This window comes from Erpetoichthys calabaricus, chromosome 4 (assembly GCF_900747795.2).
Source record: "Erpetoichthys calabaricus chromosome 4, fErpCal1.3, whole genome shotgun sequence".
Classification (NCBI taxonomy): Eukaryota; Metazoa; Chordata; class Cladistia; order Polypteriformes; family Polypteridae; genus Erpetoichthys; species Erpetoichthys calabaricus.
The window spans coordinates 190,870,957-191,015,135 of NC_041397.2; the positions used below are offsets into that span (position 1 = coordinate 190,870,957).

At 38.4% G+C, this 144,179-nt stretch overlaps 1 protein-coding gene across 1 annotated transcript; it reads right to left on the minus strand.

The window, feature by feature from the left end:
• Positions 1 to 22,241: 22,241 nt before the first annotated feature.
• On the minus strand, positions 22,242 to 97,291 carry dusp27 (dual specificity phosphatase 27). Its single transcript, XM_028800094.2, is given in 7 exon segments — positions 22,242 to 24,646; positions 24,648 to 25,161; positions 61,511 to 61,728; positions 65,688 to 65,919; positions 78,028 to 78,122; positions 88,444 to 88,589; positions 97,184 to 97,291. Coding segments are annotated over 6 exon segments (3,360 nt in total). The 5' UTR covers positions 88,563 to 88,589; positions 97,184 to 97,291; the 3' UTR covers positions 22,242 to 22,464.
• Between the last annotated feature and the right edge of the window lie 46,888 nt (positions 97,292 to 144,179).

Here is a 144,179-nt window from a genome sequence, read left to right on the forward strand (position 1 = left end):
AAATTGAATCAAACCCATGAATCTTGGATAGTTTGCAAGCCCATGGCAAATCCCAAAAGCATTGTTATCAGTTAACAAATGTTCTCAGCATAATACTAAATGCAACTAAATAGAATTAGTAACTCAGTTATGTATTTTTCAGTATTTTTTGTGCTCCTTTCCATTTGGTTAATCATGGCTGTCTGTCAATCTGACAATGACACAGCCTATCTATTGGAAGAAGGAGTTTACCCAAATAAGTTGTTGATATCAGTGGTAATGAGATGGCACAGTCCTCAGTTGCACTGCTTCACTTCCTGCTGGGTTTCCACATGGCAAGCTGTGTGCTGGATGGCAAGGGACAGCAGAAAGTTGAACCATTTTGGATGGACCCTGGGTGGAAGTGGGGATTGATTGAATCCGTCCTAGTTAGAACCTCACCTCTGACCTTGCCCTACCAGGAGTACACAACTCCCGACTGCATTGCACAGGGGATCATGCAAACCACTCTGCCACTTTAAGGTGCTGACTCAGTGGAAGGACTGGTTAACATATAATTTAACATTTGCCTTGATGGGAAGGGTGGAGTGGTGGCTCTGAGGCTAGGGATTTGCACTGGTACTTGGTAGGTTGCTGGTTCAAATCCCATAAATGCCAAAAGTGACTCTACTTCGTTGGGCTCTTGAGCAAGGCCCGTAACCTGCAATTGCTCCATCCTGGGACATCCTTCAGTGTATTTTGGACAACCTTGAAGCTCTTTCTCTGTTCCTGCTCCCTAGATGCTCAACAAGAGTGGCCTCTCCATGCCTCCTGTCCTCTGCACCAGCTCGTATTCCTTATCTCAGCTCTTTTCTCCACAAGCCTTCTTTCTTTATTTTCTCTCTGTCTCTGTTCTTTTCTCATTCGATTTGTTTTTTCTTTGTCTACTCAGGCTCCTTTAAAATCATCATGGGTGCAGGTGCTTTGCTTAATGACCCATGGAGTGTCAATGAGGAACTGCTGAGCAGATTGTGCCTGCACGTTAACAAGCAATCTGCTTGCTTCCCCATTGAACACCCTGCAGTTTCACAGCAGCGTGCAGTCGCACCCACTAGCCTGAGCTGTATTGTTTTTATTTTGAAAACTCTGCACCACCAGAAACTTCATTCTTCCTTTATCACATTGTCATAGCAGGATCAGGCACAAAGTAGGAAACCACCCAGAAAGATCTACCAGTACATTGTGACAGGTGTCTGGTCACACTTACAGGTAATCTAACCTAGACACCGTTATAATATCCGACTACGCGTCTCAATTTTATTAAGAGACTGGGAACTCTTGAAATTTAATGATAATAGCACACAGGTTTCTTTAAATTGGGCAGTGAGTAAACACACAATGAAAGACACAACAGTAATTTCAGGAAAAGCAACAGTAAGTTCTATTACACAAGACAATATAAAGTACATTAAAATGATAAATGAACATAAAAAAACTAACAATATCAGGAACTAAATTCCCTTTTTTAAAAAGGAAAGCACACAGTCCACAATCTAAAAGTCCATTAAAAACAAGAATTGGAGGATACAAACAATGCCACAGAGTCCAGTTTGTGCACTGTTTACCCCAACAATTAATCGTCCATCTGTCCATGGATGCACTCTGTTCACCGGACACTCGTTTTCCAACAGAAGTTTTGTCAAATTTTGAATCCCTGTCAGCGTCTCTTTATCGTTCTTTTTACATACTCTGGGCTCCTTGTGTTGCTGCCACCTAGGCACGCCTTGCTTCTCGTCCGCCAGCTTTGCTGGACCGACAAATGGTGTCTCTTTGTAGAGCCGTCTCTTCCTCCCCTGGAGGTAAGTGTTGCCATCCTTGTGCCTCACGTCATACCAGCCACGTACCCTAGACTGCCTGCGCGCCCCTGTGCTCTGCGCGAGAGTCTTGGCAGCGTTCTCAGTGGACCATCCCTCTCACTGCCTTCTCCTGCCCAGAAGTTTAAATCTCCTTCAGTCCCTGCCTAGATCAATAGGACAATGGATTAAACAATGGCACATCCAAATTTCCTGGGCATGACAAATAATGTAAACACAGGTTACAAAATGTATTGTTACCAACCATCAATGAGTACACATATGCTGATTAGAAACCAATATTCTCAGACATGTTCATTTCTAAGTCAGGTAAATACAAACATTTTCTAAGGAAGGAGCAGTTCTTTTATCACAAATTTTGTATCATTTGTATGTTTAAGCAGTTAAAACTTCAAAGCGGTGATTCTTTTGCAAGACAGCAAATACCTATATCCTGTAGACAGCCATCACAATAATCAGTAACAGGATTACCCAGGAAATTTGCCTTTTAACTTCTCACCCCAGTCCAAACAATGGGTGCCTATTGTCTCTTCATCTGCTGTGTTTTAAATGTAATATTTACTAGTTGCTTTTGCCTAAAAGAGAAAAGAAACCACCCAATGTACAAAAAATGTCCCCCTCTGACAACATCACAAGGCATACTCACTCAGACTGGGCCAATTTGGTTACCTTAGCATTCATATATTAGAGATATCACAATAAATCGTTGTATTCTGGGAAAGGCTACACAGACACAGGAAGAAAGGGCAAACCCAACACAGACAATGACCAAGATCTATTATTAATGGCACAAAACCGGGATCCCTGAAACAATTCCGTGGCAGGGTTGTCCACTGTACACCCAACATTAAAAGAAAACCATAAAAATAATGAATAAGTCATTACTGAAGCTCTGCAATGGACATTCTTCAAGTGCAGTTTCCTGCCTTGCAGTCAATGTTGCTGAGATATGCTCCAGCTCCCCATGAGTCTAATGGTTGAATAAAATGTTTAGAGAACAGATGAAGCACTGCAGCTACTATAAATCAAACAAGTGGCCACTGGTTGTTGAACAGAGCAGTTGACAGGAAGCATATTTTTTTAGGCAGTAAATATTGCCAGTATGATGTGAGTTATTGTATTTAAATGAAAAAATATTAAGCCTGCAAAAGAGGTAAGCACAAGAAAACATCTGAGGTAGTAAATTCAGTACGCCAGTTAAGGAAATGTTTATGAAAGGAGCTTTATCAACATACAACACAAATGAATCATGAAACGAAGAATAAAAAGGACAATGCTCTATCCTTTATTTGGCTAATTAAATAAAACAACATTTAAAATGTCAAAAGCATGATATACATGTGCAATTCAGACTATACAGTTTTTTGAAATCGGTCTGGGCCTATAAAATAGTACATAAAAATGAAGCAACCTGTCATAATGACACCGCTCAGTTGCAAATGGTTCCAACCTCTTTTCTCAACTTGACGCTAATTAGAAATTTGTCCAACAGAGTGGCATATAAAGAGTGACAGTACCCTAGGAAATAGCAAATTGACAGAAATTAGAAAAAAAAGAGTCTATGGTATGAGGGTACAATAGCAACTACCATTCTACAGAGAGCAGAGGATCAAAAATGAATCCTGCAGAGAATCATGAACTGCTTTCTGGTACTTCTTTGAAAAGCAAATGAGTTCCTCTGGGAAGAATAAAATTGCAATAAAGTCATTACCACTCCAGAGGTGAGTCTTTACTCTGTAGTTTGAACATGTCATTGGTGATTACTTAAACTAAAATAGCGTTTGTCCCTTTCTCCATGCATTTGAATGCATACATAGTGAGATCATTTTAAACAATTCTTCAAAGATGCCAGTGACGTTTGGACTTCTAGACAATCACATTTGCCAGACAACATTTGCAGTACACATCTTGCCGTACATAACATACCCAAGAATCTGACGCAGCTTGTGGCTATTCTGTGGGTGCCATGAAGAACAATATGACTCAAAAGAAAACACACATTCTGCTTTCAGTGGAACCAATGGGTTCAGACAGCAATGAACTGAATTTGACCCCCCTGAGCTCCCGCAAGGTTAAGATCTGAGAGAAGAAAATCTAACATCACAGTTAGAGTGGGCATAATTAAAATTAATTGGATCCCATGCAGTTTTTCCTGTTAGGGCCGGCCACATTGTAAGAAACAATTGTATCAGATCGGTACATCATGAACAAAGAGACAGACATTTTTCATACCTTTATTGATTGATGTCTGCAGTAACACAATTAATGTGACTAGTCTTTAGATTTTGCTAGGCTGAAAGGTCTGTAATTACAGTAGCATTTTGTGTACTTATAGAAAAGTCTGTTGGCTTTACTAATCCTTCAGTACAAGTGAAATGTCCCACTAGGTTCAATTATGTCAAGCTATACAGTATATTTACAAAATGTAGGGCATTAAAAAAAGAGTCAAAACTTTATTTTATATATTTGCAGTTAGGCCATTCATAATTATCAAAACAGAGCAGAAGTTCATTTGTATGATTATAGAAATTGAATGCCAAGATAACTCTATTAGTAAAGTTACTATCCCATGTGCTAAGAAGTCATATCATTAGCATCTCAAAAGTTGAACTTTTGCTAATTGCTCGTTTCATTACACAAAAAAATATTTTGGGTCAAGCTTTACTAGTGGAATGACTGACATATTCACTCCTGGCTTGTGAGAAAATAACCCTCTAATTAGTACTGTTATTCTTTTCAGAAAGACAAACCTTTTTGATGCATATCCCCTGAAGGTAGGAAAAGCAAATATACATTTTTCATGTAAATGTTCATAGCTATTAATTGTGAATTTTAATTAGAAAATATCCTACAAGAAAAATTTCCATGTAGTTAAATTGAAAAGAAAATGCACGAGAGAAAACTAGATTAACTTTTGCTCTTTAGAGCATTCTAGTGTATCATCAGGGCATGAGAAGCAAACTCTTGTTAACAAACAATATTCCACAAAGGCTAAGAGAAAAAGCTATGCAACATTAAATTGCTTAAATTTTGTCTTAATTTTATCAATTCATCCATTTTGGTCCCTGCTAATTTCAATTTAGGGTCACCTGAGCCAGAACCTCTCCTGACAATATTTAGAACAAAGCTGAAAATAACACTGGTTGGCATGCTAGTTTTTATATTAAGTTTAACTTTAAACATTATTGCTCTTTTGGCATGCATTGCTGGGGTGTTCTGGCAGTGCAGACTGAGCTGGTGAGAATGTTTGAAATGGACAAGTTGTAGCCGGAACTGAATCAAAAACCATTCATCCATCCAGCTATATCCTAACATAGGGTCACAGGGGTCTGCTGGAGCCAGTCCTAGCCAACAGAGGGCACAAGGCAGGAAACAAATCCGCACCGCAGGGCACACACACACCAAGCACACACTAGGGACAATTTAGAATCGCCAATGCACCTAAGCTGCATGTCTTTGGACTGTGGAAGGAAACCGGAGCACACCCACGCAGACGCAAGGAGAACATGCAAACTCCACGCAGGGAGGACCCGGGAAGCGAACCCAGGTCTCCTAACTGCGAGGCAGCAGCGCTACCACAGTGCCACCATGTCGCCGACTGAATCGAAAACCAGGAGGTCCAAAACATTGTTGTCAAAGCATAAATGATAACCAAGATCAAAGTCAAAAAGGCATTCTCAAAGCTGTAAGGGCCAGTGGCCTCATGTACTATATAAAACTTACTTAAGCTCAGAAATGTGTGCAAGACATTTCTTACACAAAAGTTGGGATTTATATAACATGAACTTGGCATGGAAATTGGCTTAAGGCTTTAACCATCCATATGCCCCACACAGACTTTTTTTGGTGTTGGCATTTTAGTGACTGATCAATGAAGTGAATAGAAAATCTTGTTTCATTGTATATTTCAGTGACATGTCAGTCAGAGTCCAATGTTCTTCATCTAATTAAATCGCATTGGTAATATTGTCTAATGCATACACTTAATGTCAATTGCTATTAATGTGTAGCCTGTCTATTTTATCTATAAACTAGGGGGCTCCGCCCCCTGCTCGCTTCACTCGCCCACCCCCGGGTTTGGTTTACCGGATATACAATGGGAATTGTTACATATGCATTATTTTCACTTTTACTTTAAAACTTTTGTAAAAACAATACTTGTCCTTTGTTTCCAGCCCCGGGCGTGGTTAAATCTCTTTCTCATAGGACATATAACACTGCTTGTGAAGGGGGGGGGGGGCGGGGCGGCTGATCGCACGCTAAGGAGATACAGTCGGATCATGTTGTCTTGCTGCTGCTGCTAGCGAGCTGCCTGTTACGTTTGTACAGCAGCTGTCTTTTTGCCACTTCGTGTCTCTGCCACTCATGTTGTGAAGGGGGGGTTGAATGCACGCTAAGGAGTTGCAGTTGATCATCTGCTGGCTTCCAACTGCTGCTGCTGGGAAGCTACGTGTTCTGCTTGTTGCTTGTCGTTGTTTTAAGAGCTGGGAGCACATGATGTCTGACTACCAAAAGCATTTCAACAACTGCTTTGTTAGATGTCCGTGAACTTATTTTAAATGTTGTCTCACTGCCTTGTCTCGCGTGACGTTACATTGTTTCTCGCGGGACATCAAATTGCAATCTCTTGGCACCAAGTCTGCATGCTTAAGGTCCCCGCGAGATGCTCCGTGGCCAATCTCTTTAATCTTGCGGGTGTTTTAAGTGTCTTCTAAAAAGATCACATCTCGTTTCCCTGGTCTCCGTTCCACCAAGATTTTTTTTATAATAGAGAGAAATGGAGTGCTGTGTGTTGTACAACATAACTGGTAATGAAAGAGTTAGCTCTTTTGGAGAATAGGCTAAAGCAAGTTTTTAGAGATTGCAATATTTTTTTGGCTCATGATGATAAGCTGATTTTGACACCCCAGATCCATCCTCTTGGAGTTGTGTGCTGAATTGAAGCCTACATTACAGAGACCATCACGCAGAAATCACATGATCCCGGTTCTGTTACAAGTTTTAACAACTGTAAGGTATTTTCCTTTTAGAGTGAACTAGCTGATAAGTCAGGAGTGTCATAGTCACCCCGATCCGTATCGGCTGGTATACTTAAGATGTAACTTGGATACATACAATATCATGTGAGCAAGCCAAGATCAAAAGTATCTGCTTTACTTTTATTTGAAAGTAAAATTAAATTTGTAGAGATTGCTGATTTTCCTAATGTAATCACGGCAATTGACTGCACACAGGTTGTGACAGAGGCACCATCACAGAACGAATTTGCTTGTGTAAACAGAAAGCACTTTCAATCAATTAATATACAACTAATATGTGATGCTCAAAATGTGTATGGCTAACATTGTTGTGCAGCTCGACCCATAATTCCTTTATTTTAGCAGACAGTAATGTGGGAAGCAGGATTCAGGGTCATACTCTGTGTGATGGTTGACTTCTTGATAAGTAAGCCTAACTACAGTAATAGGATTGCAATTAAGTTTAGTACATTACAAACAAGTTGTATAATTTTTCTTTTAGGTGTTAGTGAGTACACCACAAGAGAGGAGATATAATAATGAAAGGCACTCCTGCATATAAGTGATAAAATTGAGCATTGTTTCATTGAAATGTAGATGCCAATGTTTAGACTCATCGGTGGCACACTTGTGTGGTACTTGTGCAGTACTAAAAAGCATAAAGCACAAAACGGAAGGCCTCAGGATATTAACTAAATGGAGGTTCAAAGATGTTTGGATGTTGCACTTCAATGTAAACAGATTTGCATGACTGCAACATTAATATTTATTTGGCAAAATCATTTTATGTTCTCTCAGTTCTATACATGGAGGCTGTGTCCATTCACATTGTGTACTGGTGGAGATCTGGGCACTGCATGATGGCACATTGCTATTGCTTTCTCCACTCTGCTGTTCCCACTCTTGTTTTTTTTCTATTATTTGTGACTCCAAACAGAAATTATTGTTTTTGCGATTTTCCACTTCAGTCAGTAATACTTCAAGTTCACACTTACTGCCATCTCATTTTCTGTGTTCTCCCATGGTTTGTAGCAATGGTGTCACTCACGGACATGGGCAAATTTACATGGTGACTCGATTATGAATATCAAAAAAGGGTTTTTTTATGCCATATGCGGCTACTGAAGGTGACAGGCGGTGACAGGGAGTGGCATAATTTTAAGTTAATCTGATATTTTATAAAAGATCTTGGTATGGCATGTGGCATACATACAGTTTTATAACTCTGAGTTTTTTGTTACTAGTATACATTTTTGACTTTTCTAGTGTAAGAATCATTTAGTATGTGATCTAAGCAAGGTTTTATACAGAAAGCCCCAGAATTCACTATAATAACATGCACAGTAATCTTAATTTTATCTACAATCTCAGATGATTCTATATTTGTGATGTCAGCTTGTAAAGCACTGGACTAGTGCCTTCGTGTCCAGTACTATACCACTGACAAACAGAAGTTTTAGCTTGACCAGTGGTATAAGTAGAGTTTTTGCTGCCCAGGGCAGTCTATGAGTATGCTGCCCAACTTACCAAGTAAAACATAATACATATCATACAAAAAATGAAAATGCCAAAAATTTTAACTACATTTTTAATTATTAATTGCAATTGAGGTATTTCAATAATGTCCCTTCATTCTTTTTTAATACTTCTTCCCTCTCCTTTTTCTTTTTTCTAAAAGCAGCACTGCTCTTTCTCATTCTCTTTCGTTTGCTATTATTGAGATAATAAAAATATTAAAATATTTTTATTAATATAAAATATTAATAATAAGATTGAAGGGTTCATTCCTTTCAGTTGGAATAAGTCGACGGAGAGAGTCTTCGGTCGGAGTAAATCAGCGAACTGGTCAAGTATCATATTTGTAAAATATAACTTTGCAATATATATATTTGTAATAGCTTTTAAACATTAAAAATGATGTAATTTTGACACAGGTAACACACATTAGCTTGCCAAAGCCTTATCAAACAAAATTGTCAAAAAAGTCTAAAAAGTCTAGTACTAAAATTTATTTAAAAAGGGCCGCCCCTAAAAAAGTGCTTCTTGGGGAAGACTATCCCCTCCACCAATAACCTCCCAAGCTGGCTAATACATAACACTACTAGTATACAAACAGAAATGTAAATGAAGAGCTTATAAAATGTTTTATTTGCATAAAACTTTTTTAATAGTGTTTTAATAGTAATACATGCACGGACATGAATCTGAAATTGCTTGGTTTCTGTTGTTCCTGGAACAACATCAACAATTGACGTTTAAACTCAGCTCCAAAAAAAACATGTATTTGGGTGCACAATTAAAACAAAATTAATAATTGCCCTTGATATTGCAATTTATGTAATAAATTTATGTTGCCAACTGCATATGCTATATTCTGTATAGATTCAGTACAATAGAACTACTATTTATCAGTTTTCTAGGGAACACTTAAAAATTTGTTATTGTGAAATTATTAAGCACAAGATTAGTTGAAAAATGTAAACTGTAGCATTTAAAACAATATTGTTTCTTCTTTATTGTTTACAATAAAGATACAGGACACTTATTAAAAATGCTAGTGTCACTGTTTTTGTAGTACAATAAATACATTAAATTAATGATATTCAAATAATGGGTGGCCTGGTAGTGCAGTGACAGTGCTGCTGCCTCACAGTAAAGAGACCAGGGTTCATATCCCAGTTGCATGTTCTCCCATGTCTGCCTGGGTTTCCTCCAGGCGCTCAGGGTGCTCCCATAGTCCAATGACATACAGGTTAGGTGCATTGGATGGTGACACTAAATTAGCCTTATGTGTGTGTCTAATGTGTGTGTGTGTTCACCCAGTGATGAACTGAAGCTCTGGATTGTTCCTTCCTTGTGCCCCATGCTTGCTGGGATAAGCTCCAGACCCCACAACCCTGCTCAAGATTAAGCAGGCTTTGAAAATGGTATGGTATATTGAAAAAAAATCTTAAATAAAATGTAAGTTGTGGGAGATGGCCGGCTGTTCATTCCGGCCAATACCCCCAGGCCGCTAGATGGAGCCCTCCCTGTAGCATGGAAGTGCCCTGAAGACCAGCAGGGAATTATGGACAATGGAGTTTTTATTCCCAACCCTGCTGGACACCGTGGGTTCCGCCAGAGGACTCTGCAGGGAGGCTCAAGGACTTATAAGTGCCCTATAACCCGGAAGAATGTCATGATCACATGACCAGAAGGAACAACGTGCTTCCGGGTTGAAGAAAAGGACTTTTTATCTGACCCGGAAGTGATAAGGAATCATGGACTGTAGGATGGGAAACACTTCCGGGTCAGGGAATATAAAAGGACTGTGGGAAAGCCCAGACGCGGGGCTGAGCTGGGAGGAAGGGTGGCGAAGTGTCTGGGAGAGGAGGAGTGATTATTGGTGAATTGATTATTGATTATAGTGTATTGTATGTGTAGTGTGGAGTGTAGAGTGCTTTGTGCACAGTATTATAAAATAAATAATAATTATAGTTTTACCTGGTGTTTGGAGCGGTATCTGAGGGTTCAAGGGAGCTCTAGCGGCCCCTACTGCTACAAAGTATAACACAACCATCTTTTTTTTTTTTTAACAAACGTTACTTCCAAAAAACTAGGCATCATCATCACCATTGACCATTTACTTTAAAATATTAAATCCGCGAAAATGTTAAACGTGGAAATTTTAAATTGGGGTTCTGCTGAGTTACGAAAACATAACTTGCATGTGTATGTAAAAATTAAAGTGCGCAATAAATCCTTGAACGACAGTAAGGTAAAATTAAGAAGTAGATGTAAACACAGCCTATTGTATTGTACCAGTCAAAAGGTACTTATATAGCAACCTATTGTTACAAGTGATGTTATTTATATAATTTGCAAGAATACACATACAGCACCATCATATTGAAAAAAAAAAATGCCACTGTCTATATATGTCTGAATTTCACTGCATGCTTACACAGCATTGGCACATTGGCAGGCAGTGAACTGTTACCGATGTAAGATATGGCAATATTGCAACAGCATATCAGTTGTGGTTCCATAAAGTGCTACTTGTTACAAATCCTCTTCATCCTTTGTCTGACATTTAGAATAAAGAGAAGGCAACTCAGTGTTGGAAAAACAATTGCGAAAGATAATGACATATCTCTTACCCTGAGTGTCGATCATTTTTTAAAACCTTCACTGCAAAGTTTTCACCAGACCTTTTTGACAAATAAAACGTGCTGACTTGTATTATCTGAATTTGTTTACAGACTTGCGTTAGAATAATAATTAAATAATTGTTATCAGTGTAGAGAACCAAAAGTTTTCATGAACACTTGTGGATTATGTGGTTGAATCTTTGCTGGTTGTATAAATATTTGAGTGCAGTGTCCCAACAGTTTGCAAAGTATGAAAACAAAATAACTCATTATGAAGGATTCTCTTCGTTTTAGTACTAAAGCATGTAAAAAAAGTGTCAGTTGATCTAGGTTCAACGTAACTTCCATCCATCCATCCATCCATTATCCAACCCGCTATATCCTAACTACAGGGTCACAGGGGTCTGCTGGAGTGAATCCCAGCCAACACAGGGCACAAGGCAGGAAACAAACCCCAGGCAGGGCGCAGGACGCATACACACACACACCCACCCACACACTAGGGACAATTTAGAATCGCCAATGCACCTAACCTGCATGTCTTTGGACTGTGGGAGGAAACCGGAGCACCCGGTAGAAACCCACATAGACACAGGGAGAACATGCAAACTCCACGCAGGGAGGACCCGGGAAGTGAACCCAGGTCTCCTAACTGCGAGGCAACAGTGCTACCCGTAACTTAAATCTCACAATTTTTCTAAACGTTTTTGCAAACAGAAAAAAAAAAAATCATACTTTTTAAAAGATGTTAGGGATCAGACTCCTAAAAATGTATTCAGCATGGTTGCCTATAGGATACGCTTCCCTTAGATTTTTCAATGCACTAGCAATTAGTGTCAGTATCTGTAATGGGCTGCAACACTCATTTGCTGTTTAGAACAATGTGTTACATGGAAAGCTTGATCTCTGACAAAGTTGGAGCACTGAACTGAATGAAGTAATCGCCAGTTTTCACGATTAGTGTATCATGGCAGCTGTAATTGTAATCACAGTTAATATGTGATTAAGTAGCCCTACCATGTATTAAAATTTCTTGATATAAATTATTGATATCTGATTCGTGGCCATGAGACATAAACAAGAATGGTCAGATTGGAATTCAGGTGTTTTTTTTGTCTATACACAACGGCTGATCACTGTCGCCAGCAGCCAGCATTGAGAGCATGGAAAAACAACAATAAAGAACAGCTACAGCTGCGACAACAGTCACGGTCTCACTGGCTCATTTCTTATACCCTGTGTGGAATGAGCCCCGGACACAGACAGACGGACATCATGTTTGCACCCAACACATGTTTATTTACAATATTTACAGCTATTTTATCACGCACAAACCCCAGTGCCACAGCACCAATCACCCCAGTCCAGGCAAACACCACAGTATGCCTTTCTTCAGACCGCCTCCTGCTCTCTCTCTCTTCACAGACCTTGTCCTCTTCCACCCGACTCTAGCTAATCTGTGAAGGGAGGCGGCCCCTTTTATATGCACCTGGATGTGCTCTAGGTTTTTCCCGGCAATCTCCCACCAGCACTCCCCAGTGTGGCGGAAGTGCCGGCTGCATACCTGGAAGCACTCCGGGTGTCCCCACTCGTCTTCCCCCCAGCACTTCCTGGTGGGGCGGAAGTGCTGGGGTCCAGGGCTCTCCAGGCATGGGGATGCCCCCTGGCGGCAACCATGGGCCCCTACAGGGTTGAGCTTCCCAGCTCCGTACCCGTGGCCCCCAAAGGAACCAGGGCGGTCGCCCCCTCGTGGTCTGGAGGAGGCACAAGCCCTCCTCTGGTCTTCCTGGTTGTCCCGGATGGGTACCACCCCCAGCTGGGTGCCACACCTGTGATAAGTCTACTTCTGAAATAAGAGGCTTCCACAAGTAAAAAGGTTTGGGGACCGTTCCCATATAATGTCCGTAGGACAAAGAAAAGACGTAAACTTCTTTTGTGATCAAAAACATAGATTGTGTTTGACCTTGGTTACATGAAAACATGGCGTTTATATACGGACAAACAAAATGGAGCCAGGAAGTGAGTTGGCATGTGATGACGTCGAAGCTGTGGGATGGATGCAACGTCATCAAAGGCGGACCGGAAGTGATGTTGAAATGGTAATGATGTCATCAGGAGCCAGAAGTAACGTCATATGAAAGGGCCGGAAGTGACGTCATCTGGGTTGATGGACGTGACGTTTTTGGTGGCCATCTTTGTATTTATTTTTCTTCCTTTTGTCTGATGGAGAGAAAGAGAGCGAGGCATCATTACCATATATCAACCCTTTGTCTTGCGATATTTCACTCAACTTTGAGCTTATTGACTGCCTCTTAAGTGCACGTGTGCGACAACCCACACATCTCTAGGGGCAACGATGCCAGCAATAACTGAAAAAACAACCACAGATAGCCATCTGGCTTTTTTTTTTGCCTTCTTGTATGGCTGACAAAGTTTTTGCCGTCCTCCAGACAAAAGTGTGATGCATACACTAGCTGCTAGTGCATCCATTTTGTCAATTTTAATGCCAAGAGTCGTGTTACAAGTAGGATGTTTTTTTGTTATTGGTGATGCAGATGACTTGTACTTATGAATGTGAACCGTCAAGATAGGAAAACCCAATCAGAGCACTACTAGTCACAACTGAGAAAAGAGGCTTATAACGTGAATATAGAATAAGAGACAATTACAAAGACATACCAAATACTTTTAAGAAAATTAGACCAAGTAATTCAAAAGTAATATATTTCAAAAAAATAAAAATCCTCCAAAAAATGCCCTAAAAGGTCTAAAACTAAAGTTGAACAAAATCAAAAGGGCCTAAAAAATATAAAACCACAAAGAAGTTCAAAATTCAAAAATACCCACATTGACTTAAACCAAAAGACCAAAAAATCAAAAGGCCTAAAAATGCAAAACACCTTAAGTGTTCTTCTACCTCAAGGAAGCAGCTAACTGAAATTGTAATGACCAGAAAAGAGATATAGTCAAACACCGTGCCAATTTCTAATTTTACATTGTTAAAACAAAAATCTGTTCTATCTGTCATCGACATGGAAATCTATAGTTGAAAATCAAAACAGAAGGATCAATTACACAGTTTACTTTTAAGCAGCACGCGGACTAATAAAGAAAATGTGTTTGTTATTATTTGTAATCTTGGATAACCAGGAAATCCATGGCACTGGCCTTTACACCATCACACTGATGACGCCAAGCACTCCCACTCATCCCAGGGTAGCAAAACCATAGCAACCGTAAACAAACATGGTAACACCTATAATAAAAAAATGTGGTGTGGTAAGATGTTAAACAGATCTAACATCCCTAAATATTGTTCAAATTTAAATGTCAAAATTGAGTCCTACGTGTATAAAAACCTTTATAATAAGAAAAAAGATCAAGAAAAAGATTACAGAAAAGTAAGTCCAAGTTAATACAGAAAGTAAAAAAACAAAAACACCGAAGTTAAAAGTTCAGAAAAACAAAATATTCTGATTCAATAAGAACAAAAAAGGGAGCCAGTGACACAAAGAAATATTCCAATACTTGAGTGGTCTTAAGGTCTTAAATAGGTTCTCGGCTACCAAACCAGTTAGCAGTTCACATGCAGTACCAGGAGTCTCCACCAGCTGGGCTCAGCATAAAAACATAAATTGAAAATTACAGCTCAAATTAACACAACAATAACAGAAAAGGATTATTACAAAATGATCAGCAAGAAAGAATAAAGCTTGGTGAGAAACAATTAAATAAAATATGAACAAAATTAAAAAACGACATTTGCATTAACAAAATTAATAATTTAGTTTACAGAAAAGGACCAAATAAACTTGCAAAAATAAAAGAAACTAATCATTTTGTCAATCACTTTGTCATTTCCCATTTTGTGCTGTTTTAGTTTATTATTTTCTTATTCTGTATGTTGAGACTATGAGGTAAGGAACACCCTGCATACTGTTGTGCGGCCTACAAGGCCTGTGTAAAAGCATAGCAGACCTCAGTCTAATTCCTGCAGCTTTAACAGCAGCATCTACATATAAACTTATATCATAACCAGAGGAATAGGTTTGTATGACTCACTTTTTGCTCTTATTTAATCAGGCTCATTTGCTTTTTTGAAATTTTAACATTGGCGTTTTTTTTTCTTCTGTATTTTCACTACCTCTCAGCAGAGGTGATATCTCCCTTCCAGATGTTCTGAATAACTGTTACGTGCGATTTGATGCCCTGAACAACATACCTGTGAGGATGTCTATTCCTCCTCAAGAAGAACAGGTACTTTGCTTGTCCACTACTGACATGACAGGATCTTTGTTGAACTTAAACCCACAGAACGCTGCTGGACCAGACAACATACCTAGAAGAGTACTCAGGGAATGTGCAAACTAGCTGACAGACATTTTTACAGACATCTTTTAACATTTTCCTCAGGTAGGCTGTTGTCCCCAAGTGTTTCAAAACCAACACCATTATTCCCATTCCAAAGAAGTCCTCTGTCTCTTGCCTCAGAGACTACTGCCCCATAGCAATCACACCAATCATCGTTTAATGCTTCGAGAGGCTAGTTTTGGGCCACTTGAAAGGTGGACTTCCCACATCGCAGGACTCCAGTTTGCCTATCTTCTGAACCGTTCCATTGAAGATGCCATCTCATCTACTCTTCAGCTGGCCCTGTCTCATCTGGGAAAAAGAGACACTTATACTGCAATGCTTTTCGCTGATTTTAGTTCAGCTTTCAACACCATCATCATCCCTCAGAAGCTTATAGGGAAATTTGGTCTGCCAGGCTACAACACTTCCCTATGCAACTGGATCCCGGACTTCCTAAAAGAGAGACCCCAGACAGTCCACATCAGAAACACCATCTCTAGTGCAATCACACTGAGCATTGGTACCCTGTGGATTTTTACTCAGAAAACTTCTGTTCACTCTGCTATTTCACAATTGTACAGCTGTGTACAGTTCTAACATGCTCATTAAGTCTACGTATTATGCCATAGTAGTGGTTCTCATTGCCAATGGGGATGAGTTAACTTACAGAATGGAGATAAAATGATTGGCAGACAACTTTTAGAAGAAAAGTTCAAGTGCGTCAATCTGTCTCTTAATGTGGACAACACAAAGCCGATGACTGTTGACTTCAGGGTGGCCTATGCTGTCCACACCCCACTGTACATCGAGGGCTCTGCCAAGAGCACCAGTTATCTTGGTGAGCACCTGGCAGCTGACCTTACTTGGTCAATTAACTCCACTTCCATAGCCAAGAAGGCACAGCAGCATCTCCACTTCAATTGGCAGCTAAAGAAAGCTGGCCCACATTCTCATTGCATTCTACAAGGACACCATCATGAGTGTTGTAACTAGCTGCGTCACTGTTTGGTTTGGGAATTCCTGTGTCTCTTTTCTACAGCAGAAAAGCACATTGGGACCTCTCTGCCCTCAATTAAAGACATTTTTATAAAGTTTTGCATCCACAAAGATTATAGCATTGTGAAGGACCATTCCCAGCCTTCCCATGGTGTCTTTCTCACACTTACATCTGGCAGAAGAAACTGTGGAGTCAGAACCAGTTCTGCTTTGCCCCTTGACAGTCCGGATTGTGAACTCCATGCTGAGCCCCTGCCCTCAGATCTACTTCTAGTAGCTTATTTATATTCAATATGTTTCTTACACTTATTACTACTATTGGTTTTTATTATTAACTGGCTTCGCTCACTGAGTGCAAGGGAAAAAAATAAAATGGAATCTATAAGTTATTAAACAGTAAAACATTAACATTTAGGAAGTAAAGATACATTGAGCACTACTGTAATGGTTTCGGGTAAACTATATTTTAAAGGCGCTATAACACAACAGGTAAGTAGCAGATCCCTTGTGAAAGGCGCTACACGACCACTGTGGTATAGAAATTACATTTTCTATGTGATCATCCAAATTTTTGCGTTACAACCTTGCACTACATGCCTGTGATTTACTTATTAAAATAATTAATCACAAAAGCAACCTTGAATGTTGTGGGGTTTTAGTGACCCGAACTCACCTTAAGGGACAGTAAGTAGTCGTGCAGGGCAATTTACAAACAGAGTCCTGCTTCGATGGCACCGATTACACTCATTCGCAAAGATATCCACTCTCCCAGGCGCCGACGGGGGACTTGAAGTGTCACAAACAGTGCGAGAAGAGAGGACGCTGCCCGAAACTGCGAAGCTCTCGACGCAGCGGAGCAGCCCGACATTCCATGCCTCCCAGCGTCCACTTTGTTCTCACAACCCCTCGCAGCTGAAGGCGGTCTCGTCTTCACATTGTTAACAGCTTGGCGCAATTAAAAAGTAGAAAGACGCAAAGCTGTTTTCCTCATCTCTTCTACTATCAAGTACTGCCAACTAAAAAAAAGTTACAATGTGGCAGTTTCAGCGACAGTCACATGGACGAATAAATGATACTTCTCTGTCAGAACGCGCCTGGCGGCAGACGGCTCAGTGCTGTAGTCCAGACAGGAGGGGTGGGAGAGGGCGACGCGGGGTGTACACAAATAATAACAATTCGTAAAGACGATATAAAAATGGTGTCCACAAACGAAGTGATTAGTTCGTGTATTATAATATGTTCTGTGGTCATAGGTAATTTCCATATCGTGTGGTCATACATAATTTCCGTTTCATACGTAATTTCCATATCACGTGGTCATACGTAATTTCCGTTTCAAACACGAAAAGAATTTTATATATATAGAGTAGCTGATTACCCAGTGGCTTCTCAACACTGAGTGCAAGGGAAAAAAATAAAATGTAGTCTATAAGTTATTAAACAGTAAAACATTAACATTTAAGAAGTAAAGATACATTGAGCACTACTGGAGTGGTTTCGGGTAAACTACATTTTAAAGGCGCTATAAACACAACAGGTAAGTAGTACTATCAGCAGCTAAAATGTATTTGGATCATCTGTCAGTAGTAGATCCTTTGTGAAAGGCGCTACACGACCGCTGTGGTATAGAAATTACATTTTGTATGTGATTGTCCAAATTTCTGCCTGACAACCTTGCACTACGTGCCTGTGATTTACTTGTTAAAATAACTAATCAGAAAAGCAACCTTGAATGTTGCTGGGTTTTAGTGACCCGAACTCACCTTAAGGGACAGTAAGTAGTCATGCAGGGCAATTTACAAACAGAGTCCTCCTTCAATGGCGCAGATTACACTCATTCGCAAAGATTTCCACTCTCCCAGGAGCCAATGGGGCACTTGAAGTGTCACAAACAGTGCAAGAAGAGAGGACGCTGCCCCAAACTGCGAAGCTCTCGACTCGGCGGAGCAGCCTGACATTCCGCACCTCCCGGCGTCCACTTTGTTCTCATGACCCCTCGCAGCTGAAAGCGGTCTCGTCTTCACATTGTTTACAGCTCGGCGCAGTTAAAAAGTAGAAAGACGCAAAGCTGTTTTCCTCATGTCTTCTACTATCAAGTACTGCCAAATAAAAAAAAGTTACAATGTGGTAGTTTCTGCGACAGTAATATGAACGAATAAATAAAACTTCTCTGTCAGAACACGCCTGGCGGTGGATGGCTCAGCGCTGTAGTCCAGAGAGGAGGGCTGGGAGAGGGCGACTCGGGGCGCACTTCTATGGGATAGATCGGCGTGTTTGTGTTTACTTCTTTTCAATATCAGTAAAATAACTCTCACACAAATAATAACAATTCGTAAAGATGATATAAAAATGGCATCCACAAACGAAGTGATTAGTTCCTGTATTATAATATGTTCTGTGGTCATACGTAATTTCCATATCGTGTGGTCATACGTAATTTCCGTTTTATACGAAATTTCCATATCGCATGGTCATATGTAATTTCCATTTCAAACGCGAAAAGAATTTTATTTATATAGATTGTTATTATAATTTATTTATTACTACTTCAAACTATTCTTATCTATTTGATGCATTATGTTTATTTATTTATCTGTTTATTTATAGTATAGTGTAGTTCTTTACCTGTCTTTCACTTGTTCTGTGTTTATGTATATGTTGCACCAAGGTTCTAATGAACACTATTTCCTGCCACTGTATGTTGCAATATGGTGCATGAATGGTATGACAATAAAGTCACTTAAGGGTCTGTAAGTACTTTGGCGTATATTTAGGCAACAGGCTTAAGTGGAGTACTAACATGGAAGCTGTGTACAAGAAATGGAAAGGTTGCCTCCATTTAATGAGCCGACTAAGGTCCTTCAGTGTAAGCAGACCACTCCTACATGCTTTCTATCAGTCTATTGTTGCCAGTACATTTTTCTAAGCCAGGGGTGGGCAACTATTTTTTATGGGGGGCCACATGAGAAAACCAGCTTACTGAGGAGGGACGAACACATTCTGTCAACTGTTATGGTAAACTTGTTATATTTCTTTTTTTCACCATAATAAAATTAATATAGACCACATATTCACAGAATTTTTTATTTATTGAACCATGGAACGTACGCACACTATAGCATGCTTTCTAAGACAATCTACAATTGCTGATTATGTAAAAAACAAAAAAACAAAATAAGAAATACATTTTACTGTAATAATCTCTCTACCTTTGACAAGTTAGTGGGAAGAAATAAGTCTTTGATGAGCTTCAACTACTGCCCAAAAGTCAGGTGTAATTCCTGATGTTGCTATTCCCAGTACAGTAGACAGATGGTCATCACTGAGAGAAGATCTGTTTTGTTGAATATCATTACTGAGAATGTCTGTTCACATATGTATGTTGATCCAAAGAGGACAAGCACTCTCTGAGCTAGTCTTCTCAAGTGTGGGAAATTCTTTTATGAGAGAATTATAGAATGTCCTCTTTTATGAGAGAATTATAGAATGTCAGTAATGGCACCGACTTGAAGTGTTCTGCCAGCAATGCATCAGTCAACAGCTTGTATGTTCAAGTTGTACCTCACTGGCGGCATTGTCCACATCACAGATTAAAAGAAGAGGTAACGGTGAACATTTCAGTTTCCACTGCTTTGAAGTCTTCAAATCGCCTGGAAAACTCACCATGCAGTGTCCAGAACATGGCTGCATATCTGTTAAGCTGATCAGCAGATAGATTCCTCCCTCTCTCAGTGTGGGAAGGTGTGTCAAAGTGTTCCTCTCTTCTGGCTGAGAGAGAAGCAGCAGCTTCCTCATGAAGACCTTGACTAGACTGTGCATATCATGTGCAAAAAGAGCTTTGCCAAGCAATTTTGTGTTCAGTTCATTCATATGTGCAGTCACATCAACAGCAAATGCTAAATCTGATAGCCACTCAGTGCTGCTTAGTTTAGGGATGAGTTTTCCTTTCATTTGGCAAAACTCCTGAATCTCCAATATGAGATCACAGATCTGTTTTAGTACTTTGCCCAGGCTTAGCCACCTGCCAGCTGTATGCTAGCCCAGATCAGTGTGATCAGTCTCTTGCTCCTCCAACATTGTTACAAACAGTGGTACTTGGAATAAGCTAACAAGTAGTGTGGTAGACATAAGACCTTAGGGACTTTCAAAACTCGACTTGATGCTTTATTGGAAGAAATAAGTGGATACGACTGGTGAGCTTTGTTGGGCTGAATGGTATGTTCTCGTCTAGAGTGTTCTAATGTATACATGAAACAAATGATTTAATGTCCTAGCCCTGATGAAATTTACAGTATTTATTACAGTATCAACCTCATGATTAATTTTCGGCACTGATTTACATAGCACTTCTTAGTGAATAATAAAATGTAAAAATATGAGATTTTGGGCTGAGTTAAACCCAGTCACATTTTCCTGCATCCTTTTTAAATGTTCCAACATTTTGACCTGTCAAATTAGAAGAACTATCAGTTGTCATACCAGTTTTCCCACTGCAGTCCTAACTTTTGCATGCACATACTGACTTCAGTAAATAAATCCTTACCGGTTGTTGTCCCTTTCACTGACTGCATAGAAGCCTGCAGTTCCTCTGTCATTTCAAACTCTTGTATTATTCCTTTCACAAAAGTCAGCCATGAACATCACAGCTCTTCTCCAAGGCCAAGGAGAAGAACTCGACATTTTCCACTGTGCGTTTCAGCTGTATCCAGATTCTCTGTAATTTCTTTAATCTGTCTTGTAACTGTTCGCTATGAAAGGGTCAAACATTCAAAAACATCCTTCTTCTCAGGAATTGTTGAATGATCTATTTTCTGCATCAACTTTTCATTTTTTATCGCTCATTTTTAATGACAAAATGCAAACAGGAAACAGATCAACAACAGGTGTTGTCTTCCTTTATTCAACATAACATGCGCAATTTCTGTATCACCCCTTTCTAGGATCAATTTCCAGCAGGTTCCCTCTTTCATATTCCATCCTTTCTGATGTAGTCTCCCACAATTTCCCACACATATCAGTTTTGATCTGTGTCTGCACGGTCACATCTAGCTGTGATTCAGACTGACACACCAAGGCAAGAACTTGCCGTCTGCCTTCCATGGGCCAAACAGAACCAGACCACAGGCCGCATATGAACTGCAGTCTGTGCAATACCCAAGTCTGTTCTAAGCAGTGATGTGTTGGGGATGTGCAATTAGTACAGGCAATACCAATGGACTCAATAAATTGATCAGGAAGGCCAGCCCAATCCTTGGGGGCTGAGGTAGAACAATAGATACTCAAGAAACCTCAAGTGATATTGAATAATGATTCTTATCCTCTGCATGACATTTTGGCTTTACAAAGGAGCTTTTTCTGTGATAAACTGAGACAACTGCACTGCTCCAAAGAGTGCTAAATGAGACCATTTGTACCCTTAACCATTAGGCTTTATAATGATTCACCTGGCAGCTGTGGAAGTGTGGACCTCTTCCTGTCTTTATTTTTCTGGTACAGTGCCTGGTTCATTCTGTTCCAATCTAAAATTTCTCTCTAACAATGGCAGTCTGATACTATAGGTGGACAGGAGAACAGGACACTTTGGAAGTTAGTGAGGCTGGGAATTTGAAGGGCAAGCGGGCCAACTACTGTCTTGAACAGAGAAACATCCTGTTCTGAGAAGAGCGAGACTGGGTGCATTTCATGATTTGTTTCACTCTGAATGCTATCTTGCATGTTAAATAAGAATAAAAATCTACAATCAGTTATTCCAAATAGCAATGTCTCAGTTTCAATGTGCAATCAGTGTCAGGATGAGAAGAGCTCACTTTCTCTAAGAAAAATTTTATTTGGCTATCTCTAAAAAAATCTTTATAACATACTAGCATAAAAAAGACAGTAGCCATAAATAACAAATAAATAAAAACAACCAGTAGAAAATATTGACATTTTTAATTAAAAACATTGTTTTTTGGGTACATTTTTTAGATTCTGTTCCAAACAGTTATGTTACCAAATTCATGATGCATGAATAAAAACAGAAAATACTAAAAATATTAACTCAAGTGTAAATGTAGGTTTTGCCATGATTATATAATTTCCGAAGCTATGTCATATTAAGGAAGTGATAATTCAGACTTGATAAAACCAAGCGAGCTACTCTTGTCTTCTTCGTTGCTTTCCTTGGCGACTTCTCCAAGAGTTAATGACAGAATCGTCATCCAAATCCTCTTCTTGTTTGGTCATCGATCTCACTCGAGCTCGTATGGTTTCTATTATATCTTCATCACTATTACTATCTTCTTGTTTATTATCCATATTTGACAGATGGTGATTAAAGCTTCCTCTGGCTCCATATTCATTTGAATCTTGATCATGAATTTCTGCTCCCTTATGTACATGCCTTGACTTTGTTCTGTTGCTCCCAAGCTCAGACATTCCATTAGCAGTTACGCTGTCCTCTTGTGAGGAGCTGCTGTCAAGGTAAGGTTCTCTAATGTGATGGTTAAGGTCATCACTCTTGACTTGTTGGGAGGGATATAACTTTGACTCTGACAGATAAGCTTTACTTGAAATTTTTGATGTGCTTTTATTACTTTCATCAATAGAACTGTATGAACTTTTAAAAGAGTCTGCCTTCCTCTTGGAAATTGTAAAGTCCAATTTTTCTTCCCCATCTCTTGATGGGTATGATGATGCCGTGGATTTCCGTTCAGGCTTGAAAGATGTGGAACTTTCTTTGACATCACTGAGCCATTTATCTACACTGCTTATTCGGTCTGTGATTTCTGTGTCTAAACTGGAAAAATGCCCTCGCTTATTTGAGGAGGCATCAGTCTTTGTAAAAGAACATCGACTAGATATTACACTTCCAACATCATCATCTTCATCACTGTCTTTTGCCTTTTTTTTCTTGAACAATGTACTACGCTTGTTGCATGCTACAAGTTTTTCTTTCTGATATTCTGACGCTTTACCTCTTATCTCAGACTGCATTTCTTTATTCCTTGTGTCCAGTTTCTTGAGGTCAATATCATCTCCAAACAAACTGTACAGCGGCTTGCTAGTCTGTGTGATCTTCTCTTTAAAGCCAAGACCGGATATGCCATCAAAGGAAACAAGAGATTGGTTATCATAAGTTCTTGTTTCTTTTTGATGTAGAGAGCTCCCACAAGACGCCCCACTTTGCATGCTCAAAAGTGATACTTTGTCATCATCCATGTTTCTAGAAGCAACAGTAGATTTTGTGTTCATTCCAAAAACAGATGATGCACGGGACGAAGGCAAGCTACCCTGCATTAGCAACTCATTCTGCTTCTGGACTATAGTTTCTGTAACTACATTAGCAATCCAATTCTGAATGCTAGCTAAGGAAATTGCTTCATTGTTACCAACCTGGAGATTTGGAATTGGAATCAAAGGGGTTTGAGGCAAATTTTGAATGCTCCTCGCTTGTGAAACAGAGGACCTGTTGCTTTGCATACTTAGCATTGAAGCTGTGTCATCTTGTGCACTTTTTAAAGACATATTTGGCCAAAATGCAGAAAAGGGGATGCTACCGCTCATGGAACTCTCTGTCTCCCACCCACACATGGACTGACTTTCTTCCAGATTCTGCCTGGAACGTTCTAAGATCTCCGTTCTCCTTTGTTTCCTTTTGACCGATGCAGTGTCTTCACCTTTGGTTAGCTCCACAATCTCGTCTTTGTTTACATGTCCCAATTTCTTTTGATGTTTAAGCTTCCAAGCCTGATATGCTGTTAGGTTGACTTCTCCAAGCTGAGAAGTTGATTCACTTTCAGTTTGCTCTTCTCCATTTTGTGCTTTCTTACCATCAGCAGACTCTGCATCCCGTTTATTCCAGCCAAACTGAATTCTTTTAATCTTCCACCTTTCTAGTGGGGTAAGTTTATCCTTGTTCTTTTTGCAGAAATTATATAATGAACTAGTGTCAGAGAATACGCTTTCCTCATCAATATCTTTTTCTTCTTTCTCAGTGGAATACTTATTTGCTCCTCCTCTTCCATACCTTTCAGCTGCTTGATTTTCAATTTCCCTCAACCTCTGAGTCCATATGTCTGACTCGCTGGTTTCTGTTGAGATAGAATCATTCCTAACTCTACCTACACCCCTTGCTGCTAAATATTCCTTCAGTTCACGGATGTCACTACTGTTGACACTTTCTAAATCTTCCCTATCGCATGGATCAAATGAACTTCCTTCCAAAAGTGACAGTTCATCATCATTCAAGGGATTTGATTTCCACCAGTCTTCACTCTGGTATTTTTCATTTCTTCTTTGCCATTCCTGTATTATATGATCTACATCCTCCTCATTGTCCTTTTCGGGAAGTTTCTGGTTTTTTGCTTTCATTTTTGACCATCTTTTCCTGACTAGGAGGAAGGCCTTGCTTTTTCCTCCACTCTTCATACAATTTCAGTTCCTCGTCTTCATCTATAAGAGTGGGCTTCTTAGAAGATATGCTCCCTTTCATTACACTGCTCATGGTGCTCATATTATCTTCTTCCTCAACAACAATTGAATGAACTTTAGCACCTATCACACTTCCTAAGTCCTCCTCCTCTGCCATGATGGAATGTGTTTTAGCCTCAATGACTGAACTCTGGCTAAGGGTATCACTTTCATCATCGTCTAATGTACTCCGTTCTTCTAAAAGTTGTTCATTGAAATCCCTGAGTTGTCTGAGAAACCCTTCATTTGGATTTATGGGACGCTTTTTTCTAAGTTTTAATAGAGAATCCATGATGGTCATGTGGTGAAAAATCATCAAGTATGCAGCTACAAATACAGCTGACCTGCTGACTCCCATCACAGAAGACACAAGGATTTTTCCTGAAAATAAATGAATAAATAATGTTATATGTAATGCATCAATTTCAGTTAGTTTATTTGTTGTTTATGCACAGCTGTATTTTTCAAGCCACAGATTTCAAATTTTGTGCACAGGTACATCCCAGTCAGGTTTTTGAAATGTAATTTTGGCCTTTAATCGAGAAGGAGCGGCTTACAGCTGGAATGGAGTTGCATGAAATTCTACTGTGTAAATCTCTCTATTATAAAAAGAAAATCCTGTCCTGGAAAGCAAAAGCAATGCAATGATACGTGATCTTCTCAGAAGACATTTAAAAGACCCGCGAGACCAAAGATACTTGCCACGGTGCGTCTTGCAGGGACCGTAAACATGAGACTTAGTGCCAAGAGTTGTCCCAGGATCGAAGCAAAAAGGACAGCGGCTGTACAGGCTTTAAAGAGATCGAAGGGCAGCACGACAGCAGCCCCCCCTCCCCCTCCCGCTGACAACGCGAGCAGCGTTATACGTCCTGCAAGAAAGAATTTAACCATAGCCAGGGCCAGAAATAAAGGACAAGTATTGCTTTTACAACGTCATGCAAGACCAGGCAGTGAGCCATCATTTAAAAGGAGTCCACAGACATCTAACCAAGCAGTTGTTGGATTGCTTTTGGCAGACAAGCATCATGTGCTCCCAGCTCTTAAAACAAGGACATGCGACAGGCAGAAGAGACAGCTCGCAAGCAGCAAAAAGACAGCAAATGATCCAAAGACATATCCTTAGCATGTATTCATACGCCCCCCCACCTTCACAACACGAGCAGTATTATACGTCTGGTAAAAAAGAGATTGGATTAGCGCTATTTCAGATGTGGAATGGCAAAATGGGGGAGGGAGCTTGATGAATGAGGTCTCCAGGACTTAAAACAAATCCAAATCATATTATGTGATATCATCTAATGTGAAATTCTACTCCGTACTTCTAGAATTTTTATTTTTATACTGTATTGAGGATTTATTATGTTCTATGTATTGTACTGTATTGTATTGACCCCCTTCTTTTTGACACCCACTGCACGCCCAACCTACTTGGAAAGGGGTCTCTCTTTGAACTGCCTTTCCCAAGGTTTCTTCCATTTTTTCCCTACAAAGGTTTTTTTTGGGAGTTTTTCCTGGTCTTCTTAGAGGGTCAAGGCTGGGGGGCTGTCATGAGGCAGGGCCTGATAAAGCCCATTGCGGCACTTCTTGTGTGATTTTGGGCTATACAAAAAATAAATTGTATTGTATATCCGGTAAACCAAACACGGGGGTGGGCGAGCGAAGCGAACAGGAGGTGGAGCCCCCTAGTTAATTAAAATTATAAAGTTAATGTTAGAGCCAAGTCAATGTTTGAAAACTACTCCTCTTTGTGTTACTTACACTATGATTCATGTATAACCCATAGACCTAATTTCAAAAATTTCTGTTCACTTGTATAAATAAATGAGCTGAAACAAAACTTCTGTCAAGACATGGTGTTTCTTCTTTTATGCATTTAATTATTATTGGTGATGAGTGAAAGAATTTGTGTGAAATCAAATCTACAGTGAAACCCAGTATTCCATTTCACGAAAACAATTTGCGAAACAAATGGTGTTTCCATTCCAACGAAAGTTGTGCCAGGGACAGTGAATACATTTCTTACACTAGCTGACTGCATTGGTACATAATTTGTTGCTGTTACGCTATGACAAACCAAATGCTCTGAGATTTTTTAGGTAAAAAAGTTTCAAAGGTCACTTTTTAGTGAGTTTTGTATTACACAATAGTAAAATCACCAACAAAATGATAAGAACTTTCGCAAAACATCCTTGTTTCACTCATCACTATTATTTTTTATTAACTTTAGGCATTGAATTACAAGGAATAAGTTACAAACTAGAAAGTGTTCCTTGAAAATAGATATATATATCTGATTATCTAGAGATGCACTTTTTTGAAAGCACTGACATAGTGGGGAGAAATTTACAGTATCTTTTCTTGCAAGATAAAAATGATAGTTTTTACAGTGGATTGTAAAGATAGATTAGGAAAGTTAGACTTGTACTTAAAAAAAATGCTATAACTTGCAAGTAGTAAAGGAAAAATTTGGATGAATAGTTACATTTGAGGTAGAAGGATATAAACCTTTTCTCTATATACTGTATATAAATTTCTAAAAGTCACAATAATGAGACTGCAGTGGGCTGGCACCCTGCCTGGGGTTTGGTTCCTGCCTTGCGCCCTGTGCTGGCTGGGATTGGCTCCATCAGACCCCTGTGACCCTGTAGTTAGGATATAGCGGGTTGGATAATGGATGGATGGAAATTGTGTTCTTAAGTGTTGAATTTTCTTATATATTTTAGAAAATGTTGCGCCTGTTCTTATGGTTTAGAAGAAGTTCTGTAAAGTACTGGTCTAAACAAGTAAACAAACTTTGTGAACTTTGAAAAGGCAAATGTTTTGATTTTAGAAAGCATTCCTTCCATGTTTCTAATATATGTTTATGCCAACAAAAATACATTCAAAGTAATACATTTTATTACAACTTCTTGGTATTGTTTTACCTGAGGTAAGGCTGTATTCATGTTCACTGGAATGTTAACAGTGACTGCCTTGAGGGGAGTTTTTATGTAAATAAGGAAATTAAATTGCGTTTAACCACGCACATGTATGAAACTCTTTACAGAGACATTGCCTTTTTAACATTTTCATACTCAGACATATTGCTGGCATAAAATGACAGCTTATTTGGTTAACCCCTGAGGAAAATCTAACCCAAAAAGCTAAGAGACTGCACCTCGGAGTGAAAGGTTGCCATGGCCAGACACAGATAATGAGGTGAAAATCAATTCCTTTTAAAATGGCACAATTTTCCTGAATAATTTCCATTGCCACATACATTTGCAGCCCACTAATAAAATTAAAGGAAAGGCAGTGTGAAAAATACAGACCACCCTAGCCTAGTCGCAAACGCTCAACTTAAGAACCAATTTGGGTCAGAAATGAACTGGAGGTACTCTGATATCATGACATCAAAACTGACATGATATCAGTTTCTGTCTTTAAGAAAGGAAGGTCAGAATCTGTGTCATTGATCCTAAATTATTGTAAGAATAACATTTTCTTTATTACTGTATATTTTAACTGCTTCATAGGAGATAATAGTTAAAGCAGGCAACAAGCTAAAATATTATATTAGGGATTATCTCCATTTAAACTTTTATTAAGGTATTTTATTTTGTGCTTTAATAAACAAGATAAAATATTTAATTATGAATTTAGATTCTTACTTTTATGTCTCTGGGTTAAGTTTAAAGGATTACACAGGGTTGAGGTCATTACTGTAAATATGGCACGACAAGGGCTTAAGGCCTATAGCAGGTAAACCAAACCTGTTAAAGTCCCAGCATCAAGTGCTACATCCAGAGGTCTGGAAATGTAGGATGAACTTAGGGACATTTAGAGCACCATTGTCTTCTGATCTCTCCATAGATTGAGGAAGAGAGACAGAAGGCCTGAGTCCCCCACAAATGCCCCCCTTTGTTTTAGATTTCTGTAGAAACGATTTGTCTTTTAGATCTTGGTTTTGTGTCTGTATCAATATAAAAAATGTTTTCTAATTTTTAGTACAAACAAATTAAGGCACTTTAAATAATGTGAACATTTTGCGAGAATATTAATTTTAAAGACTTTAATTCTCCTAGGTAATGTGAGATAGATGAAGATGTGACCAATTGATAATGTCTCTAGTAACACTTTGTATCAAGTTGCTACAGTTGAACATGAATAGGTCTTTAAACTCTGGTGTAATTATGATTCCTAGGTATGTGAACTGCTGTAGGACAGTTAAGGAAAACTAGTTAAGTTCTATTAAAAAAATCTTTTGTTACAGTATCATTTTCATAACATGATGTCTGTAGTAGCTTCCTGAATTTCTTCCGTCTTTTCTTCCTGCTAACAAAAATGGATCAAATCACCAACTGCAAGCTAATACTTGCATGATAGTCTATGTTTTTTGGAATAGCGGAACATTTGCCAAAATAACAATTGGGTCGTAGCTGCAAGATTTTGGCAGAGGGTAGAAAATTATTGTCAATTAAGAAATAATAAATGTGTGATTCACTTAAGAGAATAATGTCTGAATATGCGTGGAAAAACCTACATGTGTCTGACATTTTTTTTAAAGAAATGCAGAATTGTTAAGGCAGTTTTAGCTAATGTTGTTGGAATTAAGAGTAAGTGTTTTTGACAAGCAGTATTGGCTAAGACTTCCCACCTGTGAATTACTGAATCTGATCTTAAGTTTAGTACACACATTGGGAACATTAGATATACATTCTATATAATGTATTCCCAGTTGGGCTCAAATATGTTAGTTAGAAGTTTCACTGCTCTTGGCTGCTATCGTGGGCTGCATCAGGAGTGGGCAGGAGGAGGAGTATAGGGACCTAATCAAGGACTTTGTTAAATGGTGCGACTCAAACCACCTACACCTGAACACCAACAAAACCAAAGAGCTGGTGGTGGATTTTAGGAGGCCCAGACCCCTCATGGACCCGTGATCATCAGAAATGACTGTGTGCAGAGGGTGCAGACCTATAAATACCTGGGAGTGCAGCTGGATGATAAACTGGACTGGACTGCCAATACTGATGCTCTGTGCAAGAGAGGACAGAGCTGACTATACTTCCTTAGAAGGCTGGTGTCCTTCAACATCTGCAATAAGATGCTGCAGATGTTCTACCAGACAGTTGTGGTGAGTGCCCTCTTCTATGTAGTGGTGTGCTGGGGAGGCAGCATAAAGAAGAAAGATGCCTCACGGCTGGACAAACTGGTGAGGAAGGCAGGCTCTATTGCAGGCACGGAGCTGGACATTTTGACATCTGTGGCAGAGCGATGGGCGCTCAGCAGGCTCCTGTCAATCATGGAGAATCCACTGCATTCACTAAACAGTGTCATCTCCAGACAGAGGAGCAGCTTCAGTGACAGACTGCTGTCACTGTCTTGCTTCACTGACAGACTGAGGAGATCATACCTCCCCTACACTATGCGACTCTTCAATTCCACCCCGTTGGTAAACATTAACATTATACAAAGTTATTGCCTGTTATACCTGCCTCACACTCTCCACCTTGCATTTTTTAACTTGCACTGTATTTTTGTCACTCTTTAATTAATATTGTTTTTATAAGTATGCTGCTGCTGGAGTATGTGAATTTCCCCTTGGGGATTAATAAAGTATCTATCTATCTATCTATCTATCTATCTATCTATCTATCTATCTATCTATCTATCTATCTATCTATCTATCTATCTATCTATCTATCTATCTATCTATCTATCTATCTATCTATCTATCTATCTATCTATCTATCTATCTATCTGTTCTTCTCACTATTATAATACAACATCCTTCTGAGTCTGAAATTACCTCAAAGCCAAATCCAAATCCTATTCGTCTAATTTAATTATCAAAATTGCCATGAAACTCCTGTCCAACCCATTTAATCTTAATGCTTATTTGTTTGTTTGTTTTTACACAAATGATGCAGTTTGACCATTAACAATTGTATTTAACCCTTCTTAAACTGAAAAGTCAGGTCTAATTGCAACATAAATGCCACTGTTAGCTTTCATTTCACTTTGATTGAATGTATAATAAGTCATCATATATTTTTGCTTCTACAGATTGTGTATAGACCTGCTCAAAATTCTTAAGGCATTGATAATATTGATGGAGCAGAATTGTTACAATTAAATAGCAAATCAGACTCTCAAGGACATTAAGGGGATGTGTATTAAAGTCTGGAGATTGAAACCAAATTGCACTTCTTCTCAAACAGACTACCGAGTTGTGTTATTGAAGCAGAAACCTTGACATTAAAAAAAAAATGATCTGGATGAGACATTGGGACAACTGAGCTATTATCAAATGTGAGAGAATAAAGGGAGGCATCAAGGGTTAATAGCTTTTTGTTAATGAAGTGTTTAGAATGCAGTACACATTAAAAAGAAATATATAACATCTATCTTAAGAAATTGCATGAAGTAATTGCTGCAATGGTCAAGTAAACAAACAGAATGTTCCAGGAGATGGTTCAAGAAACTGGTTAATGTGATGTTCTTTCAGGAAATATTCAGATGACATAAGTCGATGAACCAATCAGAGTGAATGCAAGTTAGTGAACTAATGACAGTAAGCAATAAGTCACCACAGTTATGCAAATTCAGTTATCTATAAGAATGACTCCCTGTCTCTGTTCTGTGACCATTCTGTGTCAGCCTCTGCTCTGAGCCCCAACTGTAATGGGGTGCTCCCTCTTCATGAAGAGAAATTAAAGACGCATTAACAAGCTTCCTCAAGCCTGGTTCTTTGGGGTGACTGATTTTTTTATATTCCAAGATGTCCCTGTTGAGGACAAAATTTTCTTTCTTTAATATATTTACAATTGAATTCTTTCACACTAACCAAACCCTGGACCAAAGGCTCTCCTCTCATTTGTAAAATAATGTTAGGTGTAGGTTATGTGTTGTTGTTTTTTAGGTTCAGGTAAAAAATCAGCTTTGACAGTTTCTGTCTGAAAGAACATGGAAATGCAAATTAATACTTATCACACAACATGTTATAAAATGCCACAATTTTTCTTGGAATAAAAATTACAGGGAAACAGTTAGGTGTTAGCTGGTGAAGCCAAGAGCATAGACATAGTACATGTGATTGGTTTGTTAATCAGAAAAAACAAAGAAAGCAAATGACCAAAACCAAGATGCTATACAACCCTGATGGATTTAAAAACAGAAAGTCAGAATGAGATGTAGGGACAACATAAATATGAGTTAACCTAACAAGGTTAGTAGAATGAAGAGTCTTCTCTCTTTTGTGAAAGTTCTTGTGAGTATTGATTGTTTACTTTTATTTCTTTATCTGAAAATTTAAATAAAATTTGGTTTCTGTATTTATGAAGAAGGTGATTTATGTCTAAGAGTGAAGATGGATTAGGTATGCACTGTCATGACAACAAATTTATTATCCTTATGAGAAAACTCATAATGCTAGAAGTCCTCATTATGTAAAGATAATTGACATGTTTCATTATATACAATACATTAGTCCTTCATTTGCATTTTACGTATCTCATGCTGATGATTCATGTTTATGATTATCAAAGTTGGAATTTTCAAGCGCTTAGAGGTAATGTAGTTTGCATAGGATTAGAAAGAATATTTGAACTTGCCATCTGCATGTAAGAACTAGTGGTAAACAGTGAAATCAGAGACATCATAAAATTGGCAAATTGCACTTGGCATCTCTGTTAGTTGCTTGTAAGAGAGAATTTCAGACATCAAGTTTAGAATTTACAGCAAAAGGGTGAAGAGTTCAAATTCATTTAAATATGGTTTACAGTTGTCACAAAACAGCAGTTCAATACTCTTGAGCCTAAATGATGCTATGCAACCTATGCATGCATATACATACACAATCAAAGCACTAGAATTTTTAAATTCTGTAAGTCATTGTGCTTTTATTTTACCTCTGAAAGACATATAGGCTAACATACATTGGCGGCAGTGGAAAGAAAAATAAAAACTTGGCCAGCACTCTTGAAGAAACTAAACTCATCCACGGTCCTTCTCTGATTTACCAGGCATACACCAACTTGCCACTATCTAACACATTTATTAATTTTTATGATAGATACTGGTTAATATGTTGGTAGGTGAATCATATAGTGGGTAGTCACATCTGATTGTCATTGGCTTGCTTCAATTTTGTTGCACCATTTAATAGGCCAAAAGGAGTATCTTGGTTAAAGTGGCACCACAGCAGGATACACTTTATGATCTAAGAAATCATTTTTGAAACCCTCTATATAGACCCTGCTGTTGCTACTTTGTGTGGCAAAGAAGGTATTTTCAGATCACTAGGCATAACCATAATCGTAATATATGATGCAGGGATCACTGGGTCACGATCAAAGATTTTGCTTGTGTCAAAGACAAAGGAGCAGATAACTCATAAGCCATGATCTAAACCAGGGGTCTCATATTCAGTTTTTGGAGGGCTACTATTCCCACCAATGTCTTAATTAGAAGCCACTATTAGCAGTTTCTTATTGCACTCACCAAATACTTTTGAAACTGTGGATTTTCTTTTTTCTGAGACCATGTTTTCTGGAGTGGAGCAAATCAGTTTTTTTCAGGTCTTTTGTTTTCAATTATTTTATTGAAACAAATATTGTATGATTGACCTAAATATGGAAATGAAAGTCAGATGGTTGTCTTTTGGATCATTTTGTATTTTATTATCATTTAGCATCTGGTTAAAAAAAAGAAACAATTAATTGTTCTTGATGCTAAAAAGTAAGCAATTTAAATTAAGTATGTTCCACAAGCAGTGATAATCGGTTACTGTCATGATTTTTTGCATTTTATTTTATTTTGAATTAAATTTTGCACTTATCCAATCTTTTCTCAGCAATTGGTGTTTTGGGAATGCACTTAAGTTTATATTTGTACTTTCAGTTTCATTTTGGATGTATCATTGTTGTTATATTTCTATTATTCCTGCGTCACAGTTTTTTTGTTTTTCATGGGTGCTGCCATTTTAGGATTCAAAGAATTGACAAAAGCAGCCTATCTAACACATGACAACTGGAAGTCACAATGCATGATACCATCAGAGTACTAGTATAAAAGCCAACATTGTGGACTTCCAGGTTGTCCAAGTTTTTGGATCCTACCAAATATTTTGAAGGAGTATATTAAAATAATTATTAGGGTATGGCTTTGAGGTTTGGAGTAGCATTACAGATTTAATGCAGGTATTTTTTGTATCCCAAGTTTTCACTTATTGTTTCATTTAACGGGTTTGTTTTCATCCTCTTGTCCCTGTTGTTTTTTCCTCTCTGCTGTTTCCTTAATGGCAGAAAAGTTATTAGTTCATAAAGTGGCTTGAATAAAGCCCTGTAGCCTTTGCCTACAGGATATCAGTTTGACACCACTAAACTAAACACTAAGACTGACTTCCTTTTCTTTCCAGAGTTCCGTTTGTCTGAACAGCTATCATTATTATATAAAAAAAGAAGTGAAATAACCTGCATTCTTAAATGTTGTTATGATTGAGCTTCATTTAAAATTTTTCTTATGTTCCTCGCTGCACTTCTTTATGTGTTTTGTTCTCAGGGGTTTTGTTTGATGCAGAATTCAGTTCTGAACTGGTTGAATTGCTATCACATCTAGATTTTATTGTGTGACAACATTCTGTGTTCTGTTTGTGGTTGCTGTGCCAGGACAGCGAGGATGTGACATCATCATTGTGATAATATACCTGCATATATCAGCTTTCAGCACTTCGGAGTTGTCCAAAAATTGTGGAGACGTTCAATAAATTTCTCATATGCTTTAGTGATTAGTTTTTTAACTATCAATCTTTCTGCTTTTGATTTCTTAACAATAATTTACATTTACTTTTTGACTTTGACTGTTGATCTATTTTTTTTTTTGGAACACATTACATCTTTTTGTCTCCTTTCAATCTGTGTGTTTTTATATTTAGCAAAATAGATATAGATGGAACAATGTCACAATTTGCTGCTCACATACAGGTACAGGAAAATTGCTGTATCAAAATATAGACCAGTTCATCGTATGAAGCCTTGTTTCTACTATGACATCTTAGGTTCATGATCAGCCAAAAAGCAAAATAAGAGCAAATATACAAAATATTGAAAGCACATTTCTAAGACACAGAAATGTCCAAGATATAGCCTGAGTTTTAAGCTTCCTAGACCCTGACAATTCCAAGATAAAACAAACATCAAAAAAGTAATCACCAGTTATAACAACTACCACAAGTAACAGTAGATTAGATTAGATTACACTTTATTTGTCCCTGAGGGGGAATTAAATTTTTAAAAGTACAAATCACTGTACTAGCAGATTTATCAAGATGGCAGATTCAGTGCGGATTCCAATCGACATCCTTTATGGTGACATGTAGGTCATTCCAAAATTGAAAGTCTTCAGGGCTAAAGGTATTGTCTTATTTTTCCTCAGAAAAGCAAAAAAGTGTTCATCCTATTCACTTGCTTTAAAACAAAATATTCATAGCATAAGATTGAAACGTTCTTTTCCACAGGGTTGAAACATATTTTATGTTGACCCTCAAATTAGTGAAGCGCACAGTCAAACGGCTTGACCAGTCAAAATTCTAATGTCACCAGCTACAGTCTGATTAAATCCTAAGGGTCTTATTCACTAAGTGCTGCTTACCCAGGTTTACATTATTTGGTCTTTTTAGTTTGACTTGCTTGTGGGTTATATATTCTCGTTAATAAGTAATTGTCTTCAAAGCAAAATGCAATGTTTCATGACGGCCGGACTTCATAGAGCAATTCTATTGAAAGGGGTTCAAAAGTATTTAAATTAAGCTTATTTCCTGCTCATAAATTAATTTTCTGGTAAGATGGAAAAAGAGCAGGTCTCTTTCCCTTTGAAAAATCCTGATTAGTTTGTTTGTCCTATTCAATTTCAGAGTGAAAGAACGCAATTTGCATCTGTATAGCACCCTTTCCTTCTCAGGGATGCCTAAAAGTTTTTTGTTTTTTCTTTTAATAAGAACTAGACGTAGCCTGTGCTTTAGCCACACATAGACTGTAGTATATTTTGAGAATGCTTAAGTGCAGTTTTATTTAAATCGTACAAAACTTAAACTAAATTAAAACCCAGTGTGTCTTAATGTAAGCTGTCCACCTGCTCCCAAGATATACCACCGCAAAGCACCTCCAAACTGTTCACTTGTACTGTAATTAAGGGAGGCTCTGCATGTAGTTTAAGATTCTTAAAAAGAGCAATTGATAAGATTGATTAAGCTAAACACCTCAAAAAACTAAAAGTTGAGTTTAACAATATATGATGTATTTTCTATACTATGAACCTGCTAGGCACAATATAAATTAATAATACAAAGAAGGAGTGAATAAAAGGCAGAACACAAAGTATGAAATAAACAGTAAAAGAGACATAACATGCAGGTTCTCAGGACTCACACTCACAGATTTCTATCCACGTCTACCAGGTAAGGTGGGTTACTTCACTTGCCTCTCTGAGAATACCACAAACTAGTCATCAAGCTAGCTGCCAGGATTCTTTATTTTGTAATTTTTGTAAATAATATAACTTTTCCCTACTTTCTTATTTTTTATCCTGTTTGATTTTGTTACAACATGACAGATTTTGAAAATGTTCTGTGTTCAAACTACATTTTTCTTATCCGTGCTCTGTGGTACTCTTCATGAGTTATGAATCCTGTAGAGTCTGAATATATTATTATTTTGCACTCCTTACTAATTTTGATCTATGTTCATTTTTGTTAACATTGTTATTTGTTTATATTGTGGCACAATTTTTGTTTTTTGGGTGGTAACCATTTTGTGGTTCCATTGTCAGTTATTGAGGATGTGTTTCCAGAGGTCACGAACTGTGATGTCACACACGCTCAGTAGCTGATTCATCCAAGTTAGCAGATAAAAAGACCAAATCTCTCTTGTTCAAAAGTATAGTTTCAGCTGATTCTCAAATTTATTACTTGTTATTTCTTGAGTACAATTCTGGTATAGCAATTAGGTTAGACATCTTGATTCCAATTTCTCGTAGTTTTGATGTTTGGCCAGTTTCCAGTTAATTATTTTATTTCCCTTCTTTTTATTAAAATTCTTTAATTCTGTATCTGCCAGCCATAATGCATTTATTACATTTACATCATCCATCCATCCATTTTCTAACCCGCTGAATCCGAACACAGGGTCACGGGGATCCGCTGGAGCCAATCCCAGCCAACACAGGGCACAAGGCAGGACACACACAAACACACCCACACACCAAGCACACACTAGGGCCAATTTAGAATCGCCAATCCACCTAACCTGCATGTCTTTGGACTGTGGGAGGAAACCGGAGTGCCCGGAGGAAACCCACGCAGACACGGGGAGAACATGCAAACTCCACGCAGGGTGGACCCGGGAAGCGAACCCGGGTCTCCTAACTGCGAGGCAGCAGCACTACTACTGCGCCACCGTGCCGCCCCATTTACATCATAATGTTTTTAATTTTCCCCCAATCTTTATCTTACTAGTTTGCAAATAGTGACTACTGTTGCTACTTGAAGAACTCTGTATACTGTATTTCACTTGATTGCCTCAGTTCTTTGTCAAGGCATAAGCTAACCATTGCTTTAGTTGTTTGGCTCCCTTCTTGTGCTTACTGTTATATCTCAGCCAGGGTTTCTCCTCTAGCTTAGATTCAAGTTCTTGTTTAAAGTCTATTTTGTTCATTTTTTATTCTTTAATTCATTTACATAAGGTCCATTCTTTATTTTATTCTGTGTGTGTGTTTACATGTAACCTGTGTTATGTACCATGTGTTTTAGGGGTTGTTCCTCAAGAGGCGGGGCCACACGCCAATCACTGCCAGGAACTGCCCTCCACCCTATAACTTGGATGGCCTTCCTTAGTTCCTTATTGGTTCATTTTGAATGTGCTCTGGGATTGATGAGTTGATTGTATTTCGCTGTTCCCTTTGTGGATTTCTGATATTTTTTTAACCTTTTGTTCTGTTTTTTTGACTTTGTGTAATATATTTTATTGGGACTTGTTTGCTTTGGATTGACTTGGCTTTTTAGGCAGTTGATTTTGGCTTTGTGCTCTGTGGAGCTCGCTTTTGTTCACAGAACAATTTTGTCAATTTAAACCTTTTATTTTATAAGAATTCTACATAGCCCTGTATGTCTAGTCGTAATTTGACAGGCTTATACCGCCCAGTAGGCATTATTGGAAGAGCTTTTGGAATTGTTGGGACTTAGGTGCTGTAAAACTCCCAGTATCACAACACTTACTTCCTTTTTCTGCTTGCTTTGTATGTTTTTTAAATTCTTTTAGATCTTGTCTGGATTTTGGCTTTTATTATTATTTTTCTTTCTTTTAGTTTTGTGGACTTGGCATGGGTTACTTCGTTTTACATATTTTGTATTGAGTATTTACTATGGTACTTTATATTCTTTAACAGCATTGGGGTAACATCTTAAAAGTAACAAATGTTACATACTGTAGTCAGGTTACTTTTTAAAGTAACGAGTAACCTAACGCAATTCTTATTTTATTGAAGTAAACAATTTTATTGAAGTAAACATACTTGCGTTACTACAGATAATACTTCAAAAAAATTACTGCATTATTAGTATTGACTTTTTTTGCAAAGATGTTTCCTGCTGCTCTCGGTGTAACATAGGGCATGCATTTGCTCTGACCATGGGGTAATAGCTAGCAAGGGAGAAGTTAAGCACATGTATAGCATGCATTCATGTGAAAAGACTCAAACAGATGTTCTAGGTATACATTTAATCCTGTATTTCCTGAGGTTTAAACTTAATCAGCCCAATTTAGAGTAACGGGGAGGCAGTGATTATCATTGCACCACTGGGTATAAAGCAAGAAACAAATGTGGTGGACGGTATGTGGGTCATTTGCAGAGCTCAATTGCACACCCAAGTAGAAAAGCGTGTGCTGCTTGTATGCCAGTAACAGAAGCATATAAAGAAAGTATCTGTTTAGTTTAAATCCAGTTATTTCCTACAGATATAGATAGATAGATAGATAGATAGATAGATAGATAGATAGATAGATAGATAGATAGATAGATAGATAGATAGATAGATAGATAGATAGATAGATAGATAGATAGATAGATAGATACTTTATTAATCCCAATGGGAAATTCACACATATTTTGAGACAGTGTGATCCAGTGGCACAGTAGTCTGTGTCCCTACCGTGAATCTTCAGGGGCTCACGTTTTAGGATGGAAGAAATGGATGGATACTATTTACTTCACTGCACAAGAAGGACTTAAACATATTTATTAAATACAAAAAAATTGTCATATTTGGTTGTGCCCCTGAGGTTCATATATAGGCTTAAGATTTAATAATAAATGCTATCCAGTGCAATGTACAGTTTACATACAAAAGAAGAAAAAAAAATAATGTACTGTTTATAATGCTGTTTTGTCTTGGTAGAGTAATATATTGCTCTACTTTGCCCTATTGTATTATTAATATGTGGCCATTGTCATAATGCCTCAGATCTCACAGACTTACCACTGTTTATAAGGTATTATAATATATAACTTTTCCCTACCTTCCCTTCTACATCTATAACCTCAGGCAATTAGGTACAGTAAAAGACAAGCAGGAGTTAAATTACAATTTAAACAATGTATTATTGGTAATATTCATAAATAATAACAATATGCAAAGTACATTTGAATATTGGCAACCATACAACCTGATTAAATGGTGATGTGTAGTTCAGGCAGCACACAGACTTGTTAGTTACTTAAAATGTCTCTAGTTAAGGCATCATTTTTGGTCAGCTTTCTTCAGAACAGGCCGCATGCCTGTCTCAATATGGCTGCCGAGCTGAGCTCTTCATTGTGTTGTCCTTTTCAGTTCATGCATCAGTTTGGTAAGAGAGAAAGTGTGAGGTAAGCAAGCAAATGTATAGATTTCTGTCCAACCCCTAGAGCCAATAGGATGTCATGGTACTTAAAGGATTCTGTAGCAAGCCAGTCCCAAACAGCCATACTTCAGACCAATGGGGGAATAGAACACCCTCACACCTGCCCCCAAAACCATATGTTAAAGTAAAGCTTGGCAGTTAGGCAACCTGGCTTTCCTGCAGGGGGTTGACTGAGAGACTTTAGCCGAGAAACACTTGCCAAACAGGTTTGAGGCACACCCCCCAAATCCTGTCGTAAAATTCAAAGAGACTCAGTCCTGGTGGGGGGGTTGTAAACATGAATGCTTCTCACTAATGTAACACTAAATTACATTGATTTGCCTAAGTTACAAATAAAGATATAGAAAATATTTATCAAGTTATATGCAAAATCTCACATCACAACAAATGCATTACATTTTAAAATAAGTAATTACATAGCATATTTAGTTCCTTTTTTGTAATGAATAATGTAACTAAGTTACTTTTAAAAGTAAAATTCCCATTTACGTTCTTTCAGTATTTAATTTTTTTTGCGTTTGATTTATTTTGGAATTTCAAGTTTTTGAATTTGTTGCAATGTTATATTTATCTTTCTTTAATTTAATAAATTAAATATTAGACTTATGTTTATTTGGTGTAAGTGTTTTGGCAGATCCCTACTCCCTGGCCTTTTTTGAGTGTGTAGGTCTTGGGGCTTTTTTTGAAGTATTCCAATTTTTTTTGCAGTGGTTAGGCCTGAAACACAACACATGCTCACATTTACCTTCAGTCTTTCACTTTCTCTCTCTCTCTTACTGTTTCTCACTGGCTTTTTTTAAAATGCTGCTAGTTGAGCCCTTGCCCCAACTGACCTCATAGCTCTGGATCTATGACATGGCTTTAAATCCTAATGTTAAGTCATATCACAGGTTAAGGGCACCCTTACTTTTGTATCAAGAACAACAGGCTAGTTATTCATATAGTGATCTCTGGTGTCCTTGTACCTTTGACAGTGACGTGCGGTGAGGTTCATGGCTGGTGAGGCACTGACTCATTCAGAGTCAGATTTATAAATGTATTAATCCAAAAGAGTAGCTTATTCACTATTCATTTGGCAGTATGCGCATTGACTACTGGTTATGTTTCATATCTCATCAGCATTCTTTACACACAGATAGGTAAGTTACATGTTTGGCTAAGAAAGAATGTTACATTTATAGTGGCGAGAGAGAGCGGAGAGAAAGCATCCTCTGTGCGTTCTAAATTTGCCGTTTGTCGGAACAAAAAATAAAAATAAAAACGGACCGCTGCAGTGAGTGCACTTGATATTGCTAAGTTATTGGTGCCTAGAGCCTCTTTGTAGAAGAACAACAGCAACAAGCACCTATTGGGCTCACATGCACCCCCTTCAGTGCAGTACGGTACTGTCTGCTTCACCTTGTGTATTTTCACTGCGGTTTTATGTCTGATCAGCAAGACTAAATATGTCACACACATTCATTGAAGATTTTATCCAGACTGTGGAAAGTCAGGGTGTATAATAAACGTGTCTGCAAACATTATATTGGCGTCATACAGAGAGACAGCAACAATCATGAGCCAATTGCATGCATCAACCCAGTGTGTGAGGGAGAGTGCAGTCCGAGGTAAGGTAATGCTTGTCGCTGCCACACCTCACGTTTCTCCCCTGTATTTGAACAGAAAATGTGCAAATTCAGCGATTTTGACTTTAAAAATGATCAAAATTATTGGAATCATACAGAAAACAAATTTATAGCACAGATCAGTGGACCCATTTATTTTATGTTATCATTATTTTTTTTTGTTTGTTTTGAGGCTCTGCCTCACCTGCCTCCCCTGACTGCACGTCCCTGACCTTTAATTACTTTAAACGGTCTAAATTGTAGCCTTATTGCTGGCTGATCTTGTAAAAGGGCAATCTAGTCCTTGCTCTCTCAGCGAGCCTGGGACACAATCAGAACAATCAGCTGTACTACTCATTGAGCTAAGGGTCATAGGCACACAGAGGCACACATCTCACTGCTTGCTCCAGTGGCTGAGACACAGAGAGAATGCGATGCACTTCTTGTACCGTGTAGGAATAAAATATGTCACTCTGTTATTTCCTTTTTTAATCTTCTCTTTCTTTTTATTCTTTTTTACATTCAACCACGTAATATGTTCCAGTAAGCTAATGTTCATGCTGTAAAAGTAAATATTTGCTTTGTTCTTATAGAAGTGTTTGACTTTCAAATATGAAGTTGAATTGATAAAGACAAGCCATTATTACTGATAGCTTGGTATATATCTACACCAAGCTAGCGTGTAAATGAAACATTCCAGCTTACTGTATAGGTTCCTATAAAAAAGAAAAGTAGTGTGTTTTGTGTGCAAATGGCAAGCTATAAGGGCATACAGTTTTCTGACTGTTAACCAAATAAAACACGTATCTGGAAAAATAACTGTTTTAGAAAGTAATAAGCTTAAACAAAATGTAAGATAAAAATAGAAGCCTGAAGCTGAAATATTAAAGAGAAGTTTGTGTGTGTGTGTGTTTTTTCCTTCATTATAAGTAAATAGCCTTTACTCTGATCTTTTACTAAATGTTTGAAAACAATTATTTAGACTGTGAAATTTTTTGTGTTTGTTATATCTCCAGTTCCTTCCTGACTGGAGTTTAGATCAATGTTTTATGTCCTTCTTGTTCTTTGTTGAGCCATTTATTTATATTAATGCCTCTTTTTTAATTATCTGCTGTATTTTCGTAGCCTGTGTTATATTCAATGTGTTTTGTGGGTGGATCCCCCATGAGGCAGGGTCACCTGCTAATCACGCCAAGAACTGCACTCTGTCCTATAAAACTGGAGCATCTCCCACAATTCCTGTTGGTGATTTTGAATGCATTGAAGAATGCTGAGTTCTTTTGCTTTTTGCGATTTTTTGATCACTTAGTGATTTACCGGATTCTTTGACATTTAGCTCTGTATTTCGACAATTCTTGGAATTCTGTACTGGGACTTGTGTTCACCTTGGGTTGCCTTACTGGTAACTCTTTTTTTGTCTTTTTGTTCTCTATGGAGCTTCACTGCCTAACTGGGAATTTGAAAATATCTCTTATTTTACAATGATTCTACATAGCCCTTTTTGTGTCTAGCCAGGGTTTTTGAGAGGATTTCCCCCTCTAGTGGGCATTTTTGAAATGTTGGTGCCTTACTTGTTTTTGAGTTTCCAAGTTCAAAACAGTGTTATGTGTCATAGTCAATACTTGAACGTTTGCTATCTTAGTAGCTGAATCATTTAGAAAACATCAAAGAAATACAGCTACAGCTGCCATTTCACATAAAGTGCTGTAAATTTAGTTTAAGTCGAGATTTTACAGTTCCTGTAAAAGAATCAGATATAAAAATATAGTTTATGTATACATATACTAATGATCTTGATACGCAGACAAATCAAAGAATTTCTTTCATAAAATATATTGCACAAATATTTATTTCAACTACAGTTTAAGACAGGAAAATATTTTTTTATAATTTGGAAATGAATGGGTTCCTATCCCACTCCTGGGCACTGCTTTTCTTCTGCGTCCTGTAGATGTGAATGTGAGAGTGAAGTGGACTGGTGCCCTGTGCAGGGTTGCTTCCTGCAATATGCCCAGTGCTGCCAGAATAGGCTCTGGACCCCCTCCAAATGACGCAGAAATGGATTAAGTAGGTTTGAGAATGTTATGTCATATTTACAGTACTACTTTATAAAACTAAGTTACCGGTCATCATTTTAGGTTACGCTTTAGAGTCAGGTGCTTAGGTTCTGCCCTGTATAGCTGTAGTGGCTGCAGGGTTTTGTTCCAAAACAAATTGTCTTATTAGAAGCCACCCTTGCTGATAAGAGAACTTATTTAATTTCATGGCTTGTCATTGTTTTAATGCTGTCACACTAGGTTATGGTAATTTTGCAGACTTTCTCTCTCCAAAGATATCATCCAAATAATTTGTGAAACTGAGCAGATTCGTAATTCATAGTCCTTCACATTTTTCTCTTCCCTTTTGTTTCCAAATATTTTATTAACACAGATGCTTAATGTTAGTGTTAATCTGCAAAATTTGCCAAAGCATTTTTCAAAACAAATAGGTTGCGTTCACTGGTGACCTTGTTCCCCAAGTATTCTATTGGAAATTTGCAATGTGGCTGGGTTAGACATAAACTAATTATGCAAGCAAGAATTAGTATTACATATCCAGTTGAAGTGTTCGTAATTTTCTCATTATGGTCAGGTAATGTACCCCTCAAATTAAAGTACTGCAAGTTATTTTTTTTTAGTTTCCAAATTCATGAGTGGTGGAAATCTGTCTGGAGTATCTTATCTCATAATTCATCCCCTGTAGCCCTGGAATCAGCCTAGTCGCTCTTCTCTGGACCTTTTCTAGTGCTGCTATGTCCTTTTTGTAGCCTGAAACAAAAACTGCACACAGTACTCCAGATGAGGCCTCACCAGTGCGTTATAAAGGTTGAGCATAACCTCCTTGGACTTGTACTCCACACACAGTGCTATATAACCTAACATTCTGTTAACCTTCTTAATGGCTTCTGAACACTGTCTAGAAGTTGATAGTGTTGAGTCCACTATGACTCCTAAATCATGTCTGAGCTAATTCTGCACCCATCTACACACAACATCCTGAACTCCCACTTCTATTAGTCTTGATGCCTAACCACTCAAGTAGTATTTCATCAAATGCTTTCTTGGTTAATTTTACATCTTACTAACCTTTTAAAAAACTTTTCTGAAATCTTTTTCTGACGGATAAAATTCCAAATGAGTGAAATCTGATATGGATGATAAAGAATTAAATGATATAGAGATGGAGTGCTCATCATGCATTTTCTTTCTTTCAGTATTTTTGTTTGTGAAAGCATGTGGCTGCTCTTTGTTTCTGCCATTTTCTTGTTATCCATCCAGTATTTCAATTGATATTAATCAGCACTTTATAAATGCCAGGAGTATTCAATTGCACTTACACTTTGGTCTTGGCCTCATGCCTCTGGTTGAACATTAGTCTGTCCAACTTGACAATGGTGTGCATAATGCAGATTTTGGAAAGGCTGGACACAGGAAACATTTCTTGGCCTTAAGGACATTGTAATAAGAAATTGGTAACAGATCAATAATGATCTAAAATATTGACTTGTAAAGGAAACACCAATTTACAGTAATATTTTTGAGTTGTATGCAATGCCAGTCCTTGTCAATGTAAGATAAGATAAACAAGGAGTATAATTATGAACATTTTTTTATAGATACCCATCAGTCATTGACTATGAGAGGTGCGATAAAACCTGTCATGGAGAATTCTGCCTCCAGAATATCTCCATGGTGTCCTGTTTCCTCTGGTATTGCAGCACCAATGAATTGCTGTAATTTAAGTCACAATCAAAGTCTTTGGTTTCAACAACTTTGGACCAAGTCTGTTCTGACAGACTGCTGTTTGGTGGTCCTTCAGTATAAAAAGGAAAATTTTAAAAGAATACATGATAAAGATAATGTACCATTCAAGTTCTCATAGACTTGCATCTAAGGAAAGTGTTTTCAAAGTACTAAAGGCTTGCTCGTGCCTTAGAGATGAACCCAAAGGGTTACTTGATCTTGGGAGTTCAGCCAAGATAATGACTCTATTTACACTATATCAGTTCTGACTATTGCGGGAGCATAATTCATGTCTTTAGTCGACAAGGGAAAGTAAACCCAAGCACTTAAACTCCTTTGAGATGGCTATATGTGTCTGTAGAAAACTGACCTCTGTGGATTTTCGGATCTCATTAATTAGGATGAAGGTTTCTAGGTGCCTCCTTTTTGTAAGTGAATCTAGTCTACCTGACATTTTCTTGTACTTAGATTGTACTGTTTCTTTCCTCCCTGCCATTTTCTTCACTGGTAATTATCTTAGCTGGCATATATTTAATTATTCAGTCCCTGACTCTCTATTAATATTCATTTCCTCTCTGCTTGAGTTTCTTCTAGTACAAAGATGCTGAATAAATAAAATATCCGATTGCTTCGGGACCAAGACTGAATTTGTCAGATAATTCTTTTTTTATTGTTGTTTTTTGTCGTCTTACTTGGTTCCTTATTTTGCTGTAACCCTTGGCTTGCTCGAGAAAAAAAAGTCTGCCTACTCAATCATTCAGCTCATTTAAATAGTAAGAATTTCCTACTTAGTCAAACACAGCTTTGAATTAATGCACTTATCAAATATGAAAAAAGGGAATCAATATTTTCTTGTTTCTCCCTGAAGTCAACCACGAATAAAAATTCTACAAAATGTACTTTGCTTACAGATGTTTTTCTTTTTGATAAATTTAGTTCATTTTCATTCCACTTCAGGATATAAAAAAGGCTCCTGAACTGCGTAATGTCTATGTGTGCATAAAATATTTATGTGTGTGCATTTGTAAAATGAAGTACGCTTACTGTATCTAGTTTTGGAGAGTCTCCTTGTATTGATTTATTTATTAACCGAGGCGCATTCCTGCTCAGGCTACATTCTTACATGTGGAATGGTCCTGGGGCAAAATACATCAAAGTTACAATTCATCATTCCAACACGCAGAATATAAAAGCATAAATTAATGAGCACATTTTCAGCAAAAGTGGATAATAATCTTCATTGCCATTGAATGTTTTTGGTAGCTGATTTTTATACCTACTGAGAAGAAAGCTGCCTTTCAGGTTTATTGTCAGAGTGTTTGGAGATATCTGGCAATATTAAACATGCAGCCTCTTAAGAGAACAAGTCCAAGATTAGGAATTTGGCAGTAACTGCAGTAACATAAACTTGATCGTAGATTTTATTTCTTCTTGTGATCTTCAGTCTTTTCCTATTGTTAATCCATTTTTCCAACTCGGGGTCACTACCATTTAAATCAGCGAAGCACAGCTTTAACAGGGCAGTTTACCGATGAAAGTTTTCAATTCTTAACAGCATGCTTTCAGACAACCACAGAAAAGAATCCTCTGAGGAAACCCAGGTGAGTAACAGGAGAACATGTCAACTCCACAAAGAAAGCTTACAGAACCAAACTGAACTGGGAGCCTAAGCCGTGCCATAAGGAGGCATTCATATGAGCTGCTTGTAATACCTGCTGTACCAGTTTGAAGGTAGCACTTGGACTTTTTTCATCCTTTACTTATTTAAAAAAAAACAAAAACTACAGTTCAGTGGTTCTACTTATTAGGGCATCACTAACAATCATGTAACGTTCACCAATGTTCACCAGTGTTGGGTTACAAATGACAGATACTGTAACAGATTTTAACTTGTCACTATTTATTAAATAAAAAAAATGTAGAAGCCATGTGGGGGATGATGTTGATGGAGAAGTATAGAGAAGGCCAGAAGGAGTTGCATTGCGTCTTTGTGGACCTGGAGAAAGCATATGACAGGGTGCCTCAAGAGGAGCTGTGGTATTGTATGAGGAAGTCGGGAGTGGCAGAGAAGTACGTAAGAGTTGTACATGATATGTACGAGGGAAGTGTGACAGTGGTGAGGTCTACGGTAGGAGTGACGGATGCATTCAAGTTGGAGGTGGGATTACATCAAGGATCGGATCTGAGTCCTTTCTTATTTACAATGGTGATGGACAGGTTGACAGACAAGATTAGACAGGAGTCCCTATGGACTATGATGTTTGCGGAGGACATTGTGATCTGTAGCGATAGTACTGAGCAGGTTGAGGAGACTCTGGAGAGGTGGAGATATGCTCTAGAGAGGAGAGGAATGAAGGTCAGTAGGAACAAGATGGAATACATGTGTGTAAATGAGAGGAAGGTCAGTGGAATGGTGAGGATGCAGGGAGTAGAGCTGGCGAAGGTGGAGGAGTTTAAATACTTGGGATCAACAGTACAGAGTAATGGGGATTGTGGAAGAGAAGTGAAAAAGAGAGGCAGGCAGGGTGGAATGGGTGGAGAAGAGTGTCAGGAGTGATTTGTGACAGACGGGTATCAGCAAGAGTGAAAGGGAAGGTCTACAGGACGGTAGTGAGACCAGTTATGTTATATGGGTTGGAGACGGTGGCACTGACCAGAAAGCAGGAGACAGAGCTGGAGGCAGCAGAGTTAAAGAATGCTGAAATTTGCACTGGGTGTGACAAGGATGGATAGGATTAGGAATGAGTTCATTAGAGGGTCAGCTCAAGTTGGACGGTTGGGAGACAAAGTCAGAGAGGCGAGATTGTGTTGGTTTGGACATGAGATAAAGAGTAAGGCCTAAGAGAAGGTTTATGGATGTGGTGAGAGAGGACATACAATTGATGGGTGTAACAGAGGAAGATGCAGAGGACAGAAAGATATGGAAGAAGCTGATCCGATGTGGCAACCCATAACGGGAGCAGCCGAAAGAAGAAAGAGAACAAGCCATGTGGGGAAAGGTATATACATTCCATAATTTAGTAGTTGATAGACACAACTTTAGCACTGCTCACTTGAAGTAATCCTTGACTTTATTACTCTACTAATGTAAATTGTATTAATATGAATATGGTAGTATGGGAGTGTGCAATATAATACAGTAATATAATAATACAAATTATTAAAATATATTGATAATGTATAACTATTAAATCAAACATTCAACAATTCTAATACAGTATATAAAGGTAAATGTCTGTTTTTCTGGTATACAGAATACCAAGTGTTGAGCAGACTGCCTAGTTGTATGGAACCCTGTAAACTATGTTTCCTTCTGAAATTTAGTTGGTACCCCCATCGCAGGAAATGCTGGGTACTCCTGCTGGTATATGATAAATAAGACTGAATAATAGGTAAAGGAATCCTTAATTGATGATAATTAGTTATCTTATCAAATGGTGACTCTTAATTAGCCCAGTGATGGACTGATGCCTTTCTCAGAGTTGGTTTTTAGCACCCCCAAACCTATGGGCTGAGAGAGTTTAATAATGGATGAGTGGATTAATACTGTATTGCATCCAGTACCAATTATTAAAAGGTGAACAGTGTCACGCATGTGTGTCGAAGGGTCACCTTCTAGGCTCGTCTGAGGTAAGTTCTACCATTCCAGGACACCAGGGGAATGTGATCGCTAACTCTTGTATTTCTCTTATTACCCACACCTCCAAGAAGATGCCCACTGAGGGCAACTGGCCACTCCACTTCAAGTCAGAGAACTATAAAAGTGAGGCGGTCCTGAGAAGTGGCATTAAATTCAGGAGATAAGTGCACCATTTTATTGTGGTAAGACCACTCTCCAGAGCCCATCGCTGTGAAGGCAACAGCTATAGTCTTCACAATTGTAAACTCAACGCTAACATGCACTTATTGTTTTCTTTTTTTTTTTGTCAAAAAAAACTGGAGCATCTGGTTGCCACCCCCCCCCCCCCCCCCCCCCCCACCCCCCCCACACATTTCAATTTACTCCTGTCCTTCCTTCGACTGCCAACTACGTTCAGAAAGTATAAAGATTGGATTAAATGCTGAAACTTTAAATAATTGGACCAAATACTATGTTCATTGTTGTTTAATTATATGCAGGTTAATAATCTGATGTATTAATTTTGTTTAGTTTACTCAAGTATTTTGTATAGAATGGTATGATAAGAACATCACAGAAGCAAAACCATCTTTAAGAATTTTCCCTACTCTGCTTTCCCAGCTGTTTAAATAGTAAGAAGAATTTTCTTCCAGAAAGAGACATTTCAAGTGCTTTTGGATGGTTATTGAATGATATCCTCTGCTGCATGTTAAACTGCATGTTTCATGAGTGGGTGTCTAATAAGTAATTGGTATAGAAAATTAGGAAAATACTGCACTTACTTTAATTATAATAAGGGCAAGTAAAACTTAGTGATACACTAAATCTACTTTAGATATATTCATCTATTTTCTGAACCTGATTAATCCAAGTCACAATTGAGGAGGCCGGAGCCTAGCAGAGTAAAGTTGAGAGCAAGTAACTCTGGACAGGGTGTTGGTCCAATGCAGGGTATTTTCACACACAAACACCCACCCTCACTCATACCTGGAAAATTTTGAGTTACCATAATGTTAATACATTATCAAGATGTACAGTATATATGTAGACCTGCATGTGTGGATGGGAGGCAGCTGAAGAGCTCTGGTGACTTAAATTTTACTGCCGCTCCAGGGGTTGGCGCTTTATCCAAAAGCCTTTTCTCTTCCTTCCTCTGTAGACTGGATGATTGATGCCTATAACACCTCTGACATGACTGTCAATGTTCGTCTACCTGGACCTGCCCCTTCCTGCCGGAAGGACTGAAAACAGGAACCTTCACCATCTTTGTTAGTTCAATTTGAACTTGCATCTGAAAAGACGCTTCTGCAAACTTATTGTGTGTGTTTTTGTTTTTGAAGAACCTTCAATCGTGCAGGGTCACCAGGCTGGTACCTCAGCTCTTTATTGTTGCCTTGTCCTTCTCTTACAATACATTATAGATTATTATATACAAATCTATATATAAACATTATAGATAGACAGAGAGAGAGAGAGAGAGGTTAGGAGCATCGGCTAATACAGCATGTTGCCGCACCCAGCACATGACAAACAACGTCAAGATCCCAGATTAGGACCTGAGTGCAGCTATGCAATGGAATGAAACAGTGTGAGGTTTTTTATGGTGACTGGAGTGCCAATTCTGCCACCAATGATAGTAGGGGGATTTTGTCCATTAGCTAGAGCAGGGTTAACGCCAGTCTTTTTTCATCTTGCCCATCTCATTTATGCAACAGTTCCATCAGTCAGTGCCACAGTTGGCTCATCCTGGGCTTCACCATGACCCATAAAGTGGGCAGGAAGCTTCCTGGTATAATGGAGCCCAAAAAGTGTTGCTTGACACACTCCTACTCAATAATACTTTGGCTGAAAGTGTTTAGTGTCAGTGTGTCAGAGAGAGGATGTGCAGCATTGTCCATATTGGCACTCAATTTTTGTTTTAATTCTCTCCTTTGCTATGACTGCCAGGGGGTCCAGAGTGCGCCCTATAACTGAGTCAGCCTTCTTAATCAGCTTGATTCAGGGAGCCTCTCTTAATGTGATGTTACTGGCCTATGTTACCAGGTCATTTTAATTTATATATTAATGTAAGTTATTATTATGATAATGTCAGTTATATGTCTTCAGGATTTATGAGAAAACCCAGAGAGAAAAATCTATTGGCCTGTGCTGAGATTCCATTTGATTCACCATAAGCTGTGTGTTACCATCAAAAGAATGACTATTAATATATGAAATAGTGCATTCATTCATTCATTTACATCGCTACCTGAATATTCTCCTGGTAGAGAGGTGTCCCTCAGACTTCCAGTATAATGCTGCTTTTGAATTTATTTATTAATCTGAAATAATAGATTTGCAAGTGTCCTCTCCTTTCTGCTACAGTCTTTTGAGTGTATGGTATGGTTCCTCCACCATGCTGTACTGTAAAGCATTTTCGGAGGGTCCTTAACATTAAAGATACGTTGGGATACTTTAATGTTACTGCTTTTTTCCTTTAATATAGATTAGGTATTCAATTTAAAAATATGTCAATAATATAATCTAGGGTAGCCAGATTGGTGTAAAGCCTGCCCCATGACATGGCAACTTACACGATTCTAGAATTCCATATCTGAGTCTGTTGAAATGTTATTTACAATCTCAAGAAAGTTATTCAGAGTTATTCATTGAGTCACGTTGGCAGCGGTCACTGTAAACTGTTTTTGAAAAGCAAACTTTGTTTTGACTAAATGTGACAGGAATAATATGACTAGTCACCATTACTTAAAAAAATAACCATTCTGTGTTTAAAAATGATAGGCCTCCTTTCAGTTTTTTGACAGTGGACTGCTTATGTTTTTAAAATTGAGAAGCTGGTAAGGGGAGATACACATTGGAAATGAATGCATCAACTAGATGATAGGCTGCTCCTTTTAGGCTTTTGGTGATTCGGATTGTTTGCATGAAGCAGTTGTTTGCGTGTGTCATTTTTTCCCCTTGAATCTGCAGCTGCCATTATTCTTTAACTGCTTTGCTGTGTTTGTTTTAGTGAAAGCATAGTGGGCCAACTTGGCCCTGTAGCATTGGATGTGTGTGTGATTCGGTTTGCCTTGTGCCCAGTGCTATTAGGATAGCCTCTGGCTCCCTGCTGCCACCAGCTAGTATAAATGAATTTGAGAATGTTATGAATGCTAATATGGATTCCTGTTGTGTGAGTATGCAGGTGGAAAGGAGGAATTACATGTGTTATCATAAACTACTAGTGAGCGGCACTTTTCATCTTTGCTAGCAGGCACCCCAAATGTGTGTCAGGTAAGGACATCTGCAATAAAAAAGAATGAAGCAGTTAATAATTCAGGGCAAACAACTTAATGCTGGGGTCTACTTTACTCTTTATGTCCCAACAAACTTTGCACTGGAGGTAGAAGTCAAATGCAACATCACCTCATAGCTGCTAGATAGCATAATGTCCCTCAAAGAGACATATGGGACTGTACTGTACCTTACATAGCATGTGCAAAATGGGGATTGTCTGACTCTTCAGGGCTTATAAACAGTTTGGGGCTGAGGGACAACAGGGAACACTAGACAGAGTTCTGATCTTCTCTCCCTGTTCCTGGCAGACACTCACCTGACCTTATCCTACAGGTGAAATATTAAGACACCCTGTGCCCGAAGCCCTTTGGAGTCCATAGAGGGAGGTGATCTACAGGCAAGCACTCAAACAGTGTATTGAAAAGAGTGCAAAGTTAATAAAAGAAGGTACGACAGTGGTGTAGCTTGTGCTAATCCACCATATCTGGTAGGCATTGTGACCAATCTGCTTCGCGAGGCCCAGAGTATACAGGATTTGGGTTTCCTTTTGTTTATTTTGCACTTTTCTTACACCATTTTTATCCCAACTAGTGTTCTTTATTTGTGGTTATAATTTTATTGTAGCCAGTTTTCTTTTTGAAGACCTTTGTAAAAATAAGTTTGTTAGTTTGTAGTTTTGTAAGGGAGGTGAGGTGGTAGAGCTGCTCCCCTGCAGTAAGCAGACCAGGGTTCACATCCCAGGTCCTCCCTGCATGGAGTTTGCATGTTCTCCCCATGTCCACATGGGTTGTTTTCTGGGTGCTTTGACATCCTCCCATCATCCAAAGACATGCCAGTTAGGTTGATCGGTGAAGCTAAATTGGCCCTAATGTGTGTGTGTGTGTGTGTGGGTGTTCACCCTGTGACTGACAGCACCCTATGCTTGCTGGGATAGGCTCCAGCTTCTCTGTGACCCTGATCAGGACACGGCAGGTTTAGGGGATGGATGGATGTAACTTTGTATTGCTTTTGAGCATTCAATGTCCTATTTAGCCACCATTTTGTGATTATAAGAGATTGCCATGTTACTTTGGGTGCCTGGACCAGCTAGTGAGTGTTATGTGACAGGTTACAATGTGGTGGTTAATGTTGTTGGGGCATCCCATATAATATATCTTCACACAGCTTATCCAGAAAAGTCAGATATCCCTTGATGGATTGAAGAACAATCTAAAAACTTCATTAGTGATAGGTGGGAGTAATTTCAATCAAGACAGGTTTTTAACTTTTTTTGGGAGTATACATTGGACGCTTTTACGTTTTACAAAGTCAGAGAGGCAAGATTGCGTTGGTTTGGACATGTGCAGAGGAGAGATGCTGGGTATATTGGGAGAAGGATGCTAAGGATAGAGCTGCCAGGGAAGAGGAAAAGAGGAAGGCCTAAGCGAAGGTTTATGGATGTGGTGAGAGAGGACATGCAGGTGATGGGTGTAACAGAGAAAGATGCAGAGGACAAAGTTATGGAAGAAGATGATCCACTGTGGCAACCCCTAACAGGAGTAGCCGAAAGAAGAAGAAGACTATACGTTTTACACATCTCCTCGATGTTATGACTTTTTCTGCCTTTGAACTTTTTCCCTGTCCCGGACTATTCCTTTGGTCATGCCCTTTTCTTGTCGTCATCTCCCAGTACCCGTTGTCCCCACAGTAATCATCTGGCTTTTCATTCTACCCTTAACTTTTACTGGTTACACCCTTTTTTTGACTATGTGTGGTCTCTTTGATTTTTTATCTGGTTTGGAGACACTACAAGAGAACCCCCTAATGTTCTTGTATTTTAGCTTGTTTTACCCTTTTTTAAAAACTAGTTATTTGGAACCTGGACATTGTAGATGCCAAGTATGTTCCATTGTATTTTGACTTCCCTCTTGGTTGAGAGGTCTTTAGTTAAAAGATAGAGCTATCCTATATTATGAATGGCCTGCCTTTAGATACGTTCCTACTTGAATATCAGAGTTTGCACAAGTCTCCATTAGCCACAAACACCCACACCTCCTTAACTGAATCGTCAGAATAGTACCACAGTTTGCCAGAGTGAAAAGCAATTGGGAGATATCTGTCAGATTTCTGCAGTTTTCCAGGGCTAAAAAGGGGCCTGAAACACAACTCTGTTAACTCCATAAAGCCCAAATGGACCCTCTGCTCCATAATTAGCATGTTATTTGACAATTGGTTGTCTTGCTTAAGCTAAAATGGCTTGTACAGATATTGTCAGATATCATTCAAGCTATAAGAATTATGCCAGCCCCTCATATTTACACCCACCTTTTAAAGATATGAGTGTGTGGACAGTGGGAAATGCAGTGAACTGGCCTCCCATCCAGGGTAGGTTACCACTTTCCACCTCTCCTTGAGAGTGCATACTGAATAATAAGGTTCAGAAAACAAAACTTTTAGACTGACTGGAGATCACACAGAATGGTTACTTTAAACTTTTATCTTAAATACTAAGCTAAATTCACTAAGGAATTGCTTACTGTTATGATGTTGTTGATTAATTTGCTGCACATTATTTATTTAATTGTATTGTGAAAATGTGAGGTATGAAACAGAATATTTCTAAATGTTTAAAGAACAACTTCACTTGAAGGTCCTTCAGGTTTGTGATTTTTTAATTTCTTGCTTGTTTTTGTTTTAATTCTTGGCATTCAAATTCTAGCTTTCTATGGCATTGAGGGGCCACTGTATGGTGCTGATTGCAAAGTTTTGTGGTGTTTCACTTTCATCATTGTGTCCATTTGGAAGCAATGCAATTTCTTTTACATGAAATTTAAGTGAATCATGTGAGTTCTTCTCCGGCAGATCATTTGATAAGTAAAGTTTGTGGTTTTGTGGTGAAGGTATCATCAGCCCATTTGACAAAAGGACTAATTAACATTTATGACAAAAACAAAATTGGAGAGCTTCACTTTCAAACACATTTTTGAGTTAATGCACAAAAAATCATAATGCTATTAGCCGCTTTAGAAAAGTTGTAACCAAAGCATGAAAGGAACCAGTTTTACAACAGTGACTTTGGTTACTCAATTGAGAGATCTAATTTGGTACTCTGCTTAAAATGAATGAAAAAATGCATGAAGTTGAATCTTCTGACCTAAAGCACTGTCAACGAATCTGTAATAAGAGATTTCTTTTACACCCAAAGTATATAAAACTGAAAAACAACATTCTGGGTCTGTTGACCCTTTACACTTCTTTTTTTTCTGTTATGTGCAAGTGGCTCTCGGCAAGTCAGTAGTTTCAGAGGCCTGAACATCCGTCACAATTTTTCTAGCATCAAAACCATGTCTTGAAAATGAAGGAACTGTTCTCTCTTTAAATGTATTTGTTGCTGAATGAGAGGAGAGTGGTCAACCGAAGAGTTCATATATATTTAAAATGGTGTTAGTTAGTAGACATATTCTCTTTTAACAATGTAAAAAAATAATTACAAAAATATTTCACCATTTTGTAAGCATCCACATTTTGTGGTTGAGATGTCAGGATGAAGTGCACTATAGCTTGGGGCTTTACTCCGAGAAGACATGATGAGCCACAACTCCGATTCTATACCTTATAACTCCAAGCTGCATAGTCCAAGATTACGCTGCTGCTTTGCAGTAAGGAGACTGTGGAAGATTGTGGGTTCGCTTCCTGGTTCCTCCCTGTGTGGATAGCGCTTTGAGTACTGAGAAAAGCGCTATATAAATGTAATGAATTATTATTATTATTATTATTAGACATGTAAAAGGAGCTCTTTATGTCCTAAAACTCACCCTTTAGCAAAATAGCAAAATACTCTGTGTGTTTGCAGAATGGTCTTATTGCAGGAGATCCATAAATTTGATGGATTAATGATGGCAGTGATCTGTTACGTACAGGTTACCTAATATTTACTGTTTTTCTGGTCATGTTTATGTTAATTGAAAAAATATGCCAGCCAGCTAACATGTTTTGTGAAATTATGGAAGGAATTGTAAAGGAGTGAATGTGTTAGCACTTGCCAACTCTGTAAAGAAAATGCCTTAGCATTTACCATCTGTCTGTTCTACTGTGTACGCCAAGTACTGATAACTGTCAGCAGTAAAGGAGAACTTCAGTGGTCCAACAATCACTTAAAATATGACTCCAGTGCAGGAGGCACTTGAAGGCTGATATGTTTTTGTCAGTTGCACACTTGTAAGGCACTTGTGCTACATATTTCCACCATTACTAAAGTATAGAATGTTATATATTGTAAAGCACAAAGTTGTCTCAGAGGGACGTTTAAAAAGTTGCCGCAATTTTATATTTTCGTTGGAAACGGTGAAGGCAGGAGGAGTAGTAATTGGTTGTGTCTGAGAGTGTCATGTGACTAGTTCTGTCTGGCAAGCCAGCTGCCTTTGCAGTTTAATTATAAGAGTTGTCAACCTGTGGCGAAGAACCAAAGAGGAACAGCGTTCTGTCATATGCTTTTTGTGGGCAGAAGGTGTGCTGGGAGCACAAATTCATCTCCTCATGTGTGCTCAATATGGAGATAAAGTTTTTTCTCGTAGAGTTGTCCGTGAGTGAATTGAAATGTTCGAAAATGGCCATACTAGTGTGATGAATGCACAACACAAGGAATAAAGAAAGAACAAAACAGAAGAATTTTTTGCTGATGGCATTCTAAAGTTGGTACAATGCTGGGAAAATTGTATCGCAAAGGAAGGTGACTATGTAGAAAAGTGATGTCATTTTCTTTTTGAAATTCTTAATATGTCCCTCGTCTAGCATGTCCTTATGAAGATTATCCTGAACTAACTGAACATAGTGAATGATTGTGGATCTTCTGCCTATGTCATACATTTTTAGAAACAGGTAAACCCACTGAAGCTAAGCATGTTTGGGCCCAGCCAGAGCTTTGATGGGAGACCATCTAGGAAACTCTTGGGTTGCTGCTTGAAGAGGTGTTGGTGAGGCCATCAGCAAGTGTATACTCTATGGTCTGTATGTGGCTCCCAATGCCCCAGTGCAGTGACAGGGACAATGTCCTGTAAATATTGGAGTTGTCTTTAAGATGAGATGTAAAACTGAGGTCCTGATTCTCTGTGGTCATCTTTTAAAAAATAGGATGTTTCCTGATGCTAGGGACTAAATTGCCTACCAAAGCCTGGTCGCTCTGGCCCTGAGGTCAACCCCTGTCACTAACTGGCTAACTATCGCTCTCACCCCTTCGCCACCTAATAACTAATGTGGGATGAGATTACCGGCACAAAAAAGGCTGCTGTTGCATTATGTTGGTGGATGCTACACTTTGGTGCTGATTGAAGTGACACCCCACTGTCTATGTAAAGCACTTTAAATAGGATACAAAAGCATCATATAAATGTAATTCATGAATTAAAAAAATATTAATTAATTCTGTATTTCCCATTTCTGTTTCATTTGGAGGGAAGGAGTATTTGAAAATATCTGTTTGGTGGAATTTTATGATTTATGATTGTAACTATTCATGATTGGAAAAGAAAGGTTAAAGGTTATTTCTGCTCTGAAAAAGAAAGTAGAGTAAAGACACAATGTTTCAGCTGTACAGCCTTCATCAGGTGTGCAACTGAAAAGGAAAAAGCATATAACACCTATAGAAGAGGAAGGAGGGAACAAAGCCAAGGCAGATGAAAGGTGAAAAGGTGAGAGTAGATGTGAAAAGGTTGCCATTAGATAAGTTGAAAAGAAAGATTAAAAAATTAGTTGGTCATTAAGATTGGGGAAATATTTGATCTCAGGCTGAGAATAAGCATAGCCTCCCCTGTTTTTCTTTGAAAAGTGTCTTTGAAGACCTGTGAAAGAACACAAAAATGAAGCTCAGTGTGGCTATGATCAAGGGATATGATGTGTTCAACAACAGGCTTTGTAACGTCTTATGATTTTAACATGTTTCCTAAAATGGTCTGCTAGCCGTCTTCCTGTTTCATTTATGTAGATGGCTGGTTACTTCCTACAAGAAGCTCAGTAAATAAGATTTTTAGATTGGCAAGAGGCCCACTGTTTCATTTTGAATTTACCAGAGGGACTAAATGTAAGGGTATTGTGGGTGATATATTGGTAAGTGACACAGTGGCTCCTGTTACAGGTTAAAGTGTCTGGTGGGGAATACAGCTCTCCCCTGAGAAGTGAGTTGCAGACAAAAAACTTTGAAAAGGTTAGATGGTTGACAGAAGGAGAGTAAGGAAGAGTTAGGGAAAAAAGGCTCCTGTGGAAGGATCAGTCTGCAAAACTGGGAAATTTGGTTTGAAGACATGTGTGTTGTGCTACAGCCAAGTTTCCCCTCCCTGGCTGGGGTTCAAAATCATGTTTTAGATCTCTTTTGTTCTTTTTTGATTCTTTTATCGACGTTAATTCTACTTTTGTTGAGTTTTTGCAATATTCTTTGTTTTTGATTTGTCTATTTATGTAAACTGGCTGGGTTATGTTCCCTGTGTTTTGTGGTTGGTTCCCCCAGAGGTGGGGCCATCAACCAATCACTGACCGGAACAGCCCTCCACCTATAAATCCAGAGGGTCACTGAGTTTCTGGTGGTTCAGTTTGAATGCATTCTGGGAGTTTGGTGAATTCTAGTGTTTTTTTTTTTGTGCTTGTGCTATTTGTGAATGATTTAATTTTTTTGACCTTCTGCTCAGTTTTTTGACTTCGCCTTGGGATTGTAATTTGAGACTTTGTTTGCTGGGATTGCCTTGTGTTTGAGGTAATTCCATTTTGCCTTTGTGCTTTTTATTTTTATGAAGTGTCTGTTTGCTCGTTTATCTAGCTGGGGTTTGGCAGTATATCCCCCTCTAGTGGGCATTATTGGAAGTGCTTTTACAATGCTTTGGGACTTACGTGTCTTGAGACCCCTAGTGATAACACTGTGAGAAACAGGGAGTGATAAGGTGCAAGGAGGACCAGTGGGATGTAGATTTCATTACTGGGGTTGCTCTTAGAGTGGATATTACAAGGTCTACTCCTGGATTGGTTGGACCCTGTCCACAATATGAGAAGAGTATCCTCTATTGATGAAGAAAGTCGTCATTCTAAGTGCTTCATTACAGAAGTCAGCCTCATCACTGCAGAGGCGATGGAGTCTAGGGAACTGTGAAAGTTACAGAGAGTTTTTAGTATGCCAGGGATGGAAGGCGTTGTGAAAAGGGTACCTGTGTGAGTTTCTTGGTATTGACAGTGATTTTAAGCCCTGAGAAAGCTGATACTGATAATCTAAACATGATTGAGTTGTGGTAGAAACATCAACTGCAAACCTTACTTAAGGATGGAGACTAGTAAAACAATTAATGAATTCCGTAGCTGGCTTCTGGAAGAAGAGGTGGTACCAACATAATCATCAATATATATTTTGTACAGGTCTGGTACAAAGCCTACATAGAACATTAGAACACTCTAGATGAGAACAGGCCATTCAGCCCAACAAAGCTCACCAGTTCTATCCACTTATTTCTTTCAAAAAAACATCAAGTCGAGTTTTGAAAGCCTCTAAAAGAAAAGCCTAGCTGATGAAGATGTTGGCATTCTGAAATGCAGCTGTCTGGTAAAAAAAGTTATCAAAAAGGAAGGCATTGAAGGTAAGAGCCCATTCTGCCAGTCTGATAAGGGTGTTCATGGGAGGATCCTGGACTGGACATCTACTGAATGCCTGTCTGAGGGCGATGAGGCTTTCATTGTGAGGAAGGAATGTGTACCGAGAGGTAATGTCCACCGTTAAAATAAAGAAGTTATGCATACTGTAATGAAATTTAGAAGGCAATAAAAAAAGAAGAAAAAACTAATGACTGAAACTCAACTACCAACTTCATACACATTAAGTAGAAGAAGGCGTTCAAAGGGAGGTTTGACTTCTTATAATGGGCCCCATTTAAACTAAACATGTCTCCTTTGTGTTGACTGGAGCACACACTTCTCATGTTTCACTGATGCCAAATAAATGAGTGTAAAGAGCCTGCAATTTGATGCCCTTTCCATTTCAATTTACTTTTGCTATATTTACTATACATGAGAAAGACTTCTGTATTGTTTCAAATGAAATGTTTTTGTGATTCTGAGCAGAATTCTGAAGCTTTTCAAATGCCCACAGCCATTGACAGGGGAAGGTACAGCGAATGTATGGAACTACTGTATGTGAAATCTATGGATATGTGGGAAAAAGGACGCTACAAATAGATAAACACTGGCTAAGGGATACATTCATTAAAAATTGTTTATCTTTACCTTCAGTTTATTCATAATGGTTTAAAAGTATGTTTTCCAATAAAATAAAACAGTGTGATCCAGTGCATTAAAAGGTAACTTTAATAAATTAAATGAAAAAACATCCTTCTTATGCTGATGTGAAATTATGTGGTAAGTCAAAAGAAAACCCTCCAAAAATAAATGTACAGAGGAGTGACTTCTGGCTTCTTTTTCCAAATCGGGATATTCTTTCAGATATATTTTTTTTGTGGAATGATGAAATATACTGAGGGAGTGAGAATACCTAAATCTTGTTTTACATTCTCCCATAAATGAATGGTGTCAGCTCTCAATAAAAGTAGTCTTGCCACTTATGTTCAAAAAACTATGTATAAAAATAACTGATAATAATAATAATTATTATCATTCTTTAATTTAATATTATTTATTGTATCAGTATGCTGCTGCTGAAGAATGTGAATTTCCCATTGGGATTAATAAAGTATCTATCTATCTATCTATCTATCTATCTATCTATCTATCTATCTATCTATCTATCTATCTATCTATCTATCTATCTATCTATCTATCTATCTATCTATCTATCTATCTATCTATCTATCTGCATCTCTGACAAACTATAAACACAACATGTTAGGAATATATGAATAGGTTTGTCTTTTTTCATTTATTTATTTATTTTTTGCCCACCTTGGTGATGTCATCATCAGCACCATATTTTTGTCTGAGCACCAAGATTTCTGTTTTCTACAGACCTGTGTTTGCATTTCTGGTTACTATGATGCTATATGGCTCCTAGGCCTGTGATGCACAAGTCACATCACCTGCAACATCCATCCATCCATTTTCCAACCAGCTGAATCCAAACACAGGGTCACAGGGGTCTGCTGGAGCCAATCCCAACCAACATAGGGCACAAAGCAGGAACCAATCCCGAGCAGGGTGCCAACCCACCGCAGGACACACACAAACACACCCACACACTCAGCAGCTATGTTATACAAGATAGCCACGTGGTTGAAGTAGCATCTGTACTTTGCTGGAAAAAACTTTATAGACTTTAGTTCTATACAATCAATTTTTATCTGAACTCTAGTTATGAGTTTGGTTTTGTTTAGCAACTTTGGCAGTTGCATTCTCTCATGTATTAGCCCATTGATTTTTATCAACCCTGACAGCGATCATCCTGAAATGTCCCATAATCTCTGCCACTCAGTGATTGAAATTGGTCTATCGGAATGCACAATAAAATGACTTTCAGGGAGCCAAAAGATCTGCAATTTTGTGATGGTGGCAAATTACCTCTGTATGTTAGAAGAGCTTCATCCAAGAATTCAGCAGCAGTTCGAAAATGTTTTGAAATGTCCACATCAGGGAAGTCATCCACCTCAATTCCAAGGTATTGAATCTCCATGCCAGTGTAGAAGTCCTGGCTTGTGTAAATGCCCGTGCCATGAGCAGCATTGAGGATGTGTGTGATACCCATTCTTTTCAGCCTGGCTTTATTCACAGCAACACTCCTGTAGCAAAGCAAATACAATTTATTATATTTTTTTACTACATAGTTATGTTAAGCAATGTTTAATAAATAATCTCTCCAAAGAATTAAATATACAGTAATCTGAAAAAGGGATAGGGCAAAATCTATTTTTCAGGAAACTGATTATTCATAATTGTGTGTTTACACTTTCATCAATATACTGTATTTACCTATGGTATGACAGAAATGAATGTGTTACCTTTACTCATGAAAGTTGTTTATTTTCTGAAGTAATGAAGTGAGGAAACAGTAAGTTGAGTGTCATGGAACAGGAAGACATACTGTGACCACTGCACGTATTCTGCTTATAATTAGAGTGAAACATTTAAATAGGGAAATGGATGCTAAAAAAGAATGATTATTAACAGTAAGAATCTGTAAAGGCATTAAAGGGGATCAAAGAGGAAACCTACTGTTTATACAGAGGTTTAAGTGTTCAATTCATTATTACAATTAGAAAATGTATGCTAGTAGAATTGAAGGTGAGGTTACTGTCACGGTCTACAAGGTATATTTGCCATTTTTTCCCATTTGCTTTAGTAGTTTGTTTCATCTCTTTTGCTGACATTTTGGTACCCTGTTTCACACGTTGATGACTTCATCACGTTTACCACCCATCGTACTTTTCTATGGCATTGGTGTCATTCCTGTATGTGGGATGTCGTGGGTAATATTTTGTAAAAAAAGTAATTGACTGGGGATTCCACTATGAATTGACAAAAATCTAAAAGAAAAAGGAGAGCTTGAAGCAATTTATTTTTCTTTTTTTCCTTTTTTGGAGAGGGTTAGAAGGTCTTATATATAAGTCTGTTATTAGTTTCCAGAACTGATTAAGGCTGACATAGCTTAATGTTAGCATTAGTCTGATTTTCAGTTAACAGTTTCTAAATTTAAAGGAATATTTCAACCAAACATGTTATATTTTTTTACAAACAATTCATAATTCACATATCAAGTTATCCAGTTGTATGCTCACAATGTCCCAAACACATGTATTTTTACTAGACTATCGTTATACAAGGGACGTTCAAAATGTTCCCGCTCTTTTTTTAACTCTATTTATTAAGCATTTCAAAAACAAATGACATCAATTTTCTACATAGTCATCTTTCTCTGCAATGCAATTTTCCCAGCGTCATACCAACTTTTTAATGCCCAATTACTACTCCTCCCGTCTTCACCGTTTCCAACGAAAATATAAAAGTGCACAAACTTTTTGAACGTCCCTCGTATAAAGCGCTTAGAAACCACTCTTGTGAACTAAAATGGAATGCACTCAAATGCAAACTAGTATTTCAGTTGAAGATCTGCCTTTCCTCTCATTTGTTGGTCGGGAGTCCAGCCCAGTAACATCGTAGCTAACTTTGCACTTTAGATGATAATGTGGTAACAGTACAAAGTTCATAGAACTGAAGATTAAAAATAAAAGAAATGACAATTTTATCAGGAAAAGAATATGCCTCGTTTTTTTTGCATATCTAAGACGATTCAGCTTCTGCAGTTTCACAGAACGCTGCTAAACAGTTCCGAGGTACTCCAGTGAATATAACTGGATGTGGGTCTTCAATTCGAATGCTTGTTTGCGTTTGAGTGCATTCTGTTTTCATTTATGAGAGCATTTTCTGTAAGCATCTTTTTAATAATATTTTTTTTAAAAATACATGTGTTTCTGATGTTGTAAGCGTACGATTTGATGATTCAACATGTGTATTATCTGACATGAATAACATGTGATTTCTTTCATGGATGCTTTTGATACTGTTTGCTGTTGTCCAGCATTGATAACCATAAAAGCCAATTTTATCAGAAACTTTGTCAACTCTATTCTGCATTAAAACAAATTAAAAAATTGACAATTTTTTGTCAATCATCACTACAAACTGCATGGGGTAAGTAACATTTAAAAAAATATATTTCTGGGTGGAGCATTCCTTTAAGCTTGATTGTGCAACTTCATTGATGTTTTACAGTCAGACTTTGGTTTTAATATCGTCTATAACTATGCTTGATGGACCTGTTATCTACATTCTGCCGATATCATAACATTGTAATTAACAATTTAGCCACCAAAACAGCAACAATAACACTTTTTCATCTCGTTTTGACAATAACCATTCAGCATTGATTTGTTTTTGGCATTTCATGTTTCGCTGATACAGTACATGATACAAGTGAGTAATCAGAAATCACTCAATTTAATTTTCTTTTGGTGTTCCAAAATATATAAGAGTGGATCTTTACAAAACCCCTGCAGAAAGTAATGATCTGATTCTAAATATTTTAGTCTTCTACTATCTACGAAAAGTGATTTGGGGAGGAGGCAGACAAGGTATTTTAAGCCATCACATTCAGTTGGCTGACTTAAATCATAGTTAGAAAAAGGTTCCAGTTATAATCTTTTTCTTGTGACACCTTCCTCATATGTGCCTTCTTCTGAACCTTGGCCAGGTTTGGGTCAGGGTGAGTTAATTCAACTTTGTCACTCTCACCTGGCAAGTGAGAACTCACAAAAGCAATGAATTTTGGGATGATGTGTTTACTATAGAAGCAAGCGTACCTCAGAAATCAATGACTTTAATTATACTGACCAAAAGCATTTTCTCTTTTAACTCATGTTACCTAGTTGACTCTTCCATTAGCTTAATGTTTCAAAAGTGATAAAATGCTTGCAATTAATCTTCACTGGCTCAGGAGCTTTGATCTTTCTGACTGTCATATCCAGCATTTTTTTGTCAACTAGACATGTAAAATGTACAGCAGGGCCATCAGTTTTTAAACCATATACATTGCAAGAGGTAAAACAGAAAGTGATGTTCAGTAGAACTAACAGAATTCCTTCTTCTTTTAGGGGAGAATAGAAAAACAGTGCAGAAATGTGTGGACGAGTGCCCTGGAGCCCTAATGCCTGACGGGAGGGACAGATAGCCAGATGGCTTAAATACAGCTGTTTCACTTCAAATTAGTTATTTGAATGAGTTTTACCTTCAGGCTTTTAACTTTACACATGTGTCACAAATGTAAAAAGAAATCACCATTTGACTCCTACGGGGCAAATGAAGGAGCTTTCACCTACTTTGCATTTTATACAGATGGGAGATAACAAACCAAAAGAAAAGGACCATCAGGCCCAGGAGTGGACATGAGCCACTGTTCCTGTCAAGGCCAGATTAAGACTCCCACAGGCTCCTGGCTGACTTAATGTATAGCGCTCCTTAGCGGAGAGTTGCTCATACTTTAAATAGGGCATAACGCAGACAACCCTGACATTTAATGCATATGGAGATTCTTCACTAGCGGAATACTCGAGCGGTCAAGAAGGGCGGGATGAACGCCCAATCTTTCCATCAAAGGTCTCTTGATGATTTTGCTACACAGGGGGAGGATTGTGAGTGGTGTAAAGGCCCATTGCCATTATGGGGCCCTGTGCACACATTCAGAACATTCGGAAGTGTTTAGCAAGTGAGTAATCTGGTCAACTCTAAAAGCCAAAGAGACTGGGCATAGTTTGTGAGTTTTGTGATTTGGAAAATGGGCTGAAGATAATGTGCTTTTTAGCATCTCGTATTAAGACCTATACCCACAAGGTGCCATGGACTCATAAATCTTGTCTGTTTGTGGTTTTCAAAACTCTGTGATAGATAAATTGTGTGACTTATTCTCTTATTCTTAAGAAGACATGTTAAATTAGTAGGTATTTTTTTTAAATATTGCTTGCAGCTGGGAAACATTCAGATGGCCTATAATATAAAGGACTGAACTGTAATCCACAAAGTTGCGGGTATGGTGTTCCTTTCTCTAGCTTGCAATGTTGAATCTCTAAAGCTGTCTGTGCTTCAGTTATATAAATATGGAAACAATTGCAGCATACAGTTATTTAAATTAAGTTTTTCTGGTGCTTTTCTGGTACTTTTATGTGAAATGTTCAAAGACAATACTCACTTCTCTCCAATGAAAATGTTGGGCCACACCTCATCAACTGGATTCATGGGGGCTTCTAGTCTGTCCTGTGTTAGCAGCCTTTGAATGTCCAGTACGCATGGGGTGTTGAAGCGACTGGTGTCGTCAACCATCTCCTTCACTCGATTGTATAGGTCCTCGACCAGCAACTGCTCTGCTGACTCCATCATCTCTTCTGGCATGGGTGCCACTTTGATCTCTTTGGGCTTTAGCTCTACAGAGAAATACAAAGAGTGAATGAAGACACTAGGTACCGGCCTTCAGTTTGAAAATTCTCCATAATGTTAATAATAATAAACTGAAAACAGCAAACGGGGTACAATATGCTTTATCTGTTATTTTCATCCTAGGAATTCTACTTTGTTTATTGTTTATTTGAATAGATACATTTCTAATAGACAGTATTATGTAAATTAGCAAAACTATAAAAGTCACTCATTCTATTGTTGTTAATTATTAATGTTTCTCCTGTAGATATCTGCCCAGGCTATGTGTTAAAACAGAATAAAACAGGACCAAAATTCTTGAAACAATATTTTAATACCATAATGAATTAATTTGTGAAAGTTTATAAAACCTGCCCAGTCTAGAGAGTTATCGTACATATTAATTTCCAATACTGGAAGTAAATAATAGCAATACTGCAAAGCAAGACTTTTTGAGTTTTCTAACACTGTAAATTAATACATAACAGTCTAGAAGGTGCAAAGTTCTAATTATTATTTTTCTTTATTTTGGTATTATTAATGTGTTCATTTTTTAAGGGATTATGTCTGAATGATAATGATGTGTGAACTCATGGTCATAAAATATGGAAAGTACAGTCACTAATCAAATGAAAGACAAAAACAAATGTCGACTTTTAAAAAAAAAAAAAAATCAGCTCAGTGAACTTAATTAAATTAGCTCTTCAATTTGTATGATTTTATTAGCCACACATTTTAGTCATTTTCTGAACTTGCTTAATGTAATTTATTGTTCATGGAGAACTAGAGCCCATCCTGGCAGCGCAACCTTCTACACTCATGCATCCTGCACCAATTTTATTTATACAACAAATGTATTAGAGGTATCACAGTTAAAGATGAAAGCAAATCTACCATGCATGGCTTTGAAATATGAAAGGAAAACAAACTTTCTGGACAAAAAATCCACAGGACCAGAAGACAATGTGCAGACTCCACACAGAATTTGAACCCAGTTACCTGGATCTGTAAGTCAGGAAGATGAACCGCCATTGCATTAAATGTAAAAATAACTTGAAACCCCAAAGTAAGCTTGACATATTTATTGCATGCTTGAAGCATATGAGAAATTTGAAAAAATTAAGAGATTATTTTTTTCCAGTCCATGCAACTGGAAATTATAGCTTATTGACAAGTGTGTAATATTTTAAAGGAATTAAATAAATCTGAAGGCATTTGTTATTTGGGAAGGAGAAAACAAATGTTATGCAAAAGTCATTTTAATGTTCAGGTTTCATTTTTGGAAATAATACTGAAAGCAATTTTCTGGAAGTGCAGTTAGCCAATCAGCTCTCAGATATCCGAACAAATAGTGATGCCTCCATTAAAATTCAGAGCTTTTATTTATTATTACTTATATCAGTGTTTCCCAACCTTTTTTCTTTGGTGGCACTCTTTTTGTAGCCAAAAACCTCCCGAGGCAAACCATCATGTTACCAACCACAAACATATTTTATCTGATACATGTGCTAAACTCTCTAAAGAGATGGGACTACCAGAGAAGCCAGTAAAAGAGCAGCTCCGAGATCAGCGTTCACAGACACGACACTTAGTGAGCACTTTGGTGGCATCTCCAAGCTACTTCGCCTTTTTGCCCACATCTCTGGCTCAGAGGCAACTTCTGTGCCCACTGTACACCAGTGCTGTGAGGCTTGCTGGTGACCACACACCCAGGACAGATGGACTCCAGCAGCCTGGAAGTGTGTCTGAAGTGCTGTGACTGCAACACAGCAATTACGCTATGACATCCCACCTTCTCCAGGTAGACTTGTTCTCCTCAGACAGGTCTTGACCTCCTGTGGAGTTCTCAGGTTCAGACCCAAGTGCGCTACTCTATTATTTCCGGCACAGTACCCCTGGGTAGCTCTCCATGTACTACAATGCTGTGGCACACTGGTTGAAAAACACTGACTTAAAGGAATCAATGCCTGATATTCCAGAAGCATTGCCACTACATCACTATGCTTTTATTAATATATCGTTACACTAGAATGCATTATACTAGAGCACTAGAACACGGACTAGTACAGAAAACCCAAAAACAAAATACCCGACAGAGGCATAGATGAATGATTTATATGAAATACTATTAAACAACTACAGAGAAAAAGACATGAGCATATCTCTCTATTATAATAAAAAGAAATCCTGGGACAAGATGTGACTTTTTCAGAGAGATACTTTCACGTTCCGCGAGATGAGACTTTGTACCAAGAGATTTAACCACGCCTGAAGACAGAGTAGACGACAAAGTAGAACGTCATTGTCATACATGGCTGGGGGTCAGACCCGGCCGGGACGCCTGGAAGGACTAGGTGGCGGTATATTTGTCCTCCGGGCCACGAGGGGGCAACCGCCCTGGAGTAGAAGAGGTCCACGGAAGGAGAGCAGGGAGACTCAAGACCATTGGGGCCTCTGGTCACCGCCAGGGGGCGCCCCGAGCCTCATGGAGCCCGGGACTTATTTACTTCCACCACACAAATGGAGGACAATCCATCCAGGGTCACCCGGAGTGCTTCCGGGTGTTCTCCTGACGCTTCCGCCACACCAGGACGTGATGTCATGGAGAGCAGCTGGAACTCATCCGGGTGAGGATAAGAGGGGCCACCACCCTCCTGTTGGAGTCGGGAGCAGGAGCAGGACGAAGCTCCTGGAGAGAGAGTGCAGGTGGCCCAGGGACTAGGAGAGAGAAGGCCCAGGAGAAAGGTGACTGGGGCTGAAGGCACATTGTTGTTGTGTGGGACTGAGTTGTGTTGTGTGGAGAAGAAAATAAAGCATATCTTTGATAAAGATGCAGTGTCGGTCTGATGGTGTCCGGGCAAATATCTCAGTCATAAAGAGTTTCAAAAACGTTGGCGCGATTCACATGCAGAGCAGCTTAGAGATAATGAAAGTACTAAAATGATAGTAAAGATCGCATTAGCACAAACAAACGGAAATTATTACTCGGTGAAATAATGGAACAGCATAAAGAGATCGAATATATTGTTCTGATTTAAACTTTATGTCGGAGACTTGTAGATTGTCTAATTCGTGTTGCGATTAGGGAAAAGTTAATGTTTCTTCCCAATGAAGAGGCGTATCCGCGAGAATTAAAAGATTTGTTGTTTGGTGAAAGTGAAATCCACATACGCGAGTGGTAGAGATGTGAAGTGGCTGGCGTGTATCGCATGCCGGGGGAGTTGGTGAGCAAAGCCCTCTAGTAAAATAAATGGCCATATTGTGTGACTACTGATGCAAGCAATAACTGAGTTTCGTTTCACATACGGTTTTGAGAAAACAATGCTAAAATTTCATTTTGCTTGCAATTTTACAATTTCAACACTCACTGAAATGATTTTTTGTGGGGGTTTAAAGAGTGGAAAGCAAAGAACATTACATCGTAAGCGTTTGGCAACACCTCACACCCCTATTAGACCCATACATTTCTCAGAAAAAGGTTGCTGGTTAAAATACCGGGACGTGCATTTTGGAAATATGACAGAGATAATAAAACGTTTTGGTGTCACTGTCATCCACCTTCATGGCTTTTGAGAGTAGTAGTAAGGGGGTGTGAGATATGCACCATGGTGATAGGAAATAAAAAATTGCATGTGTTGTCCCCATAACATAAAAATAACATAAAAATAAGAGGGGAAAATCCTGAGCTTCGCCAGTGCTGCCTAACTAATCCAGTGCAAGCAGATGAAAACGTTTCGCCCAAGCAAATATGATGAACATATAGGAAAAAATGGCTTTTTTAGATGTGAAACAAAACCCCTTTTTTGGGCTAACAATAGCAGAAATTTCAATGGCTGCTAAAACCATATTTTCACAAAATTTTTTGCAAAGCAAGCCTCCCACTGCACATGTGCATGGGAGATAGCTTAAAGGGCTCTTGTAAATGTAATTACCCGCTGAGCCAGGAGTTGGCACTGTTTTCTGATCCTTTATCTCCTTCTCCCTCTGCAGACCATCACTGATGTCATCTCTGGTGTCCGTCCTTTTGGACCCACTCCTTCCTACCATCTTCCTACATAAACCAGCAAACCAGTGACCTGCTTCAGTTCTATTTGGACTCAGGTCTGTAACAACTAATTCCGTGTTAATCTACATAAAAATTGTCAAAATTATACGGGTTTACCAAGGTGGTACCTGTGGAAGATCAGCCTCGACACAGACAGACACGCAGATTCAGTAGTCCCAAAAACACACACGTTGATTATTTTTCTCAGTTCTTAGCACAACACAATGCACAAACCCGCAATGCTCAGTCATTTCTCTTCTTCTCTCTTTCTTTACTGCCGCCTCCACTCCTCTGTCGCATGCTCTGTCTTCTGCCTCCGGCTCCCCGAATGGAGTGAGGCGGCCCCTTTTGTAGTTCACCCAGATGTGCTCCAGGTGCTTGCTGACGCTCTTCCTGCAGCACTTCCTGGTGTGGCGGAAGTGCTGCATGGGCACCCGGAAATACCCTGGGTGTACCTAGTTCCTGTTCCTGCAGCACTTCCTGGTGTGGTGGAAGTGCTGGAGTCCATGGCTTCTAAGCTCCGATCCCGTGGCCCCAATACAAACCAGGGGGGCTGCCCTCTCATGTCCCTGGGGAGGTATTGTCCCTCTTCTAGTCCTACCATCCTCTAGGCATCCTGGCATACCCTAATACTTTACCTGTGTTCTTTGTGTCATTTTACAGCTGCAAATTCGATTTTGCGCGAATTGTTGGCTCATCCTTAATTGGAGCTATGAAAAGTGAATATTGATCTTGAATCCGAGTCGAGTCAGAGGTTGACAGTCTCAAACTTCCATAAAATCTATACGCAAGATGAAACTAAATTATTGTTAACAGTTCTTGTCCACAAAATTCAAATCATCCATCTACATCATCCACTACTGAGTTGTGAGGAGGCAAAGCCAACCCCAATGGCACTAAACGAAACAAAGGAACCAACTCTGGTTGCAAGTTCATCACAATACACTGACGGCCATAGGGTTTTCAGGTAACCTAACCTGTATGCTTTTGAGACTGGGGAGGGAAAACCAGAGTACTCATGTGAAGATGGAGAGAATGTGCCAACTTCACACAGCCCTACTTGGGAATCAGATTCAGATTCCTGGAGCCGGGAGGTAGCAGAGTTAGCCATCACACTAGAATGCCACTCAAAGCACATTATGTTCTGTAAAATATTGATTATACTATCTAAGGATGATACCGAAAAAAACTATACAGCATTAAGGGCTGAAACATATAGTTGGATTGCCCTGAAGGGAAGATTTTCAGCTGGGCATGTATAATTTTATTTCAAAAATGAAAACGTCAGGTGCACCTAACAAAACATGAAGAGAATTTAAAAAGTTGATAAGCTTTTTTTTTATTATTGTCTGTTGAACGCTTCATGTTATTTTATTTTCTATATTACAAGGAAGGGGGAGCATTGATTAGTGCTGCTATCTCGTGTCTTTAGGGTCTTCAGTGTCAGTCATAGTCGATGTACTACTACATTGTCAGTGCCATCATAATGAAGACACGGTATTACTACATTTAAAAAGAGAGAGAGCATTTTTTTGTTTGATTAATGGCAGGGTTACTGTACGTGTGGAGTTTGCATGTTTTTTCCATGTCTGATTGGACGTTTGGCACATTTTCTGATCCCAAACAATATGTGTGTTAAGTTATTTACATTGTGCCAGTATAAAAGAATGTAATTTCTGGTGGACTATTGTCTTATTTAGGGTTAAATCCTGCTTTATGACCTATGCTGCTAGGATAAGCTCCAGTTAATGGGGAAATTTGTGGCCAGAAAGAAAGTTTTGTAAGGAACCCAATCTGATAGGTAGAGCCAGCAGAGCAGAACAAAGTAGTATCCCTAGGGACCTGGTGGTACTCTTGTTATTTAAAATGAATAGGAAACAGCAAGCCGCATTAAGATTTAATATCTTGGTGTCATTCAAACGTTTTCTGTCACTTCAATGACAAGAAAAGTCTTTCATTGGGCAAAAGTAAGCAAACCACAAGTCATAGCATAACCGTAATGTACAAGATAACATATGACGTGACAACAAAAGGAGAAAAGACAGCTGGCGGAGTTCATCCCCAGGCTGACCGTCAACCCACACGGTGCAGTTTGTAGAAATGAATAATGAAAGACACACAGCCCCACCTCTCCTGAAAAACAAACTGGTCAGGGCATGTACTCCATATTGTTCTAGCCAAACACTGCTGTCGCTGGAAGTGCTTGAGAACAATGGAAGAGGGACTCCCTAAGGCCTCGTAAGAGAATGACACAATACTAATTGAGCTAGAGTTTCATTACACAGACAAAAACGGAGTATACTTTGAAACTCTACTGTCAATTACTTTTGAGATTAACCTTTTTATTTGTACTCCTTGTGGTTAAATGCATCTGTAGTTGCTGTATAATGAAAACAAACACAGCTGCTTCCATGAATACTCCTGATTTACTGTAAATATCACTCAAAACGCTGTTACATAGCTTTATGTGATACTGAAACAATTTCATATAAGTCACAGCATTTTTTCCATTTATGTGGGAGTGCCTTCCAGTGCAAATGTTAGGGCCTTAACTTATACCAGAGAAGAAATCACACACTTGAAGCATTCGTATTAACAGCTGCTTAGGGAAACTGGGACGTTGGCGTCATTTTATGACTAACGCAGGTGCCTTTGGATAATCAAGCTGAGCAGTTACCCAGACTAGAAAATAAAAAAGTAGGCAGCAGTCTTTAAGGTAGAGCAGAGATAGATACGCACAAAACCAGACTGCAGTTCTGCAAAAATAGAACTCACACTTGCAGTTGAGAAATCACGTGAAGACATTGAAAAAAATAAAATTATACGCACGTAAACAGAGCACGCAAGCGTTTGGTCAGGTCAAAGCATTTAGTGGTGATGACATAATTCCTTTCATCACCGTGTTGAGAAATGTTAATGGGTATGGCATTAATATCTCACTTAATTCATAATATGCAATGGGATAATTCAGATCTTGAACACAAATATGAGGTAGCAGTCTGACCCTTTCACAACTCTAGCATCCAAATCCTTCTCTACTTCTAAAAGACTTTGCGCAATGGGCCTTATGGATGTATTGCATTACTGGACTGACATAGCAGGCAGTAAACTTATGGAAGCAAAGAGATACTTGAAGAGATTACTAGAAAATTCTGTCATCGTAGGCATTTTTCACCTTGAGGAGGCGCTGTGAACATTTCTCAAAGCACCTTATCCATTGTTTTAAACCTTTGTAGGAGAGCCATAAACCAATATGATCTTACTAAGGCCCATGCCCCAAAATATTTCACCCAAAATTCAAAATTTTAGTTTTTTTTACCATGATAAATGTCAAAGGGTGTCAGCAATCAATAAATTTGACATTGTTTGAATTCACTGATTCAGTCATTCGTTCTTCTAAACATAGATATTTTACTACAGGCCAGAACTGGGTAGGTATAAACCCCAGACAAGCGTTCCAGACCACTGCAGGTCTCTAATTTTGTTTTCATTTTGAACATTTACACCTTTGGAATGTCTTTTTCTCACACTGTAAGGCAATATCGACAGCTCTAGAAATTCTGTGGAGACGATCTTCTCTTAAGGGCTTATTCTACTATGACAAGCTGAGAGGCTTAAACCTCTTTCACCTTGAACAGTGAGAACTACATGGGAGGAATAACTGAGTTCAAAATTGACAAATGCGTAGATAAACTTAATCCTGTTACATTTCTGCTCATAGATAGTAAAGCATAAACAACAGTAGAAATTAAGGAGAAGTGCATTCAAGATGGAAACCAGGTAGCACTTACAGTTTTTGAGATTGAGAACAAACTACTATGTCATGTATTTGAACCTTGATATCTGGATAAGCTATTAGGAAAAGGCTAACTAAAGGAGCTTGATTTCCTCTAACTGGTTTCTTCTCCTGGTGAAACACCTTATGTTAATGTGACTATGTAGGCTCTCCTCAAACAGCTTCCGGGTGTGAGTAGAACGTATCTGACCGGTCACCTTGCTGTTAGGACAGCACTGCTCCTGTCTCTCCATATCTGTTCACTAATGGAGGAATTGTTTCTGCCAGCAACTTCAGCAGCAGTTCACATGGCCCCCCAGTCTGGTGTGGTTGGGTGACTAGATTATGGACAGTCATCTTTCCCACTTCTATTTTGTAGTACGGTGTTGTACCGTGTTAGCCATTACGGATACATCGAAAAGTCAAGCAAAATGACACCTTTTATTGGCTAACTAAAAAGATTACAATATGCAAGCTTTCGAGGCAACTCATCTTGCCTGAAGAAGAATTAATTAATCATTAAAGTCCATCAAAAAAAAAAACAAACAAATAAAGCATTATTATTTATTTCAATTCAAGAATTACGAAATCATACAGAAGAAGCTGTTATGCATAGAAATATCCACACAAGCAAACAAGGAGGACTGCATTTACAAGCTGGTCTCATTTCTACAAATATGAATACTCTGACTGTTAAATTGTCTCAAAGAAAAGGTAAGGATGATTTTAAATTTCTCCTCAGTTTGTGTCCCAATGAATAATCTAACACAAGTGCCAAAGGCTTGCTCTTTGAATTAGGATACGATTACATATGTCTGACAGGAGAAAGAAAATCAGTAAAAAAAAAACAACAGTAGCTCTACAGCGCAGTGCCTATTAAAAGTATTCACCCCCTTTGACATTTTCACATTTTATTATTATACAACATTGATACACAATGGATTTAATTTGGCTTTTTTGACACGAGTCAATAGACAAAAGACTCTTTAATGTCAAAGTGACAAGAAAACTTTGCAACGTTATCTAAATTAATTACAAATATAAACTACAAAATATTTGGTTGCATAAGTATTTAATTAATGGACCTTTGGAAGCTATGACAGCCTTGAGTCTGTGTGGACAGGTCTCTGTTACTTTGCTCATCTCGATATTTCTTCATTCTTTTTTGCAAAACTGCTTAAGCTCTGTCAGAATGCACGGCGATCATAAGTGAAAAGTGATCTTTACATCATGTCAAACATTCTCACTTGGATCGAGACTCTGCCTCTCCAGGACATTCAAATTGCTGTTTTTAATCCATTACTGTGTAGCTTTGGCTTTATCCTTGGGGTTGCTGTCTTACTGGAAAGCAAATCTCCTAACATGTAGGTTTCTTGTAGATGATATCAGGTTTTCCTCCAGGATTTCCTCATATTTTGTTGTGTTTATTTTACCCTCTACCTTCACAATCCTTCCAGGGCCTGCTGTGGAGAAGCAACCCCACAACATTATGCTGCCCCCACGCATGATTATGTGTTTTTAATAATGTACAGTGTTTAGCCTGCGCCAAACATGCTGATGGCCAAAGAGTTTAATTTTATTATCATCAGACCATAGACCTTTCTTTCATTTGACTTCAGAGTCTCCCATGTGCCTTCTAGCCAAGATGTCATGTGTGTCTTTTCTCTTTGCCACTCTCCCATAAAGCTGGGACTTTTGAAGCACCCAGGCAATAGTTATTGTCTGTGCAGTCCCTCCAATCTCCTCCACTGTAACTTGTAAATCCTTCAGAGTTATTATAGGTCTCGGCATGGCCTCTCTCACAAGTCTTCTTGCATGCTCACTCAGTTTTTTGTAGATGGCCTTCTCATGCAGATATACCGATGTGCCATACTCCTTGCACTTCTTAATGGCTGATTTACATTAACATTGCTCCAAGAGATATTCCGTGACTTTCAGTGATAGTCCCTTGTCTCTATTCCCTGACTTTGGCTTTTCAACTGCCTTTTCACGGAGTTGCTCGGAGTGTTCTTTTTGTCTTCATTGTGTAGGTTAGGACACCATATTGACACACCACAAGATGGACCTTCCAGATACAGAGGTGTTTATACTCCAATCAACTGAAATCCATTGACTACAGACAGATGATCTCCATTTAACTAAATATGTGACTTCTAAAACCAAATGGCTGTACCAGTAATGATTTAGGTGTTCCATATTAAATGGGCTGAATATTTATGTGATTAGCCATCTTGTGTTTTATATTTGACATTGCTTTGGACTACTTCACAGAGATGTGTTTTGACTTTGACGTAAAAGAGACTTGATAGATAGATAGATAGATAGATAGATAGATAGATAGATAGATAGATAGATAGATAGATAGATAGATAGATAGATAGATAGATAGATAGATAGATAGATAGATAGATAGATAGATAGATAGATACTCAAACTCTATTTGACCCCAGGATGAAATTTGCATTTTACAGATGCTCTTTAAATAAATAGGCAGATATACAGTATAAGTAAATAAACAAATAAATAAACACACACACTTTTTACATACCAGAAAATCCAAGGTGACTCAATGTTGTTTAAAAATCAAATGTGAACATTTCCAAGGAGGTGTCTGTTTGTGTGCCTATCTGGTTGCTATGTCTCTGTCATTCCAACCGATGACACATCACAAATATTTGTAGTAATAAAATGCAATGTATTTATCATTCCAATAGATGGCACATGACAAACACTAACACTGCTTTTTCGAATCTCTTTTCAAATGGCATATAATAGAGACATGTGCATTGCATGTGTCATTCCAATAGATGGCTCATCACATACATTTATTGTAATAAAATGCACTTCATTTGTCATTCCAACAGATGACTTATCACAGACATTTGTTGTAATAAAATGCACTGCATTTCTCATTCTAACAGATGGTGCATCACAAATATTAACACTGCTTTTACAAATCCCATACCAAATGGCATATAACAGAGACTTGTGCATTGTTTTTGTCATTCCAACAAATGACTCATCACAAGCATTTGTAGTAATAAAATGCACTCCATTTGTCATTCCAACAGATGGCGCATCACAAACATTAAAACTGCTTTTACAAAAATCCATAATTGGCATAAAAAAAGACATGTGCATTGCATTTGTCATTCCAACAGATGGCTTATCACAGATATGTGTTGTAATAAAATGCACTGCATTTGTCATTCCAACAGATGGTGCATCACAAACATTAACACTACTTTTACAAATCCCATACCAAATGGTATATAACAGAGACCTGTGCATTGTATTTGTCATTCCAACAGATGACTCATCCCAATCATTTGTAGTAATAAAATGCACTGCATTTGTCATTTCAACAGATGGTGCATCATAAACATTAGCACTGCTTTTATGAATCCCATACTAAATGGGATATAACAGAGACACATGCATTGCTTTTGTTTTTCTAACTGATGGCACATCACAGACAGCTATGGTACAAATGCTTTTGTAATAAACCCTCTGTTGAAATGACAAATACGATGCATTTTATTATTACATGTATATTACAAAATACATTCCAATACTGTAGATGGTGGACTGCAAATGTAAATGATGTTACTTACCTAGAAGGGTAGCACAGCTATTGTGACTATAAACTTACAATAAGTGCATTGTAGTAAAAGCATTTTCTTTATGTAAATCAGTGAGATAAGTGATTACTGTACACTGATCACTGATTACACATGTGGTCACCTTGTGAAGCTTGATATATGAAGTAAAGGCTACTTATTAAATTATTCAGACTGTGATAATATACACCATAGAGTTGTATTAGTTAAGCCTCAAAGAGTGTTTATAGCATACTGAAAGCCAACTAAATATTTCTGTTTCCTCTCATCCAAAGACATTTCTGAAGGTAAAAACAATTGTAAAGTTCTGAAATTTGGGTGAATAAAACTGATCAGGTTCTAGAAATGAACAGATGGATGCATATTCTTTAAATGCTAAAAGCACATCCTTCCACAAATTAGTAATCATTGTGATTTTTATCCATTTAAATGGCTGGTCTCAAAAATTCAGGCTACTTTAATGTCTTAATAAAACAGTGAGTAGATGGTTAGCTTTTATATTAATAACTGGAAAATAAAATATCTTGAATTCTGGCAAAACAACCGCCAAAATGAGAAGCCGTGAAAAGGTAAAACAACATACGTGATGAGAATGTTAAGGCAGCAGAAAACATTTAAAAGCCTGACATTCAGTTTCCACTGTATTTTTGTAATTTTCTGTGTGGTGCAGCCTCACCTTCATTTATGATTTGCTTAGCGGCCACTGCAGAGGAGAGATGAATTGGCTCCATAAAGATGCTCTCAGTATCGGTGTCAGACATGATGGAAAACCTGGACAATTCAAAGAAGGGCTTTTAAAAACAGAGGTATTGTAAATGTTTTTGGCCATAATTTGCTGTCTATATGGGATTGAAGATTTTATAAAATTATCGCCATATTTTACACAGAGACTGACACAGCATTGTTTAATCCTTTGAGAGAGGGGGTTCTCAGTGATTTATTTCACAGTGTCTGCATTTTAGAGCTTTTTTCAGTCCATCCAGTGGCCAATATACCAGCAAATAAATACAAAATATAACAAAATAAATGTGAAATACTATCATAACATAAAATACTGAATACAATCTTCACTAAAGTAATGGTAAAGTACATTAACTATACTCTGTAAAAGACTGTAGAAAAAAATAATGGCAGGAAAATTGAAATAAAGTTGAGCAAATAAAAACAGCCATGCACTCAGTTCTATAACTTACCGTATCCAAAGAAAAATGAATGTGAGTGTGCAGTGCTGTACTGGTTCTACAGTGTCATCATTCTAAAAGGTAAGCAGTACAGGAGCATTCGGTTTTTGGGTAAAGCTTTGAAAATAAGAAATGATAATTGTCAAAGTGTAAATGTATGATATTTCTTAATTATTAACTGACTACCCATTCTATATAAATAGTCATACTGCCTTAACTGTAATATAATTGAGTGCAATAAATGAAACTGAAAGGTGCTGGGAGAAGCTTCTCAATACAGACGTTCCTTCCTCCAGTGCACACTGTCAGAGATGCAAATACTGTCTGTCTCCGACGGGGAATGTGTCCATGGGAATAGAGCAAGGGATGGAGCAATTAACCTTGGACTTAACCCGGCAACCTGAATACTGGGAAATGTGCTGTGGGGTCAAAAGACCAGGCCCAAAAGGCTTAAACCCAGGGTGAATGTTCTGAACTGAAAATGTAATTATTATGAAATAAAAATGTAGATGTATGAACAGGAAGGAATAAAGGAAAGGAAAAATTATACGAATTAAAATCTCAAGTGACTTTTAAAATCTAGAGCTTGAAATATGTCTAGTTATCTTTTTTTAAATTGTATTATTAGTTCTCTCTGAAAAGGGGAACACCTTTGACACTTCAGCCAGTCAATAGGATGTCTGACAGCCGGGGCAGGGTGAGGCTTATGGACTCATCTCAACTGGTTAAGAGGGGATAAATGGAGCCGGGGTGTACACTGCTCGAGGTCTGAGGGCTTTTAGGGGAAAGCCATGCTTAGCCAGTACATTCTACCACAATGGCATTTCTTAGGTATATGCTTACTGCGGTGGGTTGGCACCCAGCCCGGGATTGGTTCCTGCCTTGTGCCCTGTGTTGGCTGGGATTGGCTCCAGCAGACCCCCGTGACCCTGTGTTCAGATTCAGCAGGTTGGAAAATGGATGGATGGATGGAGGTATATGCTTATAAAGTATTGCCTGAATAAGCCATGAGAGGAGTTTATAAATGAATTAAATCCCATGGAGTTAGAATTTCTTTTTAGTATGTGTTTGAATAAAACATGTATCCCTTTCGAGGTAAGGACACATTTTTAGATTACACCACAGAAAGTGTAACTGCCAGAAATTAACCCTTTGTCTACCAACAAATGCACTTTTTGGATCAAGATATAGTGACTTTGCTGTGGACATTTTATTATGTAAATGTAAATGGCACAAAATGCATTCACATTATAGTGCTGACAGTTTCATATTGTGTGCTCCCAGACAGACCATTCTGTATGCTACTCCTAAATAGACTTTGCAAATCCACACTCTGTGAAGAAGACTCTCTCTTAAATAAAACCAATAATAATAATAGTAAGTAATAAACTTCATCTAATGACATGTAGGTGGCACAGTGGTGCAGTGGTAGTGCTGCTGCCTCACAGTAAGGACACCAGAGTTCACATCCAGAGTCCTCCCTACGTGGTTTGCATGTTCTCCTCATGTCAATGTGGGCACCCTCTGGGTGCTCTGGTTTCATCCCTCAATCCAAAGATGTGCAGGTTAGGTAGACTGGCAAAGCTAAATTGGCTCTAGTGTATAGCTGGGGTGTGTGTCTGCTCACACTGCGAAGGACTGGCACCATTTCCAGGGCTTGTTCTTGCCTTGCACGCTATGCTAGCTGGGTGAGGCTCCAGGTGACCCCTGAAGCCCTGTTCAAGACTAAGCTGGTTAAAAAATGACTGACTGACTAATGACACATTTAAAACTTATTCTGAGTGTTTCTACACATAAAAAACCAAACAGAAAAACACAATTAATTTGGGCTATTAAACAAGTGATGAGTACACCCTGCTGAATTTGCTTTGTCTCAAGAAAATACAAAGATGATTGGAGTTTTTCGGCAAACTCAGTGAAATGCATTGAAGTCAATGGGGAAGGGGAAACTGAACCCATTTGGAGTGGATTATAAAGGTGCAGTGGTCATTTAAGTGTCTCTAAGGGCTAAGGATATATCTGGACTGATGATTGTGGCCAAAAATGTGACCTGAGATGTAAAGAAGCAGTACTGTTGCGCAACTGTGACTCCCTGAGATAAAATTACACTCCCAGATCCCAATACTTTATCTCTCTGTGGTTATCCTAAGGTGACCATCTGTCCCCGTTTTCTGGGGACAGTCCCCTTTTTCAGACAACTGTCCCCACTCAGAAACATGTCCCCATTTTGTCCCCAGTTGTTCCTGTACGCTAGCACATCGTAATGAAACTGCATGTTCACAACCAGGCATGAATTCTTCTCGAGATGTATGTAGTCTACGCTCCACTAGTTACCACCCACCCCATGTCCCCGGATTGGTCCAAAAAATTCTGGTCGCCTTAGTTATCCCGATCTCGTCCCCACTACGACTAAGCACCCACAATGCCTTTGTTGCAAGGGATCAGTGTTATATACTTGAGGACTGTCCTTGCTGTACCTGATCTTTATTACTTAATCCAGCAATGAAGACACAATGTACAACAAATCTATGCAGAACAAAGAATTTTTTTTATAATATTCACATTATGGTCTGCTAATATGAATATTATGAAAATATGTAAACATGCATGCAGGGTACAAATCCAACTGGGGTACTGATCAGGCAGTGACAACATGCATGTTTGTATATGCTGTACATTATTCATACATCCGCAAAGCAGATACGTTCCATGAAGTGAAAGCTTACAGTACACAGGCATGAAAGTTCTGTGCCAGCACAATGCAAATCGGGCAAACAGCACAGATCAGGTAATAATATTCTCATCCAACATATTGGCTGCTGCAGATCTATGATGACATGCTGGCCTTGCAAAGCATCATGGGGTAATGAGAAAGAAAAAGTTAATATAAGCCAAGTGCACAACAAAGTTTCAAGGAAAAAATTGCTAAACAAGGTCACCAGTGAACCCAGAAAATGTGCAGCAAGAACTCTTAGGTGAATTTCGCCGATCAGCACTAGTCAATAGAGCAGGACGGAGTCGCTACAACGCCAGCTCTGCAGTGGCACTCAGGTCCTTTCCCTACTAAGCAGGACATTCCACAGCAGAAATGTACATGTATAAATAATTATATTCTAAAAACAATATTTCCAAGTGTTATACTTTATTAAAAAGAATTAAGGACATTCCATTAAAACTACACCAACAGAACAGACAAAGACCATTGCAACAGTGCATAAAAAATGAGATTTGCCAAATCAATGTCTGTGCACCCACAACTATAAATATGGCATGTTAATAAATATCTAAGGCTTATACAGTACATCTAAATCAGGGGTGCCCAACTCAAGTCCTGGTGGGCCGCAGTGGCTGCAGGTTTTCATTCTAACCATCTTATTAATTAGTGAACCGTTTTTCCTGCTGATTAACTTGTTTTGCCTTAGCTTTAATTAACATGACTCAGACCCTGTAGTTGTTTCTTTTTACCTAATGAGCAGCCAAATAATAATGAGAAATAAAACAAGCCGCCACATGACCAGCTAACCTGAAAATAAAGAAAGGTGAATGTCTCGGTCATGTTGGGCTGCTCAGGTCACCAAACATCTTGACTGTGGTTTTAGAAAAAACAGAAAATTAACTGCTTTAATTAGCAGCAAGAATTGGCTTCTCATTAAGAAATTGGTTGGAGTGAAATTGGCTGGAGTTTGATGTTCCAGTTTAGCCGGTCATCTGTTAGCTCGTTTCGCATCTCATTTCTGTTTGGCTGCCATTTAATGAAGAAACGAATCAATTCAAGAGGAATGAAATCTTAAAAATAGGGTTATTAAAATGAAGGATAAAGGAGTTAATTAGCAATGAAAACTGCTCGCTGAACAGGAAAAGGGTTAAAATGAAAACCTTCGGCCACTGCGGCCCACCAGGACCAGAGTTGGACACCCCTGATCAAAATGTTATGTGTTGTAGGCAGCAAACAGGATGGAAGGACATCCCAGCAAGGAGTTGTTGAAATCCTTACCTAGATGGGAGGGCCTGAGTGGACAGAAGGGCATCAAGACCAAGAGAGGGAAGGATGTTGCACCCGAACAAGGTTTCCTTAATGGAAGGACACACATTCCAGCCAGAGAAGAAGATGGTGGGAAGTCCCAAACAAATGGACAGGCACCCAACCAGACATGTGCATAACACCTTCCCTCATCGGGATAAAAGAGAACAGGGAAGGACTGTCTCTGGGGAGTATTTATTCCCCCTGGTCGGTAGATGGCAGCAGCCCTCAATATCGGCATCCATTGAAGAACCAGCAGGGAATGCTGGGAGTTGTTGTCTGGCAGTACAGCCCTGCTGGGGTCCATGGGTGCTGCAAGAGGGTGGTGCAGGAAGATAAACTCCCTGTTATCTGGGACTTCTGTGTAACATGGAAGTACTTCCAGCGGGCAACAGCCCTGCCAGTGGAACCACTGCTGGTTCTTCAATAAAAGGGATTGCACTCCCTGGTCCTGGCAACTCGGAGCTGGGAGGAAAGAAGGCAACAGTCGACTGGAGGAGGGCAGTGTGGTGAACTGGAGGAGAGATAACTGTGTTCTGTGCTTGTGTATATTGAGGTATTGTGGATTAAACACCCTTCGTTTGAACCCGGGACTGTCTGGTGTGTTTGTGTTTAGGGTTTGGGGCTCTCTGGTGCTTCCTTGCCTTCACAGTGTTAAATAGCTAAAGTATTTATTTATTTATTTATTTATGCATTCATATATTTTAACATTATTTCACTACATAAAGCTATGACCATTGGAGTCTCTATGTCCCACATTTATTTGACTAGTTTAAGATTTGTAGACTTCCCTTCACGTTCTGAAATATAACGTTAGAGTGAGTGGCTGATTTTTGCAGGTGATTGATTTGTGTACAGTTGTGGCTGCAACAAGAAAATGGACTAGAAATCATTTGGGAATTTCCCTGCAAAGAATCCTGCCGACTACGTGCTTTGGCAAAACAGTGTGTCTTAATAGCTAAGGGCTTCGAAGTTAAATCATCACATTTCCAGTTCACTTCCAACCTCAACCTCAGTGTGTGACCCTGAGCAAGTCACTTAACCTGAATGTGCTCAGGTAGTTAAAAAAAATGACGGAACTGTAGCTCTGTACTTGTGTTATAGTTAATCTGTCTCAATTGAGAAAAAACAGAGGATCAGGGAAGTGGGTGTTACAGCATCAGATAGGCTGCACATGTTGTGAAGTTCAGGATTTACATGGCATCTTTCAGCCAATATTTGTAAAGGTGATATGCTGTGACTAACTGTGCATTGTTTCCTCCAAAACATTTTAAATATTGTGAAAGGGCACTCCTGCATGTTGGATTTCTTTAGGTACTTTATATAACAAGACAAGAAAAACTCCAGGGTGTTGTAGCCAATTTTTTACAGCTGTTGTTGGCTTTCCTATAATTTAATCAGTGGGGCTATTCAATTCTCTCTCTTGTATAATCATTGTTATTGTACTGAGAAGCAATTTTACTTTGTGTTGGAGTGTGTGTGAGTGTGAGTGTCAGTCACAAGGAGTGAGTGGAGAAGTGAGGAACAAAATGATCAAATCAGGGACTGAAGGAAATGTGCCACAGCCAAGATGAAAAAAAATGTGATTATTTTATATTCTTCTCTTTTTACATTCATCCTAACTGCACTACAGTATTAATGTGAGCCTTTTGTATTGGTTTTGTTGAGGTTCCATCCCTGTTTTGTGTTTTGTTCCTTATTCCCTGTTTATGTTGTTATTTTTTTGTGAATTGTTTAATCGTTTTTGAATTGTTCTGTTTTTGTAATGCTCTTTTAATCTGTTGTGTCTATGTGATTTTGTTTTTTACTCTGCCTTCTATACATTGAGCCCAAACAGACAGTGTAAAAACCTGTTTTTGCTCCTTTTTCATTGCCTTTCTTTTTACAATACCTTTTTGAATTCTTTAAAATAAATTTTTAAATATTAAGAAATAGTTCTGGGACCAGGGGTGTCAATGTTTCCTTTTCATCATTTCTGGACATTGTAAAATTTTTAATATTTAAAAACTTTTGCATTTCTGGGTCTGTGCATTTGGGAAACCTGTCATTTGCATTTGGGGCTAGGCTGTCAAGAGTGAGACCTATCCAGCATGACAGAACCTGTAAAGAAGCCAGATCTGCCCTATTGTGTGTGTGTGTGTGTGTGTGTGTGTGTGTGTTTGAGATCCACATTCCCTTGTTGTGCTTTACTGTGGAAGGTGTCTGGCTGCGCCGTAAGATGGCTGCACCGACGAGAGCTCCGGGTCATCTCAGCAAAAAATAAACCTAAACCTAAACCTATATATATCAGTATTGTTAAGGCATCCATAAATTAGCCAAACAAGAGGTTGCAGCCAGTAGTCACCAATCTAAACAGAATTATTCCTGTCCCTGTTGATTTCTCAACTGACCAAAAAACAAATCTGAAATTCATTTTTTTTTTGCCTTGGGGAACACATTAAAAGTACAGTAATCCCTCCTCCATCGTGGGGGTTGCGTTCCAGAGCCACCCGCGAAATAAGAAAATCCGCGAAGTAGAAACCATATGTTTATATGCTTATTTTTATATTGTCATGCTTGGGTCACAGATTTGCGCAGGAAACACAGGAGGTTGTAGAGAGACAGGAATGTTATTCAAACACTGCAAACAAACATTTGTCTCTTTTTCAAAAGTTTAAACTGTGCTCCATGACAAGACAGAGATGACAGTTCTGTCTCACAATTAAAAGAATGCAAACATATCTTCCTCTTCAAAGGAGCAAACAAATCAATAGTGCTGTTTGGCTTTTAAGTATGCGAAGCACCGCGGCACAAAGCTGTTGAAGGTGGCAGCTCACACCCCCTCCGTCAGGAGCAGAGAGAGAGAGAGAGAGAGAGATAAAAAAATCAATACGTGCCCTTCGTGCTTTTAAGTATGCGAAGCACCGTACAGCATGTCACTTCACGAAGCAGCTGCACAGAAGGTAGCCAACGTGAAGATAATCTTTCAGCATTTTTAGACAAGCATCCGTATCGTCTAGGTGTGCGAACAGCCCCCCGGCTCAATCCCCCTACGTCAGGATCAGAAAAAGTCAGCGCAAGAGAGAGAGAGAGAGAGAGAAAGAGAGAGAGAGAGAGAGAGAGAGAGAAAAGTAAGTTGGGTAGCTTCTCAGCCATCTGCCAATAGCATCCCTTGTATGAAATCAACTGGGCAAACCAACTGAGGAAGCATGTACCAGAAATTAAAAGACCCATTGTCCGCAGAAATCCGCGAACCAGCAAAAAATCCGCGATATATATTTAAATATGCTTATATATAAAATCCGCGATAGAGTGAAGCCGCGAAAGGCGAAGCGCGATATAGCGAGGGATCACTGTATATATATATATGTGCTTTTTCTTTTCTTCCGTATGAAGTACTTCCATTGGGCAGTGGCCCTGCCACCAGAAGTACTCCCGGGTCCTTAATAAAAGGGACTGCACTCCCTTGTCCAGATGAGTCAGAGCTGAGAGGAAGTAGAGCAACACTCAACTGGAGGAGGCAGTGCAGTGGTGAAAGAGAATATTGTGGAAGGAGAAGAGATTATTGTAGACAGAGAAAGAGAGGAACCTGTGCTTTGTGCTACTGTTGAAGGAATTTGGTTAATAAACCATCCCTTATTTGAACCCGGGACTCTTTGCGTGTTTGTGTTGGGGTTTGGGGCAGGCTGACACCCTGGTATCCATCACAGTATAAATAATGCTTTTGAGTCCACTACACACCAACTTAGCTTAATGTATCATCTTCCAGGTCACTCATCCTTAAGGATATCCACAGATGCATTTTGTTTTTTTGGAGTTATTTAATTCCTAGCAGGTTACCACATACAAACAGTGAGATAGGTCTTTAGATGATGTGCATTACTCATGAACACGAGCTTGCTCAATGGGATGCAGTTTCCATAGCAACTCTAATACAAGAAAGTGAAACATCAACCCTCAGGCTGAAGGAGCACATTCAGCAAATGAAAGCATGTTTTCATACAAACTGTGTACATCCACAACACAAATTTTAATTTGCCACGGGATATCTCACACAAAGTACTAGGCCGAAATATTGCAGTGAGCTGGACTGGACCATCTCCAGTTATTTTTTAGAAAATCTCAGCCTCGTTCAAGACAGTTGAGAAAGATATTCTCTCCTGTATCTGATACTTTTCTTTCCTTACTGCAGAAGTGAGGCTGTGTCAGGTTTTCTCATACATTTTCATTTTTGATATGTGAGGCTGATGCTACATTTCAGGAGGCACTTAACGCTAAATGGGATCTTTCTCACTGAGCTGGATTCATACCTCCCCAATAAGCCTTTCTGCAGAATGAAGTAATAGCAGTGTAAGAGGTTTGTATTACGTGAGAATGATGAGGTGGTGGTATCACCTCATCCTTCAGGTACAGTTAAACTCTGCCAGTCCATAAAAACATTGTGTGACACTTTAGGACGGATGAGTTAATTGTCTTTATAGTAATTTATGGTGAGTTCTTTGGAAATGCAGATGAATAACTGTTGTAAATAATGAAAGCAGAAAAAAACGAGATCTGCAGCTACACAAATAAAAGTTGGAAACTAAGGCTGCATATCTGTTAAATAACTGTATGTAACATTCGTTGCCATGTTGTCCTCCATTTTTGTCTAGTGTTGTTCATCTATAACTTTTCATGATGTTTGATGTTTGTTGATGACATTGTGATCTGTAGCGATAGTAGGGAGCAGGTTGAGGAGACCCTGGAGAGGTGGAGATATGCTCTAGAGAGGAGAGGAATGAAGGTCAGTAGGAACAAGACAGAATACATGTGTGTAAATGAGAGGGAGGTCAGTGGAATGGTGAGGATGCAGGGAGTAGAGTTGGCGAAGGTGGATGAGTTTCAATATTTGGGATCAACAGTACAGAGTAATGGGGATTGTGGAAGAGAAGTGAAAAAGAGAGTGCAGGCAGGGTGGAATGGGTGGAGAAGAGTGTCAGAAGTAATTTGTGACAGACAGGTATCAGCAAGAGTGAAAGGGAAGGTCTTCAGGATGGTAGTGAGACCAGCTTGTTATATGGGTTGGAGACGGTGGCACTGACCAGAAAGCAGGAGACAGAGCTGGAGGTGGCAGAGTTAAAGATGCTAAGATTTGCACTGAGTGTGATGAGGATGGATAGGATTAGAAATGAGGACATTAGAGGGTCAGCTCAAGTTGGACAGTTGGGAGACAAAGTCAGAGAGGCGAGATTGCGTTGGTTTGCCTGTTCTTACAGTACCGACTACAAAACAGTCAGTCAGTTCAAAATAGAGAGTGAGGATTAGCAGAAAAAACTAAAAAGGCGACACAAGGGTTAAAAGAGAGAACCGCCAGAGTCAGATCGCACACAGAAAATTAAAGTCAAAGGGCAGAACTTGTATCAAGAAACCAGTAATCAAAAATAGTCAAAAAGTAATTCACTACTTTTTGGTCCAATCTTGGGTACTGAATGGCTGTTTGGAGGTCCTTTATAGCAGTGCACCTGATGAAGTCATAAGCGGTGACAAGTCGGTGCATCGTGGGATAGAATTCTATTCTAATGCCAAAACAAAATGACATCAAAAAAGACAGTAAAATAATGAATTTCAAAACAAAAGCTCTAATTAAAATTTTGATTTCATAGATAGATTCCTTGGGTGGCAAAACACATCTAAATTAGGTTTCTAGCTTCAAAGAAGACTGAGAAAAGTAAATAACACAAATTATAATACAACTATTTTAACATTTTATATTGTCTCATAAGAAAAATGTAATTAAACATTTCATCTTTTTTCTAATTTTTTATCTTAAGGAAACATTAGTTTAATTTCTCAAAAGCCAAACACCACTTAAGCATATGATGAGTCCTGCCCGATATTTTTACAGAGCAATAAAAATTTAATTTGGACCTACCTGCTAGGTGAGGGACTCCGAAGGTACCTGTTTTGCACTGCACGCACGTCTATATGATCTTCTGGTTCGGGAACAACTTGCTCACTGTTTGGAGTGTCTGGAGTGTCTGAAGAAGCCATTCTGGAGGATGATATCACTTTTCAGTCCTGCAAATACAGATGATATCAGAAGGAGAAATAACAGACTGATGGCTCAGACTCCACCGTAAAAACATACTTGGTCTATTTCTGTCTATGCTGGTGGAATTGTGTGACATTAGTGGCTGGAGAGCTGATCTTAAGGACAAATAATGTGGAGAGAGTGGTTGATGGGCGATACATTATCTGTATAACAACAGGCTTTATGTTTAAGTGCTTTCTTTGCCGTCTGATCCTTTTTCTTTTGTTTTTATAAACTAGCTTAGGAGTCACAATAAATTAACCATTCCTTCTACATTGAGTAATGACATAGCCAATCTCCTTAAAAGATATGCCAGGATTCTTAAAGAGGAGACAAGACTGGATTCTGCCTGTTATTCTTGGGCCTGGACTGAAATTTAGAACATTAGAATAATTTTGACAAGAACAGGCTATTAAACCATCAAAGCTTGTCGATCCTGAAAAGGCCGGAGCAGAAGATGAGAGAAAATTATGATATCATTGGCCATGGTCGAAACCAAGAGCCAGACTGACAAAGAAAACAAAGGACAAAACACTAACCAAAGTCAAAGTGAGTGACCAAAAAAGACAGAACCTTTAAACAAAAGAAAAGCAACTTGCATGTTAATCTTTTGAGGAAGTATCCAGTGTCACATACATGCGAGTAAGAGGACATTGTATGGACCAAGCAAAGGTAATTCCACGCCAGGCCAGGGGGTGGCAGGGTGCACTAAACCTTCTCCTGTTATCTCTGCAGACCAGCCGTGGGAAAACCTGTCTGACTCAGCGTTGATGATGTCACTTCCGGTTCCAGCGCCCAGAAGAACATCACTTCTGGTCCTGGTTCCCAGAAAAACTCCACTTCCGGTTCTGACGCACAGACTGCTGTCAGAAGAACATCACTTCTGGTTCCCCTACATCACTTCCGGTTCCTACACATCACTTCCGGTTCCGGGTCTCTTGTTAAAAAATCAACCCATTGCAGCCATGGATAATATACGCATGGCTGTCCCAAATCTTTTTAAGTGTGTCGAGTCTGATCATTTTCACACCAGGAACTTGGATACAAAGGACCGGATGATACCATGTTTGATGCAGTTGTTGCTATGATGCAATGCTCCTCATTTCTGGGTGCCATGTGATAGCTACCAGAGGTCTGTTGCCAATAAAAAAGACACAATATGGTAGGCCCTAAGATCAATATACAGAAACAAAATTATGGTGAAAACAAACAAAATAACATTAAAAATAATAATGTCATGAAATAATAACGGAACAGCTTTATTCAGTTTACTAAATAACTTACTAAGATATCAGACTGATTCCCTTCCTACTGTCAAATTATTGGACAAACTCAGATTTTATCCTAAATTGTCATATGAACTGACTATCAAAGTTTCCCTGTAGACAGCCAAGGTTCAGCAATCATTTTATATCGTGATAGGCACACAACCAGTTTTCATGTGTTCATCTACTTTCTGAAGCCACTGTGATAGGAAGAAGCACTCATGTCCACCCTCAGATCAAAGCATTTAATGTATCTGGAGGAAGCTCATGTGAGAACATTTAAACTCCAAATATAAGTCAAAAATTGATCAAGAATGACATGCCACTGCTCTTTCTGTAAAATTGCAGTTAGCGACCAAGTTCTTTACACAAGAGTAAAGATAAGAGAGTCAAACACTTGCATAGAGGCAGGTCTCAGTTAATGGCAGTTCTGAAGATAAGAATGAGCAAATAAAACCACAAACTTTCTCTTTTCAACCAAATTTCAATAAATTTTCATCAAATGACTTCTGTTTCATTTACTTATGAATAAAGTAAATTAGTTCTGTAACACAGGTTTTGTAAACAATTTCAAACATTATGTGCGTTCATGTGCACATGTTACCAAATGTAACCAGCAGACTCTGCAAGCAATTGGACACTGGCTGTTTAACTGAGTGGTACAAACCACTGCTTCAAGTCCCCAGTGTCCTAAGTTCATGTCAATGCCATGTCATCTCAGGGAAGTTTCTGGAAGTGGATTTGTGACACTCGGTGATCTTTCAGCAAACACAGCATGTGCCATTGAGTGTAACTGGCTCAGTCACAGATAGGCAGTTTGACTGACAACTGTCTGTTTACATGAGCAGTAAAAGCCACTGCTTGTACTTCCCAGAGTCCTAAATACGTGACACAGCTGTGGTGTCACACCTGCTGGTAGGGGGAGGTGACACTCTTAGCAATCCCTTAAGAACAATGGGCATCAGTTGTCAGTTAGTGGTGGCTTTTTGTGTCATCATTAGGTCTTTTAAAGCATTTTGAAATATTGTGTCATTGCCAAAAACTGTAGGATGTTTTTAACAGAACATACATATGTGTGGTTCATTTTAGTTAAAAATATTTGTATTTTGTGAATGAACATACAGTAATATTATTTCACTCTCATTTTATTAATCAGTTTGACATTTTTTTTTCTGTAAATTACTGTAAGTAATAAAAAACAACACATTTCCATTAAAGGGCATTTTTCAGTACAAGTTCTGACAGGTTTGGAACATCAGCAGGATTGGAAATATCCTCATAACCTGAGGGCCGTCTCTATTTAATTGATTTTATATTTTTTTAAGACCTCATGCAAAAATGAACCCTTCTTAGCTTTTTTTGTTATTTTGTGATAAACAGAGGATCCATTTTGAATCAAACTAATTTTGCATGAAGCAACCATTCCAGACATAAGGCTAAAATAAAAGGACCACGCAAATCTTCTGCAGGTGTCACTGTTGTAGGTAGTGATTACATTGATACAATTCAGTGTGGGTGAAAATAGTAAGGTTTATTATTAGGAGACAGACAGAAAAACGATAAAGGATAGTACAGGTAAAATGTCACTGCCTCACAATTCTTGGAGAGCAATTCAAAGCTAAACTTGTTATATGGCTGCTGTTGTGTTCTCTAACTCTATCATGGTGTTACTTTTAGGGATTTCAGCCTCCAAAGATATTCTGTTTCATTAATCAGTAACTCTTATTTGGTCCAGTATAAGTGAGTGTGGTTTTGTGAGGAAATGTGCCCCGTGAAGGAGTGGCATCCCACCCATTGCTGGTTCCTAACCTGATTCTAATGGCACCAGGAAAGACTCCAGCAACTCCTGAAGCTTAAGCACAAAACAATGGCTAAGAAAAATGCAGGACATCCATAAACTAGGAGGGATTAAACAAAGAATCAGAATCGGGATTCGCTTTATTGGCCACATACACTAATGTGTACAAGGAATTTGTCTTGATAGTGCAATGCAGAATACAAAAGATACATATAAAAACATAAAATATCCATCCATCCATTTTCCAACCCGCTGAATCCGAACACAGGGTCACGGGGGTCTGCTGGAGCCAATCCCAGCCAACACAGGGCACAAGGCAGGAAACAATCCTGGGCAGAGTGCCAACCCACCGCAGAACATAAAATATAAAGTGATAAAATATGATGCAGCATACAAGAGCAACATCTACTCTCTATATATAAAATCCTAAACCTAAAAGTATGATTTTTTGTCACACTTTAAATCAGGCTTATTTTAAATCCTACATATATATGTTTGGTATCATTCTTTTCAAAATTTATTGAACTTTATTGTGATGTTGTTCAGATTCTTATTCTGTTTTTAAATTATAAACTAAAATATCTAGAACTAATTTTCCACGAGATGAGACTTTGTGCCAATACATTTAACCACACCCGGGGCTGGAAATAAAAGACAAAGAGTAGAAGACAGCTGCTGTACAGGCTTTTAAATGTTCGAAGTGCTGCGCGAGATGAAGATCACATGGCACAGCAGCAGCAGCAGCAAGCCAACAGCTGATCGAGCAAAGAGGAGGTAAAAAAAAAACTGGATTTGTTTCCCATTGTATCAGCGTTTAAGAGGGGGTTTCAGAGGAGCGACCGCATCACCTTGGGGTGCATTCAGCCCCCCCCCCCCCTAAACACAAGGAGCAGAGACACAAAGTGGCTGGTGCATAGCGCAGACCAGGAGGGTTGGTGAGTGAAGCGAGCAGGGGGTAACCCCCTAGTAAACTATAAAGAGATAAAATAGAATTTAAAAGTCCAGGTAGTCTATTGTGCAGGTACACATAATTATTGAGTAGATTGTCAGACTTAATTAGTCAAAATAACTACACACATAAAAAAACAAACTGTTTAGGTGACTTGGTTTCACTATTTTTGGAGCAGGTGATGCCTTGGGTGAGTCAGATCAGCAATGACTTTTGCGGCCCTCTTCCTTACCCTGGACTTATATGGGACTTCAGTGTGTGGTAAATTACAGGCTATGATCCTTTCATAGGCTTTAATGATCAGTTGCAGATTGGCCTTAGCCTGAACAGAGAGGCAGCACCAAACCAGACAGTTAGTAGATGAGGACAGAATGGATTTGATGATGGCTGTGTAGAACTGGACCAATATTGCTTGAAGGATTTTGAATTTCCTCAGCTGATGCCAAAAGAACATTCTCTGATAGGCTTTCTTAGTAAAACACTTGATGTTATTGTCCTACTTAAGGTTTTGTGAAAGCACAGTGCCAAGAAACTTAAATGACTCTGTTGTCCCAACGGCTGTGCCATTTATAGCAAGTGGGTGAGCAGGTGACTCTTTCCTGAAATCTATGATCGTCTCCTGAATTTTTTGAATGTTAACGTCCAAATTATTATGGCAGCACCACACTTTCAGATGTTCCACTGCTTGTCTGTATTAGGACTCATCATTGTTTGAAATGAGGCCTATCAGTGAGCAAATTTAAGAACTTTGACACACAAATCACCAGAGGTACGGCCATTTATATAAAGTGAGAAGAGCACTGTGGAAAGGACACATCCTGCAGTGCGCCAGTACTATGGTTTAATGGGTCAGCTATGTGTGCGCCCAACCGCACATACTGTTTCAAATCTGTAAGACAGGAATTATATTTGCAAGATTGAGAACTGGAGGACAAGCAGACATTATCAAAACAGGAAACGTTCAGTAGCTAACTGATAGGCAAAGATATAGCCAAAAATATTTACAAAATTCAAATATTTGTGATTAAATGTGCAGCTCTGAAACCCTCCCAATATGTTCCATTCAATCAGCCATGAATTTCTTTATTTCACACTTGGCCATGACCTCCCAGATTGTCAATACCACATGACTTGTGTATAGCATGACTTGAAGAAAATCCTGGCCATCGATTTGTGGCCATGGTTCATCTTATTCTGCACTGAATGTGCTGCATCATTTTATCTTAGTATGGTTTCTAAACATGGAGTTGGATCTTATCTAATCAGGAAGGCATTTTAGAGTGGTTTGATAAATAGCTGGCATTCTTAATAGATGAGGCTGACAAGTGTGAAGGCAACACAAGTGAAATAAGCACTAAGTTTGGAAAAGTGAGCTAAAAGTTTTCAGGCCACTCTGGGATAAGTGAGGTGAGGAGCAAATAGCATGTGGTGTGTGGCCAGGATAGGCATGTTCAAGAAAAACTATGACAGTATTAAGTCATGTGCGGCACGGCTCTAAGTAGGGCGGCATGGTGGCACAGTGGTAGTCCTGCTACCTCACAGTATGGAGACCAGAGTTTGCCCTGCAATGGTCTGTCACCCTCTCCAGGGTTTGTTCCTGCCTTGTGCTCTGTTGCTAGCTGTGACAGATGCCTTAATCCCCTGCAACCCACATCTGGGTTAAGCGGGTTAGAAAATGACACGGCATGACATCTCTAAATAACCACAAAGCATGTTTGTAGTACTATAACTGACTACATGATATGTCGACTGATTTTCTTTTGTTACGATTTTCTGTTGTTGCTAAATGTATTCAATGGAAGGACAACAATTTTCAGCAGGACTGAAATGTTTAAGATAACACTGAAAGACAAATTGTATGCCCGTTTCAATATTTTACTACACTGTTTCTTGATGCCAATAATTTTATTTTAACTCATTGTATAATTCTCACCTCTTAAGAATTTGCATTCATATGACTTTCAACCAGGTGTGAATTATTTTCACATGCTGTATAAAACTTCCAGCATGACCAACAAGGCACTTGACTTCAGATGGCCATTGTATGTATGCAGGTAACACCTATAAACTGAAAAACTGTGCAGAATCTGTGTGGCACTGCAGAAGGCTGAGGTGACCCCGTGAAAAAAAACATTTATGATAAAGTATTTTATTTGCCACTTACAAATTCATGTGTACAGAAATTATTCTTTGCACACCCCAACTTAACTCAAATTTTTTAAAGGTCAGAGCACAGGGTCAGCTATTTGTACAGCACCCCTGAAGCAATTACAGGTTAAGGGCCTTGCTTAGCATTTCTTCTGTCACGGCCGGGATTTGAACCAACAACCTTTGAGAGACCAGCATAGATCCTTAGCTACAGAGCCACCACTCTGCCATTATTTTACTGCTTCACATGATGTCCTAGGGGACTTTACTTACTACCCATCCATCCATTATTCAACCCGCTATATCCTAACTACAGGGTCACGGGGGTCTGCTGGAGCCAATCCCAGCCAACACAGGGCGCAAGGCAGGAAACAAACCCCCAGGCAGGGCACCAGCCCACCACAGGGCACACACACACCCACACAGGGACAATTTAGAATTGCCAATGCACCTAACCTGCATGTCTTTGGAAACCAGAGCTCCCGCACGAAACCCACGCAGACATGGGGAGAACATGCAAACTCCACGCAGGTTCGCTTCCCGGGTCTCCTAACTGCGAGGCAGCAGCGGTACCCACCGCACCACCGTGCCGCCCTTTACTTACTAAGAAACTGCATTTATTTTGCATTTTATAAGAAATGTGCTTTTGTGTAAGAATTTCATTTAGAAACTATCAATGGTTTTTATCGTGGACACTGTCACACACACATGATTAGGGGACAACTAAGGGGCTTGAATAAATGTAATTCTGCGCCTGACCACGGGTTAGCAAAGTGCACTGATTCTCTCTCTCAGTTCCTTGCAGACCATTCTCGGGAAGTCCTGCCCGGTTCTGGGGCAACCAACGACGTCACTTCTGGTTCCGGCCCTGATAAAAGCCGCCATCTTAAGGCAGCAGTCAGTTCTGTTTTGGACTCAGTCATGTAAACATGTTTGTTCTATTTAATCATTTTTGCAGCTGGGAAATATTCTATGGGTGGCTGCCCCAGACCTTTCCAATGACTCTTTGTCATTCTTGTGACAACACGTAATAGAATAGTTAAAAATTCTTTGTTATCTCTTACCCTATGTGTACCTTCAGCGCCTTTCCTCTTTTTCTGCATGTTTGAACGCCTCTTAACTGGCACCTCCATCTCTTGGGTGCATTCCCATAAAGCCTGCTTATCAGAATCTGTCATTATTTTTGAGGCACCTTTCTCATGTCCTGTCTGGATTACTACTTGCTGTCTTTGCCAGTGACTGTCTCAGCATGCACCTGCGTCTTTACTCCTCCTCGTGTGTCTCACACTCGCACTTCCTCTTTCAATGTGGCACCAAAACCAAACTAACCAATCAGACTGCTCAGTGGGACTGGACTCACAAACCTTAGTGTTTTATTATTTTGTAGGTGATATATTACAATATTTAATCATAATTGGAGTTTTATTTAGAAATTTTAATTATATTTTATATTTTACCTTTGAACTTGTTACAGCACTCTGAGAATGCACTCAATGAAGAGCGCTATTCAAATAAACACAATTGAATTGAACCAAAAGAGGAAAATACAGTAGGCCAACAGTAACAAAGACTGTTTTTCGGTTAAACAAGCAAGTTTTAATTAACTAAGTAGAGCAAAAAATCATCAACACAAGGATCTGCTTTTTTTAAATTGATTGAGTGGATCTAATAGATACTGTAGATGGACAGTTAAAGTTATTAAAATGAAATGTAGAAATAGTGATGATGGAAAAATTAATCAGCCAAAAGCTTCCTTTGTTGGGTTATCGGTATTAAATTAGCTTAAGCATATGATTATTCTTTCATGTTTGCACCTAAAGACCCTATACATTTTAATGCATTAAGCTTAAATTTGTACATAAGCTATGGTTAGTGATTACAAACGATTTAATTGTAGATTATGAGGCAAAAAACATATTGCATTTAAATATTTAAGAAATAACTTAACCCTTCTAAGCTTAGTTGTGGAAATCTGTCTATCTATGTATTTTATACAGTGCCTTTTATGTCTGTAAATGTGTGTATCTTACCTAGTTCCACTCATATCTATTTATTTTTCTAGTGCTTTTCATGTCTATCTCTCTATTCCTCTCTATCTTTTTATCTATCATTAACAACAAACATATATATGGTTTTCCAACTCCACTGTTTGCAAATCTCCAAGGAGTAGTTCTCTTTAACAGAACAGATGAATCTGTAATGTATTTTAGGCTCCCATGACAGCTGCTCAGGGTTATCAGGAATGTGTCAACTGACATGAGCAGTGGGCAGAGGGAGCCTTCCACCATTTAGGATATTCACTAAGACTACGCAGATCAAAAAAGGGAATTTTAAAATGTTTCCGCTGAGGGAAGCAGCCCATTATAACAAAAACATTTTGCTACAGGCGGTTAACACATAAGCAAGTTCAAACAAGCCTACCTTTGCATGAAGCACAGCCTTCTAACTTGTCCCTTGCTTTGCAGTGCACCTCTTTCAGATTGGTTCAGACAAGTCCCCAAAGTCGGTGACACTTTCAGATTGACTGCCTTCTCCACCCCCACCCCCCACACCATGACATTTGAAACCAGAGGGTATTGAGAGATTAACTCTTTACTGTCGAGGGACTTCACTTGTGGGTGAAGAAAGTCCCTGCAATGTACATCTTAAATTTGCTTAATTATAATTAAGATTACATCTTGCCTGAAGAAGGGGCCTGAGTTGCCTCGAAAGCTTGCATATTGTAATCTTTTTAGTTAGCCAATAAAAGGTGTCATTTTGCTTGGCTTTTCTCTACATTCATAATGGCTAACATGGTACAACACCCTAGTACTACTTAATTATAATAAAATCCTAAAGACAACACAAATAATTTGCATATGCAAGTACAAAAATGCAAAAGAAGGAATAAAAATGTGAAGAGAAATGTGACCTGGATTATAATATTATACATTTTCTAAACACATCTATGGTTTTTAATGTTCCCATCATGCTGGAATCTTAACATCACAGAAGTGGACGTTAGCCAGAAACCTGCCTTGACTGGGATGCCATTCCATGACTTAACAAACTGAATCCTTTTAAAGATATAAATGTGTTAGAAGTAAAAGAAACAGAAGAACTACCCTTTTCAAACATGATTAAAACAGTTTAGGACTATGAGGGTCAGAGCCTATTTTGTCATATTCTAAAATAATGTATTTGTTATTATTTTTGTAATACGTAAATGTATATATGTATATATATGGTAGATTTAAAATTTTAACAGTCATTATGTATGTTAAAGGGTTCCATATTTTTCAGAAAGAGAACATATTCTAACCTCAAGTGATTCGAGAATATTTAAAGAAACATACAAATGCCGCCTGATGAAGTAACTTATTAGGCACGGAGGGAAAGGCCTCTTGTCCTGCCATCTCCAATTGTAATACCCATCATTTTTTAATTATCAAGCTGAAATGACAAACAATACTTTTTAGAGTAATGAAAAAAGGTTTGATCAGAAGTATTGCTACATCCATCCATTATGTAAATCCCATAGCCATCAAGTCCAACTTCTTTCACAAGAATAGATATTTGAAAAAATATACAAAACAGGAATGGAATGAAGGTGCCTTTACAAGAGCAAACGGGATCAGGTCTTTACTTGTGCAGTGTGGCAGTCCTGAACACCCCAGCCCCCCATTCCCTTTGGGACCACCCTCACTTATAAAAACAAGCATAATTGAAGATGCCACACTCAACCAATACTTTACACCAACTATGCAAGCAGTTCTTTTGGTGAACACAACATATCTCCAATATCCTGAGCCTGTCCAGTCCTGACCAGGGCATAGTGAACATCACGGCAGCTAGATTTTGAGTTCCTTTCCATTTTATGCTGCTTGTTTTGGTTATTTATTCAAACATCTGTAGTCAGCCTTGATTGTGATTTTTGCCTAGCCATTTTATAATTAATTTTTAATATATCCATTCTCTGATGTCTCCCAAACTGTACATCGATCATAACTCCCATGATATTCTTTTAACTATCTATTATTCATCTTGCCGCCTTTCATTTTAATTCAAACAATGATTTTTGGCTTTTTGCACTGACACTAGTTCTTCATGCACATTTAGACATGGAGATCAAAACAAAGGGAAAAGTGGGGACATGCAAGAAGGTGAAGACTCTATACTAGACTGAGACTCCAGGTCAAGAGGATCTGACATAGTTTATGCAAATGCCTACCCTGATTATCTTGAATGCAAAATTGAAATAAACAATTACTTAGCAACTCCAGTTCCTCATAAATATTCTACAAGTACATGACATTAGTGTTTACCATATTGGCTGGTCATGACAGCATAGTGTTGTGGCAGGACTTGTTACTGTCTCATGGATTTTGAACTCCTAGGTGTAGTGTCTGCTGTGTGAAGTTCTCATTGTGTTTAGATGGATTTCTATTGTGGACTTTGGTTTTCTGTCACATTCCAAAGATATCTTAATAGGTTGATTAATGAATCTAAACTGAGAACCTTAGAGCTGCAAAATGGCAAAAGTGGGCATTGTGTTATGGTGCCAACCAGCACACATAACAGAAATTAAAATATTTTTTGTAATAAATTATATGGTAAAATACTGTGGGTACTGTGAGTTCAGCACAGGTTGAGTATTTTGTCCTATCCTCAAAGGTCCATGAACATGTTGATGAAAGTTTTATCTCTGTTATTAGAACAATAGAACATTAGAAATATTTAGACAAGAACAGGCCATTCAGACCTATCCATTTAATTCCTCCAAAATCAAATCAGAATCCTCCAACATCAGGTTGTGTTTTGAGGATCCCTAAAGTTATACTGTCTACCATGCTACTTGGTAACTTATTCCATGTGTCAGTGGTTCTCTGTGTGAGAAAATCTTCCTAATGTTTGTGTGAAATTTACCTTTAACAAGTTCCCAAATGTGTCCACATGTTCTTGATGAATTCATTTTAAAGTAATAGTCTTGATCCACTGTACTAATTAATTTAATAATTTTAAACATTTCAATCAGGTCTCCTTTTAATCTCCTTTTACTTAAACTAAAAAGGCTCAACTCTTTTAACCTTTCCTCATAACTCATTGCCTATAGACCTGGAATCATCCTCTTTGCTCTTCTGTGTACTTTTTCCAATGCTGTTATGTCCTTTTTGTAACCTGGAGACCAAAACTGCAAACAGTACACAAGATGAGGCCTCACCAGTGCATTATAAAGGTTGAGCATAACCTCCTTGGACTTGTACTCCACACATCGTGTTATATAACTTAAAATTCTGTTAGCCTTCTTAATGGCTTCTGATCACTGTCTGGCAGTTGATAGTGCCGAGTCCATTACAACTCCTAACTCTTTTTCAAAATGTTACTACAATTTTCATACTTTTCTTTGTGTACTCAGACCTCAAAATTTTAGTTCCTATGTGTAACACTTTATATGTGCTTACATTAAAATTCATCTGCCACAAACCTGCCTAAGCCAGTATTCTGCCTAAGTTCCTCTGTAATGTTTCAATGGATTCAAGATGATCTGATAATCCTCCTAGTTTGGTATCATATGCAGACTTAACCAGTTTGTTACTTATATTCCTGTCTAAATCATTTAAACATATAAACAATAGCAGCAGCCCTAGCACTGACCCCTGTCGGGCACCACTCTTAACTTCACCTAATTCTGATAGGGTTCCTCACACCATCACTTTTTACTTCCTGTTTTTAGACAATTTTGTACCCATCCACACACAATGACCTGAACTTCCACTTTTTAGATTGACAACCAATCTCTCATGTGGCAGCTTATGAAATGCTTTGTGAAAGACAAAATAACTAATATCATATTCACCACTCTGGTCATTTTCTTTTGTTGCATCCACATAGAATTCCAACATGTTAGTAAAACATGACCTCCCTCTTCTGAACCCAAGCTAACTGTTCAGAAAAACTACTGTTTTTGCCATCTGTTGCTCAGTCTTTTCCTTAATAATCCTTCCATCCACCCATTATCCAACCCGCTATACCCCAACACAGGGCAAGGGGGATCAGCTGGGGCCAATCCCAGCCAACACAGGGCGCAAGGCAGGAACAAATCCTGGGCAGGGTGCCAGCCCACCATAGTTCCTTAATAATTCCACCCATTAATTTACTTGTCATGCACATAAATCTTACTGGCCTATATTTGCTTGGATCTGCCCAATCACCCTTTTTATATAATGGAATAATATTTGTAATTTTGCAGTCCATCAGAATTTCTCCAGTGTACAGTGGTTTCCAAAAAATATGTGTGAAGGGATTATATATGTACTCTCTAACTTCCTTAAGAACTCGAGGGTAAATATTATGTGGTCCTATGATCTGTTTGATTTCAACCTGTTTAATCCAAGCACTACTTCTCCCTCTACAATTTCCTATTTGCTCAGTACAGTACCTCCTTAGTAGTCCCTGTTACCACTGCAATATTATCCACTTCATCACATGTGAAGACTTCAGACAAATGCAAGTTTAGAGTATCTCCTTGTTCATTTTCTTTATATTTTAATTACCCTTTACTACTCCTGATACACTTCACCTTCTCTTTGACTATTCTTTAACTACTAAAATACTACTAAAAACTGAAAAGAATCTATTTGTCAAATTTATTTCATTTAGTTGTTTTGTATTGTATTTTATTGTAATTTTTCTGTTGTTTTTAATTCATTGGCACATACACTGTATAACTTTTGTGAAAAAGTAATCATCAAAATGACTTTATACATAACAAATGAAAGGGAACACAGGATGGCTCATGTTGTCCTATCTCAAAGAGTCAGCAGCTAGATTTCATGACCAGGAGAAAGACATGGTAAAATGCCAAATTCTAAGCCAAAAATCAATCCTATAGCCCTTGAGAAATCAAAACACTGCCAGAAATCTTAGCTGAACAATCAAAGTAAAGAATTCAATATCAACACTTTCTTAAAGTAATTTTTATGTAGTAGTAGTTATTATGCTTTTTCGAATAACTAGTAAGAACACATCACTGACATTAGAACATGAGAACAATCTGGACAAGAACAGGCCATTCAGCCCAACAAAGCTTGCCAGTCCTATTCACATAATTCTTAAAAAAATAACATCAAATCCTTCTGTCTACCACACTACTCGGTAGCTTATTCCAAGTGTCTATCATTCTCTGTGTAAAGAAAAACTTCCTAATGTTTGTGCAAAATTTACCCTTAACAAGTTTCCAGCTGTGTCCCTGTGTTCTTGATGAACTCATTTTAAAATAACAGTCTCGATCCACTGTACTAATTCCCTTCATAATTTTAAACACTTCAGTCATGTCACGTCTTAATCTTCTTTTGCTTAAACTGTATAGGCTCAGCTCTTTTAATATTTCCTCATAATTCAACCCCTGCATCCCTGGAATCAGCCTAGTCGCTCTTCTCTGGACTTTATCCAGTGCTGCTATGTCCTTAATACCGTCACAGGAATGATGTCATTCATTGTGCGTACACCTCCAGCCATCTGAGCCTATGCAAAGAAAATGGCAGCAGCCACAATTTAAACAACACAGCATCTGAAATGACAATATATATGAAAATATATCAACTTTTAAAGTACTAATTCTAGCACAAAATAAATAATATAAATTGGCAGTCAATAGGCAAAAACCTCTAAAGAGAACAGAAAAGATCAAAACTAATACTGAAGAGTAAGAGACATAAAAAACAGAATTATAAGTGTAGCTGAGCCAAGACCCCGAGGGCTGTTTTCTCTTTTGAAGCAATGACGCTAATCAGGAAGAGCAGTAACCATGACCTTGCCCACCCACCAGTGAAATGTTAAAAAGAGTCCTGATTCCCAGTGCGACTGTCTAACAGTCAATGTTGATCACCATTATCATAATTGTTCTGGAAATTCTGAGTAATATCTGTTATGATGACTGTTGGAAGGGCATTCCACAGTTTTTTTCATTACAGAAACATTTAGTAAAACAAAGAATGGGTTTTCTGGCTCATTCCCAACTGTGAATGAGTATGAAAGTTCTGTATATGGCTGCTAAAGTTCTGTGATGTCGTAGCTGATACTGAAGCATCGTGATTTTAAGGAAGATGACAGCAGCTCTCTGGTGGGTCTTTCATATACATACCTGTGGGGCATCATGGGAACTGGAGTTCCAATGTGCAGCCCTACTGGGTCTCATGGGAGCTGCCAAAGGAGGTTGATGGAAAGAGGTTTCCTCCTTTTAGGAAGGTTCTGCCTGAAGTGCTCCCTGGATGCAACGTGGTGGCACTGGATGTACTTCTAGGGCTGGTATAAAGAAAGCCACTCTTCCTTACTCGGTGAGTCAGAGCTGGGGGGAAGAGGATGAGGTTCACTGAGGAGGAGTAGACAGAATGAAAGAAGAGAGAAAACAGAAAGATTAATTGTATTTAACAAAGAAACCTGTATAACAGAGGTATTTGCAAAATAAATCATTTGTTTCCACCTGGGACTTGTGTTTGTATTGTTGTGCCTGGGATTTGGGGTGCTGCAATGCCCCATACTGGTATATATATACTGTATATATACACACATACACACTCACCGGCCACTTTGTTAGGTACACCTTGCTCATACCGGGTTGGACCCCCTTGTGCTTTCAGAACTGCCGTAATTTTATGTTGCATAGATTCAGCAAGGTGCTGGAAACATTTCTCAGGTATTTTGGTCCATATTGACATGATAGCATCACAAAGTTGCTGCAGCTTTGTTCTTCTTGCTATTAAAGTTTGTTTGTTTTAATTTATTATTGGCTCTTCTGGTTTTTGACCACTTGCTTCTAGAATTATGTTTTGAGAATTTCTGATTTACTTCTTTTTTTAAAAAATATACAGTAGAAACTTGAGCATTTTTTGTACTTTTATCTTTATTTATGTTCTTATGTTGTGAGATTTATTTTTTATTTTTTTAAGTCAACTTTTTTTGGAATTCGCTTTAAGTTTCTTTACTTAGAATCTCATTTTGAAGTCTAAGTTATTTTTCACGGCTTTTTAAAGACCCCCCTTTCTTTTGGGTGATTTTTGCAAGTCTCTGACATTTTTGGAGTGTGCAGGTCTCAGGACTTTTTTGAGGCCTTTGGGTTTTTTGTTGTTTTCAGGGCAGAATTGTAACACATAAATATATACAATATTTATTAATAAAGAGAACACAGAAAGATATAAAAATGCTGGGGATTCACAACAGATTCCACATTTATTAAGAGACTACTTTGGAACTACAGACTGGGATATCCTGCAGGGATCATATTGTGAGAATATTGAGTAAGAACTCTACGCTGCTATGCCAACAACAAGCCATGGATTACAAGTGACATCAAGGGCCTTTTGAACCAGAAGAAAAGGGCTTTTAAAGGCGCTGATCAGCATGAGTTCAAGTGCGTGCAGAAGGAACTCAGAGTCCAGCTCAGGGCGGCGAAGGAGCAGTACAGGAGAAAACTGGAGCAGAAGTTGCAGAATAACAGCATGAAGGAAGTGTGGGATGGGATGAAGATCATCACTGGCTGCAGCTCAAAGCGGGGTGCCACCATTGAGAGAGACGTGAAGAGAGCAAACCAAATGAACAACTTCTTTAACAGGTTTGACCACCCTAACCCACTCTCACCTCGGAGTAATACACCCTCCACCCATCCTTCTGCTGATACCAGCATAGGAGTGACATCCCCACCCACAATTACAGCAGCGCAGGTGAGCAGAGAGCTGAGGAAACTTCGTGCCAGCAAAGCAGCGGGTACAGATGGAGTATCGCCATGACTGCTGAAGGTCTGTGCATCGGAGCTGGGGGGTCCTCTACAGCGCATCTTCAACCTGAGCCTGGAACAGGGGAGAGTCCCGAGGCTTTGGAAAACATCTTGCATCACCCCAGTCCCAAAGGTATCACGTCCTAGTGAGCTGAATGACTTCTGGCCTATTGCTCTGACGTCACATGTGATGAAGTCCATGGAGAGGCTGCTGCTTCACCACCTGAGGCCTCAGGTCCAACACGCCCTCGACCCTCTGCAGTTCGCATACCAGGAGAAGGTGGGAGCGGAAGATGCCATCATCTATATGCTACACCGATCCCTCTCCCACTTGGACAGAGGCAGTGGTGCTGTAAGAATTATGTTTCTAGACTTCTCTAACGCCTTCAACACCATCCAACCTCTACTCCTTAGGGACAAGCTGACAGAGATGGGAGTAGATTCATACCTAGTGGCATGGATCGTGGACTATCTTAAAGACAGACCTCAGTATGTGCGTCTCGGGAACTGCAGGTCTGACATTGTGGTCAGCAACACAGGAGCGCCACAGGGGACTGTACTTTCTCCAGTCTGGTTCAGCCTATATACATTGGACTTCCAATACAACTCGGAGTCCTGCCACGTGCAAAAGTTCGCTGACGACACTGCTATAGTGGGCTGCATCAGGAGTGGGCAGGAGGAGGAGTATAGGAACCTCATCAAGGACTTTGTTAAATGGTGCGACTCAAACCACCTACACCTGAACACCAGAAAAACCAAGGAGCTGGTGGTAGATTTTAGGAGGCCCAGACCCCTCATGGACCCCGTGATCATCAGAGGTGACTGTGTGCAGATGGTGCAGACCTATAAATATCTTGGAGTGCAGCTGGATGATAAATTAGACTGGACTGCCAATACTGATGCTCTGTGTAAGAAAGGACAGAGCCGGTTATACTTCCTTAGAAGGCTGGCGTTCTTCAACATCTGCAATAAGATGCTGCAGATGTTCTATCAGACGGTTGTGGCGAGCGCCCTCTTCTACACGGTGGTGTGCTGGGGAGGCAGCATAAAGAAGAAAGACGCCTCACACCTGGACAAACTGGTGAGGAAGGCAGGCTCTATTGTTGGCTTGGAGCTGGACAGTTTGACATCTGTGGCGGAGCGATGGGCGCTCAGCAGGCTCCTATCAATTATGGAGAATCCACTGCATCCACTAAATAGTATCATCTCCAGACAGAAGAGCAGCTTCAGTGACAGACTGCTGTCACTGTCCTGCTCCACTGACAGACTGAGAAGATCATTCCTCCTCCAAACTATGCGACTCTTCAATTCCACCCGGGGGGGGGTAAACGTTAACATAATACAAAGTTATTGTCTGTTTTTACCTGCATTATTATCAATCTTTAAATAGCATTATTCAAAGCTATTGACTCTTTATTTTACCTGCTTTTTTATTACTCTTTAATTTAATAATTTTTTTTTTGTATCAGTATGCTGCTGCTGGAGTATGTGAATTTCCACTTGGGATTAATAAAGTATCTATCTATCTATCTATCTATCTATCTATCTATCTATCTATCTATCTATCTATCTATCTATCTATCTATCTATCTATCTATCTATCTATCTATCTATCTATCTATCTATTTATTTAAACAAATAAATGAATGAATTGAAAGCCATTTGGTGGATTTTCTAGGCCATGTACAGTACCCAGGAGAGTGGAAGGTGTGGAGTCAGGAGAACACTGGAGACAGACTTAGAGAAATCTTTGCATATTTCTCCTTAACATAGAAACAAAAAAGCCTGCTGTGTAACCTGCAGGAGCGTGCGTAACAACCAAAAAACAAAAAGAGGCAAAATGGAATTGTGTAAAAGGCCATCCTTAGCAAAGAAGTTCCTATATGTTTAACGAAAATCTGAATTCTTAAAACAATAACAGAAAGTCAAGTTAAACAGTAAATCCAAAGAAGCCATGATCAAAAAGGAGAACTCACCAAAACACCAAACACATTCAATGAACAGCGAGGGATTGCATTTCCCATCAGCCTTTACAGGGCTGGGAGCAGCCAATCAAAAGTGATGGACAGGTGGCTCCACCTGTTGGGGGAACCACCCACAAAATACTGGAACACCAGAGAACAATATCAAAGCATGTAGAAACTAATAATAAATAAAACTAACATAAAATATATAATTAGACAAATAATAAAAATAAACAACAACATTAGCATAAATAATTGCAATAAAAGAAACAAAAAAGACAAAAAGAAGATATTTAAACATAATTCAGTGAGGAACCCTGGCTAACACATACCACTTGTAAGACTTGTATCAAACTCCCACATATGACAATATAATAAAAGATATAATTTTATATCTCTAGTATATATAGATCAACTTCAGTGTCCAGAAATTATTTAAAATAAAAAATTACCACAATGTACTCATTACAAGGGAACATAACAATAATACAGACCTCACAAGTGCACTATTTTTGAACTTATTACAATACATAGATTTAGATGAAAGACTTAATATAATATAGAAAGACAGATCAACTGCTGTTAGTGGAAGAGTTCAAGTATATCAGGATCTTGTTCATGATTGATGAAGAGAAGGTGGCAAGCAGACTGGAGCCGCAGTGGCTTTTCTGTGGGCACTGAACCAGCCAACAGTTGTGAAGCAAGAGCTGAGTTTAAAGATAAAACTCGGTTTAGCTGATGGTCATGAGCTGTGGGTAATTATCAGAAGAATGAGATCACAAGTACAAGCAACAGAAATGAGAACTGACACTCTGTGATAGGGGGAGAAGCTCAACAGTTTGGGAGAGCCTTGGAGTTCAGTTGCTGCTTCTCAGGATTGTGATGAGCCAGTTGAGGTGTTTTTTTGGCATGTTGTAAGGGTCCCTGGGGGGTTGCTCCCCCTAAAGCTGCTCTGAAAGAATCCCAAAGAGTGAAGACTGTGCAACAGACCCAGGACAAACTGGAGGGATTATATCTCTCGGGTGGCTTTGGGAACGCCTGGGAATTCTCCAGGAAGAAATGGAAGATGTAGCTGGTAACTGGGGTCTGGGCTGCCCTGCTTGGCCTGCTGCTGCAGTAACCATCACCTGGAGATAGATAGATAGATAGATAGATAGATAGATAGATAGATAGATAGATAGATAGATAGATAGATAGATAGATAGATAGATAGATAGATAGATAGATAGATAGATAGATAGATAGATAGATAGATAGATAGATAGATAGATAGAAATATGCTACATAAAAAGATCAATAGATATATGTAAAAGATGATATATAAAATAGATAGGTAGATAGTGAAAGGCACTATATATGAACTAGAGAGTAAAAGATTTAGATAAGAAATGCTATATAAAAAACATCAATCGACAGATGTGAAAGATGCTATATAAAATAGACAGAAAGATTTTTTTTACAAACCAAACTTGCAAATGAGTCAAAATGTTGACTGTGTCTCTTGACATAGCTGTGTTGTGTCAAGTGTCAGAGATGAGATAAACTATTCTAACAGCACTTTTTTCTTCAATTTTGTTTTTTTAGTGTCAAAACCTTGAATCGTATTACAGACAGCAGTCAGACACTGCACAAGTGTCAGCTATAAATAGAGAGTGGCAAGGTCCTCTGAAAAAAAGAGTACAGCCAATAAATAGAGTGCTTTACTTAACAACATCATCAACATTTTGGTCATGTGTCAACATTTAGTCAGCAATGAAGAAACAAAAGGCTAAATTAAGAAATCTTTTGAATATGTTTACAAAGCACATATGTTAAATATAAATTCAGAATGTTTTCATTTGCACTGTAAGATGAGAATGGTACAAGATTAAAGGTTCTTTAGCAGTGTTTCTTCTTGATGGAGGGTTGATAGTCTGACCATCCCCCATATTTTCTTGCCCCCATGTGATTCACAGGGCCAGCTGTGTAGACAGTGTCTAGACCATAAGAGTGTCTAAGGTACAAAAGAATTAATATGTGAACAACTGCATGGGCCTCAGTAAAACAAATATCAACAAAAATCATGTAACCAGGTCAGAGTTAGGGATAACCCAATTTACGTAGGCACAAATCTATACAAACTGCATTCACAAATTCAAGTCATCTCTCTATCCTTCTGTTTTCTTGTTCCGTTACTGGGCCAGGGAGCTGAAGTCAAGCCCAGTAGCACAGAATATGAGGCAGGGGGTGGCCTGTATGAGACCCCAGCTCATGTGTCCATCAATTTCAGGGGACACTCACTCGTGAACATTTAAGTGGAAGGATAACAAGCATTCTAATGACATGCTGCCTTCTAGCTGGCCTTCTTTTCCCGTTCTTACTTGCAAATACTTTATGGTGCTGATCCAAGAGTAGCAAGCTGTTGAACAAGAAGGTCTAGTGATGTCACTTTTGTAACACTATGAATAAACCTTCACTTTGAGAACCTTTGAGGAATGAAATTTGCTGTATTTTTCAAAATATCTGCACTTTTTGTGAAAAGGATAGTTTTATCCTGTATTTTAAGATGTATGTCTTATTTATTGTTCCCTTATGATCAGTATAAACTGATGTGTACAGACCTTTATTATAGTGCTTACTAGGATTGACACCATACAAAATGACGATTTAACTTTAATTTTAGTTCTGATTTATTGCTTTCATACTGATTGCTATGCTACTCCTCCAAGGTTGACGGCAATACTGTTTAGCACTTTGTGATAGCCAATGCACTATACAAAGAATGATGAGCAGTAATGTTGCTCTTGTTTCTTTGTATCATAATTTTTAACTGGGCTCCCTATTAAAAACACAATCTACTATACAGTATAATAAAACACTAAGGTGTCTGTATCCAGTCCATTAGAGCAATCTGATTGGTCAGTTTGGCTTTGTTGTGATTGGTCACTTTGGCATTTGGTGATGTAATGAAAGAAGAAGTGTGAAAGTAAGACGCATGAGGGTGAGCAAAGGCACAGGAGGTACAATGAGAGAGCTGCCTTCAAAGACGGCAAAAATAAAACCAGGAATGCGGCAAGAAAGGCACCTCAAAATGACAAAGTCTGTGATGCAGGCTTTACAGGAATGCGATTAATAGAGGGATAACTGGGGAAGAGAGGTTCAGACACACAAGGATACAGAAGAAAGGAGCTGAAGGTACACACAAGAGATAGCAAACATTTTTTAATTATTCTATTACTTGTCTTTGACAGATACTGTGGTGATAAGGCATAAAAATAGTACTGTCCTCCATTTCTTTGCTGCTTGTCTTTTAACAGGGTCTTCTCTCAAAGACACTACTTTTTCTAAACTGATTTGCAAACTGAGAGCGGTGTGTATAGTAAGGTTAAAATGAAAAGAACCCGCTGTGATAAGAAGATGCCATTACAGACAGAATCTTGATTGGTCACTAGAGAAGCGGGAGGTTCTCCTTATCTTAACTGGCTAAAACTGGCACACCCTGCACTTTAAACCCAGCAGCTCTGAGTGAGGATGAACAAACAAGGGGGTCACCACCTGAGCAAATTTATCACTGGTAACAACAGTCATTTTTTGACAGTGAGTTATAGGAAAGGCACTATATACTGTAAAACAATAATTGACTTCAATATAAATCATGATTCATTACATAGTCTTTTGTGATAATGCTCATTACAGTGAAAAAGATCATAAAAAGTGAGTTTTGAGATTTCTTCCATAAGTGATGTCTAGATTATATTTTTTTCTAATACTGTGCTGATGTTTGTGATAATAATCACTGTAAAATGCATTATACAGTATAAAACAATCATTATTTGTAATGCTCCTGTTAATTCATTGCCTTGTAAAATGAATAACAGTTTTTGGTTGGGTAAACACTTTAAAGTGACTATATAAAGTCAGTCTAATATTTTTCTTCATTAATGTTAACACTTTTAATTTTTGATCAGTGTTGCTGGTATTAGATAAGGCCATGATAATCTTGAGTCTTTGCAAACCCTTTATTTTATTTGTTAATAAGTTGTGTGTCCATGGCCAAATTTACTAGCAAGTTCATCAATGTTGCTTGAAATTTTTTACATTGTAATTACACTGTAGTTAGTGTATGGGTATCACTTCTCCTGCTTTTAATGCTGTTTACATAATGTTTTTGTCTCTTATTTAATAAGTGAATTGTCTAGGGGTCCCCAACTCCAGTCCTGGAGGGCCGCAGTGGCTGCAGGTTTTCATTCTAACCCTTTTCTTAATTAGTGACCTGTTTTTGCTGCTTATTAACTTCTTTTGAATTCATTTTAATTGACTTGCTCTTGAAGAGTCAGACCCCTTAATTGTTTCTTTTTCCTTAATTAGCAGCCAAACAATAATGAGATATAAAATGATCCAAATATGACCAGTAAACTGTGACCATCATACAATATCTGAAAATAAAGAAAGGTGAAGGTTTGAGGAAAATTGATCTGATCAGGTCCACACGACATTTTAACAGAGTTCTTAGAAAAGAGAAAATCAACAATTTCAGAAATGTCTGCTATTGCACAATGACAGCAACAACATGCAATGTAATTAAAGAACAAGTTTAATTAACAATAAGAATCAGAGCCTAATTAAGCAACTGGTTGGAGTGAAATTGGTTGGAGTTTGAGGCCCTGACTTAGTTGGTCTTCTGCTGGCTCACTTGCTTCACATTTCATTTCTGTTTGGGTGCCATTTAAAGAAGGAAATGAAGCAAATCAGAGGAATGATGAAGAAATTCAGGGGAACAAAAACAAGTCAATTACAATGAAAGGAAAATGAGTTAATTAGTAGCAAAAACTGGTTACCAATTCTGAAAAGGGTTAATATGAAAACCTGCAGCCACTGGGGCCCTCCAGGACCGGAGTTGGGGACCCCAGTCTAGGCTATTGCATGCAGTACACACTCATTTAACATTAGCGGGGCCTTAACAGATGGACTTCTGAATTTAATTTCAGATTGAGTGTAACATGTAGGAATTTGGAGAAACATGAAGTTAACATTTAATGAATTTAGTGTGTTTACTCGCTCAATGAAGCTGACACATTGCTTTAGTTCAACTGTGCTAAAAATGTTTGGTTAATGATTTTCATTTATAGTCAGAATCTAATGCTTCTCACTTCAGTGTTCAACAATGGTTCTTCAGCACTGATAAATTCCACTTGCCCTAATACTGCTCTTTAATTCCATTGTCCTGGTATAACCATTCACCAAGTTCACTGACTGCACCAAGATTAGCAGGGAAGAAGTGAGAATGTAGAAAATGAATCTTTAGTGACATGTGGTACTCCATGGTTTTGTATGCTTGAAGCGTGTCATCTACCCTGTTCTTCAGTTGCCAAGAAAATCCTCAACAGCATTCTTGAATGTCTTCCATGTGATTTCCTCCAGCCCTGTTTGCAGATCTCAAACTGCTTGTCATTGGTGATGTGTCTGATTTAAGATAAAAATGCCTTCCTTAATCTTATGATCGGTTATTTGTGAGAAATGTCTGTCTCAGCTCTGAGTTTCCTTCACCTTTCTTGTTTATTGCTTTCGCAAAGTTTTTCATCAGTCCAAGTTTTTTTTAAGTTCAAGGTTAGGTTCACTGGCAACTGTAAAGCAGCATAGTGTGAGTGAGTTAGTGTGCCATGAGAATGGTTGGTAAAGCCTTTAGGATTGGGGCTGGTCTTGAGGTTGACACCTTCCATTTTTACATGATAAAATTGATTTCGAAGACCACACTGGAAACACTGAAAAATTGCTAATGTTATTGTCTGTAGAAATTATACTTTATTAAAACCATAGAGGTTCAAAAGCGGTGTCAAATACGTTAGGGAAGTCATGCTTTTATGGGAAAGAATTTCAAGGTTAATCCAGCGAAAAGATCTTAGGGGAACACGCCAGCTCACCCATCTCAGAAGGCCATGGAAGACCTTGCCCCCGAACTGTGTCTTCCAATTTTTCCTACTTCAAAACATTGTGTCTAGCATGCTGTCATTTACTAGACCACCAAGGAAGAGAACAGATCTTCAAACAGTGACTGTGAACCCATTTTTAGCCTATTAAAGCTAATAAACTGCATTTCCACTGTGAAACCCAACACACTGATGTCATTCTTTTTATATTGTCATGATAAAAAGAGCACTTTGTGATTCAAATGAATTAATTTTTGACATCTAGTAGTATATTCATGTGATAAAACATTTAAGTTTTATACAGGTTAAAATGCTGACATTTCTTTTTTAACTTTTTAACTCCGAATAAGAACACCATTATGGAGACAACTATTTAAACTGTAATTCATACATTCAAGTTACCAGTGCACAGTTTTGTCATCCAGATGATATTAACACTTACTTTCTTTCTCATTTCAAATACCAGTCTGATCTCTCTTGTTCAAAAATGCAGTCCCCATAGGTTTAGCTGGTCTTTTGTAAGTTGGCGGCTGGCTGGGCAGCTATTTATAGTAGACAATGCGATCAGGACTATTTTGGGAAGAGAGTGCAAGCAGGCTGAGAGCTAAACACTGTTGAGAGGACATTATATTATTTTTCACTTTATTGGATGATATTACATCATATGTTTTAATAAAAGAACAAACCCAATAAACCAATACAATAAAATTAGAAACACATTTGAATATTCGTGGAAGTGTGTACAAATCATTTATGACCCTCGAAAAATACAGTACATAATTATATTGAAGGACAAACAAACTGTGATTGCATTCACTACAGTTTTGATACGCAGACTTATTGTGTTAAATTGGAAGAATCCTAACTCTCCTCTTATAAGTCAGTGGGAAACCGATGTTTTATATTATTTGAAATTGGAAAAAATCAAATTCTCAGTTAGAGGATCTGTACAGAACTTTTTCAAAACCTGGCAGGATCTAATCAATAATATTTTAGAATAAGAATTATCTCCGCATTTCTTTTTCTTCTCCATTTATCTTTATTGCCCTATTAAACTCAACAATTTAGGTATGCTTACAAGCTTTAAGAATTACTCCTTTGGCCATGCTCTCCTTCTCAGGGGTGGGCTTTGATTTGTTTTCAATCCTATTTTTTGTAAAAATTGATCTATTTGTACGGAATGATTACAATAAAATTAATAAAAAAAAAAAAGAAAAAGAAATATACATAATTATGTAATTGGTTAATATCTTTACCCAAGGGGATGTACAAGATCAGTACGCGGTGCAATTTCTTTCACATAGGCCTATTAGAAAGGGAGCACAATGAGATTAAGTGACAATCATTCAGTCATTCTCAAGTGGGCCTGAACCAGCTGTATTGCAAATTCAGATTCCAATACCTTAACCACTACATTCCTGTTATGGACACACGGAGTGCCCAAGTATTATTGTGAGTATGAAAAGACCAGGGACCTTATGTTTAAAACCTTACTTAGATTCATAATAAACGTTCACTCTCACTCGAAAGGAAAAATGGCATACATACAAAAAAAATGGATTATAAAACCATATGTATGCTACATGTCATGCCATGTTCTTTTAATCTCAAATCAACTTTAAACTATGTGCATTCTCCATCACTATACAGTATATATACCACTTTATACATTTTTTTTTAGAGTCTGTCAGGCACCCTAAAAATTACTGGGCATCTATGGCCTGTTTATAGATTATATTAGCCTACTCTATTAAGATTCAGTTTTCCCCATCTAGGATGCATTCTTCTCAGAAGCAGGTTTGTCATTGAACACCAACTTCTCTTGTCGTTGTTCATTAAATAAGTCCCCAGTTGGAAGAGGCAAAATCCACAAGTGACATTAGAAGTTGTCTCTGGACTCATCCTGTGGTCTGTGGAAGGAAGAAGAAGAAGACATTAGTGGTTGTAAGCCCTCAGGCACTTGAAGCAGAGGTGTCACCGTACTAAAGCTTTGGAGATGCTCCCTATGTGCACATGTAATACAATATATATACACCAGTAACGGCGCACTACACTTGACTTGAGCATTCATTGTTTTCATCCTCTTTCTCTGTACGTTTACCATTCATTTGCTCAGAGGTTGATGTACTTGCTGATTCCTGAGCAGCTCTTGTTTTTTCCACCCTAGCGGGCCGCTTCTTCTCTTCTTTTGTCGGCATCTTTTCGCATTAAAACAGATTAAGTAAGTGTTTGTGTTGTGATTACTTAGTACGTTTTCTTTAATTTTTCACTTAAGCTGGCACTTAAGTCTTCAATCTCCCTCAAGAATGATTTAATATATGAAGAAGTAGGGGAAGTGATGGTGATGGTGGTAGGGATGAGAACGGCGCCTGTATGCATGCGCTGCACAACCGCCCTGCTGGCCACTGCCGAGAGTTGATTCTACAATAGAATAAAAATAAAAAGAGGAATAACATTGGAGGTCAATCATCATCCCAAAAGCGGATAGTAGACTTCAAGTAGTATATGTGTATTAACTTTCAGGTCAATAGTTCAAACGGTTTGCGAGCTACAGGTGATTTAAAATCCTGGACAGACAAATGGGCATCCACGATAGCATATTATATAAGAAGAAATATATTGTAAATATGGAGTAAGAAAAAGTGGAAACCCTGTTTAGATGGTGAGATGAAAAGGACAAAATTAACAGCACATGAAGGTGCTTCACAAAATATTGAGCTGAGGATCGTCAAGAGCGCTCTGATGTCTTCAGTAAATGGGTCCAAAATGAACAGTGCCTTTCTGGAGAGTCAGGGATTAAATATTGGCGTCCTGAAAGGGGAAGGGCTTCAGAGTTGTGGTGGAGGTGGGTTACAGGTCTTCCAACAAGTGAACCTCAGAAATGCAGGTAAAAAAGGAGAAGTGGTTGGTGAGAGCACCCCCCTTTCTGTGAGTCACTAAGATGTCCCCTAAACTAATGTGATTAATAAAGGCACTACAATAAAAAATCCTATTCCCTCTTCAGTGGGACTCTTTATTCAAAAAACATGACTGATCGCAAGAACACAAAATTCAAAACCTTAGTATCCATTGGTGGGATTCACAAAGCTGATTATCTGGTAATTATTATGGAAGTAGATGTGAAACGGGTGTGGAATAGTGTCTAACTGAGGTGCAAATGGTCCTTTGGGTCAGATAATGATGACTGCCTGCTATAGTGAAAGATTAGGTGGTCCCATATCACTAGCAGTCTGCTATTTATAGTTAGTTATTCATATTAACATGGCCTGTATTCCAGTAAGTAAGGCACTCTGCCATGTGCAAAAGCAGACCCAAAGCTGGCTGACATGTATCAAAGGCACAAATAATGAACATGTGATGTGTTCTGTTAGGAGACGTAGACATACTTGGAGTGCAAATCCCATCCATTTTTAAAACCACTAAATTCAGGGTCACTGAACTGACACTGGTTACAAGGCAGAAACTAAAGCTGAATATGGGACCAGTCCCTTGCAGAGACCACTCACATAAAAACGTCCACACTCACTCTTTCTGGGATGATTTAAAGTATTAAATTAACTGAAAATCATGAAGAAGAAGAAGAAGAAGAATAAAGCAACAGCTAGTCAAGCGATGTGAACTGGAACTGAACTATGACAATACGTTAAAGCAGCAACCCAGAAATGACTATATCACCTAGTCTTAATTCTTACTGCACCTAACACCTAGATATTTAGTTTTCCTGGTTTTTCTAGGACTAAGGTTGCCAGGACGTGCAGAGTCTTGTTAAAATCACAAAAAAGTAAAAGAAGAAAATAAGAAGTACATTATATGTAAGCATCAAGTGACTGGAACCTCCAGAAACACAGGAAACAAAACAGTCTGTTAATCAATTCAGTCTAAATTCAGTCAAGTCCCTTCCAATGTAGTAGCACAGGATGAAAAAATGGATAAGATAGCAAGTATGGTGAGTTAAAACAATTGAAGCATGAGGAAGACAAAATTAGACATTCAGGGATCAGAAACAAAAGACAATTCCCTTTAATTTTCTTTCCTTCTTTACATTCAGCCTTCCTATTCTCTTTTGCCCAGAGGGGTTAAAAAGGATGCCAGATAAGACCCTCTGACCTGGATGAAGCTGGTGTCTATTAGCAAGCATTCAGAAACATGTTTATTATCTGAACCCTTCTACTACTACAGGGTGGCAGAAAGCTGGAGTCTGCCCTGACAGCAGTGGGCACTGTATTTTGCAGCATTGACTGACTGCCTAATCCTCCTGCACACACAGCAAAATAGGTGATGGAAGGACAAATACTGTAACAATTGATTTTATTGTTGGTTAACTTTTGTGGTGTTATTGTGCAAGAATACATTTTTTGCCTGACCAATGGGCTTGATCTGTTACAGCTTAATAACATTCTCAGAGGGCATTTGATATTATGAAAAATTCTCTTTCTAAAGTAAGGTTAAAACTAATATGTAAGTGCATAAATGCAATCTAAATCTATGTCACAATATGAAAAGCTAGCATAAAGTAAATGGTAATTATTGGGCAGTATATTAATGCAGAGATTAGCACTGTTGCCAACTAAGTTTGACTCTTGCACTTTCATATTCTCCATATAATGTCTCCTTCTGTCTGTGTGGGTTCTCCTCTGGCTACTGCTTTTCCACCCACATCCTTTAAGACTTGAGTTTAGGTTGATTGGTGATTCCAAATTGTGTGAATGGACTGACTCTCTGTGAAATGCTTGTTCCTGTCATCTGTTCAGTGCTTCTGGGATAGGCTATAGCCTCCAGCAATACTAAACTGAATTTATTAGGTTTCAGAATGTTATATTTATAATTTATTACCACTCAGTATCGGGGCAAGGTGTGATCTGTTATAATTCACTGAAAATGGTGAAAAGGGATGAAGCTTCTGAAAAGACTCATAAACCAGGCCACCGCTTTTCCTAGGCTACCCAGCAGTAGTCCTCACTCCAAACAGCCTGTCCCCAAACTCTTCTGGCAGCCTTAAGCATGTCCAGGTCCCAAAAGTAAGGAATCAAGTTTGTAAAGTTAAAAAAATGATAAATCCCAAATGTCCAAAATGTATTAAAATGCCCTTCAAGGGAGAGGAAGCATAAAAACCCTCTAGTTAGAATGACTAGTACAAAAATGGGATCTTTATAAAAGAAATATATTTATTTATAGATCAAATGGTAACACTTTAGTTTAGGTACTGCAAAAAAGCTTTTATTACACATTTACTACTATATAACAAGACATTAACAAACACTTCTTTTGGTCTTCATAACACGTACAAAGCATCAGTAAAGTTTTTCTTCATCTCTGCAATGTGACCGACTAACAAGACTTCACTTTGGAGTGGCCTGAGGTGGCTTAACGAATACACATTTTTCTTGATATTACATATTTAGTATAAGACCTGTGAATTCTTCATATTAATAAGTCATTTTACCATCATGTGAATATACTGCACTGCACAGAGATGAATAACCTATCTACTGATATTGAATAAGTGTCATGAAGACCAACAGAAGCCTTGGTTAAGGTTTTGTTACATAAGAATAAATGAGTAATAGTTGCATTTTTGCAGTACCTATACTAAAGTGTTACCTAACAAATAAATGGCAAAATAATGCATAAAAAGGCAATCCACAGTGAATAAGACCCAAGATGAAATCTAATATTGAAAAAACAGAAACAGAAGCAAAATATCCCGAATCCTGAAATTCAGTGCTCACAATTAATGCAGTCTTTCCAAACATTAATGAATCTCTGAAGGTCCACTTCTTGGCCTCATAATATATAGAATGAGGGTGGTCTTCAGCCATACCATCAGAGTGGCCACATGTCTTGAGGCAGTTCCACCCACAAAATATAGGGAATAAAGGAAAACACATACTACATAAATAGTAAATAAATAAACAGAATAATACTAACAAAACATTAATAAAATAATTATCAGGACAAAAATACAATAAGCAAAGAAGACAGATATGTAAAATAATACTGTACACTGTATAAGCCTGGCAAGACACCCTGGCTGAAATATGACGTGAACAAACCATAGACTTGCCAATTCTTCATAGGACACAATCACAGTCTCCGCCATAATCTCACAGGTAATTTCTTTTCTGTTAAATTAACCATAGCTCTAAATAGACAGGACACTTGATTTTTTTTTGTCTATTAATTTGGAATAGAATTCAGAATGTAACATAAAGAGCTTTTTAGTACGTTTTTTGAGATGCATCTGTTTTTGTACTTTGGTCAATGTTTTTCTTCCTTTACACTCAAGTTTTAGCCATTCAAATTTAAGGGTGTGTACTCTTAGTAGTCAATGGTGAGTTTATTTGTTTGGAGAATCACAGCCATATAATGTGGTGATATGCTGTGTATTGTTCTCCACAGTAAGAGTTATGTTTCTCATAATAACATCTTGCCTGAAGAAGGGGCCTGAGTTGCCTCGAAAGCTTGCATATTGTAATCTTTTTAGTTAGCCAATAAAAGGTGTCATTTTGCTTGGCTTTTCTCTACATTCATAATGGCTAACACGGTACAACACCCTAGTACTACTCATAATAACCACAAATTTTAAGGAGGTGTTGTATTCTAGATAATGCACTGTTCTGGTTTTAAACTGTGTAAGGGTAGAAATAGATGAAAGGCAAATAGGTGATGATTTGAAACTGATTTATTTAAAATGGTGATAATAACATTTTGAACATTAATACCTAAAGAAAAAACAGATCTAACACATGATCGAGTTATTAGATCTTTGAGCATTTGACAAAATTGTATCAATGGTACAGAAACCATTTGCTAAAAGCATCTGTTTCCCAATCCATGTGATTATTAAAATTAGAACATTATATCCAAATTTAGACCTTGGTGAGATAAAATGCTTCCCAATTCAGGATGATGAGGATGATGTGCCACAAGGTCTACAAATGATCACCAGAATTGTCCCTGATTCTGTGTTAATATCTCATCTTGAGGGATCTTAACGGATACATGATCATGTAGATTTTTAAAAGGGGGTTTCAGTTCATCATAAAAAAAATTAATTCCAAGCATTCCTCAGCGATCGTTAGTCCATGATTTGTGGAAGCACATAAACCATTTGACACTGGTCTGACTGATACTAAGCAATCTTTCAGCAAATACTGTAAGGAAAGAGCTTCTCTGTATTTAGTATAACAAGATGTCTTAAGTATAACAGAAATGAATTAATGCACCTTTATGCAATGGCATTTCCATATTTTTTCAAAGCATACATTTTTAGACATTTATTAAAACAATCAGACTTAGACCTAGCCCAGCATGTGATAATTCTACCTCTATCATACAGACCAGATTAAGGTGAACACAGTGGGTCGTTGTTTGTGGATGGACAGGAAATTCTATGTGCAGTATATTTGTTCTCCCCACAGACAGAAGAAGCCAATCTTGAATATGCACTGTGGCCCCTACTTACTGTAGCTAAGTCCATTAAACATAAGTTTTGGCCAGCATAAGATATAGAGAACCTTGATTTTTGGGGTCTCAAACTTGAGTTTCACATCACTTCCTGAGACTCTGGCTAATGAATACACCAGGGTCCTGTCCCGAGGTTATTCTGTCCACTACCTTAACATAACCTGACTTTAAATTGTTATGTTTTAGCCAGGTTTTATTTTTTTTGCTTATTTTCTATTTTATTACTTATTTTGTGCTTATTATTTATTATTTTTCATGTTTTTGTGTAATTTCTGTAATGTTTGTTTTTAATTTAGTATTTAAAGATGGTGCCTTCAAGTTTTGGATATATTTCTTGTGTTTTGTGGGAGGAGCCCCAATAGGCGGAGCCACAATGACATCACACCCGAGGGCCCGGCCTCCACCTTTCTATTCTGGTGAATGAGACCGCTTCTCTCAGATTGTCATTGAGAGTTGTAGAAGATTATTGAGAAAATTGCTTATCTTTAATATATTCTGGTTTATTGGGGTGGTTTTGATAGTTTTTGGTTGCCTAACTTGCTAACCTCTTATTCCCATGTTTCTATTTTTTTCCTCATATTCAACAAATTCTCAAGTTATAAAGAAATGGTGTTTAGGGATGTTTTGACTTGCCAGATCTTTACATCACCCCCTCTCTTGTAGGGTAATTTTTGTATGTTGTACTAACATCTGTAATATTTTGAACATTTAAAGCCAGTACCCCATTTGTGGGCCCATGTAGGCTGAAGCCTTCATATAGCCTGCCTGGGGTAAAGCCATATTAAGGCAAGTCCTGACCTTTATTGGGAAACTTTAGCACGTGTTGTTGTTGATGTAGTAAGCCTCACACACATCTTGGCATGTTTGTGTCTCCCTATTACAACATAAATAGGAATCGTCCCTTCTGGGACACCAAACATCCTCGCCAGTATTTTTTAACCTGGGTGTCCTTAGATTTTATACGCAAAATTCAAATTTATACTTTCTTTCTGTAGGATTACAGAACATTTGGATTTTGCAAATCTTTAAAAGCTTTAAATCAATCTTTTAGACATAGGTTTTTCTGGTAACACCACAAAAATTGTCTTATCTGGTGCTGAAAGTTATATTTGAATTTCTGTTGCTGCATGAAAAGTTACCATTACACACATTTAAAGTTAAACTCAATTATATAATTGTTGTTGTTATTACTATATTACCTGTTTGTAGTTAAACATGGTTCCACTAAGGAATTAGGGCTGAGACCAGTTCTGTTTTTTTCTGCATATTTTGCCTTAAGGAGGTGGAGTTTGCCAGTGACGCTAAGCTGCAGTTATCATTTAAACTAATGAACACTTCTTCAGTTTTTGATAACATAGCTGCTTTAGTATGGGGAAACAGTGGATATGTGAAAATTGATTGTCTTTAAAGTTCTTATAGTGGGTGATAATTCTGCACAGAACAATAACATACAGAAAACTCTAAATTCAACAAGCTTCACTACAGCTCACTAAAGGAAGGATTAAATTGTTGCTTCTTAATTCCGATGCTTTGAAAAGCCTGTTTTCTCTGCTTTAGAAATTAAGGATGTTTCTTAATTTTCAGGATCATTCATTTAAGTTAAACAGAATTAACTAAAGTAATCGTACAGTATATGGTTAGCCTGTTCGTATTGTTTTCTAAAACTTGTAGCAATATGGATTATTATTTATTTAATTATTAATATTAATACCAGATAGAAAATGATCTAGTTCAAAGGAGAATTGAAATAATCTAGCAACGTCTGGAAGATAGGGAATATTTTTCGGGAAAAAGAGACCAATAACTATTAATCTGAGCAGAAGGCTAAAGCCAGAAAGACCAATCAGCACTCACCACAAAACTGAAACACAAGATGAAAGCTGAAAAGGTCCTTCCCATAACAACTGATCCTTTCACTAATACTAATACAGAAGTTTGTCTTGTTTGTTTTACAAGTGAATCCAAAAGCCCCTATCTTGAACAGACATTGTGTGATAACTTGTCACATAGTTGTAAAGTTGGAGCACATGAATGGCATTAACGTTCATGACCAAAACAAAGAATAAAAAGGCACCACAATGATGGTATTAGCACAATGCTTAAAATGAGAAGGAAAAACATAAATATAAAAAGAAATTTGAAAAGAAGAAGGAGGACATTCCCACAATGCATTCACAAGAATTTAACTATTAAGAAGAACTAAGTAGTATGACCATACCACTCTGAATGTTCCACATTGGCTCCCAGTTAAGAATGAAAAAATTAGAATTGTAAAACAATCATATTGACATATAATTTTATAAATATCTTAGACCTCTTATCTTTAATTATGTTCCAGAACATGTTGTTCTTTTATGATTAGAGGAGACATGGAGGCCACAACAGCTAATGTTTTGAAGGCCCAGGAAATTAAATTTAAATGAATAACAAGCAAAGGTCAAAACCAAGAGTTCAAAATGCACTAGCATCAAAATGAGAGACAGGGAGTGAGGTCAGGAAACATAGGAAGGTGTCAACAAACTGAGGAACTTTTACAGAAAACGAAACTCTAGAGAACCTTTTATAAGGACATGGCACTGAATGCAATGCCTGTGACATTTTGCTGTACAATCTATGGGGACACACTCCAGGGGGGTATTTTTCGTACGTCGCTTAAATCATCCGAGATCAGGTGCCTCATCTTGGATAAGTTAATGCCGGTGACACTCATCCGGGATAGGTCGGTTTTTCAAATGCAGCTGTGTATTAGATTAGTTTAGCTGGATCTAATCATACGAGATGAATGCGTGCGCCCGCGCTGAGTGAAAAGCCCATATATATTGAGTCTAGAAAACATGATCAGCAAGTCTTTGATAGGCTGTAACAAAATGATGAAAGAACGGGCGCATTTTTTTTTCACACACGCGGCACAAGACCTTTTATTCGAAGGACATGAAGAATTTTAAGATTTAATATGCACAAGGGGTAACACTGCAAAAGCAGCCCAGACCAGAAAAGACGGCTGGCAAAAAGTGGCCGACAAATTAAACGCTAAGTAGTGTGCATTGTACTTACTGAATGCAGCGTTTCATTTCCTATGTGTCAGATTAATTATTATTTAATAAGTCATAATTCCAGATCAAATGTGAGCACAAGGAGAACAAGGGAACAGATTAAAATGAAGTACAAGAATATACTTCAAACTGGTAAATATTGGTATATAACTATTTAAAGAATTGTTGACATAAATAATCATATATAATATAAAAAAACATTAATTGTAAAGCTAATAAGAAGGCACACAAGCAAAAAACAGGTGGAGGTCCACGAGGTCCAGAATTAACCCCTGCAGAAGAGTTGGCTCTCCAGCAAAATGCCCATCGCCCTGTTTCTGAGGGCATTCCAGGGGGAAGCTCCTCCTCAGAACCAGTGGCAGGATGCAGTGGTCACTTCATTTCAGGTAAAGGATGGTCATTGCATATATTTGTCCTCCATGTGTGCCATAGGTATGTTCCATATAGTGCTCTTTTTTGTTGGGTCAGTTGCAGGGAATGTCATATCCCTTGAACCTGTGTCTGACCAATGAGATATTGACGAAGGTCAAATATTTGATGAAGACACTGTGTCTGATTATTCATCAGGAGGAGAGGTACATTTTCCAAATAATGTTTGATCAAACTCCACTCTGATCAGTTCCATGTGCCCCAATCACATTTGGAAATCCTTGGTAATGAGAATGTTAGGCTGATTGAGATTCTTTATGGAACTGTGGGTGGTTTAGCCTGTGTATTACCTACCTGCAATGGCATGAAACGCCTCTTTTATTGTCTGCACACGCAGGTGTCCAGGAAACACTATGAAAACCCGAAGGAAATATTTTAGAGACAAACAAACTTTATGAATTGCCTGGCAAACTGCACTTTTAGATAGATTTTCCGCATCGCCTACAGTATACAAAAAAGTGCTGCTTGTAAAAAACCTCAAAGTAATGCATACTGTCTGTATGGTTGTGAGAGCCCAACTTCACCTAGTTTGAATTCGAATATAAGGTGCTAATAAATCTTTGAGGTACAATATTCCTCCTCGGCTAAAGCGGTATCTTTCGAAAAGAATTTCCTCCGGAAGCAATAAAGGATCTTGCCGATCGTGCAAAACCCTCTCTATATGAAATTCTCTTCGTATAATTTGTGCACCAATATCAATTAGTCGCTCATTCATGAACGGCGAAGCCATGACTGGATGACTTCCACGCACTGTCACTGATCACGTGTGTAAACTAATCCTTGTTTACGTAGAACAAACCTGCTCCGAGCAGGTTTGCGGATTAGTATGTGTTGCTATGACAACACTTCCAGCAAGAGTTTCAAAAAACCGACAGATCCAGGATCAGGCCAAATCGTCAATAATTACATCCGGCTAAACGACTAATCCACATATGAAAAATAACCCCCTGATGACCAAACGTTGTATTCTAACAGTAACAAAAACTTTACATTATACAAATGAAAATAATTCTATGCAAATCATTAAAAGAAAATGATGATAAATTCAGAAGTTCCAAACACTCTTAAACCTTAGGAAGAAAATATCTGTGATGAAATCAATTTTTAATTTAAAGTTACGGAACGAGAAAGAGCTATACACTTTTTAAATATTAAAATGATCTACCTGCTACTATGAAAGAGACCCTATTCTGTCAGCATTTAAATCATTCATGAGGACCCTATGTTAGAACAGCAATCTCTTATTTGACATGTTTGTCAAACAATCGTATTTCTTTTTAATTATTCTAGCAGTCTTTGTGTTTTGCCACACAGAGAGACTTGGTAATTTTTTATGAAAAAAATCTGGAGAGGAACATAGTCAAAGGCAGACAAAGTTTGTTAAGCAAAAAGCAAACCAATCTGTTGTCAAGCCTTAACAGTTGTTCCAACAATAATAGTCAAAAGTATGTGGTCTTTAAATTAAATTAAATTAAATAACAATGCAATTGCAAAAATAAGGTCTATATCCACAAACGTAGGAGACTAGAAAGTTGTAATGCAAAGATTTATACCTAAGAACATTTAGCATCACTTCCTATCATCTGAGCCTAGCAATGTTGTAGATACTGAAGTGAAAATGTCAGCGCCCATAACAAAACAAAATAGGCATTATGGGAACATAATTTAATGTCTTTAAAGAAGTGTTTAAACAAAAAAAGTCATAAGAATCAATTTCTGCATAATTCAAAACAAAATAAAAAAGAAAATTCATGACAAAATGTGCCATAATGCAAAAAAGAATTTAAAACAACAATAAATCTTAACAGTAGACTGTTACAAAGTGAGATTATTTTTCTGTTGTCAGTGTGGTTGTTTGGAAACACTGCTGCTTTGATGTAGACAACTCTTCAGACAGTGTCAATGTGTCACAAACTATAATGGACATGATGTAGAAATGCCTTTGCATTTTAATATTTTTGTGCACTGTTCGAGTTTTCAAGAAACAACAAGATGAGAAGTTAATCAAATGCAGATTCTGTGTATTCTGGCATATGTTTAAAATTTGCAGGTGCCATTCTTTTTAAATATAATTATTTATAAGTATTAAAAGAAACTAATTTATTGAACAGAAAATTTTAAACATAAAATGTGTATGAATTTCTAGATTTCTATGCAGTGCGACTACTATTGTACTGAGACAACAAGCCATTCCATTTTTTTAATACCGGTAATACGGTTTATTTAGAAGAAGTGAGTTATTAAGTCCCCAAAGGAAAATAATAATGCTTCTATAAGCCTTATAATATCACATAATTCTTGGTTCAGGATCCTTGCTCCATAGATTCTAAACTAAATCAGCCACTTTCCTAACTTATAGGGCAGGGGTCTGCAACCTTCACTATCAAAAGAGCCATTTTGCCCCCTCTTCCTCCAAAGAAAAATACTCTGGAGCCGCAAAACATAACACAGCTTATAAACTTTTAAAAGTTTTAATCTTTTTTTAGATTTTACATGTTACAACCACGGAATACAACAAACAGAAGTGCAGTGTGCATGTGTAGGGCTACTTTGAAATAAATTAAACTGAACTATGCAGGCCTATTTGGGTCCTTCCTATACCTGTGTAAAATTAAAATAAAAACTAGCCCACTTTAATATAAATAAAACATTTAGCTGTAGCTTAGCAGCTTTAAAAAAGTAAACATTAAATTCCATTTCAGTGTGCTGAATCAACTGAAGCACCTGAATATACAAAAAAACCTACATCAGCTCCGGGTCCGAAATGAATGTGTTTTGTTTTTCTGAAAAATAATAGCTTATTAAATACTATTGTTGTCACCTGTTTAAAATGACTTCTGTTTCTGAAGTTCGCTGCTGATCATCTCTATGTCGGGGCTGTACAATGTGACTTTGACCTTCACACAGGACTGCAGGCTCTCATGTGTGAGGCGGGAGCGATATTTGGACTTTATGAAGTTCATTCTTGAGAAAACTTGCTCACTTAAGTATGTTGTGCCAAAGATGGACAGGACTCCAAATGCATATTTTTTCATGTTCATATACGTTTCAGGAATGGCACTCCATGTGTCGAAAACAAATTTGTCGGGTTTGGGGAGGTTTTCAATATCACTCCATTTGTGCTCTTTAGCGAGAGTAGCCTTCTGACGGGTGACTTCTTCAAGATCCGCTGTCAGGCATTTGAACTTGGACACCCATTAATCTTTATCTGCTATGTCGTCCAGTTCAATTTCTAGATCGGGCTTACTCCTGTGAATGCGGATGTGTTCAGCAGGGATGGGTCGATGTCCAGGGGTGTGACAGGGAAGAAGAGAGTGTGTGTTTTTCCTTTCTGAACTCACTGAATCTTTCTCTAAATGCAGCTTGCATTTTCTGAACAATTTCCCGTTTGTTTTTAAAGTCGGAGAATAGATGCTCTGATATTTTTATGAACGATTCTTTCATGTATTCTCCGTCTGTGAATGGCTTACCCCTCCTTACGATCTCTTGAGCTGCCACAAAACTAGCAGCTGTAGTTGACTGTGTAGAAGTGATCCACTTTTTGAAAGTATGTTTGCTCTGTTCAGCTTTCCGTTGCAGTTCTGAAATTGCTCTCTTTCGCTTATCTTCACTTGGGTATTTTTCAGTGAATGCTGAGAGCTTGTTTTGAAAATGTCTTTCAACGTTACATTTTTTGTTGTTCGATAATTTATCGCCACATATTAAGCACACCGGTAAGCCAGCGTCGTTGGCGGTGAAGGCAAATGCTTCTGTCCACGCAGAATTAAACTCTCTAAATTAGATGTTAAAATGTATAACAGTAGTAGTAGTAGTAAATAAACATATATATAAAACATATATATATATATATATAAACACAAGTTAAATTAAGAAATTGCCATTATTCATTTTCATGGTTTTTATTTTTTTGTCAAGGCCAAAGGGAGCCACTGCAAGGAGGCTGAAGAGCCGCATGTGGCTCCAGAGCCGCGGGTTGCCGACCCCTGTTATAGGGTAACCTGTCCTCTTCTTTCATCTAAATAAAACCCACTATGCTGTGGAATTCCTTCTCTCTGGCTTGTCAGAACAGAACTGGCCCAGGAGCCCTCATTTTCCTTTTTCATAAAGAGTTTTTTGGAACCTGAGACCAGAAGGGTTTTGGGCTTTTTTTAAATGACATTCCTAGGTTTGATTCTGCAGAAAATAGCACAGTCCCAGATTTACCTTGTGTCCCCATCTCAGACATCACAAAGAAGTGGAGTGAACTGTGACAGTACATATTGACCACTGCTTTTTGTTTTGTTTCACATTAAATGTAAAATGTGTGGTGTACAGGGCTTAATAATGAAAGTGCACAGTATGCAAGTGATTGACTGGAAATGTCCAAGTTAAACAAATGTTACATGAAGCTGGCATGAATTCACCATTACTGCCAGAAGGTACCCTACTAATTGAGCCCTTGAGCAACGCCCTTAATCTGAAAATTGCTCCAGGGGTGCTGAACAATGGCAATGCAAAAAGACAATTTACCCTTGGAGATTAACAAAGTACAGTGGAACCTCAGTTTGCGAGCATAATTCGTTCCGGAAACGTGCTCGTAGTCCAAAGCACTCGTATATCAAAGTGAATTTCCCCATAAGAAATAATGGAAACTCCGATGATTTGTTCCACAACCCAAAACTATTCATATAAAATTGATTAATACAAAATATAAAGTAAAAATACATAAAACAAATTAACCTGTACTTTACCTTTGAAAAAAAACATGGCTGGTGTGATTGAGTTTCAAAACTCTTGTGGGATTGCACCCAACGGGACGACACGCGGAAGAGCGTCCCAAAGCAATCGCAGTCTCACAGCGCTGTAGCAGTGAATCCGAAAAGATCGCGGACATGCTATAAGCGCCTGCCGTCGATGGGTGATACAAGGAACAAAGGAACATTATAAATTTGCAGGGCCCTGCCTGACTGCTGTGTCTGTGTATAAATAACCGCGCTGTTGCTGTTTCAAGCTGAATAAAGCTGGTGTTGCTAAAATACTGAGACTCAGCTTCGTGTTTTAGGATGCAAAATGGGGACTCGCACATCACAGCACACACGCGCGTGCGAGCACACACACACACCACACACGAGCGCGTGCGTGCACACACACATACACACACACGCGAGCGAGCAAGCACACACACATACACACATACAGACACACATGCGCGCGCACACACAGTCACAATGCTAATGCTGTAGTAAACAGTATACGCTCGTACGGATGTTGACTATATGAGTGAGGGACGACGAATCAGACGGAGAATAGGAGATGATTGCCCACAATCCCGCAGCGAGAGAGAGAGAGAAGAACCATCAGCTCAGTTGTGATCACATGACGCTCAGCAGACAAAGCGTATACATACTACTCATACTGCAAGACCTCGCACGTTTATCAAGTCAAAATTTATTAAAAATTTTTGCTCGTCTTGCAAAACACTCGTAAACCAAGTTACTCGCAAACCGAGGTTCCACTGTATATCAAATTAAAAATCAACTCAAACATTAGGGTCAAGTCTACGTTAGATAAAGTCTTGTATGTAACAAAGTAAACATTGCTATACTTTTCCTCAGTAAATTCAACATTAAATCGATCAGCTTCAACAATGTAGCTGCCAAAGCTTTCCTTACTAATAATTTAATTAGACATATGTTTTTGAGTATTGAAATGCTGCAGTTAGCAGTTAATCCATTTGACAATTATAAGCCTACATTATAAGCTTCATCTCATGCTCTCTGGAAGAAAGTTTTAAACAATATCAAACAGCATTATTAAATATCCTCATAAGACCACAAAATATGCTTCTTTCTACAGAAACTTCCTAAATGATTATTCATATCATATTGGCTTGGTGTGCAGGAGCTGTTGATTTGTTTTCACCACACATCCAGCAGAGCAACAAGGGTTTTCAAGGGAGCATAGGAACAAAGAGCAACCTTAAAAGCACAAATGTGAGGGTAATTAATATTTGTCAGATTTTATCAACACTCTGAGTCCAATTAAATGCAGCCAATATCGCAGGAGAACTTTCCTACTGTTCATGTTAATTAAAACTGTTGTGCCATGTTGTTTCATTAAACAAGCTGTCTCTCAAGATTGTTGATTAAATAGCATTTTGATTCTTCCAGTTTTCTTGAGTGTAGCACACTCTTATATTTGATTTTGAGCTATATTGAAATCCATGAACTCTGAATGCTATATTAAAAATAAGCATAAAAATAAACATTGCTATACTTTCCCTCAATAAATTCAACATTAAAATTATAGCCAGCTTTGTACTGCAGTCCTGTTTTGCAGTCCTCAAAAATGTAATGCTTCCTAAAAATATGGCAATAGAGAAAAGGGAGAAGCCGTCCCTGGAAGGGAAGCTCATCCTTTACAGGTGTTAAAAGCTCTTTGTGCCTTTTGATTCTAGAAAATCTTGAAACACTGATGAGGGTATACTTTCTTCAGGAAGAAGCTTGACACCAGGCAGTATGGTGGGTCATTTGCACCAGGGCCCATGAGGTGGGACAGAGGCCCATGGTTACCTCATAGTTTGTGTTTTAGAAGGCCTGATTATTAACATGCTGGCCTACTTGACAACATAATGAGAAGGTTACTGGTGTTATCATTCCCTCAACTCCATGAAGCCTAATGACCTTTGACCTTTTATGTAGTTCATATGCTTTGGGGGGTTTGATTTATTATTTTTTTTGTCATTAAATTCTAGTTATGCCACTGATGCCACATGTCTAAGATATACAAGAGTAAACATAACCAAGATGAGCAAAGTGAACCACAAGTGTCTGTCAGGGCTTCCTGAACAAGACCATAACTGGCCCAAAAAGAAGGGAGGCCATTTGTAATCAATCCCAAAAGGGTCAAAGCCACACCCAACTAATCTTTAACACTATTTAAAAGCAACACATATGTCGCCCAGTGATGTCCTGAAACACTTAAATGTTACTAAATCATTATCACAAGCACAGTTTATTTTCCCATGAAAATAGCCTAGACTGTCTAACTAAGCAAAACACTCTAAATTTTGCTTTGTCGTTCAGCTTTCCCAGAATCCACTGCACTCCAGTTCATCTTAACTAGACTTTCAAGCTAAGGTCTGTTACCTGACATTAATTAGCTGAAAATGTTGAAGTATCTCCACACACTGTGTGACTGTGTGACTGATGGTGCTGCCAGATTACGTCAGGTTACTTAGTTTTCCTACAGAATTTAGAAGAAGTACCTTATAGTATCTAAAGGCATATCCTAAAAAGGTTATTGCTGTACTTTCAGCCACGAACAACACTAATTTACTAGTAATAGCTATTGAAGCTTTGTGTGTGGTATTAAAAGTGTCCTCCCATCATCCCCAGTGCACTGCTGCCTGATGGGGAATGTAGTCCTCATGCTTTCAGATGAAAAATACAGGGCAAAAGAGGGTTTAATATACCGTATATACTAAACACCTTTTTTCCTGGACCAATGACACAAATTTCACAGGTCACAAAACATCAAAGTTTCACTTTTTTCTTTCTTGTGAAGCGAAACTCAAACTACAGGCTTGTTACTAATAATAGGGTAAGAGTAGCAAAGTCATCCCCATGAATCCATGGTCTATGACTTAAAATATTTGCTCAGTAAAAACACTCTGTAATTTCAGATATATGCAGATGAGAAGTCTTGGTAAAAATACATATAATGCAAATAGAGGCTCACCCCTTTCAATATAAAAAACATTTGCATATATTGAACAGCACTTGAGGGCTCCATCATTGAACCTGCTTAAACCATTTCAGGCTTTTAAGTGGCTAGAACAATACTGGGTGTGAAGTAGGAGACAATCCTTCTCCATGAAGCACTGGTTCATCACAGGGCGTACTCATACACAAGCATAACATTATCAGACCTGCTTAATTCTGTTGACGGTCATGGGAGGCTGGAGCTGACTCATGACTGTATGACTGCATACAGCTCTAACACAATCATTAAGTTTGTGGATGACATGACGGTAGAAGGTCTCATCAGAAATGGGGATGAGTCAGCTTACAGAATGGAAATGTGACAATTAAGAGGCCAGTGCAAGTTGTGGTAGTTGGCTGGGACTTGTTCCCAGTCGCCATGCCTGGATGGACCAGGAGAGGGACTGTGCCTTCCTAGGACCACGAGAGGGAAGCCGCCCCGCATGGTATGGGGGCCATGCGGTTCAAGCATAAAAGCTCAACCCTATCAGGCTCGTGGCCACCGCCAGGGGGCACCCGGATGATTGTGCAACCTTGGACATCAGCACTTCCGCCACAGTTGGAGGTGCTGGCGGAAGGAATACCAAGGACACCTGGAGGGCTTCTGGGTGCTCAGGCGGCACTTCCGCCACACCAGGAAGTGCTGCCGGAAGTCAATCAGGGAGCACATGGAGCACGTCCAGGGGGTCATAAAAGTCAGGATCTGCAGTCAGGAGGAAGAAGACAAGGCTCGGTGGAGAGGAGTGGAGGCGCTGAAGGACCGTTTGAAGGCCCGTGATAGGGTGTGTGGTGCAGGGACACCATGTGCTGTGTGGACTTTAAATGAATAAATGTGTGCTTTTTGTAGATGTTCCAGTGTCTGTCTGTCTGTGTCCGGGGCTGGCTTCCACAATTGGCATCCCAGATGGGACTCGCCGCCTGGTGCAAGGTGGGGACCCCATAAAAAATATTATTGTGGTCAGCCCAGAACAGCAGGACACCACGCACATGTGCCATCGGTAGCGGCACACACACACCGTGAGAAGGCGACTCACCCGAAGACCGCCTGCGGTTGTGGGAAATGTCATCTTCACCCGATGCGGGAACGGAAGACATGGAGAGACATGAGAGCAGCGGACGACCTGGAGCACTCTGTCGCTGCAGAGTCCCAGGTTGGCAACGTAACGAAGAAGGCTGCACGGCGGGCTGGCCAGACCTTGTGTTTGTGTTGGTGGCCGACGCGTGCGGAGTCACAGGGCAGCGCCAGGGCAGCGGCTGCAGAAAAAACTGGTGATAAGAACCACTGCTCCACGACACACAGCCAGCACAGAGGGCTGAACATAGGGTAAGTTCTCCGCCGGCTGATGTTCCGTCTTTGTTGGTGTTGGTGTCTGTCTGTGTCTGGGGCTGGCTTCCACAAAGTGCAACAATCTGTCTCTTAATGTGGAACAGATGAAAAAAGTCATTGTTGACTTCAGTAAGGCCAATGCTGTCCACATTCCACTGCACATCAAAAGCTCTGCCATGGAATTGGTCAATTTGTGCTTCCTCCATAACCAAGCAGGCACAACATCATTTCAAGATCAGTTTTGACTGCTGAATAAGACAAGACTACCTCACCCCATTTTCATCACATTCTATGGGGGCACCATGGAGAGTGTTGCGACCAGCTGCATCACTGTCTGCTTGGGGAACTGTTGTGTCTCTGACCATAAGGTCCAACAATGTATAGCGCACACAGCAGAGAAGATCAATGGGACCTCTTTGCCTTCCATTAAAGACATCTTCATAAAGCATTGCTTTTGCAAAGTCATTTTGAAAGACCATTCCCATCCCTCTCATAATCGCTTTGTCCCACTTCCATCTGCCAGAAGATACTGTAGCATCCAAACCAATTCTGGCAGGTTCGGCAACAGCTTCTACCACTTGGTGGACTCTGAACTCTGTGCTGACCTCCTCCCCTCAGATCTGTTCCTAATAGTTTATTTATAGGCAGTGCATTCGTTACACTGGTAATACTTTAGTTTAGGTACTGCATCTGTTACTCATTTACACTTATGTAACCAGGCCTTAACCAACATTTCTTTATTTTCTTCATAACACTTACAAAGCATCAGTAAAGTGTTTCTTTATCTCTGCAATGTAACCAACTAACAAGACTTCACTTTGGAGTGGCCTGAGGTGGCTTAACTAAGACACAATTCTCTTGATATAACATATTTAGTATAAGACCTGTGAATCCCTCATATTAACAAGTAATTTTACCATCATACCAATATGACACACTGCACAGAGATGAATAACCTATCTACTGATGTTTTATAAGTGTTATGAAGACCAAAAAAAGCCTAGGTTAAGGTCTGGTTACATAACAGTAAATGAGTAATAGATGCATTTTTGCATTACCTAAGCTAAGGTGATACCCAAATTATTCACTTACATATTATTTATTTGCCTATAATAGTATAGTATAGTATAATGCCTCACCTGTCTTGCACTTGTTCTGCGTTCATTTATGTTTTTCTGTGGTCCCGGGGAACATTCTTGCTTGCCACTGTATGCTGCAGTCCTGTGTATGGATGGTGTGACAATAAAGCCACTTGACTTGACTTGAAAGAATCGGGTAAAGAGAAGGAATGAATCCTGGTTGGAGTGCCACCAACCTTCACAATGAGCCCATTTAATCTTTATAATCACTCTAATACCAGAGTATGTGGAGAAATGCCTATCCCGAAATGGGGGACAAACACCACATAGGCCATGACTGGGCCAGAATTCAAACCCCGGCCTCCTGATTTGAACGACAGTGCCTTCCGACATTAAACACTCTGCTTTGTTTTTTATGTTAAGTGTTCCTTAAGTTCTAAAAGAGCAGTACACCGTTGATTTCAATCACAATTTGAAAAGCGCTAAAGCAAAGTGGAAAAACAAAGACAATTACAATTTGCTATTTGCTTCATTTTATTTGAATTGTTTCTTTCTTATAGCACAAATCCAGATTACACACTGTTGTGTAAAACAGAGATTGTCAGCTCCTGTTTCAATTAAGCATGAAATTGTCAAGGATGTATTTTAAGGCACAAAGTTGGTAAATATTTCAGAATTATTTTCTTGTCTCTGACATTTCCTATTCATTAAAATGTGAAGGGTAGGAGCAGAACATTTTATCTTCGTATACAGTAGTATGAAGCAGGAGGCATGCAGTTTCTTAAGGGGCATAATGTATTCAAACCAATTAAGTTGTGCTGCTGCTCTAGTTAATTATGCAGCTAATAACATAAAAAATCAATTAAAAATACCGGCTTTGTAGTTTCTGCAATTGCAAGGCATTCATCTTTAAATTGACATTTCTTAATTTATTAAAAACATGCCTTAGTGTAAAATGTGATTGTGAATTAGGTCTGATGCTTGAGCCGGGCAAACAGCAATTAGTCCAGTGCCGCTGCTACAAATTCTATAATAATATGTCAAGTAATAACTAAGCATATGCAGGCTTGACTGCAATATGGTCTTCTGTCTGATAAGTGCTGCCGCAACTCTGCTTTACTCTTTTGGTTTGCAGAAAAATAATGATTCTTCAATTTTCTTTTCATGATACTTATTTGTTTCGCAGAAACAAGAAAAAAATAGCAGAAAACAAAGGATTTTATTATCTCTGTAATCAGAGGTGTCTTTTTTTCTGAAAGTTATCTGAGTCTGGATTATTTAATAGTCAGAATATGATACCAGGATTAAAAGTATATGACTCTCATTCATAATATTCATTACAGTATTGGAACTTAACCAATGTATTTCAGTATTTTGTATCTATTCATCTTTCTGGATTATGAACCCCGCGGTGAGTTGGCACCCTGCCCGGGATTGGTTCCTGCCTTGTGCCCTGTGTTGGCTGGGATTGGCTCCAGCAGACCGCCGTGACCCTGTGTTCGGATTCAGCGGGTTGGACAATGGATGGATGGATGGATGGATTATGAACCAACTTTTATTTCACTTTTAGTCCCCTTGACCTTTCTTCATGATTACCATTATAAGCTCCTAGAACTTCTAAATACACTAATCCATATTGTCCTTCTACCCAGTCATCCTATCCTCACTATTTGGAGTGCAAGTCTAGCTTTCTCTGTCTTATTCTCCCATGTGTACCTTCAGCTTGGTGTTTCCTTATTTGCTCTACCGAAACAGCACATCTAGCTGGCCATTCCACCCATCCTATAAAAGTCTTGGATTCCATTCCACAACAGAGAATTGTGTTTGTTCCTTGCCTGTGTACAGTGGCTTTAATCAGTACATTTACATTTCTGCTTACTGTTAAACACGTAAAGAATTCATTGAAATGAATGTTGTTTGGAAATGTGTATACATTTGCACATAACCTTGAACATACAGTACATACCCTGCAATCTACAAGATTAATAAAGTAAATTGGATGCAATCAATCAGATGGCTCCTGAAGAGTGACATTGGCACCAGATGGTGATAGGATATCATTCTGACAGAAATAAAAAGATAAATGCTGTAGCCGCTATTTGTTGCATTAAATGACATAAACTTGATTAAGGTGCCTTACACTGCAGGAAAAAAGGACCTCAAATCAAAAAGTGCCCGAGTGTGCATAAAGTTTTGTTTGTATACAGCATCCTCTTTCTAAATAGACAGATAGTAGTATTATGTTATAGCAAGGGTTTGTTTTTCTTTTTTGTGAATTCTTTATTTAACTTAAATTATTATTTTCCATATGTTTATTGTAATAATGCATTTTTGTTAATATTGTACTGTTTATTTATTATTTAGTATCTAGTGTTGATCGGTGAAATTGACCAGTACGTTTTTTGCAGTGAATATGCTGTGTTTGCCAGTGACCTTGTTTGCCAAATATGTTCTTGGAAATTTGCTGTGCATCTAGCTTAGGCAAACTCTTTTTTCCAAGTGCCCCATGATGCTTTGTGAGGCCAGGGTGACATTATATCACTGTAGCAACTATGCACAGAACTTTCACGGATGTTTACTGTAAGATTATTGCCGATGTGGCCATCACTGAGTCACAAGCATATGAGAATAAAAAGCATTATATTGTTTGACATTGCTGTGTGATATTTTCTCCTGTCTCTATCTGCTCTTATTTCACCAAGTGGAAACCCCACTCTTCCACTCATGGTCATTTCAACTAAAACCCCCTCATCCCCGTGGTTTGATTGCTGTATGTGTTGTTAGTGAACAACAAAGGTTGAGAAACACTGCCAGATTTACATCTCAGATGCATTTAAAAATATAAACAAAAAACTTGCAATTTTTCATTTGAAGGGTACATTAGCTGACCATAATAACAATTTTATGAATACTGCCACAGGATATTTAACACTGATCCCTGTGCGCAGGCAGCACAGTTGTTAGCACTTCTGCCTGACAGCTCAGATCACAAATATGGACATCATCGTCGGTCCAGCATAGTTGAGAGGCTTTTACCTAGCCCTAAGAGATACTTAGACCATTGCACCATTATAATCCACTCAAAACTGGTTCAGTTCCTACTTCCGCATTAACTTCGCAAACAATTCTATGATTTGAATGAGGTTTGCTCATCACTATTAGTTTCTGTGTATTGTGCTATGTTCTGTTGTATACCTTGTGTTTTATGGGTGGAACCCCAAGGTTTGCTCAAGCTTTATAATGCACTGCAGCTGCATGAATAAAAGGTAAAGCACCACTTCCGGTTAGCCAAAAGGTTGATAGAAACCTATGGTTTGTATATAATACTTGTATTCAAAATTTGGTTGACCTAAGTGCAAGTGTACATACATACACACACAGACTGATCACAGACACAATGCCAAAAATTGCATTTTTGGACTCAGGGAGGTCTAAAACATCAAGATTCATCAAAATCTGAAAATTGAATTTTTTGACAATTACAATACTTTCCCTATACTGTACTTCAGATACGAGAAAGTAAAACCTTGAAGAAACATTAAACTGGCACACCCATCTATCATTTATGACTGTGATTTTCTTAATATTATGAAAATGCAGGCTGTCACCAGATGTAGATCATATGACAACCAGATGCCTGATCACATGACAATCATTAATCAGTCTTTTCCTGAAGCCCCATTTTGATCATTCACACTGCCACATGAAACCCCACATTTTTAAATACTCATACTCATACCCATACTCTTTGGAGAGCATTTTTGAAAACTTTTCAGTGTGAAAGGAAGAGTACAATGATCAGTGTAAATGTAGATTACATCTATGTCAGGCGGCACCCCATCCCTTGTCCTGGATTCTGCTTCACTCCAGCCAATTTAATTAGACATCTCTTTCAGTTAAACACACTGACTTTTCAGTTCACAACTATATTGTGTCTGTTCAAAATTACAGGTGACTTGTTGTTTATTTTTTTATAGCAATATACCAAAAATGGCACTTATTTTACTTTGTGTTGCCATTGCTTGCTAATGATCAAACAAGTTGAGACAAACAGTATTCATTGTCATTTGCAACTGTACTGGGTCTTTACTAACAGCTACTATTTAATTACAACTTACTGAGCAAAACTGAATAAAAACATTAATGCAAGTATCTGACTATAGCATGACAGCACAGCAAGGTCAAATTATTTAACTTCTTCTTCTTTCAGCTATTCACGTTTGGGGTTGCCACAGCGAACCGTCTTCTTCCATATCCTTATGTCCTCTGCATCTTGCTCTGTTACACCCATCACCTACATGTCCTCTCACCACATCCATAAGCCTTCTCTTAGACTTTCCTCTTTTCCTCTTTCCTGGCAGCTCTACCCTTAACATCCTTTTCCCAATATACCCAGCATCTCTCCTCTGCACATGTCCAAACCAATGCAATCTCACCTCTCTGACTTGGTTTCCCAACTCTCCAACCTGAGCTGACTCTCTGATGTCCTCATTTCTAATCCTGTCCATCCTCGTCACACCCAATATAAATCTTAGCATCTTTAACTCTGCCACCTCCAGCTCTGTCTCCTGTTTCCTGGTAAGTGCCAGGTCAAATTATTTAAAAAGAAGATTAATTTGAAGCAGTAATCATTAGTTGAATCGAAGTACTGACAATAACATACAAACACACATGCAAAGAACAAAAAATACTGAAGAAAAGAATCTGTTTCAGTTTTATTTTCATTTCAGTGATTATTAGTAATCAAGGCACTTCAGAAGAATAGGAGATCAAAATTGTAAACAAGTAAAATGAGGAAAACACCAGGGGCTTCATGCATAACGCCATGTGTAGAATTCACACTAAAACATGATGTAAGGACAAAAGCGGAAATGTGCGTACGCAGAAGAAAATCCAGGTGCATAAATCTGTGAGTTCGCCAACTTCCACATTCTTCCGCTCCATAAATCCCGGTCAGTGTGAAAAGTAACGCACGTGCACACGCCTGCTGCTACTCCCCAACTCCTCCCAGAATTACGCCTCTTTGAATATGCAAATCAATATAAATAGCCCTTAAGCTCAGTGTTCTGTGAAAAGGCAATGGCAAAAGCACGGGGGAGAATAGAAGAATTTCAGCGAATACCAAGTGGAGGCAAGGAAAAACGTACTATTTGTTGGTTTAACCACTGGTATAAACAACAAAAGGAAGTTGATCGAGTAACATAGAGTGTCAGAGAAACTCAAAAGCTCAAGTTCACAAAGTCGCACAGTACCCGAAATAAAAAAGAAGTTGTCACATATCAAAGTCATGAGGCGAGTCATAGCTCACCGTCTGAGTGTCATATGGAAGCTTATTAGGGTACAGAGAAAAGAAAAAAAATAGGGACACAGTGAGAAAAAAGCTTGAAATGTGAACTTTAATCTCATAGTTTATTTTGTCATTAAAGTGGAACATCATAAACTTCATCTTAAAATTGTTTTAAGTTACTAGTTTCTCAAATCCCATTGTAACTAAAGTAGCACGTTAAATGCTTTGTTTTGTATATGTTCTTCTATGTGCTCTATGTGTGTGAATCACTACGACAGGACACAGAATCTATTACATTCATGATATTACAGCTCTCTGAATAATTTAAATACTGAGATGTATACTTGATATCATTTTCATGATGATAGGAATTAAAGCATGTACTAAACATGGGAACACGGCGGTGCAGTGATAGTGACAAGCTGGTGCCCTGTCCAGAGATTGTTCCTGCCTCACGCAAAATGCTTGCTGCGCTGTGCGTGACCTTAATTTATTCCAGCAGTACTGTCTCTTTCAAACGTACTAACCACCAATTCCTGTCCTTCCGTTTCTTTCTCCATATACCCAATTGCCACACAATCAGCTCAGTAATAGACGTTAATCCATTTATAAGTTTAGAACTCCGATTCTTCAAAACTTTTAAGGAAGATTGAAATATCTTCGTAGTACATGTTTAATTATTCTATCCATCTATCCTTCCAGTTTCACGCCAGCCCCAGCAAGAATACAGCATGAGGCAGGAACAATCCATGAACAGAGCATCAGCTCCTTGTTAGTGCTGTGACATATCCTCACATGTTTAATTATTAACAATATAGATTATTTAAATTAAGTTAAAGTTTTATCTGTATAATATAATAAACATATTTTGCTGCATTTCATCTTAAAAATGATATCGTCATCATATGTAAATACGTGCTTTATAAAGTGGAGCAGGTTGTGCAATATTATAACTGTATCGCAGGTTTACAGTGAGGTAATTGTACTTATAAGTACAAACAGTTCTACAAGAGGCACTTGATGGACTGATTGATTGTGTTTGTAGTTCTGTTTGTGAACCGCGAGGTCAGTACAGGAAAGGCTCTGAAGCATTTTTTGCATGAAAGCAGTTCAAATAGGCAGCATGACTGAGGCAGCGTGTGCTAGATGCTGTACACCGATAATTCTCTTTCCGATCAGCTGCTGTAGAGCTATGATTCCACCCTCAGATACAGTGATATACTGTAAATACTCCGAGTGGTGCAGTGAGAGTAATATGGAAAAAGATGATCTGCTGTGGCAACCCCTAACGGGAGCAGCTGAAAGAAGAAGGTGCAGTGAGAGTAACAACGCTAAAGCAGCTATGATATTTGGAATAGTTTGGCTATTCCGTGGACCATTATATTGTTACAGGTTAATTTCAATCAGATGCCATAAAATAATAAACAATATGCGGTTAATTTCAGTGTATATGATAAAGCCACATCAGAGATGTGGATCTAAAAAAGAAAGGGAAACCACACAGGAACAAAAGCACTGCTTTGATGCTGGGTGTTGCCAGTTTGCAAAACTGAGCTGAGAACTTGCGTACGCCAGGGTTTGAGCTACCGTGAAAATGTGCATGGCTTTACACCAAGTTTAGGTTTTATACATCGCAATTTGAGCGTGGAAACAGGTGTATGCAACATTTTTGTGCGTATGCACCGTTTATACATGAGGCCCCTGGTAATTAACTGTAGAGTGAATACATCATATTAGGAATTGATGAATTGACATAAAAAAAAGTTATAATGTGTGAAATAACAAAATTCTTTACTGAAACAGAGATTTAATTAAAACCAGGAATTGGATGGAAACAAAATTTTTTGTTGAACTGTGCATAGAGTAAAGTAAGGTGAGGTGAGCTAAGCTCCCTGTCTGTTCTTTATAAACCTTGTCTCTGGGTTAATTCTTCGACTGTCCTACTTCATCTGATTTACTGCCACTTTCTCAGTGTTGTTTATACAGTAACCTATTGACCAGATGGTATAATGATGGCACCGGTTGTAGTGCGTATCTGATTCTGTACAATTTCTAGCCTGCTGTCTTTTTTTTTTCATGGTTATCCTAATTGAAAAATCATTACTAACATGCTCAGCTGTTTTCTTCTAAAAGCTTGTTTTGCCCTAAAGAAGAGGTTCTTACCTTGAAATGTTAAAATACAAAATATATTAACTATTCAGAATCTCCAGGTGGTTCAGCATGTGGTGAGTGTGGCAATGTGCTATCAGCGCCTGTTCCAAACCCCTCTCTCCATCTCTATATTCAAAATCCCAGTGATGAAACACCTACTGAATGTGCTCATTACTTTTCAAGCCTTTTAAGATGTGCTGATTTATAATGTTATTTATTTATTTTTATTTCAGTATTGTCAATTTGTAAATTTTTTTTCTGTTTTTCTTTTGGTCAATGGTGATTGACAAATTTCTCCTTATGTAGATTTTAATTGCTTGCTGTTTTGCTATTTGCTATTTACTCCTTTTTCATGATGAAGTGTGTGGCTATTTATGGTCCTCTTAATATTCCTTTGTTATTATTTTGTTACAATAATGTTTAATGGTTATTTCTCTTTCTTATTTTCTGTATAAAGAAATTACATTTTTCTCTTTAATTTATTTCTGTAGTGTATGTGCTTGTTCTTAATTATCTTTACCTACTGGATTGTTTCTTTCATCACACTTGATTTATACACTGTGGACAAGTGAAAGGACACTTGAGGACATCACAGAAGTGTTGGGGGTGCCAGCTGGGGTGCTGCATTTAATCCTAAATCAAATATTATTACCACATTAACTGCTGGACCATTTATTACCAGGACACTGCAATATACTGTATATCTACACATACATGATAAATGAACTCTATCAAAGTTCATTAAAAATTTAAAGACATTTTTTAGAAAGCAACAGTTTTATTATCAACAGTAACACTGTCAAAAATGTAAAGAAACTGTTAATTACTTTATTTTGACCAGCAACACGACTAAAAGTCTCTATTTGAATGAGAGTGCAGAGTGCAGGCTTAGAACATCCATCCATCCATCCATTTTCCAACCCGCTGAATCCGAACACAGGGTCACAGGGGTCTGCTGGAGCCAATCCCAGCCAACACAGGGCACAAGGCAGGAACCTATCCCGGGCAGGGTGCCAACCCACCGCAGGGCTTAGAACATGTGCCTCAAATATAACGTGTTTCTTTGCACTGTCCACACTTGTACACAATACATTTGGCAGTTCGTGGCTATTTCAATAGAGTCTAGCTGCAGACTCCACACCATTGAGGAAGTTGTTGCTTTGTTTTACAGTATATGATACTAGCTGTGTAAGCCCGGGCTGTAAAAAGCCTGGGCTCCTAGAAACCATGGATTCTGGCACTTCAATCAATCAATCGCATATGCATTAAGAGCTAAGTGAGTTTCTGTTTTCTCGGTGGTTTAGTTTTGCCGACATGCTCGCCCCATGTTGTCTATCGGTAGCTAAGCAAGTTTCTCTCTTTTCTCGGCGGTTTAACTTCGGCGTCAGAGTCAATTTCTTTGAGCTTCATGCTGTAGTCTCGTACTTCTGGGCCAGACAGACAGACACATACACACACACTTCCACGCGTAGATGTTTATATATAAAATGGTTAAGATTAGGGTGGGGAGGGTGGTGATTATCTCACCCAAGATAAGTAAACCAAGTGACTAAAACCTTCAACCCAATTGGCTGTCCAGCAGAGCTACTGAATTGCGGGCTGCACCTGGATCCCTCTCGTAGTTCACTCTCAGTGGGCGGCAGAATGTCCATGTAGTGTTATCCTGACAGTCGGGACAAGTTGGATGCCTTGTAATGAAAAAACGCCTTCGGGGCAGCTATTCGCATCACAACCAGAGACTACAGATTTCACATTATCCAACTGATTGTCACTATCTCAATCACTGTCATTATCTTTAAAATATTCATTATGCAAAAAAACTAGTTGTTTGAAAACATCAGCAGATTTATACTTTATTCACAACAGTATAACTATAGACTGTCTATTTAAAACACTATTTTCTGCAAGCTGTTGTGTCTAAAAAAAAATTCTAAGGCGATCCGCTAGACTAGACAACTGATATGTGGCAGCAAAGCTCAGCAGCAAGCTGATTGCATCAAAAGTTGGCTGTATACTAAGATACGAGTTTTATCATATGTCATGCCTTGACAGGCACAGTGAGATACAGCTTTACTCGTAATGTGCATTCAAAGATGTTAAAGAAACAGGTATTCAATGACACAAAAGGCAAACAAAATAACACAACTCTCAAGAGTTAACAGCTCGGTAGAGTGTGTCTTTTCCATTTGCTCTGTTCTGGTTACAGTCTGGTCAAGATTGAGACATCTCTCTCTGGAATAGCCAGTCCTTAGTGCTCAGACCAGAAGAAGCCAAGTCATTTGCTTTCAGTGGGCATCTTCTTGCCACTGTAGGTAGACAAAGACACAATACTGTTAGCAACAGTGCACCCTCTTGCCTCTGGGTGATATCGCTTACCTGAGATAAACTCCGTACGTGATCCTCTAATGTGCAAGCATGACAACACTTATTAAGTAAGATATTGTTATTAGTTAATCTTGATTTTTTTGGATAAAATTTTTCATCCTATTTAGCATGTCTATTAATTCTTTTTCTTTTTTCTCTCACAGTTAATTTTTGTCTCAATTATCAGCTTGATCTTTGCTCCATTTTCTGGTCTTTTTTTTGCTTAATTTTCCTGATTATTCAACGATGTGATTTTATCAACAGGTAAGTCTTTATATATTTTAGATTTCATGGTTGTTTTTTTCAGCATAAAAGACACAGCATTCTGTCTGCTTATTCATTGAAAGGCTCTTTGGTTTTGAAATCTTTTTTGTCCCTGACTATGATTTTGGTCCACTTACATGAATTATTCTGGCTTTCAAACATCTCACTCCATTCTGATCCTATGATATTTTTGTCTTACATCCTGGGCTTAGTTCATCAGATTCTGGCTCTCTTGGTTGCGGCCTTAGTTTGGTTTCCCTGACTTCCATCTATCTTCTGATTCCATTATAACACCAACTGCTGCTGTCCCGTGCACTCAGTACTCCTATAAATAGTAATGTCTTCTCTGGGTCCATTGCTTTTACTTTTTCTTTTATCAGGTTACTTACTAGGCACACACCTCAATCTTAGTTCACTTACAGTCTTGTGAAGAAGTAAGTACACTTGCTTTTTCTTTTTTAACATATGGGAACATGTTAAGATTTGATCTTCATTTAAACAGTATCTATAGACACAGATGATTATAATATAACAAAACATCATGCCATATTTATCTGTTGTAGTCCATTGTATAGTTTTAAATTACATAAATGCAAATTTCACATGTGAAAAAAGTAAATACACCCCTACATT